The sequence below is a fragment of the Curcuma longa genome, chromosome 12, assembly GCF_044706935.1.
Source record: "Curcuma longa cultivar G26 ecotype Majalengka, Jawa Barat chromosome 12, ITB_CL_G26_1.1, whole genome shotgun sequence".
NCBI classification, from domain to species: Eukaryota; Viridiplantae; Streptophyta; class Magnoliopsida; order Zingiberales; family Zingiberaceae; genus Curcuma; species Curcuma longa.
The window spans coordinates 8,161,542-8,305,720 of NC_133872.1; the positions used below are offsets into that span (position 1 = coordinate 8,161,542).

A 144,179-nucleotide genomic window follows, 5' to 3' on the forward strand; every position below is an offset into this window, starting at 1 on the left:
AAGCCTCTCGTCTCTCACTTCTCAGTGTCTTCTCACAAAAAAAGGCAGTCGCAATTGATGTCATCCTCATGACTGTGCAACTCCACTCATGCTCCACGCTAGTGCCTCTTCTTCTCACAGAGCCACTAACGCTCTCTCTATGCAAGCAACAACCAGACAACTTCTTTCCTACTGCTCAGCTAGAATCCTCTCAGGTGAATCCTTGCTCTTCTGCAAGCAGCATGCCTGCAACTAGGTCCTTTCGTGTACTTCATACCAAATGCAGATCAGATTCAGTAGAGAGAGCTCAGATCCAAATTTGTAAGTCCCTTTTTTGTTCCAGTATCGAGCTCTTCCAGGCCGCATGATTAAGTTGTTAATTTCCCCATGGTTTGATTATTGTCTGTTGCTACTCGAGTGGGCTCTTAAGTTTTCAAGCAAAGATGGCAGGAAGATACTCCTCAAGGATGTTCATCTTCTCTGCTCAGCAAACTTATCCCCACAGCTGGAAAAATCTCCTAGTCTGTTATCGACTCTTCTTCCCAGTGAGAAACCTCTAACATTGAGGTCCATGCTATCGTTCCAGATTTCCTTCTGTGTTTCAGTGCCAGGTTAACAGATTCCTTTCAACATCCAAGCACCTTCTAACAGATCTGTTCCTAGGTTCCTTCTTCTCATCCTTAAACACTGTTCCAATGTTTTCTTGAGAACATGCATGCTTCCTTGCTTCATTATTCTCTTGTTGGGTCTGCTGCAACTGCTTTTAATCATCTAGAAAACATATTTCTGGATCCTGTTATAAATTATTCACAGATTTCTGGGCATTACACCTACTCTCCTGCCTGAAAACAAGACAGTCCAGATCACAATAGAGCTAGATTTATTCCTGAAATGTTATTTTATTGTTCAATTAGGATGGAATGACTTATTAGTTAACATGACAAGAAATATCAAGGTATATTGCAAGGTTCAAAATCTTGAACAGTGGCGAAGTTTTAGTCTTTGATTGGAATGATACTATTTCAGTATTGTGCCGCTATTTCGATGTATGGTGCTGGAAATGGATTAGAGTTAAAGAAGGAAGAAGGTGAAGCATAGGAAGAAGACATTGTATGTGCCGAGTATGATTTTAAAGCTTGTACCATGCCTGGCAAAACGGTTGAAATATATCATTCTAGTAAATTATCGGAACTCAATATTACTCAGCACAGACAATGTCTCCTTTCTTTGCTTCATCTCCTATCTCCTTCAACCTCCAATCTGTCACCGACGCCATGCATCGGAACGTCGACACGTTACTAGAACAATATCTTTCTGGTCAAAGATCAAAACTACAACACGATTAGAGATTTTAAACCTTGATACCAAGTGGTATCAAGTTTCGATGATTTACCGAAACGATGCGTTTCGACTATTTTGTTCGGCATGATATGAGATTTTAAACCATGGTATATTGTCTCTTACTCAAATTGATGATCGAAAGTCTAACTCTAGCCTTAACTTGAAGAAGAGAGATGAATCTAGAAGCAAATATAAAACATGTAGTTTCTTTGGCCCAATTACTGATTAAAAGATTTAGCTACTTGTTTGCAGAAGTTTTTTTATGTTCCTTTTCTCTATTCTGGAGTAGCCTCTTACTCTCAATCAAGGAAGAAATAGTGCAGACTCCTTTACTCTCAGCTTCTTCAAGTCGTGTCATTATGGGAGTCTATAGGCAATTTCAGTGAAGATATTGATGATCATATATGGCTGAAAATAAGGATGGGAACATGCCTCTAGTCAACCCTTGAATGATGAAACCACTGCGACATTAACAATGGAACCAACAGAGGGGAGAAATGTCTCTACTCAATACGACTGCTGAATCCAATGCAAGGACAGACGACCATGATTCAGCATAGGAGAACATAGACACAAGCATGACGACAACCCACTACCCACTTTTACTTGCAATCTCACCTCTTGCATACTCCAATGAGTACCTTCAGCCCTTTGTTGATCAATGTCAAAAGAATCACTGGCTGTGTGCTCTTTGACTACATAAATTTTGTTTTGGCTGTGTGAATAGACTGTTTTTCATTTCATTATTATCTAGTCTAATTTATAGGGGGAATTTTGGAGATATTACTGTTAATTGGGTAATTGGTGTAGCAGATTTACTTCGTACTAGTATTTTATATTTAAAGTTATGTCCAGAATCTTATATATTTTTATGTAATGGTTATTTCATGAAGAGATACAGTTGATCTACATTCTCTAATTTCCACAGTTATTTTTCATTTTCATGAATTGAGATTAATTTTGAGTTATTCCCTAGGCCCATCTAAAATTTACTGCAAAAAAGTGTGGATAAAATGAAGATAACTTAGTTATATGTTTACTCTAAGAAGTACTGATCAAAAAATAAATATGGAGAAAGCTGTTTCGTATAGTTACTCAAAAGGAAAAAAAAGAGGGGGAAATACCACTGCCAATGTCTACCAGTAAAGGTTTGGTAGGATCTGTAAATGTGGCATCCCAATTGATATTGTAGGGATACACCTGCATCCAAAAACTTGAGATAAAGAACAGATATAAATTAGAAAACCTTCAAAGATAATTTTTGTGAATAAGTGTTGTCCATCATCCATACAGCATATACAAATCTAACTGATGTTTACTATGCAAACAAATGAAATAGACAAATAGGTCATAAGCACAGAACTAAAAAAAATGAACGATTGTACATGGTTGTAACAAAGTGGCACTATCAAGTAGCATAAAGGCCTATCGCAGTTGAAAACAGTTAGAATTTTGTTTTTCTGCCTTGATTCTATTATCTGGTGGCAAAAGGGGAGGAAAGAAAAGGGATAGCTTATATATGCCACATTCAAGTTTCAAACACCAAATTGCAAATTAATTAACCAATATTGCCCCTACATATTAATCAAACAATCCAAACTGCCTATCTGCAGTATCTACCAACCCAAGGAAATGTCTACCGGTGAATATTGCCCATCAAAACAATTCAATGAAATTGCATGTTTTTCCTATGCTTTTGAGTTCATATTTCCTTCAAAAGTAACAAAGCACCTCAACCCTTCCAAAATATAGTATCCTAGCAGATTCATACATTCTTTGGGAAGAGTAGACCTTAACCAACCTATTGATGAGAATAGCAACCAACTTCACATCACCAATTTAGAAACTAACTTCGTGAAATGGATAAATGTTTATTATGTATTCAATTTTTTTTGTGCATAAATAAAAAGGAACAAATCAAGGTTCAAAACCTAGAGCCGTTGAGTCTGTCTGCAATTAAGTCTTTGATTGAAATGGTACTACTTCAATATTATGCCGATGTTCTAACATATAGTACCGGTGATAAACTGGAGGTGAAAGGACAAAGAAGACAAAGGAAAAATAATAAAATCATTAAATATTTAAGTTCGCATTTTGTGTTCCATTGGAATTGTATTGTTTTGACATCTGGAATGGACACAAGTTACAAAAAATGACAACATTATCTCAATTTATTTTGTGTTCCCTTTGTTGTAGCATGTCAAAGGGTGTTAAGTGTCGATATAATGCGATAATTAACACAGCAATACAAAAACACAAAAGACATTACCTATATCAAATAATATCGAGTTTTAATAATTTATTGGAACTATACATTTTGATTGTACAATTGACCCAACGTGGTCTGATCCTTCTCCGGGACTTTACATTGGCAGGAGCTTATGCACCAGATTATCCTTTTTTTATATATACATTTTGACTATGCTACCCAACACAATACAAGATTTCAAAGCATGGAACAATATCTAACATGGATTTTTTTAGTGCACAAGGCAAAATTAAATGCACAGAACAAATATGAATAGAAACCTCAAGGTTCTAGATAATTTGCTGTGAATAACTTCATAGTACTGGAAATAGACGTAAATATAAAAAGGAATAAATACTATAGTCTTACTTTATCTAATGCAGCAACACCTGGCAGCTTTGTTCCTCTCAGAAATTCCCAAACAACTGATGCATTTCTAATAATTGAATGTTGATTAGCGAAATTTGGTTTATCTACAAAAGCCTTGCAAGCTGCATTCCCGACAATGATCACATCATGATCATTTGTTCTTATTCTTTCAAGTAGCAAGGACAACTTAGCTGGAACTGTTCCAGCTGTATCTTCTTTTAGAAAACCAGAACTTATCGAACCAATCAAAAGGACTTTCTGTAAGACATGAGCATTATAGAATAAGATGACATGTATGAAGAGATAAATCATTGGTAGGCCAAATACAACAAAATTTAGTAAATTTGATTAACTGATAAAAATATATTAAAGCTACGAAGAGACAATGTCCACATCACATAATTAAGTAATTAACCATGCTGCAAAACCTAATCCTTACAACAATAAAGTGTTTTGAATACCAGTTCAAACAGTATAAACCAATGACAAGGAGCTAAACAGAAATGAGGTTTTCACCGTGGATTAAATATTATCAGAAGGTTATGAAACAAACGTTACTTATCAGATGCCAAATCTCTTGTCATTCAAACAGCTAGCTATAACTTTTTTTAATAATTTCCATTTTATAGTGGAAGATTATAAGATATGGTGCCACTTGATATCTCAAAGCTATTTGGTCTCAAAAATTTGCTAAAGTGGTGGTAAAATCCAATGTCAAAATTCTTGATTTGAAGCTAAAAGTATAAACTTCACAAATATCCACACAAATCTACATTTCTAAAACCACTTACCAAATGTTCTAAATTATTTCACTTCCACTAAGTTATGAAATCTAACCGATGCAACACATGCAGAAGAACTATGGAAGAACTGAGAAGAAAGACATGAACTGTGTGCCTTAATCATCAAATTGCATTATAAGGACAAAAGCTTCGAAACAACCAGATCTAGCTCTAGCATGATGGCAACACAAATAGAGAGGGAATCGATTTTTTTAAAAAAGGTCAAAATAGTGAACCTTGATAAAAAAAATTCCCACAATAAGGTCATGAGCGTTATGATGACTGAATCTATCTCTAGAAGGGCAATGCCTCTTGATCTTGATTGCAACTCTCTCATCATCATCTCAATTGATCAGGAGAGAGGGTGGATTGATTCCTCTATCACTCATGACCTCCACCTACTCAAGGCTTTCAAGCAGCAAGTTGACCTTACAATGCACATATGTGAGATCTTAATCAATAACATCATGCTCACAGAGTCCTAGAATGTAAAAAAAAAAAAAAAAGGAATTAGCACTACAAGTGTCTTCCTTCGCCTCCACTCCCGTGACATTAATTTTGTACTCTCACCCTAATTTGTACCGTTGAGCCCTTCCCTTCTTGGCTATAATGTCAACATCAATACCCATACCAATCTAACTAACACAGGTACAAGAGCAATATTTTAGACCTAGCTCACAGCTGTCAATTAGTCCAATGTGTTATAGGCTTACATGTTAATGTGTAAACTATTGAGGTTAATTTGTGATATTCTATATTTCTTAATAATATCTATATAGGTAATATAGATAGGAGCGGACTGCCTAGGGTTGTGTGTGGAATGCTTCCCTACTTCCACTACTTCCATATGTATCACAGCCACCTTTATTTTCTGCCAACATTGTTTCCTGCGATTTCTTCACCATGTGAGTCCTATTCCACATCTCTAGAGAAAATCGGACCAAAGCCCATTCCAACACAAGTTCAATGTGCGAGTATCTCTCCCCATAATGGCCATCTTCACTTGGTGTATGGGATTACACATGATGTCGCTCTGCTTGCTAATCGTTTTTTGCACGATATTGTCTAGACAACACGGCTCTCTCCATGATGAAGCCATCAATTGGTGATAGTTAACTCCATTAGAATAGTTCATACCTTACTGTGAGGAGCTCTCCATTACATCCCTCTCAATTTCGATCATTCAAGCAAGCTTTGTTGAGCTGAAGCTGCCTTTGCATCAATATTTGAGTCCACAATAGCTCCAGCCCAAATTCTTCTCGTCTTGTGCTCAACATTGTCACAACCTTCCTTCTTCATTCATGGTTTCCTGCCGCCAAGCACCAGCGACCACTGCTGCACAGAAGGTTCTCCATTGTACCCACGAGCATGGTTCTCCTCCATTAAAGGCTTGGATCCAGCCCACCTTTGTTGAAGGCCTATCTGGACTTCGACCTGCTTCTCTGCCCAAGACCTTGGATTTTAGCCTCCAGCAAAAGCCTGAATCAAACCCACCTCCTCCAAAGGCCTATATGGACTCCATTCTGCCTCTCCTCAACTGAAGCACTGCTCCAACTTTAGCCCATTCCAGCCGAAAGCCCTCAAGCTTATTCAGCCTAAGTAGGATTTTGTCCAACGTACGATACTAGCAACTTTCTTTAGATGTCAGATTCCTCCACTTTTTTTATGCCGCTCATTGTGAGCACTCGTATCATTTTTGGGCCATAGACCATTACCATGGAAAAGTTGAATAGGAAAAACTATGTCTCATGGATCATCATTTGAGTATGGTTCATGGGCCAAGAATAGCTAGAGCACCACATTATCCAAGCGGTCGAGATTCCTAACTCTGCTTGAGCGATATAAGAATATAATCACGCTCAACTACTTGCTCTCCTATTAAAGTCTATTTATCCGTGCCTCTTGAGTGTCTTCCTTTGCTACTTCTCCACTATGGACTTGGACACAAGGTAGGACTCTTTATATTGGTGATATCTCTTGAGGTTATGATGTAATTGGGAATCCATCCCAATTACGTCAATTAGACATCTAGATGGTCACTCACATCATCTCATTCTAGGTTGTCACTATTGATCTCAGAGACTTTCTGATCACCTTAGATGTTGGAAACATGGAAAACAGCTTCAATAAGCTTCTTGCCATCATATTTCTCCACATTGTTTGTCCTGATTTGTGGTCGATGAAATCTCAAATCCTTAGTGGCTCTTCTATTTCTCCTCTATTTGATGTGCACACAAATGTTACGTGTCTCGATCATGGTTTCACAATCTTCTAATTCTGTAATAGATTACTTTGGTGGTTGACTGAAGGACTACATGAGGATCAAGGAGGCCAACAACGAGGTAGATGTGCTTGTATAGGTGACCAAGGTAGACTGAAATGCTTACATGTGGCAAATTTGTCCTCTCTTCATGATCTTCCCCCTCCCTAGTTACCCATCTCACATTGCTCATGTAACTCAATCGGACACTCATTCTCAGTTAGCTCATCTTGGTTTCACAGTTCAAATTCTTGCCAAGGAGCACTCTCAATACTCCAATTTTAGGATATTGTCATGTATCATCTCAGAAAATTACCTCATTTTCACAAAAAGGTATTTCTACCGCCTATGTAACTCAGATCTCTGGATCCCCACTTAGACCCTAGATCGATGGGGGCCAATATTGGTACAGCATGGCTTCATAAGCCTTAGAAACTTGGTTTGAGAAGCTTAAGCTTAAATGTTAATACTTGAAAATATAAGGAATGTATAATAAAAAGTCTACACAATTAAATTTACATTGTGGCAATTCGATGATTTTTTTCAAGAACTAGATAGAGGTCAAAACATCATTTGAAAGACAAAATGATATAATAGTAGAAACAAAATACTCATCTACCTTACATGCTGAAAGAATGTCGGAAGTTTCCTTGAATGAGACTGGTCCTAGATCGATGGGGGCCCAACCTGAAACAAATCAAGCTAAAAAAATTAAAAATAAAATAAACACAGATGGCATATGCATGAAAATATGATTTTATAATGCTTATAATCATAATTTCATAGCAAAACACAAATGGAAAAAGAAAAGTGTTGCTTCAATTCATAAAGTGTGTGATCACATAGCAGTCAATCTTATTTTTACAGAAAGACGCCACCTATTAATAAAATCATCATAAAAAAGCATCCTTATTTACATCCATTATAACCTTGTTCATCCTGATTATGAAAAAGTAAATAGTTCCATTGAAATTGTTATTTTTTCAATTCGAGACAAAATCAACCTAATTTCGATGAAAGGGAGAAATTTAAATGAATTTTACTTCAAATTTGTAAAAGTGAACTTATAATGAACAAATGAAAGCTGATAGGCACCTACCTATTTGATAATAATTAAAATAGAGGCACCTATATGATGATTTTGAAAAATAACAAAAAAAAAAGGAGTGCCCTTGTTTTTTTCCCCCCCCCCCCCCCCCCCCCCCCCCCCCCCCCCCCCCCCCCCCCTTTAATTTGTCAAATATAGAATAAATCTCTCAGTTATCTTTAAACATGGTACCATCTTAACATATTTTGTATCGTCATATCATATGCTAAAGCTATACCTAATTGCTTAATTCTAAAATAATAATTTAAATAGTGGGAAAGAACATACACGATTCAAGTTATCTAACAAAACAGTTTATTTCTACACCATAATACAAAAAACGGAATTCTAGTACAATTAAGTGTTTACAACTTAAATCAACAAAACATAAAGTGATTGTTCAAAAAGATTAAAATATTGATGTGATTGTTAATCTCATGAATTATCTTTCTTTAGCAAGGAATTAGCTCAATGGCATCAACATTAATGGTGAATAATCATCAATTATTTGAACAGGTTAAGAAATGAGACCAAAGGTTAGTACATGGATACATATTAGTACTGTTTGCTACAAGAGGTGGGCATTAGCTTTTAGGCATGTGTTTGGTAGATATTAGTTGGCTTGAACAGGACAAGCCAATTGTATATTGGAAGTTAAAACAATATGGGATCCACGTGCACCAACTATGTAATGACAACACCTAAACCTATGCAATCCAAAGAACTACACCACAGACATATTTGTGTGTACATGTGACTATATAAATTGCATATGCATATTTTGTACGTAGGTGGCCACATTATCTGCTTTTTTGAAAACAGTGAGACCTTGAGTACGAACAAGAAAAAAGAACCAATAAAGTGTCATGGGACTTAAATGCAGATTTTCTGCAAGCAGTGGGAAAGAAATTGGACTATCCATTTCAGATCCATAATGGCACAACAATTTATGGAACTAGAAAGGTGTAAACTTCATTTGACCATGCATACCACTTAGGTTATCACTTGACAGCAGATGCCAATTCTAGGGCACAAGTATGTTCAGCACACCTAAAAGAAATAACTTCTGCATTTACGCGTAGTAATATAACATCTTATACTATACATTTTTAATAAATGCACCGCTAAAGTTTGAGATAGAAAAGGAAATCAGAACTAAAAAAAGATGACTCCTCAAAAGTATGAAGTACAATGAAGATGCAAAACAAGCCATCAAATTATGATTAATGATGTGCATATTATTACATTGTGTTAGCAGGAAAAATAATTCCACTTTGTACAATATTTAAGCTGACTCAACTAATTATGTGATAAATCATTGTGTGCATAAAAATGTTGAGATTCATGTTTCCAGGTAGTAATAGGCCAAAATGAAAGCATAAATCCATACAGTAAAAAAAAGAAAAGAAATGCGGAAGAGGACTTCAAGATATACAACAACTTTCATGCAAGTTTGTGATACTAACCAGCTGAGATTTCATCATAAGTAAATATCTCCTGCAGTTTGGGTTTGCCAACATTGACACACAGAAAATCTTTCTGAAAATATATAGGAATGTTTCGTACTTTTGTAAGCTTGATCAATTCTAGTGCCTCTTCGACAGCATCATATTCTACTAAGTGTGCTGGGATTTGAAGTCCAAAGCAATGCATCATTTGAAATGCTAGCTTTCCAATGAAAATAAGACCATCACAAATAGATGCTAAATGATGTATAGCTTTAGCTTTTCTTTGGAAATTACTTCCTCCAATCTGCAACAATTTTTTATCCACAAATCTTTGTTTAAGAAAAAAGTTAGAACTTTCTTTTTATTTTTTGCAAGAAATGCATAAATTACCAATTAAGATGCACGTTCATCTACAATGAAATGTGTCAAAAATAATTGGCCTGATCCCTTATCGAAAAGCTCAAGTTTTTAGGATAAGGATAGTATCTAGATGTGTGGGAGGGTGATCCATACTGAATTGGCCTAAATCCAATCAGTGAATGGTGGTTTCAAAATCAAATTTAAGAATAAAGATTGGAAGAATTAGATAGGAATATAGGTTTGGAAAAGACAAACCTGATTTTCCCACAAAATGGACATCTCATGGAGATTGAAGTTCAAAAAGATCGTCTAGAAGAAATTAGCTAGGCATTCAAACTATTTATCATATGTATTTTTGTGTATAAATTGTCTGTTCTTGTCAATTTGGCAACATATATATTATTGAATTGTGTGTTTAATGTAGAAATAGAAATTTTAGTGAATCTATGATGTGTTTGATACTTAGTGCCAAAAATTATAATTTTTAAAAATGCTACCATGTCAAATCTAATGTTTTTAGTTCATTATAAATTTTCAATCATGATAATATTTTAAACTGTGTACATGATTGAGTACACTAATCTTCCACATAATTGGTCATTAATTTTGGTCCAATTAAATGCATCATAATAAACATTATGAAACCAAAGTATCATCTTAGCACCTCACTTGTCATCTAATATGTCTCAATACATAATCAAGCTAATGCCTGAGATGACCAAGGTTTTATCTTAATCTTTTCTATGTGATCATGCCAATAAGAAGTATGAATGTGACACATCATACTTATGTCTAATCATATAGATTGTCATATTTACATGCATATAGGCATTTAAATCATACAAGCAAGTGTGGATGGCATACACACATGGATATAAATCATAGATCACCCAATTTATTATGAATAATATATAAATCCCTAATTGTTAGTTCCATACCATTACAATTTGATTGAAGGCATATCATTTAACTAGAGACTAATTGATGTGCCAACTAGCTAAGGGTTAATTACACATTATACCTTAATTGTTGGCATCCCCTAACCCAATCTTAGGCACTAACATAGGTTACGCCTAACGGAATTTACGAAGTACCTCTCAGAAATCCAGTCTTGGGAATATTTTTAGCCTTCCTAAGCTCATTCCAATAGGGTCCATTGTTATTTTTTTAGGTCTGGAATAAAGTTTTTTCATAGATTTTGAGTTGTATCTCAACCCAACTTTATTGCAGCTACCCTTTTAGCTTCTAATTATCATGTCTAAATTTCTTCAAGTGCACCAGTTGTGACAAAATATTCATTTTCAACCTCAAGTTCCTTAGCTCGAGTCTCGAGTTATGTTTATCATGTTCATGTGATTCATCACATGGTGGTCTGAGTGAGCTAATTGTATCCTTTAGTGTTTGAATTAGTTTCTTTAGTTTTTTTTTTTACCTTTAGCCTTTCATGAAGATTTAATTAAACTAACAATAGTATCAAGTAATTCATCTATAAGTGGAGAGTTGACCTCATCATCTGTAGTGTGATGCTCCCCTTGGCTTGAGCTAGAGTCTTACTCATCACTTGATAAGACACCATCATGTAGTGCAACGAGAGCTAGGTTGTATTTGTTTCTGTGATTTTTCCTCTTGTTTTTTCTTCCTTAGGTGTTTATGTATTATCCCACGTTGTCCTTAATGAATCATGTTTCTTTTTCTTTTCTTCCACTTTTTCTTTTCCTTTCCCTTTTTCCTTAACATTTTACTATTTGGGGCAATTGTCTCTTATGTGCCCTTCTTGGTCATAATTGAATCATCCAAGAAACCTCTTCTTCACCTTCTTCTTGCCCTTGAGTATCTCTCTAATCTAATTTTTCTTCAATGTTCTCTTCACCATGCGAGCTTTGAGATTCCTCAATACTCTCTAATGATGATAATGGTGATGATAATGGTGATGAATATGATGATGAAGAGGATGATGATGAGATTTTCTTCTTTTATTCCCATTGAGCTACAAATGAAACTCCTTTACTTTGCTTTACAACTATTGCTTCTCAGCATCTATATGTTCCGCTTCATGCAACTCCAAGTATTAAGAAGAGGTCTTCTAGAGTGCACACCTCAAGATTTGTTAACATCGAATGTGCATCCACAATTGAGAACCATTGTAGAGTTTTAGGAATCTATTGAGTGCATAACCCTATTTGTTATTTCTTCTCTAATATTCACTAAGTCATCAACTTATAGAATTTTGAGTGCATTTTTTGTGGCCAATTCTCCTTCCCTTATCTTGAATGTATTGAATTCTATTCTTGCAAAATCACTCTTTGCAAGCTTTGAATCAAAAGTGTCCTGATTCAATTCTATTAGCTTCTTCTATAATTCTTTAGTGTTGTTGAATTTTTTCCAATTTTATTCAACTCTTGGCAGAGTATTCATCAAGAAGCTTGAGTGTTTCCATCCATTATGTACTAATCCTTTTGTTTCTTTTGTCCATATTCTTATCTCTATCAAATCTTCATCTTGATCTCTTAAAGGTTCATCCCCTTCTTACATGACAAGAGCTACGTCAAAATCAATTCTAAAATAGGTCCCCATTCTTCTTCTCCATTCATTGAAATCTCCTTTAAATGTTGGTGGTGACAAGTATGCAAGCCATTGCTTAAAAATGCTAATCCTTCAGATAAGAGCCTTGTGTTTTGATATCAACTGTAGGGTTGAAGATCGATCCAGAAAAGGCTCAAGTAAAGTTCGATGTGGCAAAGAGGAGTTGAATAGCCAAATCCTAAAATCAAATTCTCTTATAAAACTCAATGACAATTAAAACGTTAGGTCTTGTGTGGGTGCTTTGCATGTGAGTCACTTAATCATGTAGAAAAATTGTAATAAAGACAATATAAACACTATTAACATATTTGTTTAATGTGGTTCAAAGACTCAACACTCCTATTCCAACACCTATAGCTTATTACCTCTATGATGATTACAATGTTATAGAGATGAAATGTGAGTCACTCTCAATTGGTGATAAATCTATTATAATTACCATAATTGACTCCTTCACAAAAGGTGATAGAGCAAGTCTTCTACAATATCAACCTTTATGATGATTACAATGTTATAGAAATGAAATGTAAAGCTCAAAAACCATGATTACCAAAGGAGTTGTAGCTCTATGACCATGCTGAGAACACGACTATGAAAGAAGTTACATGTTCACCAACATTCCTCTACGAGCATCCTTCAACAAGTAATGGTGCGATCCAAAAGCTGATCTTAACCAAAATATAAGCAATTGTTTAGTGATCGGAAAATTGTCATCAACATTTTCAATCTGTATGGGAAAAACTAAAAATCACTTTATATATATATACAAAAAATATTATTTCACATCCTCTATTCCAATATGGCATATATATAGACTAGAATTCTGAGGAATGTACATCTGCTACTAGAGCTCCATAAATACCACCATCTCACAAGCAGAATTAAGACAGACCCAGATGTTCAAATATCATCAAAAATATATTATCTTGTAAATAATTCTAAATTATCTAAGCACCAAAGTCATAATGCTCCTTTGTAGAAAAAGGATACATGCACTAATCTATAGATCCACAAGACTTTAGTGAAAATAGTGACAAATAGGAAGATGGAAGGGAATACTATTGCAATATATGGCCGTCTCTTGGTTTCACTGATCTTCATTAGTTGGACCAGTTCCCCCTTGAAGTAAAACCAGCAATTGATGCATAGCAAAAGCGGGTAACACCAACAGTCGATGCAAGAATCCTATGTGATAATGAGAAAGCATCATTGACAAAGAGAGAGATGTAAGATGATAAAGACTTAGCGAAGTTAACAGAATTTGCAACTTCTTCTTTGAAGTTAGTCAGATTATCAAGGAGAAGAATGTCTGATTTTCCTGATTCTTTCATCTTCAATTGAGTGATAGCTGAAGCACCAGCACCATTTGCTGGCACAACTTTAACTTTGAGAAGCGATGACAAGTGATCTGCTAATGATGCCAAGAAAAATTTCAAAAGTCAAAGATATAGCTTCGATTACTACTTAACGAGATAAAAAAAATTAGTATACAAGTTTCTATATTTTGACATGTCAACAACCTAAAACATGAAAAATTAAATGTTATCGCCAGGATACTGTAACTATTATGGTTAATTGAATGAAACCTTTTAGGAAACATAGTCAAGCCCAACACACAGAGACTCATGTAATTAATACTAACCTGCAAAGGCTTCTTCAGAAAGAAGCACTGAAGCGTTGGACTGAAACCAACTACTTAGTAAAACTACTTTGGCCCCAGCATTATGTAAATATTTAATGGTAGAAAGCGCTCTATTTAGTGGCACACAATCCAAATCCTTTGAATTCAGCAGAAGACCAGAATCAAATCGCACCAGAACAACTTCTCCATAAAGCTTTTTAATGGGAAATTCTCGAAGAGTTTGCACATGAAAAACTGAATCTGAACAATCTGTACAATCGTTATCCTGAATGTATGAAATCAAAGATGTAATTCTCAATATGAACATTTAATATAGAGAACCAACATAACAAACCGACATGGAAGTTTTAACAATGCCATCTCTTGTTTATTTACTAAAAGGTGCTTAAATATTAGTTCTTAGCTGAGAAAGATCAAATGTTGTATTATGAAATTGTTGTATGAAATAGAGTCACAATTCATGCGTTTATAGCCATTAAACATAATCTAATTCTATCTAAAATTTAGGCATAAGATTAGGCATGCCTTAGACTAGGTTCTAATAGTTTTATCTAATACTTCCCTCAAGTGGGAACATAGATACTATTTGTGGACTAAAAATTACAAAAAGAAAAAATGAAAAACTAAGACATTTAATGACAATGAAAACCAAGACATATTAGTAGCATGGCAAAGCGAGATTTTAGGCTAACCTTAAAGAGTTATTGATTGGATCGTAGCTATCAAGACATCTATTTGAAGGTGAAGTTTGTAATGGAAGTTAAGGCCAATGCTACTACTAGAGATGATAATGTCTAATGGATTTGACCAAGAATATAATATAACAACAATCAAGCTTTTATCCCATTAAATCATATCAGCTATATGGATCCTCCTATATCATTGGACTCAATCCCCTACTCTATCCATATCTATATTCAAATGAATTTTATTATCACTAACCAAATCTTCCTCGATCTTCCTGTTTCTCTATTAATGTGTGTATTTGTCATGGTCTTATATCACCTAACTAGAGCATTTATTGGATCTCTAAGTACATATTCATATCATCTTAAATGTGTCTTTTGAAGTTTGCCTTCTATAGGCTCAACCCTGACTTTCTCCATCCTTGTCATTTACCTTAATATCCTTATTTATGTAACTCTCTATCTTTTGCTAGTGTGCTCACTTCATAGTCCAACATTCAGTTTCATATATTGACTAAGAATATAATAAGAAAAAAAATAAGACATTACTATAAACACTGCAGGCTGTTGAAGCTTTTTCTGCAAAAGTTTTATAGAGCAAGCTACGATTCTAAAAGTTAATACAGAGAGGAATGTACATTAAACTCCGCGCCACTGGCGATGGTAGTGGGTTTCTCGGCAGCAGCGGTTATCCAGCACCGGCAGCCATGATGCCAAACCAACTTCGTCCCCATGGTTCGGCCTTCTCTGGACTTGGGCATCGGTATCCTTGACCAGCCCAAGTAGCGAGACGTAGCTTGCGACAGCATCGTGATTCTTCCCTCCGTGAAAGAAGAAGAAGAACGGGGAGTGGAAAGTGGAACGTACAAGAACAGCTCGCCGCAAGCCATCAGGGAAGAAGAAGGGGAGCACCAAAGTGGAAAACACAACGCCGATTGTCGGATATGGTTGTTGCTTCGGCTAGCTCCTCAATTTGATAATAGCTCCTCAATTTGAAAAAAAAAAAAATCAAAACAACGCTTTTTATTTTTTTTTTATTTTTGTTATAAAGAAAAATGATACAAATTAAGACGTTCTTTTTTCTTTTTTCTTTTTTTTATGAAATCGAATTTCCTTTTTAACGCTATGGGGCATAGTTGAGTTGGGTATAGAGTTGTAAAAGAATGTAAGGATTCAAATCTTGATGAAGCCTAAATAATACCCTTTCTCTTGATCAATTATAGCTTCTTGATTTACTTCCTCACAAATGGTCCATGCGGGACCGTTAAGATGGTGGATTCCACCTTTTGCAGAAAAAAATATTCTTTTTTAGTTTTTGTTATAATATTCATTTTTTTATTTCCATTCAAATTTTAATGATTGCCCCCTTCTTCTTCAGCAAAAGGTGAAATTTGTCATCTAACGGTTCCACACGATCGATTCCACGATCATATATGAGAAGGTAAATCGAGAAGCTGCAGTTGGCCACGACAGAATAATGATTGCCCCTTGCAATATACTAGAGTCGTCAATTTGAGATTAGACCTATTGAATTGGCTCATCCCATCCCACCAAATAATTTAAATGGATTGGATTGACATTTTATCAATTCATTTTAAGATGGATCAAAGTAATTGGCCCGCCTAAGCTTGCGACCCATATGAGTCAACCCACGGTGGACTTAGGTTGGCCCGTAGGTTGAAAACAAATCTTCAAAATTTTAAAATAAAGGTAGAAATTTTAATGGATTTGTGGGTTTAACCCACCTAATTTGCAATCAAACTTAAAATTTTTAATATTATATATATATGATAGATTCGTGGACTTAACCCATCTAATCCGCAATCTAAACGTAAAAATTTTAACCTTTTATATATTGTTTTAATTTTTTAGTAGGTCTTTGAGTTGGCTTGTCTATTCCGCAATCTGTCTTGAATTGGATTGGAGATTTCTTATTCTGTCAAGATGACGGGTCTGCACGCCCTACTCCGTCGTATAATAAATTTTTAATGAATTGGTCTGTCCTATTATAAGTTGATCCGTTTGACCGTACTAAATATACCGAGTGGAGTCATTGAATCCACATAGAATCCTTCTTAGGATGAGTAATATTTTCTCCTCACAGATGGTCGTGAGGCCGACTGTGTGGGGCCGTTAAGGTGATAGATTCCACCTTTTTGCAGAAGAGGATGAGTAATATTTCTATGGTTGTTTCAGTAGTAGCGCACAGTCCCAACGTTTTATTTCCCTTAAACCTAATTCACCTTCTTCCTTTTCCCTCCGAGTGGCTGACTGATAGTTTCTTGAAGCCCTAGAGGAACATTCGACACAGCCTAATAATCTTTTTTTATCATCATGGTTGGAATCGAAAAGATGATATAGTTAAAAACATTTTACTCCTTGTAATTAATACTGATATGAAGAATATTATTATATATATGAGGGATAAGTTTCATCATTAACTTGGATGATATTATTTTATAGAATAAAGGACAGTCCGATGTACGAAGATTCCATTAATATGAAATCCCGAGGAAGAATCTATTATACACAATCTTATTCTATTTTGTAATAGATTATTTTTGAGACTTGAACTCGTGACCTCTAAATCATATGACAATAATTTTACTGTTACATCAAAGCTTCTTTTTAGGGTGTTTTATGAAATCTTCTTTATAAATTTTTAATTTTTAACTTTTAGGGTTTTGAAGAAAGTGAATTGGAAAGGAGAAATGGAAAATAGAAAGGAGAGAGAGATTATGAGAAAATGAGGGAAAGAATTTATGGAAAAAAAGAAAATTAAGAAAAATAGTTAGCACCCCACGAAACAAAAAACTCATTCCCTTCACCCTCGATCCTCAGGACATGGTATAGTGGTAAGAGATAAGATATTTTTCTTAAGTAATCAAAATTCAAAATTCACATAGTGTATGCATGCAATATTTGAACAACTAATCACACCATTCGAATAGAGAAGGGCACACCTTATCCTATAATAATCTTCGACTTAAATTCAAATTCAGTTGGTGAATGTGACATGTCTTGACGACCTTTGTTTAGATTCACCAAGTTCATGAGCTTTTGGTACAAATCCTTAGGCTTTCATCTCGCTCACCCTAAAGTCGAACCCTTAAGCACATCTTGACTCTGCTTTTATTTGTCTTGACCGACTTATTTTAGTATCACTCATCCATGCGGCACTAAGACAGTTCCTTCTGTCCCCGAGGCAATGGTGTCGCGGTGAGACATCCATGTTATTTGCGTATTTATAGAAATTTTTCTTCAAATGGAGAGCGCAATCAAAGGATGTTGGGTGTCTGGGCTGGCCGCTGCGTGCACTTTCCTGGGAAACTTCCGTGAGACTAAACTGGTCACCCTCAGGGATAGTCAACAAGGCTAACTGAAATTTATCACTAAGACAGTTCCTTCCTATAATTAGTGTTTTAGTTTATAACATATTAACATGTGTATTTTTTAGTCATAATTGTAATAGGTGTCTTTATTTTGAAAAATAAAATCAATTTTATTTATTATAATAGATGAGTTCGCCCTCGGTTTCTATGCAACGGTAAAGTGTTTAATGGGTTACTCAAGTATCCACGATTCAAATTTCAATTACGACGCATTGCAGGGTGTTTTCCTTCTTGGGATGAAAATCTGAAACATTGATTGCTAAGTAAGGAGCCACATGCGCTTCTAGATTTACTCTGGTGACCAGAGAAAAATTTCTATATGAATCTAAAATCTTAAATCCGCCATATAAAATCATTGTAAAATTGTTACACAAATGATGCAAAGCAATTTTCACACTTCTTCAACAAAAGGTGAAATTTGCCACTCCAGCGATCCCACACGGTCGGCTCCACGACCATCCATGAGAAGGTAATCGAGAAGCTACAATTGACCACTACGGAGGAGGGTATTGCTTCAGCTTCGCTGAAATTCAACTCTTATCCACTTCAGCAAATCTATCTTGTAATAACCAACTCAACCATGCCCAGGAGACAAAACAATTTTCACACGATCCTATGCAAAGAGTGCCTTTGCTTATGTAAACTTGTTGCACAAATGACACTAAGTTTTTGTTGCTGAGCACAAGAGTTCACTGCCCACTAATATGGAAAGGAGTTAATAAAACCCCAAAAGATTTAGGCTGAGGAAGACAATGGCTGACGATGGTGATCTCGATAGAGATTTACTAGAGTTTTCTTTCATGTGCTTCAAGTGTGGGCAAACAGATACATTTTGAGTACAGTTCTTGAGTATTGTAGAATAAAATTGCATACAATAGACGAAAGCTTTGTGCATTCTACTTCAGTTACACGGAATGATCTTTCGTAAAAAAAAGAAAACAGACTGAACCATTTTAAGGTAGAAATAAAAGGTTAGACATGGTTTTACATATGACTCTTTCTATCTAGTAGACTTACAACAATGGGTAGAAGAGGCTTTCAAGAAATGAGAGAAGATAACAGAGACGAGTATAATGAAATGGTGGATAGAAGAATAATGGTACAATTAGTTCAATTGCCAGTGCAAAGAACATTGTGGAACAGCATCTCATACAACCAGGATCAGCCTGTACAGAGCTACAACAAAATTAAGTGAATTCCTAGAGTCTATGTAGAGAGTGTTTGTTTGATGAAATCAATGGCTATCCGGCAGATGGAGAAACATAATGCCCAGTTTTTCTTCGGTGGCGGCTGAAATCAGATACAAACCTGAATGTCTGTCCACAATCAGTGAACTTGCACTTGTAGGGGCGCTCTCCGGTATGGAGACGGATGTGTTCAGTCCTAGCCCATGCCCACTTGAAAGTCATGTTGCAGCCCTTCCCCTTCCAGGGGCACTCGAGTGGTCGATCATCCTTGTGAACACACTGATGATGATGTGCTGCATATCTATGAGAGCTAAATCTCTTCTTGCATCCCTCAATAGTACAACGGTTCCGTTTGTGAAGAGAAAGTTCTCGTCTCGTGCCAAAACTCATAGAACAGCCTTCGATATCACATTTCAAGGCCCTCCTCTCATCTTTTTTGACAAGAAAATTTCCAGGTCTTCTGCTTGGCTTGATTGTGGAACTCTTTTCCACCGTCAATGTGTCAGCCTTAGTTTCTACTTTAAGCTGAGTCCTTGGCCTTAGACCTTCACACGGGCCACGGATAAAGCAAGCGTGTCTATCTTCCTGTGTTGCCTGCGCATAATTTCTTTTCTTTCCACGCCTTACATACTGTATAAGATCAACTCTTGCTGGATATCTGTAGTCTAGTTGCTTATCTCTTTGTGGTAAAGAGATGCCTTCAGAAGTACAGCACTCTCTTGCATCTTCATTTCCTTCTTGTATCACAGAACTTTCAGCCACTGAGATGGGATCCATCTCTGCCTGTTTCGTTGACCCTTCATTCAGTATGTCAAAAGAACCAACCATATCGGTCAAAACAAACTGATCAGTGCAATTTGCGACATCTGAAACATCAACAACATGTTGAGTCATAGTCAAAGTCTCTTCCTGCAATTTATTACTATCAGTTTTGTTATTGTGAAGGAAGACATTTGAATTATCAGCACATTTAATTAGTTTGTTGTTTGAAGTTTCCTGAACACCTTTATTAAGCTGTATTTCAGGAAGAAGTAACTGATCTGACGATAAAGACCTACAGTTATCCTCTGAGTTCCCCAAATTTGTGCAACTACCAAGGCACCTTGCAGTAGTTTGTCCACTAGATGATTCCCTTTCAACAAATACTTCCTGATTGGCTTTGCCCGTGACACTGATTTCTATTAGAGCATAAGTTTCACCATCTGAATTAAGCACACAAGTTGGAGCTTTTGGTATAACAGAACTACCGAGCTTGTCTTTTGATTCTGCTTCTTTGACAGCTTGACCTGTTTCTAAACTCTCCGAATAATTATTGCAGGAACACACTATAGGGTCACAAAATGCTCCCTTACCATTAGAACTATTGGAGTGAATCTCTGGTGAGCCTTCACAACATTCAGCATTTCTATTATCAGCGCACAAGCGGCAGAAACTAGGAGCAACCTTACTATATTTCGTAACTTCCAGAATCACCTGATCAACTAGATGCCTTTGAGGATATTCAGCAATCAAGATAGGTATGTTATGCAAGTTTTCACCTGTACCACCTATCATTTGACCACTAACTTCGCTAGCAGCACCAGAATTTCTTCCATCATCACCACTAGAATCAGCCATGAGAGATTCACTAATAGTAGAATCTTTGGGTGTAGTATTGGAGGTAAACTTGTGTTTGGTAGTAATACCAATTGATCCAACTGTAGAGCCACGATGAACCGTAGTTATTTTCACAGAAGCATCTTTTGAGTTATTTCTATCCGATAGTTCATGCTTTAGAACATTTGCAGCATGTGATTTTGACTGGACAATACCAACTACCTTGTAGGGAGTGCGAGATTTTTTAGAAAGCCACTTGAGATTTGAAACTACTGACACAGGAGAAGGATCTGAGAAGATTCCACCCAAGGATAATGCAAGCTGGTCTTTATTTGAGGGCATCTGCTTTTTGAGCTTAACACAATATTTCAGATTTAGACCCAATTTCGATGTCCAATCGTTTCCGTCTTCATCATGCCCTTCCTCATCAATTGACATGTTGATTAAATCCAGATCAGATGGGGTCCCATTAACTAGTGGGACATCATCACAGTTCAACTGTATATTGATATCTTCGGCGATCGATAAAGCTAGAGCTTTCATTTTAAGGTAGTCTACAAAACCAAATTAATGAAATATCCATTTTTAAAGCATCATTGCAAGCTGTAACATTTGACAAAAGAAAAATAGACAGATGCGTTGGTTGATAATGAAATTATAAAATCAACAGGTATACCAATCACAACCAGTATGTCGTCAGCATAATCATTATCAAACTATGGTAGCCCCAATAATTTGGGGCAGGCTACGAAGGCTATATCACTAGTAGTACATATCAGTTAAAGGATCTTTTGTGACAGCTAATCATTAATTAAAGAGAAAATCTCCCTCGACCGCTTATCATTTATTAGAGCTACACCTAACTACTCTCAAATAGTATCATTTTTTATTTTATCTTTCTAATAACCCAAAACATTTATTTTAACATTTTGATCTCTTCAACATTAACTTATTATGTGTTATTTCCTAACTGTAAGGTTGGATTATATCAAAATCCTAAGAAAGTTCCCTTTATCCTAAGTGATCCTAACACACCATGGTCATACAGCACTTCGGAAGTTCCTCGACTTTATTAAACTGTTTATCTCTAATGATATTTCCTTCTTTTTGAATACCAAATTCAAGATGTTAATACTTGTAAGAATTTTACATCCATCTATCTTTGACTATTTCAATTCTTTTCTTAGTTTTCGAACTACTACAGTTCACATATTCAATTGTAATTATACTTAACTTTCAATTTCTAAAATTTTTCTTCAAATGTAATCTAATTGAATTTTCATTGATAATCCCAATGCCATCAACCATAACATAAACCAAAGGGGTTTATCTTGAATGTATTCGGTATGCCCATCCGGTACTAACAAAATAAGATAAAGACTTAATAGCTGATCCTCAATGTAAATTTACAGTTGTAGATGTAGGAAAATGATTTATCACACTCAGAACCATTACATCTTCCATGTAATCTATCATATCAAATTGTGTGCAAAGAACTTCTCCTAACTATCATTTTAAAACAGAAACACCTCCAACATATTAAGATCAGTCATACCAACATACATAGAAAATTTCTAACTGAATAAGTCGATGAAAATTTCCAAACAAATATATTAAAGGTTGTGTAATAGATAGCCATCCATTTAACAACTTTATCGCTAAGTCCATACATGTGTTCGCTTGCATGTCAACAGTTCAAGCTTATGAGAAAATAGCATGATAGGTAAAGCAGTATCCAATGAGAAAAGGTGAACAAAAAAATTAAAATCTAACAGTACTCTACTAGAAAAACTTCGAAATAGATGTACAAGGCAACATAAACAAATTCAAAGTGTATAGATGCACACCTGAATGGCATATAACAAGCAAATGAGCACCACCCTTGCATTGTAATAAGTTATCAGCCTCAAGAGCATGTTGTAAGCAGAAGATTCGTGGTCTTAGAAAACTACTGGACAAGTTCCATTTTGAAACCACACCTGAAGGACTCCTCATTGACATACCTAACTTGTCAGTCTTGTTGGATGAAATAGCAGCAAAACGGTCTGCCTCGTCGGTTTTGTGATCAACCTCTGCATTATTTTTCAGGAACATGTATAAGTGTTATGTGCTGCACAGGTTTCTACTCTACATCACAAAATTGTTGTCCATTCAGATTATCGAAGTTTGTTTTGTAAATACCTTGACTGTAAGTAGTCTGCTCTTGAACAGATGCATAACCTTTATCTTGCGGCCTCAATTCACATACTTGATTCTCCACTGCAAGAAGAAGCTGTTTATCTTCCTCATTGCCCAAATTACTAACGGACAGCAGAGACATGTCGAGTAGTTTTTCAATAGATGACTAGATCTACTCATCTCAACTTGATAACCAATCAAATCTAGCATGCAGTATGATGAAGCATCTCTGGCATCACTTAGGTTCTCAACGAGAGACACTTGCAGTGTTATCAGGATGTGAGTTGGCACTTGAATATAAATTACTTATTTTGTCAAGCCAGCATAGTTTTCTTCTTGAATTTTAAGTAACAAAACGAAAATTTAGCACCATTCTACATGAGAAATTGTATGTTATCTGCTAGCAACTTTATGAATCTACAGAAGTTGACTACACATAACAATACGACATGAATCTATAGTTGTTAATTGCACATGACAATTAACTCCAACATATTTGTACCGAACATCATTCTGCTTAATACAATGTATTCATCTCCACTGTAAATCCAATTTCAACTAGTATACAAATGCCGACAAAATATTCCATGCCATTCATTTCAAGATTTCAACATTGATGTATCACAGAGGTTGCAACAAGGCAATAAATTATGGCACATATTTTTGGCCTGAACATCATCCTATATCTTATAATGTTTTGTAACTTCTAAACCAATAAAAATTAAGTGAATGAGAAATTGACTGACAATAGAGCCTCCAGCTCATATCTGGCTGCTAAATGATCAGTCTAATATGTTGCAAATTAGATATTTTTCTAGCCAATGCTTAAATTTCTAAACAAGGATCCTGCAATGGAACACATACATGATACTACAAATTTTTAGCAACACAAAACTTTGTAAGTAGGCTGGGAAGATTCAGACTCATATGTAATAATATAAATAGTCTATAGAAAATGTAGATAAAGAAGATGGGAAAATATTTCACCTGAATCTAAATTCTGAACAGAGCAAGGCACAGAAGAATGGACATTCAGCTTCGGTGATTTGTCAAGCACTGTGTTGGATTCGTCAAAATTTGATGGAAAAAGCTTCATGCATGCCTTTTCAGAAGGCTGCAAAATTGCCATAAATGGGTAGCCAAGAATTCCGCAGGCAACACATGCCAATGATCCAGAGTCAACATTAAGACCATATGGTAGATCAACTTCATCAAAATCCTTGTTATCCATTGCTTTGACCTGAGAATTAATCCAATCAGCTTGGGAAGCATTCTCAGAAGCCTCAGCAGACATAACGCAAGGAGATGAAGTTCCGGCAAGATTAGAAGTTGATTCATGAGTATCCTGTGTACAGCAAGTGTCTCCTTCATGGTCAAATGAAAGTGTACCCCTTGATTCATAGTCTCTTTGAATTCCACAACCATCATCAGTTGGCTTACATTCTTTGGGCGGCAATGGAGAAGATTGTAGTGGGGCACTTGGGCAAGCAGAAGGCAGCGACTCTGGTTCCCACAAGATAACACTGGAGATTGCTGCTTTTGAGAGAAGTGCAAATAATAGATTACTTTCACTCATCATATCTTCTAAAAATGCCTTCTTTACCAGGACTTCTTTCTCTTCTCTCCTACGGTCTCTCAGACGTGAACTACGTCCTCCAGGTAATAGTTCTCTAGGGACACTGGCATTAAAACCACCAGATTCAAACTGGAGAAAAAACTAAAATTTGGTGCTCACTCATTCAAAAGTATGGACACCAATAATGGAGGAAATAAAGAAAGAAAATATCACAGCTTTAGTTTGCCTTATGTCACAAGTATACGAGCAGTGTAGTCATAGAAACTTAAAAACAGTGTCCTTTGTGTAAAATTTTTAGTCTAAATCACCAATTGAAAACTTTAAAGAAATTCAAAAGAAAAAATGATGAGAAACACAAAACACCTCTGGGAATCAACATATAAAACAATAATATAAGTTGCATCACCTTGAAATACTTCATATTTGTGTTCATTCACCATATAAGCTGACTCTTGCAAACCCATAGAATATTTTTTTATTAGGGAATAAGTTTAAAAATCTTTTTTTAAAAAAAACTTGAATAATATGTAACTATACATAATATGTTAGTAAAAACATTTGCCATGTTCAATGAAATCTTTCTCAAAATCATTCAAAACAGAATAAATAACTTAATCAATACCATGGACTCCGATACAGTGTTAACTTTATAAAAGAAAATCTGTAACTACAAATAATAAAAGTTTGAAGTATTAGATTACTGGTATTTTTTATGAAGCCTTAGGAATGAGTAACCTCGTTCTAAAAATATAAATAAAGTTTACACAATCCCAATTACATTCACTTATGTTTTCTAACAAATACTAGCTGAAAACTTGTAGAAATAAGTGGTTGGCCAGCAGCAAGTCTCCGACATCAGATAGTAACTATTTTGGTAATTAACATCATATATGGGAAAGGACAAAAGGTCCTGTTGATTCTACCAAAGAATACCAGAAATTAGGAGAAAAAGACGGCGGAAATATTATTAATCAGCAAAAACTGTCTCAAAACAACTAAACAGATGCTTAAATAAACCCTAAACCCTAATCAAAAGACAAAAATACTCTTAAACCTCAAAAATAAAAAATTATTATAAATAATAAAAAAATATTCGAAGCCTCCTAACAAGCACTAAATGATGTCTGATGGGCCCGAAAGTGGTCAATTACGAGTAAACCCTGATAAGTATATAGATCTTTGAAAGAGTTCCGTTTAGAAACTGACCATGCCTCGTTCTGATATCCGAGTCAAAAGTTATGACCGTTGAAAGTTTGCTCTGATGTTTCCGCATCATTCTCTCCAAGGTAGAGAAAATTCATCTTCGAATTATTGGCCACGTCATCATCAGAAGAATCACCATGGAAAGGAATCAAATGTTTCACATTAAAAACATCAACTGTGCAAATATGACTAGGCAGCTTCAAACGATACGCATTGAGGTTTATCTTTTCAACAATCTCAACCGGACCAATCTTCTTGACTGCTAATTTGTTTGTTATACAAAACTGCCCACACGAAGTCACCAACATCAAACTCCAAGTGTCGGCGCTTTTGGTCCACTTTGTGTTTGTACTTTGAATTAGAGAGTGGACAGATGTTCATGTATTGTTTTATGGACCTCCTGGAAAGGGTTGTGTGTAACTCAAAAGACTATGAAAAATCTGGAAGTACTAAGATTGGCGCTTTTGTAGTCATTCTTTAATCAATCGAAAGATGACTTTGCCTAATCAATCCATACAAACTTGCTGCCCTTCAAGCAATTTGTTATAGGAGCCATGATGTTGCTGAAGGAAGCAATGAAACACTTGTAAAATGAGGCCAGCCCATGAAAACTTCTTGCTTCTGTTAAGGTCGACGGTGTAGGCCAATCCTTTACTGCTTGAACCTTATTTGTCAACTTCCAAACCCACTCCCGAAACTATATATCCTAAAAACAACACTTTGGGGGCCATAAACACACACTTCTTCATAGCAATATAAAATTTTTTCCTGCGTAACACACCAAAAACTTCTCCACATGTTGTAGATGTTGTTCTAGAGTCGCACTATATATCAAAATATCATCAAAATAAATCACAACAAATTTACCAATGAACAACCGCAATAACTGATTCATCACACACATAAAAGTACTAGGGGCATTAGATAACCCAAAAGGCATCACGAGCCACTCATATAGCCCCTCCCTAGTTTTAAAAGTTGTCTTCCATTCATCCCCGGCCTAATATGAATTTGATAATACCCACTTTTCAAATCCAATTTGATGAACATAGTTGATCCACTAATCTGGTCGATTAAATCATCTAAACGAAAAATGGAAAAACAGTACCTAGCAATGATTTTATTGATGACTCTGCTATCCACGCACATATGCCAAGATTCATCCTTCTTTGATGTCAAAAGAGCAGGTACAACACAAGGACTCATGCTTTCCCTTATATGACCCTTAACCAGCAAATCTTCCACTTGTCGCCGCAATTCTTCATGCTCACGCAGACTCATCCTGTAATGCTATCTGTGAGGTAGATAAGCTCTCGGCTCCAAATCCATATGATACTGAATATCCTATGAAGGAGGCAGTTGACCGGGTAACTGTTTAAGAAAAATATCACTAAACTCTGTAATCAATGAAGTCACTAAGTCTAAAATAGTGCAAGGTTCAAACACCTTCTTGCCCATCAACATATGCCCCTTTTCTACCTTTTGCAACTCCTTGTCCAACGGAGCCATAGATGATAAAGTTGACACCTTACCTGTAGGTTTTAGTTGCTCCGCCGCTTGTCTACCAGTAGTAGCACAATTTTGGCTCCCTCGAACATAAAACTATAAGTATTAGCTCATTCATCATAATGCACGTCCCTATCATACTGCTAAGGTCTACCCAACAATAGGTGGCAAGCATCCATAGACACTACATCACACCAAACATCTTTATATTTCAGGCCAATAGAAAAACAAACAAAAGCCCTCCTAGACATCGATACCACTCCGCCTTTCTTAAGTCATGCCAATTTATAAGATTTAGGATGATGCTCCATTTGAATATTTAATTTCTGTATAGCTTCGGCCGACACAATATTTTCACAACTTCCAGCATCAATCACCAAACGACATACCCTGCCAAGGATGGTACATATCAACTGGAAAATATTACTTCGTAGCCAATCATCATCCACTACTGATTTTGGCGTTAAACAACAATGTCGAACCACTAATGCCGATTCGACATCTCCTTCCAAAAACACTTCATTAATAACCTCACAAATTATCATTCTCAACAAATAATGTCTTTTTCCTATAGCCTTCTTGCACTCCGATAGTCTGTGCCCGATCTCTCCACAACTGAAACACCGTATCCCGCCACCGCTACCACTTCCTTTATTAAATTGGCCAACACCTTCGTCGACACCTTTGTTACCAATCCCAGCAACAACACCACTAGGTCCTCCACCCGCCGTGTTCGTAGGAAAAAATCTGCTACTACATCGTATATGTTTTTCCACCAACACTAATCTCTGGTGTGCAACAGACACAGAAACGGGGTCAAACATATTCACTGTATCCTGAATCTAATATTTCAATTCCCCAATATATCGTGCCACCAACTGATCTTCCATTTCTTGTATTTCGTTCCTGGTGATTAATTAGAAAAATTAGGTGGTATATTCATCCACGGATCGAGTGCTTTGCTTTAAATTCTGTAACTTTTGATACATTAATTGTTGAAAATTGTACGACAAAAGGTTGCTCGCATATGCTTTATCTTCTCCCACGTGGACATTTTGGCCTTAGTCAGTTTTGGGTCAATTTCAGTTGATGCCACCATGTTGTTGCTCTTTCACACAATCTAGTCACAACCATGGGCACCCACCTACTTTCTGGCACCTCTTTAAAATCCAGAATTTCTTCTATAGAGGCTAGCTAGCCCAAAAACTCCTTAGATTGTAGGCTGTCATGAAACTCCAGAAATTCAATTCTCATACCCATCTCCCAACACCTGCGATCCTCCTCTACTACTGCTCTACGTCGCCTGCGGGGAGCCTCCTCTTCATAAGCATCCTCACCGTCACTCCCCTCCACATCTAAATTTGTCCGGTGATGTCGTTGGACCAGATTCCCTGTATTAGATTTCCCATCATAGCCGTCATCCTCTCAATAAGCTATTCCATGACCCCTTCCAACCGTTCATCAATCATCTCTCGAACCCGCTACTCCATATCACGTTCATAAACGTTGTCAACTGTCTCCTTGAGGGTATGATAACACAAGATCAGTTCAGCTCTGATACCAACTGACGTAGCAGAACTATTGAATCTGTAGATTCTCGCACGAATACCGGCACCACCCTTCTCAAACCTATTGATTCTATAGAAGAATACAAGGAATTAGGAAAAGCACTCGTCGCTTCTCGAAGAAGACGGAGGAAATATTATTAATCAGTAAAAACTAGCTCAAAACAACTAAACAGATGCTTAAATAGACCCTAACTCCTAATCAAAAGACAAAAATACCCTTAAACCCTAAAAATAAAAAATTATTATAAATAGTAAAAAAATATATGTTCAGAGCCTCCAAAAAGGCATTAAACGATATCTGATGGGTCCGAAAGTGACCGGTTATGAGTAAACCTTGAAATGAATATAAATCTTTAAAAGAGCTCCGTTTATTAACCAACCGTGCCTCGTTCTGATACCTGAGTCAGAAGCTATGATCTCCGGAAGTTTGCCCTACCATTTCCGCATCATGTCCGATATCTAATTTTCTAAAGACAATTACATGGTCAATGGGGAAGAGTATTAGATGTGTGACATGAGCATAGAGGGCTTAAAAATAGAAACAGATACCCACTTATTCAAAAACAATTGGCATCAATCTAAGATATTGCTAAAGACCTGGTCAAACAATACTTCCTTAACTATAGAACTAGCCAACATAAAGTAGTTCGTCAGAGTAAATTCACATTTCCCTCACATGCAAGGAAATGCAGATATGAAAGAAGAAAATTAGTCCAATTCAAACTCTCCAAATTGCACCTCGACAAACATAAAGAACTAACCTAGAGACAAAAGATATTGATAACAAATACAGCAATTGTTGATGGGAGAGCATGGGAAGAAAATTCATTGCTGCCCTTCGCACTGCAGCCTCTTTTGCCACTGTTAACCATTTTGGAGTTGCAAAATTGGCAGCCTCACCGCAATTGAATCCTGTTAGTGCAACAATGATAACAGAACTAAATGAGACAGTAAATATAGACGCAAGAAAAGATAAGCATAACCTCAAAAATGTAAAAGCTTTTTAATTAAACAATATATTGTCTCAATAATAGGATAAATGAACATAAAACTATATTTGATTTGCAAAATATCTAAGAAATAATACTATATAGCAGATAGTGTAAGACATCAGATGTACTAAAAACATCAAACCCAATGTAAGAAGAGCTGATGCAACTTTTATAAATTAAGGAAAATATTGACATCATGAGGCAATAAATGAGATTGAATTTGTTTTTAAATTTAAGTGCTAATCTATGTAATTCTATTCAGTTAGGAAAGCAAGTCAGCAAGAGGAACTTCAAGAAAATTTTGTTACCCTTCCTATAGGTGTAACATTCATTCCTCATGAGTGTGTAGGATTCCTAACAAGAAAATACCTATAGCATCAGATGCACTAAAACATCAAGCCCAATGTAAGAATAGCTGATGCAACTTTTCTAAATTACGGAAAACATTGGCATCATGAGGCGATAGATGAGATTGAATTTGTTTTTAAATTTGAGTGCTAATCTATGTAATCCTATTCAGTTAGGAAAGCAGGTCAGCAAGTGGAATTTAAGAAAAATTTGTTCTATATGGACTCTTTCTATAGGGTGTAACATTTGGGTGTGTAGGATTCCTAACAAGCAAATACCTATAGCATCAATGCACTAAAACATCAAGTCCAATGTAAGAAAAGCTGATGCAACTTCTCTAAATTATGCAAAACATTGACATCATGAGGCGAAAATGAGATTGAATTTGTTTTTAAATTTAAGTGCAATCTAGGTAATTCTATTCCATTAGGAGAGCAGGTCAGCTAGTGGAACTTATGAGAAAATTGTTATATATGGACTCTTTCTATAGGGTGTAACATTCACTCCTCATGGGTGTGTAGGATTCCTAACAAGCAAATACCTGTAGCATCAGATGCACTAAAAATGAGATTGAATTTTATTTTAAATTTGAGTGGAATCTATGCAATTCTATTCCGTTAGGAAAGCATGTCAGCGAGTGGAACTTTAGGTAAGAAAATGTTGTTCTATATGGTGTAACATTCATTCCTCATGGGTATGTATGATTCCTAACAAGTAAATACCTATAGCATATATCTTAAACATCTTATTTCCTGTATGAGGAAGAAGAAAATGCAAGAACTGGCATATTATTAATCATGGAAAAATTCCTGATATAGATGCAGCTACAGAGATCTTATACTGTTATTGAGCTATGCAAGGCCATACCAAGCAACACCAACAACAACAATAAAATCTTTATCCCATTAACTGGAGTCAGCTATATGGATTCTCCTATGCCATTGGATTTGATCCTCTACTATATCCTCATCTATATTTAAATTTATTTTATTGCTGCAAATTAAATTTTCTTTGGTTTCTTTTTCTCAATTAATGTGTATATTTGTCATGGTTTTACATCGCCTAACTAGGGTATTTATAATGGTCATCCATACCATCTTAATGCATTTCTTAGAGTTTTTATTCAATAGGTGTAACCTTGATTTTCTCTTTAATATTTTTATTTCTTATCTTGTCCATTCTCATATGTCCATATATCCACTTTAACATTCTCATCTCTACAATTCTCATCTTCTTCTCATGTGTTCGATTCATAGCCCATCATTCAACTCTATATAATAAAGCAGATCGTAAAACTTCCTATTAAACTTTAGAGAGACCTTACAATCATAAAGAACATCTGATGTCTTCTTCCATTTTAACTATCTTGTTTGTATCCTACATCCTTTTGCCAAAGCAATCCTAGATACTTAAAACTCCTATAACTCGTCATCTCCTACGTAAACAATTGTCTTATTACATCTACTACTATTAAACTTAAACTCTAGTTTTTACTCTACTGAGCCTAAAACCTTACAGTTTCCCTTCAAAATTCAAACTTAGCATTTACTCATTCACATGTCTTATCAATCAAAATAATACATATACAAACAATATGCATCATGATAACGTGTATTGGATGTTTCCGATGAGTTCATCCATAATTGATGTAAAAAGATATAGACATAGAGTTGATCCTTGATGTAACCCTATCTTTATAGAAAATATTTGATTAATCCACCTGCAGTCTTCACTATTATCATTACATCCTCATACATATCCTTAATTGTTTCAATATAGGTTACACTAACACCATTCATTTCTAGAATTTTCCACATAATTTCTCTTGGCGTTCTGTCATAATTTTTTTCTAGGCCAATAAATACCATGTGTGAGGTGTTCCCTTGAGACTTCTTGTTCTAATACTTTTTAATCAATTTCTTGAGAAAATATATAAGTTCTAACATCGATGTTTCATGCATGAATCCAAATTAATTTTCGATCAACTTGGTCTCCTTAATTTTTTTCTATCACTCTTTCCTAAAATTTTTAATCAGCCGTATCATTATATTCTCATACATATTCTTAATTGTTTCAATATAGGTTACACTAACATCATTCTTTTCTAGAATTCTCTACATAATTTCCTTTGACATTTTGTCATAAATTTTTTCTAGATCAATGAATAACGTGTAAGGTTTTCCCTCGAAACTTCTTTTTCTAATACTTTTTAATCAATTTTTTAAGAAGATATACAAGTTCTAACGTCAACGGTTCATGCATGAATTCAAATTAATTTTCGATCAACTTAGTCTCAATTTTTTTCTATCACAATTTCCTAAAATTTAATAGTATGACTCATTAGTTTAAAGCCCCTATAATTCACATAATTTTGTATCTCTTTTGTTTTTATACAAGGACTAGAATATTTACCAACCATTAATCATTTTCGATATTGTATTCGATACCCTACTTCTGCTTCCTTAGACACTTCTATACCTCTATTAAAATATCATCCGATCCATTCACTTTTCCATATCTCATTATTTTTATATAATTATGTGAAGTTTATTTATAACATTTGATTAAAACTTTAAACATTAAATATTATTTTTTATATTTGGTATGATAAAATCCTAAATAAAAAAATTATTGGATTAAGTGAAATAATTTAAAATTTTATCATTTAATTTTAATTTTAATTTTAATTTTTCTGTTCTACATAATTATAATTAGTAGAGTAGACAAAAAATTTTAAAAAATATATATTTTAAAGTTACAAAACTTATAACACGGAAAAATCTTACATGTTAAATACTAAACTAAATTTTTTTAAAAAAATTAAATATAAAATTAAGTAAAATGAATTAATATTTTTATAATTAAGGAAAAGATAATTTATGTTTGAATAAAGTTTATCAAGCAAATATGGTGATTATGATCATGTGGATTCAAACTGAACTCGATTTGGATTTAATTTGGTTTATTTAAAACTAAAATATATCTAGGATAAATTAGTAATTAGGTTAGTTGTATTTTTTATTAGAAATTATTTAGTTATTTAAATAATTAGGTGACATTTTCTTTTTCTTTCTCCCTTCCCCTTTCTCTTTTTGCTCATAGCCTGCGCGTCCCACCCACACTTGTGGTTGCTCGATGTTTGCGTTCGCCATCTGGCCACCCGCACGATCACCCGCTGCTCCCCTTCTCTTTCATTTCACTCCCTTAGCCTACATGCATCTCACCCACAATCACGTGTGACCTTAATGATCACCCACCACTTGCAATCGCTAGCCGGCCGCCCATAGTCGCCCATCGTCTACCGTCCACGACCACCTATTGCCTAAAGGCCCCACAACGCCCGCCTCCTATTGCAGCGACTACACTTGCTATGATCATGCCTCGCACCCTCTCTCTCCCTAGTAACTTCTTCCTCTCCTCTCTTTCGAATTTTCTTCCTTATTTTTTCCCTCTACTTTGGTCTCTCTTGCTTTGGTGAGTGTTTCACGTACCGGTTGGCAAGCGAAAATATAAATTTTGGCCATGACGACCGACATGACTCGACACTTCAAACACTAATTGGACCACTTTTAAACATTGGGCACGTGCAACAAGTGAAGGCTCAATAATGACCTTTCTTAAGGGCAATATGAATCGGCTATGGAAGAGTGGCATAACTTATAGATGCAGATACAATCATGAGGGCAAGGATGATGAGGCAAAGAAGAAATAGTAAAGGCAACCATAAGTAAAAGGATGAGGTGAAAAAAATGTGCAACTTAGGTTATAATTGAGGTAGTGAAATGAGTCCTGCTCTAAATAATATATATTAAGGAAAGAGGTATTAAGATAATGAGGTAAACCAGACATGGTTTTAAAAGGCACATAGAAACAATCTTCAGTTGAGCCAATGCATAATGTGTACATAGTACGGAGCCATATACCTAAGTAACAAAAATGTTTATGTATCATCTATAATATAATAAATAAAACTTATTAAACTATACAATTAATATAAATAAAAAACCTATATTTATTACTTGAAAATTAAATCAATCACCATAACCATTCCACACATTTCATAAAATATATTTTGTATACAAATATTTGGCATGTGAGTCTAAGCAAATCATATAAACACAAAGCACAGATACATTACATTGTCCACTAACCAACAACCAAGTCTCTATCCCACTAAGTGGGATCGACTATAAGGATCCTCCTACGTCATTAGGCTCGATTCCCTAATATATTCATATCTATATTTAACCAAGTCTTCTTTGATCTTCCTCTTCCTCTATTGATGTGCATATTTATATTTGTCATGGACTCATAACCTAACTAGGACATCTATTGGACACCAAAGTATATGCCTATATCATCATAATGTGTCTCCCAGAATTTTTCCTCAATAGGCACAACTTCAACTTTCTCTTTAATATTCATATTTTTTATTCTGTCCATCCTTCCTCACATGATTGCACATCCACCTTAATATCCTCATCTCTGTAACTCGTCTTTTGCTCGTATGCTCATTTCATAACCTAACATTCAGATTCATATAACATGCAAGTCTAACTATCATTTAACTTCCTTTTAAATTTTAGAACTACCTTACGATCACAAAGAATAACCCGACGTCCTCTTCTATTTTAATCATCTTACTTGTATCATATGTAAAGCATCTCTATCAACCCCTCCATCCCAAGTACTTGCTCTTAGTTACAAGTAATTTGTTGTCTCCTAACATAACAATTGTCTTTCTATGTCTAATACTATTAAACTTAAATTCTATAAATCGGTCTTTACTCTACCAAATCTAAAACATTTTACTTATAGTGTTTCCTATCAAAATTCAAACTTAATATTTACTCCTTTATGTATCTCATCGACTAAATAATATCATCTATAAACAACATGCACCATGGTCACCATGGCAAAGTGTCTTGATGTATACAATGAATTCATCCATGACTAGTGTAAAAAAGAACCTAAACGATACATAAAATATGCTTCTTATTTAGCTATTTAATAAGACTAGTTTAATAATTATTATTAACTTAGACTTACAAAGTAGGAATTGATTTTCATAATCATTATCCTATCATTAAGAAGACACAATATGAACCCTCAACGCGGCAAAAGCTTTTGCAAACAATGGAATTTTTATTTATCTAGTAATAAGAAAACAAATATTAACTAATTATACTAACATTTATTTTTGTAATATGAATATTACTTATGTGCACGTGATGGAGACAAGCGGTAGTCTCCTCTAAAAGCTTATAAACACATAAATAAAGATTCCAAAACTCAATTTTTAATTTGACATACTTTGAAAAATAATGAGCCTATTTGGGAAATGTTGTAACGCTCAATAGTTCCAAGTTTAAAAGTCGAAGTGTTTGGAAGTCGAAGAGTATGCGCTATAAAGTCCTACAATTCCTATCAATTTTAATGTTTTTTAATTTCCAATGTTTAGGAATTGGAAGGTCAACTAAGAGTGTCAATGAATTCATTATGTTTTCTATGTTAAAGAGTTCTAGCACTAGAAATATGTATTGTTGTATATTACAAAACTAGAATATAACATAGAATCTGAATTTTTTTAATAATTTTCCAAATTGCGTGATGCAATCCCCCTACAATGTGATGGCTAAGATTCAATCTCTCTTCTTATGTTGTATCATATTCTGTATTAAAGCCTAAGCTAATATGTCTATAAAATCCAAGAGAAGTTTTAGAGGAAAGTTGACTGATAGTCAACAAGATGAGATATTCACATGATAGAACAACTTAATGGCATGCAAATCATCTGAACAATGTTGAAGCCCTACTTTCTCAATCTAAAAGTGTTCGAGCCAAGGGAGTAAGGAGAAGCATCTCGAGCAAACAACCTAAATCAAGAGGCTTTCTAATACTTCAACAACAACAAAGTGGACTAGAGGATTCCTTGAGATAAAGAACAATTATCAAAATGCTATTGGAGCCAAATTTCGAAGGAAAAGTGGATCCCAATTTATTTGTTGATTGGCTTGCATCAATAGTTGAATATTTTAATTGGTAGGACATCATAGATGATCAAAAAGTAAGGTTTGCTCAAATAAAGCTCATGGGTTTAACAAAGATATGGTGGACATTAATTAAAGCAGACATAAGAAGTATAAGACAACCACCATGCAACTCATGGCAAGAGATGAAGGCTAAGCTACGAGAGAAGTATATTTGTAGTTGTAGCTGGATATATGGAGTAGTTCAATGAGTTAAAGATAAGGAGTTCAAGATTCGCAACAAACTCTTGAAAGGTATAAGGATAAAACCAGAAATAGAAGAGAATTATTAAAGCAGCCATTTCACAACCAAGAACAAACTTTTCAAGTGGTATTGGATATGGAGGAGTACTTGGGTATTCATTTGATAAGAAGCTTGGAGTTTCAACAATAGGTTCGATGAACAAAAGTATCCATGAAACCAACCGGCAAGCACCAGCAAGCAAGAGGAGGATTTGTAACCCATTTAATTAGCAAAGTGAATCTAAACCACCTTCAAAACCATTCAAGTTTAAAACAAGGGCAATACATGTTTCAAGAGTCAAGAGTGCTTACAATTGTCTACATTTAAGTGGCAGACGAAGATCATGTAGAAATCTAACCAGAATAATATAATATAGTTTTCGGATGCTTTTTCAACTATAGTATACTTTTTCAATTGTTTTTCCGATTTTGAGCCTACCTATTATATCAATCAAATATTGTCGACATTTAGGTTTTTGGCCAAATATTGATACCGATACCTATTCCACAAAATATGGTAAGATCTCACAATATGTAAATGCAGTTTGTATCTTCTTGATAAGTTAAATGAGGCATAATTTAAAAGTTAAAAGAAAATTTCTTAATTTAAGGGGAAAAAATCAGAAACATTACATCTTAGTCATTATTAGAGACAGTATGTAATAGTTTACAATATTTAACAAGAACTAATAGCTCTCAGAATTATATTAAAAAAAAAAACTTACCGTGGCTAAAGCCTATATGATAAGCCCTTGGAAATGTTACAACGAATTCACCAGGACGTTGCACTAACCTAAACAGTAACAATTGATACTTTTAGTTTATAATAGAATTTTAAACAGAAAGAAACTTTTACAAGATACCCAGTGAAACTATGATAAGACTAGAGTCATAAGCAGATGTTCAATTATCAAGGATCAGAGTTTTACCGGCAGCATGGTACTCCCGCTACCACCAGAATTTCTGGGGATAGCAATGTCGTTTTCTCACCCAACATAATTAGAGAAGCTGAAACAAAAGAAACAAGTAAACAATTGACCTTATCCACTTGTCAAAGTGCACAATCATGTGGAAAGTTAATGTGCAAGCCTACCAAGCCTATCCATGCTTCCTCCATAGCCCTGGATACGAACAATCTCCTCTAGCATGGCTGCATGATCCCCAGGAATCGCATACCAAGTTTTTGGGGAACCCATGTGGAGAAAGTTCAAGCTATGCAGCTCATGATCCTCAACATGCCATGCGAACCAACTGAACAACATCCCAATATACACCATAGGTGAGGTGACTCCTGGCACTTCGTCAGGCATAAACCTAGTGAGAGAGCCAGGTGACCGAGCAATAACTTGGAGATTCCATGGGCTATTGGTTAGCTTCCATCCAGAGTCATTCATGCCCTCTTGTTCCCCAGATGCTTGTGGGCACATGCGTTTTGGCTCCTGGATGCTCCTCTTATCGAACCCTTTTTTCTGCTTTCTTCGACAGTGGAGGTAGACCGGTTCCTCAGGCACACCAAACCCGGAACCTGGTACATCGTTGGCATACTCTACAGAGATGGGTTTTTCTGCAGCAGCTTTCCAAAAGAGGGTCTCAATCAACAGAGGGTCGACTTCCTTGAAACCAGCGAGCTGGGTGCGGGCAAATGCCTTGGACTTGGCCTCGAAATGGTCCAGAGTGTAGAATTCGCCGCTCTGCCAGACCTGCTTCTGCACTGGGAGCGGGCGGCCACGCTTCGCCCCGAGCTCCTGGCACCGGCTGGTGAAGACGGCGGACTGAGCAAGGGGGAGGGGGAGGGGGAGGGGGAGGGGGATGAGGAAGGCGGCCGCGGACGATGGGGATGGGTGGAGAGGGTGCGGTTGAGGTTGGCGAGAACGTACTTCTTGGAGGGCCGGGGCAGCGGCGGAATGACTTTGCAGATGCCGAAGGCGGAGGCCTCGCGCTCGATGCGGGAGATGAAGGCGATCGGGTCGGCGAACTCCGTCTCCGTGGGGCGGTACTCCGGCGCCAGGGGCAGGTTCTTCAGCCAGGCTGCGATCTCCGCCGGCTCCGCCATGGAAACCCTCCCTTCCAACCTCCTCCGCAAGAACCCTAGCGGCGACGAGATCAAGGGCGGAGAGGATCTACGAGGAAGGGAGATTGAGAGTGCGGCATCGAGCGAGGAGGAACGGGGTGGCGCTGCTGCTGGTGCTGCTGGTGCTGCTTCTGCCCTAGTTTTGTTGGAAGATTGGTGCCGACATGATCGCCAAGCGTGGTAACTATATCTATCTCCTCGTGTGTTGAACCGACTGCCAAGATCTACTGTTGTCGACCGATACACAGACTGCTACAGCCAAAGGGAAATTCACAGACTTTTTTTTTTAAGTTTGTAAAGCATTATTTATAATAAAAAAAATTTGCTTGTTAAGAGGATGGTGATCAATTTTAAAATTAAAATTAAATCCAGGACATATATTGAATTTTATCTTTAGGATTTAGGATTTTAGGGTTTAGGATTTAAGGTTTAGGATTTAAGATTTAGGATTTAGGGGTTTGATCGGCCATTGATTTTAAAATCGAACGACCTAGATTTTCGTCATAAAAAGTCTATTCCCAATTAAGAGGATTGACCAACCTTTTATCCTTGAAGATGTTTATTTTATTTTTAAAATTATTTTAATTCAAAATATTTATTTTATAGATGCTTCTAGAGCTGTCAAATGGGCTAACTCATTATGGAACGGATCAACCTATTAAAAATCCATCACATGACGGAGCGAGACGGGTTGACTTACCAACTTAAACAAATTAAGAAATCTTCTATTCAAGACGGATTGCAGGTTAGATGGGTCAACCCACGGACTTATCAAAAAAATAAAAAAATATTAAAAATTTTAAGTTTGGATTATAGTTTAAATTGATCAAGTTGAAATTTTTAAACTTGAATTATAATTTAGACGGATAAGCTCACTAATTCATTGAATTTTCTACTTCATTTTAAAATTTAAAATAAATAAATAAATTTTCTTAACCCGTGGACCAACTCACGGCAGGTCACGGGCCTAAGCGGGTCAATCCATTTGAACTCATTTTAAAATAATTGATAAAATTTCAACCAAATCTACCTAAATTGCTTGACGAGGTGGGTCAACTCAACGGACTCAACTCAAATTGACGACTATAGACGCTCCTTCAATAATTTTATTTTAAAAATACTCTTTAATTCAATATTATTATAGCAATCTAGAGAATTTCTCACTAAATGTTTTAGAAGCTCGAACGTTTAAGAAGATTTAGGATTTTTGAGTTACCCAAGTTAAATGTTGGATGATAGTGATCAACTCTAGAGAATTTCTCACTAAATGTTTCATAAGCTCGAACATTTAAGAAGATTTAGGTTTTAGAATTTCTCACTAAATGCTTCATTAGAGAATTTCTCACTACAAGTTAAAATGAAAAGGTTCAACATTATTAGAGTTGATGGAGGTCCTAGTAGTGGTGGTCGATTGGGTAGAAAGTTCGATATTAGGTGTTGGTGTCGATATGAGTTTTGGCCTTGAGGCTTTTAGAAATGAAGTTTGTTCTTGTTGAGATCGTCTTGTGGACCTATCACCAGCCATGCAACACCCATATAGACACCGTGAGGAGGAAGAAGAGGGTGAGCTCCGGGACCTGCAAGCACCAACACAGTAAAAAGGAAGGCTAGGGGTGTCTCTGGCTCGACCACTCCTACGCTCAAGTTAGTCACTGAGGAGGAAGAAGGAGAAACAACTTGCAAAAAGAAGCGGGTTTGAAGATTGTGTTATTGCGTACCTGTGCCTGTAATACCAGAAGGTTATATAGACAGAGAGGGGAAAGAATTATACCAACTTGTCTTATCGTTAATTAAGGTGAATCTTTGTGCAGTGAGATTTTGTCAGAGAAGACGTCTTTCGTTAATTAAGGGGAATATTGCGCAACAGATCTAATCAAAGGAGATATCCTGTCAGGATGGAAAACATCTTGTCGCGCATTGGAATGTCCCCTCATTATCATAGCTTGCATCATTGGAGTGTCATGTCTCATAACTTCTTGACGGTGGTGATGTGACTGTATGACAGATTTGATTGTGACTGACTGAGAGATTTGGCGGGCTAGGAGAGAAGGACTGAAATATGCACAACTTGAGTATAGGAGCAATGGGCTTGGTGAGGCTCGTAGAACTGGAGTTACTCTTGGCACATTTGCTTCAGACAGGATAAAGGTGAACTGGGAGTTAGGCAGCTAGCAAGCTATTTGAGTCCAAAATAAAAAAAATCGTTTGAGTTCGTTTGATTAAGTTAACGAGCCGAGCTAGGGATTCTAAGTCAGTTGACTCAGGTCCATTCAACCGTGTCTCGAGCTCCCTCCACTTGTATGTGTTCGTCACCCTTCGAATATGTCGTATCCTGATCTGAAACTGATCTTTGCGAGCCGGGTCATAACACCCATAACATGTGTGTGTTTATACATATTATATAGGCGTCACTATATGAGTACTTATAAATAATATATATTAACCTTCAAGTCCAACATATTGTAGAGTTTTTCTCATTCAATAACTTTTAAATGAAGTGCTAATGTTTTGAGGTTAACTCATGTCATCACCCTCGTTTCACTAGAAAAAGGAAGAATTTTTTAACCATCTAGTGGGGAGTGTACTACATGTCGCGAAAAACTATTTAATGTAGGGAGAGATTATGAGGTTTAAATATGATCTTGAGAGAAATTAAGAGTGACAATTTACCTATATCGATTGTTTTTTTTATAATTCAGATGTCTAATTCTTATGATCTGACTGATCTGACGGCACGAATGAATCTAGAAATTAATATTTGAGTGAACTTGAACTTAATATATAAATTATAAATTATTGTTAAATAATATATATATATATATATATATATATATATATATATATATATATATAATTTAAAAAATTATATTATTATATATTGTTCAATAAAACAATGATAAAGATAAAAAGAAAAGAGAACATAAATCTTACTTCTTTTTTAACAATCTCAATTAGCTTCGACAATAAAAAAAAAGGCAAACTAAGAGCAAGAGGAAGAAGGACTGAGTTGTTATTGGTCGGTTGAAAAATAATAAAAGCAAGGAAAGAAGGAGGATTGTTGCTTTTGAGAAGAAGAAGAAGAAACGAAAATTGTTGTTGAAGGAGAAGTAGAGAAAAATAATTAAGTTACGGTTGAGAAGAAAAAAAAATAAGGAGAGAAGAAGAAAATAAGAAGAAGTCGGCGTGTGGAAGCTTGAGCGTGAGATGGTGGAAGTGAAGTTGCATATATGGAAGAGAATAAAAAGAAAAGAGAGGAGAAAATAATTTTTTTAAAAAATTCCTTAACTCGTTAAAACTAATTTAATCTAATTAAATTTGGTTTGACCATAACTTGACTAAATCAATCACGATTTGGATCAACATACTCTTTATCTTCGCGCCTATCAAATAGATTTTATTCGACTCCAATCCAATTTTAAATCAATAAATTCACTTCGTGTTCAATGATTCGATTTATTTATTTTATTAACAAATTAATACTTAATAAAATTTATATAGATAATAAATGTATAGCGCAAGATTGTGTATGGATACACCTACAGTGAACAATTACACTAATCAATTTGATTTCATACAAACTATTGTTCTATACACAACGACCAAGGAAGATACTGATTTAAAATATTATAAGTAATGAACCACGTAAGGGTTAGGTTATAGCCTAGGACTGTTCTTACGTGGCTCTCCGTCTTTGCTTGGAGGTAATCAGTCTGATCCTACAGAAATTTTTTTATCGACTATTAGAAAAAATTAAAAAGCAGAGATGGATCTTGATGGATGGTCTAGGGTTTAGGGTGCAACAAACTGTTGAGTGTAAATTTACTCACTAATTTTAACAACTATTGAATGGGGACTGATCCGGGTGCTACAGGCTCACGCAACAGAAGATCGACACAAGTTGAATCGACCTGGTCAACACAAATCGACTGCTATACAGATAAGCTGGCACCACACACTTCCTTCAGCCATATGACAAATTAGTATTCACTTTGAGGTTCAGGTGTAGGAGGGAGCAAAGGACAATTGGAAGGGAGCTCTTTGGAAGAAACATTTCATCATTAAATTCTAAACTCTAAATCCTAAATCCACAAAACTCTACAAGATAGTTAGGACATAATTAGGCGACAAGAAGTCGCCACCTAAAAGTAGCCCTCTAGGTCCAAACTTGAAGTAACTCAAATTAGCTTGGCTCTACCTTAAGCTAATTCGACTAGTGATTCTTGTACATATACAGATGCGACTGGAGTTCAAACAAGTATAATTTGTGAGACACCCAACATGTATGCATCCACATAACTTATTAACTCAATCGTCGGTTTCGCTAAATGAAGCCAAAACAATACAGCCCGGACAGACTGGATGTGTAAGCAGACGATGTGGTCTAATCCGATACACTCAAATCGCAGATAAACTCGACAGTTTTCCAAGCTCATACGGATCCGCATAATAGTACAATTTAACCTTACTCGACAAAGACAATCCAGAAGCCAATGGTTGTGCTCGGAAGCTTGTGCTGTCTTGATCAGGAACGTCGTCGATGAAAGCGGTGATATCTCCGAGTAGTTTGAAAACAACAAGGTTTGCCTGAAACTGCTGCGGAAAGTCAAAGTAAAGGGGAGTACCAGCTTTAGCTTCTGGAAGGCGATATTGCCCAACCACAACGGGTTTCCTTGATTCCTGCATGAGTATCATGGTCAATGTTACGGAACCAAAATCAAAAAATTGTTGATGAACCAGAGTTGCCAGAGGCAATATTTGTCGAGAAACTAAAGATGAACACGGAGTGCTGGCTATTCGAAATAATTACCTGAACGACAGCCGCCTGGATATACAGAACTGCGGGCACTATGTACCTGTCCTCGATTAAAGTTGAATAACCATCAACTGTGTTCATAGGTGAGTGGGTGACTCGAGGTCTGATAATGTTAAAAGCATCGATCCTAAAACCAGCTATTGCAGGAGAAACAGGTGACAAAAACTGCTCAACGACGAGGTCATTATCTCTTAATCTTTCTCCTTCAATGGGAATCTGCAAACATTAAGAACTTCCAATTAACAGTGGAACTTAGATACAAAGTGATCAGGGGAAAAAGAAAACATACCCTGAACCGACTAAGTTGTGGGGATCTATCTAAGAAACTTCTCAGTTTCATCATCTCAGGGGACTGTATGGTTAAATCATGATCCTGATCCTGACCCTGATCCTTCACAGGCTTTCCAAACACTAAGAGTCTTTTTGCATGGATGCATCGCGTATTCTCAACATTACCAGCAAAAGAATCAGAGAGCTTAGGCTTCAAAGAGTAATTTTCATCAAATGAAAGGAGGTTGTACTCCTCACCAATGTTGGGTTGAAGGTGTGGGAGAGATAATTTTACCCACACAATACGGCACCTGACAGGATTGCGGAACTGAAATTTGACATGTCTAGGGATTTCTTTTACACTATTAACCTTCTCGGGGCCATAAAGTTGTGGAGACTCTGATATTAGTGATTTTAAATCCCATGTTCCAATAGACCGTTTATCTGTGTGTATTGTATTGCTAGCCCAAATCTGAACCTGTAGAAATATAAAAGTTAGCAAACAAGCATAGACAAGTTACCTGAAGGGTAAATGAACAAAGACAACTTTAAAAAAACACTTAAATAAAATCAATTGTTCAGGGTATACGTTTGAATTTATTTATTTTCACTTTGCAAAATCAATAATTTTAGTTTATTTTTTACTTAAAATATTCCCAGAAGATCTAGCCTATTTGCTGAGTGATAAAAGACCGAGTTATTATAAAACTTATAAAAAGTCTCATTCTTCCCATCTTATTGTTCCATTATATAATTAAAAAGAAAAAAGAAAAATTAACAACATACACAATATCAAAAACAGTACAAATGTAAGACATCTTTGATCGTGGCGGAGAGCATGCTTCAACAGGTTCAAAATCCGCTTTCATGATAAAAAAGTGGGAGCTTGTGAGCTTCCACTTATGCATTATAAAAAGAAACAAAAAAAGAAGCCAAAGGGGGTCGATACATTGGAGTGGAAGAAATAACAACTCAGTAACAATCCATTCATGTCACTTTTTGATTTGACCAAGAGAAAATTCATTAGGCAATTTTAAAGATGTTCTGTAACAATCACCTTCATGGGTCAAAATGAAAAAAAAGGAAGTACAATTGGATTCACCATGATCTCAGGAATCAATAGGTGGTTTTACTTGACCACTAGAAGGTTATCAAAAGAGTTTTGAAAGCTTGAGAAGAGTTTGGGCAAGTGTAATAGTATATTTGGAATGTCAACTGCAGAAAGTGTTAAATCTAAAACCACACTTTGGTAATTACCAAACTTCAACTGCATTCTTTGGTACAATGACGAATATATAATTATCTATTCATCTATATTTTATGTTAACCAACCTAGACTGATGTTAACTTCTTATCCTGTACTGTCACACCCATTAACCTCCCTAGTAGATGACATGGATAACTTATAATATAATCTTGGTATTAAGAGGCATGCACAAGACAACACATTAATCCGTCGTGAACCTATTGTCATCTTGGTCGAAGGACAAGGGTATGTTTCATTCATGCCAATCAAATTAACTAGTATTTCAGACCATGGACTGGGCACTAGCTTATCCTCTGAAAAGAAACTGATAGGATTTTAACACATGAACCTTAGCTGTGAACCTATGTTAAAGTTGACAAGTACGTCATTTATTACAAAACTACTCTCCTTAAAAAATGGATCAGCTTATAAGCATTATTGACACATATCATGAGCCATGTCTTCAAGAGGCTCAATCAATGTGACATGTAATCTCTGACAAAGTCCATAGATCTTTAATGCAGCTACAAGCACAACACTGATAATTGGCAATTGATTTTAGAAACAAGAACTAGAGATTATCCATTTAAAGAAGTTGCAAGGGTAAATATATCAATCAATGCCATGCTTTAATTAGATAATCAAAAGTAAAGGTTTAAAATATTGAACCGTGCCGAGGTTTCAGTCCTAGACTGGAACAATATAGTTTCGGTACCATATCGTGCCGTGTCGGTATAGTTTCAATATTTTTAAAATATAAAATATATTAACTAAAAATAAAATCCAAAATTCAGGCTAAATATTTTATCCTCAATATTTTATCCTCTCCTATTTAAACTTTTGTTAGGTCATATAAAATATTTTAAAAGCCTCAATATGACCTAACAAAAGCCTAAATATTTAAAAATAAAAAAATATATTTTTTAAAAAATAATAGGATAATTTAAGAGGCTTTAACTAAGTCTATTTAAATTATTACAACTATAGCTAGGAGTTAATGAGTAGATTAAAATTATTAACGTAAGTTATTATTAAAATTTAAGTTTAAAAAAATCCGACACCACTGTTTCTGCACGACCGGGGCACGCGCGGCTTGCGCGACGCCTCTGGAGGTGTCGCAGGACCTAGATGACACCTTTGATGGAGTCGTTAGGCCCGCGCGACGCCTCAGGAGGCTTCGTCGGACCCAGGCGACACCTCCAGAGGCTTCGCTGGACCCGGGTGATGCCTTCGGACAGCATTCCGACCGGAACTGCTGATGTCGATGCTGGTCCACTAGTGGAACGAGAAATTTCACTAGTATCAAGCGAAATGGCTCGAGATTTCAATCCTAGATCAAAATTAACATTTATGTTGAGCAATTGTAGATGGAAGGAATGGAGCAAGTCAGGAGACCAAATACCATATAATGAGTGTCATCAAGATATGAGTTCTTGCTAAAAAGTCTGGCATACAAAAGTAGAGCAGTCAAATTCTTACTATAGGGCAATCAAATGTTGAGTAACCGCATGAGCTAATCATCAATACAACCCCTGCAACATCAGATAGACTTCCAAGAACAATTGAAAATTCGACAGTGGACAAGCTAGCCGGAGCTTTCCAATAACTATGATGTTCCCCCATGCCAACTGGTGCAAGTAATGATAATAATGGTGCAGAGTCCTCATCAGTTTCCACCTGCCAAATTCATGCCATCAGTTATAATGAATAATAATACCAAAGGACAATTGAAAAGCAAGATGAGGGAAATATAGAATATAAACAGGAAGACTAAAGTCAAAAGTTGGACAAATCCCCGAACAAGGATAGGAAGTGTGATGTTGTAGAAATAAATTTTCTTCCTTATGGAAGATTCCCTTGAAGAGGCTAAAGCTAATATGTTTCTACTGTTTTCACCCAGCATAGTTGCTACCTTTTATTAAGAACTGTCAGGGGACAAAATAGTAATCATCCATCTGTTTTGTTAGAGAACAGTCTTCATGTCCACTATCCAATTGTATCCCAAATACTCCAAAAGAAAATGATATAGAAATACAAGAATTTTGTAACTTTCACCTAGAAAGAGTCAAAAGTGGGAACAAAATTGACCTCTTAACTTAATCAAATAAAATTAAATGTAATCCTAAACATGATAAACATTGCCGCATGGTGAAAATGATCAGGTATCTAATTTATTTAGAATAGTGCAGAAAGTGGTTGAACAAGATCACCTCTAGATTACATAAAAATTCATCATCGTGTTTGACCCAACCTTTTGGGGTCGACTATATGAAATCTTATTCCTTCAACTAGATCATAGTTAAATTATAATCACATATTTCCTAGCTATGTTAGTCTTGTGGAAAAACAATGCAGCAGACTGAAAAGACAAACAATAATGCTATTGAAATCTTACCACACATGATTTACTAATCGCACTCAGCAATTTATAAGTAGAGGTAAATACCACAGTGGACTACATGAAGAAGATGTATCTTTCCAAGGCAAAGACAGAGGGAGATATACATTATATCATTGTTATTGAGAGTCTCAGACAACTATTACATATTACTTTAACATTGACTATGTCAGTTTGCATCAGAAAAACAATGAAGAGGCACTAGCTTTAGACACACTAGCTTGAGCAAAGACTGATCAAGGAGTTGTGTTGTTACATACTATATTTTTTTATTCTACTTAAATTTTCATGTCTTAAATTTTTGACAACTAGTTGAGTTGACCCCAAATCGACAAATTAGATTTCGGGAATCAAGTTGAAGTCGAATTGGGTTTGAATGAAACTCATTAGGTAGGTTTGGGGAGCGATTTAAAGTTGTTTGGCCAATCTAGAGCCGAATCAAATTTTTATCTAGGGACAATCTGGTTTACTTGATTGAGGGGCACACAATAACACTCGAGACCATGAGATATCTTCCTTGGCATGATGGAAGTCCAAGTAGGTACTTGGCACGTAAAAGTCTAAGTGGACAACGCAAGCAAGTCCCAATAGATTGAGGTCAATCAGATGATAGGCAAGGCAATAAGCCCCAGCAGGTTGACGAGGATCACTAGGCAAGACGAGGAAACCTCAAAGGCGGGGAGATTCTTGGCACAAAGAAGTCCTCAAGGCTTGAAAGCCTCTTAGTACCAAGGTAAAATTATGCGAGGAGAGTTTGTGTAAACATATACCATGGGGAAGTAGTCTTGGGCATGAACTCAACCTTAGGACTGGCTCGAGTCTGGTTTAAAATTTGAAGTCGTGCCAGAGTTTTGGTTTATAGCCGAAACAATACAGTTTTAGCACCATATTGTATCATGCTAGCACTTTTTAAATATAAAATATATTAATTAATATTTGATTGTTATAGACGTTTACTCTTGAGTTATATTTGAGATGTTGAATGTTGAGTTCAAGTTTTGATATTATCTCATAAAATGTTTGTTGGGGAGTTCTACGTCGTCTTTTGGAACTTGACATGTTCAACCTTAAAGTGTTCTAGATTTATTTAGGAGTCTCAAAGATGTTCTTTTGGGAATTCCAAGTTGTTTGGGCAACCCATGACTTTTGGTTGGTCAACCAAAGTTAAAACAAACCTTGTCTTCTAGTGGTACCATGTTTGATCTACTAAAATCTATCATTGACCAAACTGAACACCGGAATAGGATCCTTAGTATTAAAGATTTGAGTGGCTCAGCTATTTTGTGTGACTAAAGTTTGAGGGGACCACAAACTGTTTGATTTTATTACACTTCCAACATTGAAGGTTGGTTGAAAAAGGTTTCTGATTCATTTTAATCCACAAAGTTCACATTTGGTAAATCTAGTCTCATTCCTATAATGATCCTTATTCTTTAGAGTGAAAGTTGACTGATTGTTGATTTTTCTATACTTATTTCTCAAACAACTTTGTGAGAGATATCGTGCTTGCTTGCGTTGAGTGAGATCGAGACATTGCTCTAGATCATTGACTTGAGGTCACATCCTTATGAGAACCTATAGAGGCTTGCTCTATTTTCCCATGTCAAGGAGTGTTATCGTGGTTTTTTCTTTGGGTTGTTGCATCAAAGCGACAGGGCCATGGATGTAGAAACTTTGTGTTTCAAACAACATTAACCTCATTACACCACATTAACGTCATTACATTAAATCCAGTTGTTTAGCATTGTGTTATTCTCTGTTATTTAAATCTACTACATAATATGATCATTTTATACTCAACATGTGGGCAAAAATTACAAATGTTTGAGTTTTGTATTTGTAATAAAAAAAGAAGATCATCATCTATTTCACCCTCTATAGTTGGTGTTATTCGTGTGATAATCACGGTGTTTCAATGTTTGATCAACACCTTTAAGTTAGAAAATGTGATTTAGCAAGTTAGATTTTTAAGTATGCAAGGAAGGTAATTTGCAGCTCTTATTGTGCAGGTGATAATATAACACAATTCAATTTAAACTTGGAGTAGAGCGAAATCGTGCGGAGCTGCCATTTAAGGTGTCAAGATGTCGAGCGTGAAGAATTGTCAAAGACTTGAACATATGAATCTTTAATTGTTTGTGCAATGTTGTAATGGGCAGAATATGTATGGAGAGAGCTATTTCATGTGCCTTTTATGCATAAACCTCGTAATCATTAATCAAGTTGTCACGTGGACTTATGTTTCTTAGTATCACCAATTACCTGTTGTTGCTGAGAGTCAGAAAATGACCATTGAAACTCAATCAATAGCATAATTAAGTATTATTTTGACTGACTGGGTGTTTCCAATCAGTTGGATTTCATGTAGTTGATTGACCGACAGAAATATTTGTTTCCTGAAATCCTGAAACCAGCTGAATAGAGTCAACTTCAAGTGGACTGGATAATCAAGAAAAACAGCCTAACCAACTAGTTTGCTGCATAGGTGAAGGCATCCCCTTAGTTTACAATCTCATAACTCATCGTAAGGTATGAAACCTGAGTCATTGACAAGGAATGTATACACGACTTGAGTCTCATCTAGGGATCTAGAGATCTTCCCATATGTTCTTTAGCAATTCTTAGTGTAGGCCTTACAAAATAAATTTGTATGTTTTCTCAAGTTTTACAACAGGGATGATTCTTTTGAAGGAGTCACCCTTGATTCCATGCATGCCACCGTCTTTCCTTCTGATCATCCTCCATTTGCCAGAACATTCTCTTCCAACGACCTCTTAGCCATAGAAAATTTCAGTTATAAGATTGTCGTAGATTGCATCCAATGACTAATAGGAGTAAGGCTAGAGTTAGATTACAACATCTGTTGATGTTTTATGCATTGCATCAAAAGCTAGATGTGAACAATGCATTAAATGTTTTTAGCTCTACCATTTACCACTGTAGCACCTTGTATGAGAAAATCCACATGCCCTACTACTACGTCATCATTGATTTCTTAAGGTTTAAGAGTAGACATCTCTACGGCACTTTTCATCCTCTCCGAAAATTTAGACATTTACTCAAGGCACTATCCATCCTCTCCAAAAATCCCGACCACATTGAAACTCACCATCTTATGCTCGTCTTAATGCCTACGACAATGTCATGCACTGTAGACCTGACATCAAGAAGGGAGATGAGGAGAGATTCAGACCACCAACACCATGAGCACCGCCTCAGGGATGTCAAGATCACCTTGCTTGCTTAGAAAGCCAATTTCATAGCACACTGTCACGACTTTGCTACCCATCTCCAAGAGTATGTTGAGCATTGACAAGGCTTCCTCACTTTTATCAGGATTTCAATGCCTAAACTCAGCAAATGAGTGTGAGCTTTGCAGCGATTTAACAGAAGATGTAGCAGCTATATGAGCATGACAAATACAAGGGATAGATGATGGATATGTTATATGGTTGGAATTTAGGCCGTGAATCCCAGAGCGAATGGTGCTTTTATTTTAGGATGTTCTTAGTCAACCAAGGTCCTCCATAGTGGTCTCTCTCATGACGAAGAAAAGTTTATTAAGTCAAAAAAGTTAACTTATAATCAGAGTTTAAAGGCCCATTTTATAAAGGATTGAAGGGTTTGGTTTTATAACTAATTTTCCTAAAAGCAAAGGTCTAAATTCCATTAACAATATACAAACTTTTTACAAAACTTGTATATTTTTAAACATTAAAACTCGGAAGTAAAACTAACCATAAAATTAAGTCCTAGACTAGCTTAGGGAGCAGGTCACAATTGGATGGAGTATTCAAGATAGGTTTGTTCACAAATAGCACAGGTTTGAAGACTAAAATTCTTTATAATTGCCAAGAGATACAGATATATCTAGTCATATAGCTGATCAAGTTTTCCTTACTGCTCTTTGTCAAATGAAAAAATTTGATTGTTGAAGTGAGAGATCTAGGATGTCTTTGGCTAAGACATTTGTCCCACAAAATACTGGAAAACAGAGAGATGCCAAATATGATTTTGATTGATAAAAATTCTTTCAGCAACAAGGACCACCTTTTCCTATTTTTAAATACTGTATTATAAAGTTATATTGCTTGTTTATAGATATAATAAACCTTTGAGCATCATGGGCAGTCATGAAACACCTCAGTGGAGAAAGAATCAGAAAGAACCAACTCATTTTCCTTTTAGTTTATTCGTAATGCTATAACTAAGGAAATGATACAATTGCAAGTTGCAAGGCTCATGAATGTCTTGCCTAAAAACTCATGGCCTTTCCATCTTAGGGCATGCAATCTTGTCGTCATGTTAGGAATTAGTTTACCTTGAATCCAACAAATATCTGTTTGACTTTTGCTTCGAACTGGATAAATCAAGCACTTGCTCTAGATATTAGACTTTCTTGAGCATGTGAAGGTTCTAACTTTTCTACAAGGCATTATTAATATGAGGCTAACAATGTAAGATGAAAGGTGGTGAAAAGTGAAAACAAGCTAAACACAAAATTTCAGGTGCAATTTACCTTTCTTTTATGGATTCATGAAAAGGAAAACAATATCACATTCAACATGAGTAGACACTAGATATTCAAATTTCTTACCTCAAGAAGAAAAACAAAATCATGGTTTGCAATAAACGAGCAGAAACAGAGAAGTTATGAACAAATATCTCAACCCATCGACCAAGTAACTATATAGGATTAATTTGAGATAAGAAAGACAATTTTACTTGCAGTTTCTTTCAAGACATTGATGGAGGATCAACGCTATTATTTTGGACATTATTTCCATCTCAACTCTAAAGATGAGGTGTAAAAGACAGAAAAGTTTATCCAAGATTATGTTTTCAAATGAAAATCTTAATTGATAAATATAGGAGAATCAGACCATCAAAGATTACCTGATACAGAAGGCTCGAGTAAGGGAATTCAGCAAGGGACTCTGCTCCATTCAACAATGCCTTTAACTGCCTCTTGCCAGTTTCTATGCTTTGACATGAATTAAATTGTCCATTAACTACTGGTCCAACAAATTGACCCAGGGCCCAACATGCAGCATCAAGAGTTCTAGTTTTTCTCCTCGAGGCATTCAAGACCCTGATATAGTCAACATATAGTGCTTCAAGAATATCTTCACCGCAGCATTCTCTACAGATAATTTTATCATCAAATGATGAATTGCTTTTGTAACTTTCACGGGTTTGTCCACCATGATTAGACCCACTACGACTAGATAAATCATTGTAGATTTTCAATTCTTTGAAATCTTTATCTAACAGCATATTTACTCCCTTCCCAGCACAACAAATCTTACAGCATTTCCTTTGACATATAGAGCACTGTAGAAGGAAAGATGCAGTTCTGCTAGAAGAAACACTGGTAAAAGATTCCGCTGTTGGCAGTTGAACACGTACCTCACAGGCAGCTCCATGACATGATTCTCCAATCTTACTAATATTCCAGAAATCTATAACATTGTCAGTTTTTTCAAGCCCAATGGAAGCAATAGTCTTATCCTCAAAAGCAGTTTGGCCCAGAAAAGCAATTTCATCGGCATAACTACATATTCTTAAAAGGTCATGATAATCAAGCAAGCGATTTGGATCTATTGCAGAAGGATCAATACTGACAGATAATAAAGCTCTGTCTCTCTCTGCAGCCGAAAGGTTCAAATGTAAACGTTCTATTTCAAGCTTCAATGATTGCATGAAGTCAAAATTTCTACCCTGCAAATAGTATATAATTTGGCATTAATCATAATTAGGAAAATTGGCCTCTGCCGATACCGATCACTGGATTTGGATCGATATTTCCAATCACCAATATTCTTCCAAGAAATTGACATTTGAGAAATTTAGAAAACAAAACTACGATTCAAAGAAATTAGCAAGAATTTAGATAGAATATAATTAGAAATTGATAGGACCCATTGAAATCTGTTCGAATTGAAAGTGATAATGGACAAAATCAAATTAGAGTTGGTAAAATTAAGATGACTTTGGCAAATATGACAGATCTTCCCTTTCCTTTAATCCGAGCATTATTCTCAAAGAACTCGGATAGAAAGGAGATAGTCTTCTAGAATTCTTTAGCCTTGTTACAACTCTAGTTTCACCACAATTTCACAGATCACTTGTTCAAACCTCACCATATTTGTTAGACTCTACATCTAATCTATCTTTCTCTCATTCACTATTAATTGTGCGAGGTTATTGTGTATTGAAAGGATTTATCATAGATCAATACAAAACAAAATATTCTCCCTAGATCAACAACTATTAAAAAATAATTACTCTTTTAACTATAAACCAATTTCAATGCAATTTGATACCCAACTAAACCTTATAAAATAATATTAAATAATAACACTTTTATTATATAATATATTAAAAAACCAGTGTTTGTTGAGTAACGTATACTAAAAATATGATTCTGATATTGGTTATAATTCATTGTTATTATTTATCAATTTCTATTAATAAATATGTCATTATTTTATTAATCTGTTTTTCGTTTTTATTTTTCCCACAGAAATTGATTTCACCAACTCTACTGCTCCAATGCAACCAGCATTTGAACTCTCGGACTATCTGATCCCAATCCCAATATTGGTTTTAACAACTACAGAATTAATAACATACATTTGGATTTTGGAATATGTAGCAATTATTCCAGAAACAAGACTAACAATATAATATGTAAAGAAGTCTTGCTTTATTAACTTTTAGAAAATCAAGAATGTAATTTCGATTCCATTTCTCCTAAACTTTTTTTCTGAACTAGAGAGTACTCTGAAGTAGAGAAGAATAAGCACACAAGTTATTTGAAAAAAGAAAAATATATTTCTTAATAAAATCAACATCTCCATGGTTATCACACAATTGAGTGGCAGAAATAGGAAAAAGAAAAATGATTTTAATCATGGTCTGAATACAAATATCAATACATACTTCAATAGGTGGTTTACCTTGCACCACGATCAGTAGGAAAGAACCTCGGCCTTTAGAAATCAGGTGTTCTGGTTAGTATGTTTTGAAAAAAATAATGAAATAACAGTTGTTAGTCTACAACACACTGTTCACTTATTTCCAATGTTTTGGAAATATGTGGTAGGGAACAATATCTCATATAACACATGCAGCCGCCAGTATGTGGTTGGCTTCGGTATGCCAACCAGATATGCAGTCTACATGTGCCATAGCACAGCCCACATACGCGAACACCAAAGTACTTTGAAACTGTGCTATTTGAACTAGTTTGAATTAAACTATATCAAATAAAAGCCTTATTATTGTCTATGGTCCCTTATCAAATAAAGAAGGCTTGAAATTCTATTTTATAAGCTAAGTTTCTGGAGTTGTGACTTATAAGTGTTCATTCTAACACTTATAAGTTGGCATTTTTTTATTAATAAAGACAGTCCTCTCTCTCTATATATATCTTAGTGTACAACTTTATCTTAAGAACTGCTATACCAGTTTTCCACAGATGTCACACTCCAAGTGAACCTCACCCCATGACTAGGAATTTTTGCTCTGACAGTGATAATTCCATCGATGTGTCCTCATGTTGGTCAAAGGATTGTACTACTACGATGCTTGAAAACGCTAGTAGCATGTTGGCATACCATCACACACAAAACAAGACAAGATTAATTTATTATGAAAAGAGATGACTAAAACACTACTTGACCATGTATAAAATCTGAAAGCAACAATAAAATACAGCAAGTCTCATAATCGTCAAAAGGAAAGTACAGAAAAAGAAATACTAATAAAATGACAAAAAAATCACAAATTGTGCAAAAAGTCAAAATTCCAGTGGCAGCAATGTATCAAAGAAGGCAAATAATATAGTTGTCAGCCTATCAACCTGACCCAACACCCTTACCACCCACCTCAGGTTGGTCTTGAGGCAAACATAAGTAGAAAATGTTAGCAAAACTTGTACGAAAACCTCACAAAAAAGAAATGAGTCAAAAGGAAAGAAAAAATTAAATGTAAAGCTAAATGCAAATGCATTATTTTTGAACAAGTTTATCTTTCACTTTAACCATGCAAGATCCCATTGATACATCAATCATGTCACCATAGTCAATGCATGTGATTCATCACTGAGAAAGAAGAAAGAAACACCCATGTCAACCCAAAAAGGGTTTCTCCAGTGTAAGGTTGCCACTAAGCTAATGTGATCCCCTAGCTTGGCATCAATGACACCAAGGGTGTGTTTCCTATGAAGGAAGGAAACACAGATGGAAATCAAATAAATGATAGCAAGATTTTCTAAGTGAACAACAGTCACAAGCCTTCTATAACCAAGAATTCACATGATACTATGATTAAGCATCAACAGCCCGAAGATTCACATGCCCCTTAATATCCTAAAGTCATATAAACCACAATTAGGCATTTTAGCTATCCTCATGCACTAAATATAAAAATGTACTACAGATTCTTCATGTTAGGGTAAATGTGCCACATAGGTCATGTTAGTTTTACACAAGTAATAATGGCAATCTCTATACATGCATCATCATCAAGATAAAATAATCAATGTTAAGCATGCATCATCAATATAAGAAATACAATTATGTAAATAAACAAAGTAAGTGTGCCATGAACATATAGAAAATCTATGATATAGATACAGGAAACAATGAAAGTAATAAACCAAAAAAGGATAAGGTTTCCCTAAAGTTATGATCAAACCAGAGCCTCTACGAGTCACTAATACCAAGGTAAAGTCTTCACACAAGGATTTAATCACAATGCTAATGGCATACCAACACTCTCTTTCTTTAGATTTTCTCTTCAAAACTCCCCTTTTTAGTTTGATCATCCCCATGGTAGGTACAATCACACAATGCTCTCATCACACCTCACATCAACACCATCACCCTCAGAAAACACATACATTCTCAAGGCAACATAGTCACATGACGATTTAAAATATGGGTTTCTCTAGGCAACACCTCTCACAACAACCCTTCTTTAGATTAGGCTCTTATCCTCAACTATCCTGGTCATTTGATTCTCTCCTACAGGTCTTTCCCTAACAAGGGGGTGAGGTTCCAACATCAAAGATAACAAACACTAAGTACAAAACCATCATCTCTCACCCTATAAGTTGTTCCCCTAAAAGAAAACATACCGGTTTTAAGAAAAAATCTAATGGAAGATGAGAGAAAATACTAACTTTCAAATTCTCAATCAACCTATGACGTTGCCACTAAGAATTCAATTCAAAATAGGTATCTCAAATTCAAATGCACAAAGCTGCAATAAGCTTTAGTGATGGCTGTCATGCATGAGCGAAGGGGCTAATTTAAGGAAGATAAAGAAAGTAGGGAGAAAGATATAGAGAAAGCGATTGATCAGCTTCCTTCTTCATTGGAAATCACCTTCCAAAACAATGCAGCGTTGATTAACATTTCCCAAAACTTGACTTGCCAAGTTGAGGAGAAAATTGATTGTCTTCCAGATTGGGAGAATGGATGGATAGAGATTTATAAATCAGATAAACTTCCAAATCTAAAAATGAAGTCTGCAAAATTTCTAAATAGAGAGAGGGAGAGGAAGCCAACCACCTTCCAAATCGAGGAGGATGAAGCCAAGATTAAAAAGTTGTTTTTTTTTCCAAACAGAGATTAATTTCTTTACAAGTAGAAAAGAATTAAAACTAGATCTAGTTTTACTTGATTAAGAATATGTGACAAACTGGAACCCAATATACCTTTCCACCCTTTAATAATACCATGGATGCCAAAAAAGTTACTGAGTTCTTCTCGAGAAGGATAGATTAGTAGACTTACCTTGCCAGATCTAAGAAGGGATATGGAAAGATCCTTGTAGTGTTGAACATGGTCCAACTCTTTAACAGCTTCATCTTTAAACCCACTAACAGAAGAAGTTCGATGAAGATTACCAGAATCATCGTTTCCAAAAAAGTGGAGATTGTCGACATTGTTGAACTTACTCTCAAGCACATTAGAATTCTCTGGCTCTGGACATAATATAAGCTCTCCTGTTAAAAGATCTATCAAATTGTCGGTTGTACTTTGTTGAGTTGGAATAATGTCTCCACTAGATGATACAGAATGATAGTTTGAGTTGTCCAAAAAGGGATTTGTTGATGCATTTAAGTCAAGGTCATTTTGGGAATGAAGACTATGCATGGAGTTTTGTTGGGAAAGTTTGATATATTGGTCACTGATGCCACAATCGGTAGACATTCTTGCCCATGGAAGAGAAACACCAAGCACTTCAATCTGTAACATGTTCAGGATCAGTTGCAAAATGTAGTTTAAATAAAATACCAATAATCATAGTATATCGGAGACAATGCAGAAGCTTAACAAGAAACTGGAACTTAAGAAACTGGAACTTTCAGACAGAAACCTAGCTTTTGTTTATTTTCAATCATGAACCTAATATGGACTTCCAATTTTGATGATAAGTTAATTTCAGAAATCATTTTACAAATAACTCATACATCACTTGAACCGAGGAGGACAAAAGAATTGGTTGGGGCAATCTTGAGCAGACTAAGTTCTTTTATCATATGAGAATTATAGCATTACACTTTGCATTAAAGCTGGAGTATGCATGTCAATTTCTATTCAGGTTAGAATGGGCAAGGCACCTAAGCATTTTTCTCCTACTCAACTAACTGAATATGATTAGTGGGTATACCAACTTTGCAGTATGTGAGCAGTTTTTGTTCCTGTTAGGAACCAAACAATTCAGTGTGTAAATTGTAAAGTTACAATAATGAATGATAAACATAGGCAGAGGGGACTAGCTATGTAACAAGAACACTAATTTTCATCAAGCGCCTGGAATACCTTGGCATTGCTCGATCACCATTCATGATTGTTTAATCTCTAGCGTTGAGTGTCCCCACCATGACAATCAAGCCCCATGCATCATTTTGAAACACATTATAATTTATAACACCAATAACAAGAGTTACAACAGCCCTATTCGGACTCTACCCACACGTGCGCATAAGACAATGAGCGCCTCTGCTTGCACAGAATGACCACCTCTACAAGCAAGAACCAATTGCCAGCAGTCTCTACAAGAAAAGTTCATTCTTGCCACTTTGCATTTGTTCCGAGCATCTGCATCCCCCTATGTGCAATCTAGAATCATGCGCCCACAGATGGTTGCTTGAACTATGTCAAATCTCAAGCTTCACCAGCATCCTCACTGTCTCAAAAGTAATGCTCTGCTAGTGTGATTTCATCTTTGGAAATTACTTTAGTTTTCTTCATTCATTTTCTTTTGTTACTCCTTACAAAAAAGGCTCAAGCTGCATCATCTTGATCTTGTCCCTCTTTATCTTTCTTGCAATGGGACTGCCTTCTGTTTCTTCTATCTCTACTTGTTGGGAGAAAAGAAAACATATAAAGTGGTTGTTTCTTTTTGCATTTTGGTTTATGGGCACCCTTTCTATTGCTGTTAAGTTTCCCAAGCATACCACTACACATTGTTGGTTCTATGACTATTACAATAGAGAAGCTTAATGGAAAGAGTTATGATTTGTGAGTTACAACAATTCAAGTTTGATTATAGGCAAGGTTTGAAATCTCATACCGTGTCGACCGAAACGGTCACCATGTATCATTCTGCTAAATTATTGAACATATCACCCGACACAGACAATGTCTCCTTATGTTCCATCTCCTTGCTCATTTAATCTCCAATCCATCATTGGTGCCGTATATCAGAATGTCGGCACAATATCAATAAATGGATGAAACTCCGACATAGCTCAAGATTTTCAACCTTTAGTTATCGGCCTACATTAGCAGAAACCAAGGATTGAAATCTCGAGTCGTTTCGCTCGATACCGGCGAAAATTTTCGTTTCATAGCAGACTTGCACCGGCATCAGCGTTCCGACCAGGATACCGTCCGGAGGTGTCGCACGGGCCACACGTGCCCCTGTCGCGCGTGTCCAGTCGCCGAATTGGTTTTTTTTTTAAACTTAGGTTTTAATAATCAACTCCTAGTTGTAATTAGAATAATTTAATAGGCTTAATTAAAGCCTCATAAAATTATCCTTTTATTTTTAAAATATTTTTTTAATTTTTTTTATTTTTAAATATTTAGATTAAATTTTTTATTTTTAATTAATATATTTTATATTTTAAAAATACCGAAACTATACCAGCACGGTACGATACAATACCGAAACTGTATTGTTCCAGTCCAAGATCGGAACCTCTGCACGGCTCGATATTTTAAACTTTGGTTGAAACACCTTACCACTTAGGTTGCATAATGAGTCCGCTAAAATTACATAGTAGTAGATTAATGCCTAATTACTCATATTCTTTTGTTAGGTCATTGATCCAACCCTTAAGAGCATCTTTGTTGTTTCTTCTTTAGCAATCTATTTCAATCACAACAACCAAACATTGAGAGATATTACTCATGTTGGTCAATTTCAAACTTTTGCAACTAATCATATGTACAAGAGGAATGAGTTTTGGTAATAAAATTTAAAAACATATATTGACAAGTTGGACAACATTTGCATGCTCTTATCTCATTCATATTTTATCCATTTTAGATTTATGAACTCAATAATTATTGTTAACAATAGTATTTTTGGATGGTCAGGGTGAGAAACACCTAACAACAAATTGATGGGTTCAATTTGTACGTGTACTATGTTTGAACAACAGATTAACCACCAGTAAATCAAGAACAATTTTCCTGATAACAAATTAGGCTTTAATTAAAAGAACTTCGAAATATACCATAGATATAATCTAATGATTTAAAAATTCTCTCTGATGCATGACCAAGTGAATAAAAATAGAAGTACAGCAAAAAAGATGAGCAAAAAACTTCTGTATCCTTACTGGTATATGTCATCTAATGTTGCTAAGCCTTTTGAAATCAATAAACATTTTCTATTTTCTCAAAAAAAAAATTGACTCTCCAAAGTTTGGTATTGTGTTAAACCAAACATTTTCTATTTTCTATTTTCTCAAAACAGGTGACTCTGTAAATTTTAGAATTGTACCTCACCAAGTGTAACAGGCTTTCCAGGAGTGGATGGATAGAAAGTAAGTGCAACAATGCGTGTTAGAAAGTTTAATTCCCCTTCCAATTCTTCAAAATCAAACAAAAAAGGAAGATAGGAACCTTCTTGGGAAGGTGAGTTCTTTCCAGTGACTGAAAAATCCTCCGAATTAACTTTTCCAGTTAATGGTATCAATAAGTTAGTCGCAACTGCACATTGGGGGATACATGCACCCTGCAGAATATAGCTAAAAGTAAACAGCTTTGAAAGTAAACCAAACTATTAAACTTGCCCAAGAGAATAAAAACGCATGAAATTAATTAGCAAAGAAAAAAATTCTGGAAAGAAACAAGCGATATCCTAAAGAAAAGCATAATTATGTCAATTATCTACATAATTCACAAATGTCAAGTGATAGTATAAATCTGGATTATGGAGTCATATTTCAAACGTTGAAAAAAGAATGGAATAAGATGAAAAATGAATCCAAAAATAAAACACAATAAAAGATAGAAAATCGAAAGCAATTTATGGTCAATTCCTTATACGAGCATCAAACCAGTGCTATCTATGATCTTACAAAATGAGAAAACTAAATAATATCAACCAAAACGTAAGTGAAATTCAGATTCCATGTGACATTCTGATGATTATTTAGAGGTTAATTTGGGTATAGAGGAGTTATATGAGGGTAGAGCGTAGTCATTTTGGGTTGCCGAACCAGGGTGTATATGTTGCTTTAGGGGTTTCTAGGTTCAGTTTTAGGATAATTTGAAGCGAGATAGGCTACTTCATGGTTACACAAGAGGAGAACAATTGATGCCTCAATAGAGAGAGAACCAAATTTTATTAACACAAAATCAATTATAACAAATATTAGGCCTTATAATAGAGGCACAAGTCCCTGTTTTGAATCTCAAGTTGTCTCAATTGACATGAGCAAAATTGTACATCCAGCCCACCAACCAGCAAGCAAGAAGCTCCCAAGACGGTACTTCGAGGCTTCACCTTTGTCATGATCTTTCCACCTTCATCCCAAGCTCTATTCGAGACTTCCACCTTCGTCGGCTCAGCTCAAGCTTTTGCCTTTTACGAGAGCTATAGTTACTAAAATGATACTCTAGTTACTCTTCATTTGATACATATCTTTAAATTTTTCACCTTCCAAATTACATGTTGAGTTGTATCTTTTAGTATATGGTTAAACTAGCACCATATCTATTAAAAAATGACTTGTGTTAATCCCTCAACCATACTAGTAGTTGAGAATGGTAGAGTTAAAAGTACAATGTAAACCCAAAGTGAAATAATTGTTGTGTAAAGACTTAAAATGAAATAATGACTATCATAATAGTGAAAATAAATACTAAAAAGTGAAAAGTATGAACTGACATTTTATAAGAGCATCTGACTACTCAAAGAGACTTGGTAGTGTGGTTTATCCGAACCAATATTTATTTGTAGTTGAGTGTGTGCAACAACTAAATCTCTATCTCACCAAGTAAAGTCGACTATATAGATCCTCTTACATCATTGGGTTTGATCCCTACTATAATATCATCTATATTAAACATCATATTTTATCGTTGTTAACCAAGTCTTCTTTGGTTTTACATCACAAAACTAGGGCATTTCTTGGTCGCTTAAATACAAGTTCATACCATCTTAAATGCATCTCAGAGTTTTCTTCACTAAGTGCAACTTCAACTTTCTCTTTAATATTCACATTCTTATCCTGTCCATTTTTGTATGTCCACACATTCACTATAATATCTTCATCTTTGCGACTCTCATCTTCTACTCTTGTGCTCAATTCATAGTCCAACATTCAACTTCACAGGTCTAACCATCATTTTAAAAACTTTTCTTTGAACTTTAGAAGTACCTTACGATCACAAAGAACACCTCTATACCAACCTCTCCATCCTTTTACAAAAACGATCATAGATACTTAAAACACGCCGTTAGAAGTAACTCATCAATCTCCTAATTTAACAATTGTCCTACTACGTCTAATACTACCAACTTAAATTTCATATATTATGTCTTTACTCTATTAACCCTAAAACCTTTTACTTCCATTGTTTCGCTCCACAATTCGAACTTAGAATTTACTCCTTCACGTATCCCATCGACAAAACAATATCATCTACAAACAACATACACTGTGTCCAAGAAGTTCATTCATGACTAGTATAAAAAATTAGGCTTAATGTTGATCTTTTATGTAATCCTATCTTTATAGGTAATACTTCAGTTAATCCACTACTTAGAGTCTTCACTATTATTATTACATCCTCATATATATCCTTAATTGTATTTATATACGCTACGTTAACATCTTTCTTTTTTACAATTCTTCATATAATTTCCCTCGAAACTCTTTCATAAGTTTTTTCTAGATTAATAAATATCATATATAAATCTTACTTTTTCTAATACTTTTTTATTAGTTATCTTAGAAGATGTATAGCTTCTATTGTCGACCTTCAAGTATGAATTCAAATTGATTTTAGATTACCTTGATCTCCTTCATTAATCTTTTTCTATCACTCTTTCCTAAAATTTTATATTATGAATCATTAGCTTAATGCCCCTATAATTCGGGCAATTTTGCATGTCTCTTTTGTTTTTATATAGGGGACTAGAGTACTTACCCTATACTGATCAGATATTTTTTTCATTTTCAGTATTAGATTCAATAACTTCGTAAGTCATTCAATACCCTACTTCCCCTAGGCACTCCCATATTTCTATTGGAATATAATCCTGTCTAACCGCTTTCCCATTTTACATTTCATTTAACGCTTATTTTACTTTTAAAGTTGAAATTCTCTAATAAAAATTTAAATTTCTATGACCTATTTAAGTTATCTAAATTAAGTTGGTACATAACCTTCATTAAAAAGTTGATGAAAATTCTTTTTTCATTGCTCTTTTATTTCTTCATCCTTCACTAATACCCTATTGAATTCATCTTCAATGCATCTTATTTGAATAAGATTTCTTATTTTCCTCTTTCTCACTTTAATTATTGTATAGATGTTCCTTTCCCCTTCTTTTGTACCAAGATATTGATACAAGTGTTTGGAAGTTTCATTCTTCGCTTTACTCACTACTTTCTTAGCCTTTAATATAGACTTCACTCACTGCTTTCTTAGCTTCTTTCGTGGCTACTATATACTTTTTAAATTTTCTTCATTCTTGCAAGTGCACTATCGGATCTTGCAATGCATTCTTTCCGAGGAACAATCTAGTATTAGCACAATAATTTGATGGATCTATACATAACATCTACCTTTATTTGACATTGGCTAGTAACCTAACACAACCCTTCTCTGTTATCCGGATTTGGGACAAGTCGTGGCAGAGTTTATTCACCATGGACGGAGTTTTCTAGAAGGGGGAATCCAAATTAGATAACCTGGAAATGTTTAAACATTGCTTATCATATTAACATTCACAGAGTTATTGCTGCTCTTCAAATGAAAGAAAGAAGAAAAGGAATTGAGGATAGAAATCAAGATAAAATGAATCAGAAGATTGCTTAGCTACTTAACCTGCACACTATTTTAATGATCAATCCCAATTATTGTATTTTAATATATATATATATATATATATATATATATATATATATAAAATAAAAAATCCTTTATGGGAACATGCACTCACCTGGAGTATACTGCCATCAATATTGGTCGATGTCTGTTGTCGGATACCATGCAATATTTATTGAGTGATGGAAAGAAGGATAAGGGGTGATAGCATAAGATAATTTAGTAAAATCAACTAGCCTCTCTCTCTCTGAGCCATACAAGCAGGTGTGTGCATGCGTCTGCTCTATATAAATAGACATAAAGGAGATAGTTTTACAGGTGGTTTACCAAAATCAATGACCAAGGGAAATGGCGGCTTTAAAATGTCACTCAGATTTAGGTAGTCTATGCATGTAAGACATTGGTGAATCTTTAATCTGTGGCCAAAGTAGGAATCAGTACTTATCATGCTAGCGGACAGCACAAAATACATTAACCATGGTTGAAAGCTAAAATATAATAGATTATTTAATAGTCGCACCCATTAAAGCATTTGATGGAAAAAAAAAATCAGACCAAAATACTAACATATTGATGAGAAAGCAAACCTCAAGAACAAGCTTTAGACTATCTATGCTACATCCGGTCCTAACATCTAGAGTGGCAGGGTAAGATGAATCATCTGCACCATGTGATATTGTTAGAAGAATCTCACAAATGTGGCCAGGTTCTGCGAGATAAATAAACAGTTCGACAACATCTGCAGCAGGTGGACACACCTGAAAAAACATAACAGTCATTTAGTGTTATTGAAACTTCAAGTTTACAAAGTAATAGTTGAATTGACATTTTATACAGAAAAAATACGTACCCAAACTTGATTTTTTTTCTTAAAATTGAGAAGATTTGAACCATTATCAGTCATTGGCACAATACTCGGAACGGGTTTCAAGAAACATCCAAAGGGCCGTGATAATACCTGAATGACACCATTAAAAAGAAGATTGTCATGCTCAGGAGAAAATTGTTAACAAATTACACAAATTCTAAGGCTTGTTTGATTGGCCTTTTATCACTCTGTTTCAACAACTGCATTTTATAGAAATATAAGTTATAGTCAAAATCAGGGACAGTCACATAGAGACAAGAAATAAAAGGATTTGGTAATACTACGTAGCAGAAGGGTAAGATTATTGGGTTTCCCCAACTCATTTAATTATGTCTTGACACTATAATATTCAACTCAAATATGTTTTAGCTGATGTACTTGACAATAGACCATCACTCCATCACAGCCTACATATCAAATCGTTCCTAATAAACAGGACATTTGTAGTGTTGTCTCCTCTCTCTCTCACTTCTCAGTTTCCACATTTTATCTCTTGTTAGTGTAGGTTGTCAAAATTCATGTCAGTATCGAACATCATAAAAATGATACTTGCAGTCTTGTCTCCTTTCTCTCTCACTTCTCAATTTCCACATTCATCGCCTCTTAGGTCACCTATGGTTGTCAAAACCAGCATCCATATCGAGATTTGGATGGTCAAAAAGTTAAAATACATTATATCAAATTGGTAGATCAGTAGAATTAATAAAATCGAATCATTATGAAAAAAAAATCAACAAATTGTATATAATCATAATGATAGGCATTATGCTTCATCAAATATCATATATTTAATAGTATGCATTATAAATAATATAGTGGAACCAAGGTTCAAAAATCTACTTTTGATTGAAAGTTCAGTACCATACAAGGTTTTAAATTTCACGACATGATAAGTTTTGGTCCTACATCAAAATGATACAGTTTCAATATGTATTATGTAGTGTCGATATGCTTTCAATACTTTTTTCTTTTGAAATATAGGTATATTAATTAAAAAATTATTTCTATTAATATTGAATTGATATAGTGAGTGATTTTGCATTTAGGCATTAACTGTTAAGTTCATATTTTGATATTTTCTCATGAGATATTTGATGTCTATTAAGTTATAGTAGGGTGTAAATCCAAAATTTAAGTTTTATTGTAGAAATATTGAATCTGAGAGCATTCACTCAAGGCTGGTTCTCTGCTTTAAATTGTCTCAAAATTGGAGCTTTAATGATTATGGATATGTACATTTATATTGTCACAATTTTAAATTATTCTTGTAATTTAATGAAAAATTTTTAATTTAAAAAATATTTTCAAATGGCAATCTAGTTTAAGAATGTAGACAACATTAAATTCCATATTGTATAGTAAAGAAACGATAGTAAAACAAAATGGTTTTGACTTATTGATATAATGTATACCTTACTATAGATATATAATAATTCTTAGATGAATGTGTGTTTACTCTATATGTTTTTTGTTTTAGGAAAATAATTTTTATGCTATATTTAATTTTTATATTGACTTTATATAAGTTTTCAATAAACAATTTAAGGTCATTAGATAAAAACAAATAAATATATTTTTTTCAAAAAAAATTGATAAATCATTAACTTGAATTAAAATTTATACAAATAATTGGAATAAATTTAGTAAGTACATAACATGTTATCTTGCTAATACCAAAACGAGTGTCATCAACACCTTTGTAAGGTCAACCCCATAGTTCTCCGACATTCAAATCAAATAATTATCCAAGACATGTGGTTTCAACTTCCAATTAGAATGGCATAATTTTCACAGCATGTTGTGCTGACACTCAACAAGGACTCAAGCTCAGATAAAGGTTGTCAGTCAACATCAAATAAAGGCAAATGTTATGTATGGATACGTCAAATTATTGTGCTAATGCATGGATACGTCAAATCAGTATCTGCCAATTTTGACAGCCATCACTCCAACATCCATAGTTGTATGCTATTAAGAAAATGTATATATATAAGAAAAATATTAATTTGAATAGATGTTAATTTCCCTCAGAATTTGGAAAGACCAACTTTTGTATTGTTTTATGAATCACACAGTTCGTATAACAAACAAATTATGTTGATGAAAAACACACAGAATACTTGAGATTTGTTTTAAAATTTTAAGAGTAACCCTGCTTGGATTTAAATCTACCATCAGGGGGAAATATTCATGAAATAGAGTCCGACCAAAATGACTGAATTTATAAAAAACACAAATTGTACGAATAAAATAAAGTACCAAAAGTAAATGTATGTTGAGCATAAAAAACAATAATTGTCATGGAGAACACTTGCTTACTTTCAGAGGAGGCATAGTTATTGAAGGAAGGTGTTTGAAGAGCCTCAGACCCAGAAACATCTCCAGCTGCTTTTGACGAGAACTGTCCACAATAACATTTTTGTATCGCCTCTGTAGAGAAATCTTAACATTCTGAGCTGCAGAAAATGAACTAAGCATTCCACCATCATCATTGAATATATTTAGAACGTGGCTATGCATTGCCTTTGAACCAGTATATAATGTGGCATGAATGTCACCAGCAAGTAGGAAAAGATCAGACAGTTGATTTATGGGAGCTAACATTGTTGAACTCTTGAATCTCTCAAATGACATGTCAAATCTCTTCCAGGATTTGCCCTTGCAAGGATGGTCCCAGGTAGTTGTCCTTGTGTTATGATTAATATAGAAATGTTTACCTGTGACAGAATCAAAACGTTCCTCCCAACCAGGTGGCAAAGGACTTCTCAATCCACTATATTCATATTTGTTTATTGAAGAATAAGCATAAATTCCATCTGAATCAAGATATATGCCTAAGCGTTCACATTGTTCCACAAAAATCTGCAGAGCTCCAAAGTAACTGGCAGCATTTGTTCTATCTAATGAATCTGCACAATTGAAACGTATCACCCCATTTTGTAGTGAAGTCAGGTTGAATCCACCATCAAAATCATCATTAGAGACAACTAGTCCTTTACACTCTTTGATCTGCTTCTTCGAAACAAAATAATTTCCTTCAGAAAAGTCAATACCCTTGGCATATCTCTTGAGGTGCTCCCATAGGCCCTCAATTGTCCTCTGTTCACCATTGGATTTTACATTTGTGTGCCAATCATAATTAATCAGCTCAATCCTAGTACAAGGAAGTTTTCCAGTGGATTTTACATATTCTACAGACTCTATGAAATGTTGAACTAAAATGTTTTCTGGCTTCCCAATTCCACATTTTAGTAAGTTAATACAAACAATAGGAACCTGAGTTTTCTTATGTCTAACAACATCTAATTCAGTATTTTGAAGACCATATCTTCTACTTAGTCTCTGATAATACTGTACGCTTCCTCTGTAAGGATCCTTAGCAGAAACATAAATTTCAGCTTCTGTAGCAATTTTTAGATCTGCACCCCACCAGATGGGTATGGTGCCTCGTCTCCATCGGTAGGAGCTAAATGGAACACTTTGCCCTGCCCGCTGAGGAACCCACACAAGCTGTTCACACTCAATTTCATTTCCTACAAGAATAATATTAGTTAAAGCCAGTATCCATGTATAATATAGAGTTCCAACTGAAGCACTCAACAGGAACATAAAACCAAAGTTTAAAATACCGAGCCATGCAGAGGTTTCGATCTCGGACCGGAATAATACAATTTTGGTACTTTATCGTACCATGCCAGTTTAAAATATAAAATATATTAACTAAAAATAAAAAATTTAATCTAAATATTTAAAAATAAAATATATATATATATAATAAAATATTTTTAAAAAAATAATAGGATAATTTTATGAGGCTTTAATTAAATCTATTTAAATTATCACAACTATAGTTAGGAGTTGATTAAAATTATTAACCTAAGTTATCATTAAAACCTAAGTTTAAAAATCCAATCCCACTATTCAGCACGACTGGGGCACACGTAGCCCACGCGACGCCTCCAGACAGCGTCCCAGTCCGAACCGCTGGTGCTGGTGCCAATGTCAGTCCGTTGGCAAAATAAGCAATTTCGCCGGTATCGAACAAAACGGCTCAAGATTTCAATCCTTGCATAAAACACAATAAACCACCAGGAATCTTGTAGAGATAAACAATGAAGTTGAAACAATTGTCTAAAACTTCAAAACAATACAGCCCATTATGGTAGAAGAGTTAGAAGGATGAAGCAGTAGGGAAAACTGTCAATGCTGGTTCAAAGACAAAATGAAAAAGGTTGGGTGTTAAGCATAGACAGTCAATGATAAAATTGTTTAGACCTTCGAACATGACTGCGAACCTTGTTTTATAAGATCACCATATATGATGCAAAGTGCCTTCACCGCCCAAAAAACTCATGCAAAGAATTACCTAGAATGGTCCCATCACATCAACAACAGGATGCAACATGAGCAAGGGATATTATATTTTTGTTAGATAATGTAGACAAAGGAGCTAGTCCATGATTATAAAACGATATAGCAACTTAGAATATAGAAGCACCTTCCCCTAGGAAAGGAAAATAATTAGTACATGTGATTAGGACAAAAACATAAGTGTAATATGCTTATGATAAACAAAATGGAATAAAGAAATCCTAATACTGACTCTAAATTTTGGTATACAAGAAAATTTTTTTTAAAAAGTATAACTTTATATCATGATTTAGATAAGGATAATGACGTGACCATCAAGTAATATAAAGATAATAATATAATATTATTGTGCTAAAGTTGATTTTAGAAATTGAAGTATACCAAATATCATGAGTGCTTTGAATGATCAAATGAAAAGGGAATTTACAAAAATTGAGATCATCTTATTCAAAGTATATTTTGTAGGATCAAAGGGCACTGCTAGCGGAGGTCAATAGTTAATAAGGGGGAAAAAATAGATTATCAAACTTCTCATGTTTGTTTGTTGGAATAGAAATATGAATGTGAACACAATAGAAACAAAAATTAAACACAACATAACAAAACAAACTAGTGGTTCCTGCTCCCCAATCTATTAGCTATTAATTCATTAGATGAATCCGCTCTTCAAAAAAATCACTATAAAAAATTTCTTTTGCGAGGCAAAGAAGGCCTTGTACATATACTTATATTTTGATATTAGATGAATAATGTAAGCATAAAAGAAATTAACACCACTTTCCTTTTCTATACTAATGATATGATAATTACAAGAGAAAAATAAAAATAAAGCAAAAAATTGAAAATCTTACAAGAGCTAAATTCTAGCTCATTTCAAGCTCACTTGAGGACAAAGAGAATTTTATAGTAATTGTTGTTAAGTTTCAAGATCGCTTTGTACCCCTATTTTATAGGCAATCCAACCTCAAATTTGAAGACAAGGCGGCTCAAACCATTATGTTTTACTCAACTTCAGTTGTCTTAAATTACCTTATCAGTTAATGACTAGATGTCATTTCACATAAACACTTATTCAGTTAAATGCTCTAATATTCAGTTGACTCAAAATGGCTAAGTCTGCATACTTATCCACCAACAACTAATTTGTCAATCGTCGCTTGCTCAATTTTCCAATTGGCTAAAACCATTTCCAGTCGACTCTAACGACTATGATAGTAAGATTATCCTTTAATGGATAGCTTTCTAGTAGATTAATCACCTTTCTAATCAACTCAAGCTCAACAAAAAACACTAACCTTTTGTTTCTAAGCAAAAGGTTTATAATCAACTCCTAAGTTGACCCAACACTTCAATTATCGAAGAATGAACTCAAGAAACCTGCTGGAAAATCCCAACTTAAGATCAAATTCAAATGTCAATTAGAACTCCGAACCCACTAGTCTTTAGTCATACAAACCACTAAGTAGGCTCTACCTGAAAATACAACCCAAAATCAACACATATTTAGTTTTTTTATTTTTCAAACTTTCTTGACAAAACAAAAAAATAAAGATAAAAAATGTTTATGAACTAAAGATATCTTATTTAGATTATACGGAAACCGATACATATTCACTTTAAACAATTTCTAGAGTTGCCCCTAGCTGCGTAAATTCTCAAGGTGCAAGATATCTTTAAAGAAGAAGATGCTAAGGAACCATATGATCTGTGATTTATGTCAACATCACTATTAAGATAACAAATGTATCTCACCTGTGCTACAACAAGCATTTAGTCCTCTAGCTAAATAACGTGTGCCAGGATGAAGTCTGCTACGACGTGCAATAAGGGCTACAATCCCCTTCTGTTGACCTGTACCACTAAAATTTCTGCACTCAGCAAATCCCTGAAAATAAAACATGAGTCATCATGTAGAAAGAACAATAGTATGCTTTCAAATAGGTATATTTAATGCATGTTAAATGGATGTCCAAATACATTTGACTAAGATTAGCTTTCTTTGAAAATCATAAAACTAATTTGATTATGAAATAGTTGATTAACATCAACAATAAGATTTGGGCAAAAATAAAAGGGTGCCCATTTTCGTTATTGTCAAAAGGGTGCCCCATGTTGGAAAAATATTAAAAAGGCACCCCATTCTATTTTTCATCTCAAAAATACCCATGTGCCAACACTGTCGTAGCAATTTTGGCCAAACTGCTACAACATGTAGCGGTTTTGATCAAAATTGCTATAATGCACCAAAAGTAGTATAACATATAACCATTTTAATCAAAATAGAGCTAAGTATAACAATTTTAGCCGAGACTGCTTACAGGAATTTTGGTCAAACTACTCTACATTGTAGCAATTAGATCAAAACTGCTACAATAGTGTTGGAGTAGTTTTGACCAAGTTGGAACTAGGGCATTTTGACCAAGTTAGAGTAATTTTACACCACGTTGTAGTAGTTTTTAGGCAAAACTGCTACAACAACAGTATTGAAACATGAGCTTTTTTTTATAAAAAATAGAACAGACATCCTTTTGATATTATTTAAAAAAGGAACACCCTTTTAATGAAAATGATAATAAGGAGGGCCCTTTTGATTTTTGTTCCCATAAAATTTTCATAGGCCATTGAATAGTTTACTAAGCATGGGTGAAAAACTTCCCAAGAAAATGGAGAAGTTAACAAAATATTAAATTTTCCTCGTGCATTTGATTTTTGTTTTAAATAAACATTGAGGAAATCTTTGGGGAATATTTCAATTAAATTTGTGCAAAGAAATTAAAGATTCATACATATAGAGCTATTTAGTTGTTTTAATTTTTAGCCTCCATCGATAATTGTTTAAATCTTTTAACCTATTACCACACCAATATATAGCCAACTTTCCACTACTCATAACTCTTAGATAGCCAATTTTTATGTGTTTTAGTAAGGACTTTATCATTGTCATAACTCCAATTACAAGTTATCTCAAGATAGGGAAATGATGCAGCACAACAGAAGAAATAAAGATATGATCCTCACCTAGAGGAAGATTGTCGATTCTCACCCAGAGAAAAGGAAATTAAAAATTGTATTAACTCAAAATTTAATCAATGCATGAGATTCTAACCACTTTCTAACAAAACTAAACAACTTTTTTTAAAAGTTCCAAGTAATTATAAAAATTAACAACTCAGATAATTTTTAATAAATTAAATTCTTGATTGCGTTATTCTCCTCAATCGAAAAGAACTTGACTTTGTCAAGTGGGAAGGTGCAGCAGTTATGAAGTGGAGGAGTCTTTTTAGTCGAATTAGATGATTGTTGGTTTATTTATTCAAACAATATCTTTTGATATCGACATGTTTTTTTATGTTGAGCGGGAAGGTAGAATAGTTGTGAAGCAGAGGTGTCTTTTTAGTCGAATCTAGCAGTTGTTGGTTTATTGCTTTAATCATTGTCTTTTTTATACCAATATGGTTCCTTGTTTGCATTATTCTCCACCATTGAAAAGAACTCGACTCCGGGTTGGTTGTTGACTTATCTTCTTGGATCATCATTTTCGAGTGCATAGAACAATTTCTTCAATAACTCCAGCTCATAGAATGAGAATGTTGTGTCACAATGGGAGTGTAGGAGTAACACCATCAATATCTAACTCAATTCAACGAAGAAAGGCTTGAATGTTCCCCGATATAGTAGTAAGTCCTCAACATTGAAAATTGAATTAATGTTTAAATTAGTAGGCAAATTAACAATATATGCATTAACACTAATTTTTATCATATTTTGAAAAAGACCAAACGAGAAGTTATGAAACTTTTTTGAGGAGTTTTTAAGAACGTACTTGGGGTGAATACGGACAAGCACATTATACCCTATATTATTAAGGCTTTAACACATTGCCCATATCATTTATGGCAACGAGTTTGTCTTGCATGCATTAAGTTTTATCCTATTGCAAAGTTGTGTCAAAAGGCTACATTGGCAAAGATCTTTCAAGAATATAATTTCTTTCTAAAGCATTGTCATGGACAAGAGAAAAAAAAATCCACTAACACACTTAGTATGGTGGTTATCACTCTACACAAGAAGAGTGGTAAAGTCATAAGATTTGAACAAGTAAATTATTTCTCTTAATTTTAGAATGATCTTCCAAGAAGCATGAGAAAGCGTGATATGGAAATTGACAAAGGTAGATACACTTCATGATTAGTGATTACTATTGATTTGTGCACAAAACTTTGTATTCTTTGAACGTCCCTTAATGTTTTAAGGTATAGGAACATGTAGGTGAGCTTGTAGGTTACATCGGTAAAGGTAAGACGATAGCCTTAATGGTAGTTTGATTCTTTTGGTCGTCCTTGTGGCAAATATTGAAAAGATAGTATGTTAATGTTGCACATGCTAAACAACCAAGGACACCAAGCAAAACTTTGATGTTTACATGCCACTACCTATTCTATGTTATATTATCTATAAGTAATTTGAAAAAATAATTCAAAAGGCAACAATAATGCACATCATGGTAATCGTAATGTCACCTTGTGAGCAAAACCTAACAAAGAGAAAAATCTTAAATATAGGATTGAAAATAGATTTTCTTTTATTAGTCATCATCATTATATTGAAATGACGCCACTTTTTATAGAACTGACCCTAACCAATTCAAAACAAATATCGCAAATTGGGAAATTCAACTAACCCCACTAAACTCCTATTAAATTAAAACATAATAAACTTTTTGACACCAAAAACAAAACAATTACCAATATCATATATTAGAAAATTCTTCTATTTATAAGATGTATTAGCCATCTTTGAAGGCGTACATACTATCTCAAGATTTTTTTCCCCATGTTAGCTTATATATTTGAACAGCACCAAATCAAGTTTTTTTCATTTATCTTAGATATTTTACCTATGCTACATTTATTTTTTATTCATACTCAATACTTCCTTAATAGGTAGGATGCAAATTTACACACCTGGAGAAGAATGATACAATGGTTTGGCAGCCCAATGTCTTTGAACGGCTTCGAGAACCAACCATTCCAAACAAATTCATCATCTGGTTCCTGATATCTCTTGCAGCTCGGAAAAGGCCGGGTGATATCCCTTGTTTCACAAAAGTAGTATTTACCATCAATGTCAAGTTCGGCTAAATCCTGAATGTTTTTGTATTCTCCTTTCCCTTGTGGTTGAGGATTTTGAAGCTGAACCTTGATCCACTGACTTTCAGTCACAGTGTATATGCACCCGCCACCAGGAAGATTTGGAATGGTAGCGGTAACCTTGGTTGCAACCAAAAGCAACCCAAAACTCCCAAGTGACGCATAACCGAGTATGGCTCTAGCATATGTAATATTCTTACATAGCAACCTTGATCCATCCGTGACATAGCTGATAGCTTGTTCCTCTGATCTAAAAACATCCTTCCCAACCTTCCCATCGTAACACAACGCGCCAGTAGTACGATCAACATATATTACCTGGGTATCTTCCCGTGATGATAAGCTAACAATAATAAACACGTCGCTATTTTCAAGCACAACAATTCGAACAGACGATTCTTTCGAATAACTACCTGTACAAGAAGCAGAAAAGAATTCCATATTTGAGAATAACCCAATGTTAAGCTCAGATCTAACTCGGAATGAACAATCAGATTAAAAAATCACTCACCGGTTCGGGAGATCTCGGCCCTGTTAACGGTCGAGGGCCGTGATATCGCCAGCGCAGAGACGCCAGACATGGCTCGGTTTTAATGCCTTTCCCGTAATTGCCTCGATCTGCGCCGAATGAACCAAATCATCAACAAACGGCGATTGGAGGAGAGTAGGAAGGAGCAAGATGGAGGAGGAGTCGCCAACTGCTGGAAGAAACTCAGAAGAAAATTGATGGATCGGGGAGACAGGATCTCACATCGAGGACCTCGCGGCGATGAACGCCTGAAGTTCGCCAAGGAAAAGCAGTTGCCGCTCGCCGCCGGCACTCGCAGGGAAGGTCTCTCGCGGTCGCGGGTGGGAAAGAGACGGAGGGGGGCGAGAAAAAGAGGGCGGTTCAACTGAACCAAAATTCTCAATGGCGAACCGGAATTACGCGGATAGACGCCCAATTGGAGTCTGAAGAAAATCTTGTTTAAAATTCAACGGCGGAAACCTTCTAGTATTTTCGTCAAAATGCTACTTTTTTTATAAAAAAAATTATCAAACTAATATTTTATTATATTTTTTTATTAAAAATACTAGATACGGAATAATTATTATAATAATTTAATTTAGGAAGTTATAATAATAATTTGAAAATGATTTTGATCCATTTAAATAATTTAATTAAATTAATAAATATTTTTTTATAAAATATTTATATATATAGTATTTTTACTAGGGTGTTAATCCGGGTGGATCGAATCGGATCGAAGTAAAAAAATTATAAAAAATTTTCAACTCGAACTTGAACTCAATACAAAAATCCTAAGCCCGAACTCGTATAACTCAACTAACCCGAATAACTTAATTTGGTTGATTGAACTCCGAAGTTTTGCGAGTCCCACGTCAATGAGTGTCGATGTGGTCAGCATGACTCATTCAATAGTCAAGTCAACACCGAGCTGAAGAGAAAGAGGTTTGTAGGTGCATGTGGTTGGGAAAAAGAGCAAACGATATAGAGAGAAGAGCCCTCTACACGAGAAAATAAAATCATTTCTTTAGTTACCATTGTCAAGTCTTATATAGCCAACGGAAAACAATATTCATGTGACCTAATGTGCTAACCACGCAAGTTGTTGTATGAGCCACATAACCCGTCGCATGAGTGATGATCCAGAGGTGAGTGATCAAGTAACTATAGGCGAGTGATCCATTGGGATCCGTCATAATAAGGGGTTCGTTAAGGGGTATTGTTGGAATATAATTAAAGTCGCACATTATATGTGGCCAAAAATAAAACCATGAGGGTATAGGTCTAAAGTGAACAATATTATACCGTTGTAGAGATATATATAGATTCCATCAAATCTAACAGTGGTATCAGAGCAGGTATATGATTGGGGGCTCCTAGTAAAGGGTCAATTGAGACCGTTAAGTGGGACAGACTCCATTAGGATCCGTACCAATAAGGGGTCTGTTAGGACCGCTAAGGAGGGGCTCCCAGTGATCCTTTGTGTGAGAGGTAGATTATTGAGATACAATCAAAGTCTCATATTGAAAATACATTAGAAAAAATCTTGGGATTATAAGATGGAGATATCTATATTGGTATGAGACATTTTGAGTATAAGCCTAAAAATAAAATCATAAAGGCTCAAGTCCAAAATAGACAATATTATATCATTGTAGAAATATATATAAATTTCATCGGACCTAATAGTGGTACCAAAGCATGTCTGTGGTGAGCTTCTAATAAAGGGTATGTTGGGACTGTTAAGAGAGTGCTGCCCGGTAAGACCTAGACTAATAAGAAATTCGTTGGGACTATTGAGGAGGGACTCTTTCACATATCTATATTAGTACGAGATATTTTGAGCTAAAATTTAAAAATAAAATTATGAGGATATGAGTCTAAAATAGATAGTATCATATTATTATAAAAATATATATGAATTTCATCATATATAACAATAATTAAATTATTGAATAGGCATAAAAATATATATGAATTTTATCGTATATAACAATAATTAAATTATTGAGTAGGCGTCATCTTTGACTTCGATTGGTGGATCCAGAGAGATTCTGGAAGTAGAGAACAATGGTTGCTGCTGCAAGGAATTGTTAAGTCGAAGAGAACCAACTAGGAGATTATTTTTTTTTTATTAAAATGAAAAAGAAAATTTCCCATTTATAATTTACGGAGCACTTGTCGTAGGGCAGAAAGTGAGGGTGTATGCGGCCGCCCCGGCGCAGGTAAACGTGCTGGTCTTGTCGTCGTACGCATAACTGTAAGCCTGCGGGCACGCCTTCTTGAAGACCATGGAGTAGTTGCTGGGCTTACACGTGTCCGGGCTTCCGAACGCCCCCCGGCAGCAGTACTCGTCCGTGTCGAACGCCTCGCACGCGCTCTTGCACCCCACCACGCTCCCGTCCGGCGCCGGCGCCGTCGCCTTCAGCTCCGACGGGCACACCGCGTTGACGTCGGCGGGGCACGCCGTCGAGTCGCACCCTCTCGTGCCGCCGCTCGCCGCCACCGACACCGGCACGTTGAACCCGTCCACGTTGCTCACGTCGTAGAAGTCGTTCCCGTCCGCGCCGTTCAGCGTGAACTCCATCAGCGTGGCCGGCGGCGCGCCGCCGGCGCCCAAGCAGGCCACCTGCCCGGTTCCGCAGTCCCCGGAGAGGCAGGAGAACTTCCCGGTGGCGGAGTCGTTGGAGCACCGGGTGCGCGCCCACATGCGGCCTCCCCAGCCGGCCGGCGCCTCCACCGATGCGCTGGCGCCGCTGGTGAGCTCGAACCCGGTCAGCGTAAGGGCGGCGATGCCGCCGTTGGGGAGTGTCGCCGGCCATACCGTGTACGAGCAATCGTTCACGAAGTTGAAGGTGGTAGAATCGGCTCCTAATTAACATAATTAATTAATCAACACAATTAGAATATAATTAACTATTATTAAATCATATATAAATATATAAATAAAGAGTTTTGCTATCCCGCGCGACACCCCATCCGCAACTCGTGCGCACCGCTCAGACCCACCGCCACTGCCGCCACCGTCACCGCGTCGTCCGGCCATCGCCGCCTGCCGGACTGGGCGCGATCGACGCGCCACTCGTTGGCGCACCATCCGGCGCCGGATTCCGACCGGATAGTGGTCGGAATCTGACGAATTCGGTCGGAAATCATCGAATCCGACGCGCAGCCACTGGCGGCCTAAATCGTGATCGGTTTCCAACCAAATTGTGACTGGAGACCGACCGAGGAAGGACCGCCATGCCAGCAGCCACTGCCCGTCGCGATTCCGGCCGAATTGCGCCGATTTCCGACCACAATCCGATTGAAATCCGACGCCGGACGATGCGCCGGCGAGCGGCGCGTCGATCGTGGCGGGCCGGCGGCTGACGGTGGCCGGACGGTGCGGCGAGGGCGGACGACAGCGGCGGGGGTCGGGGCGGAGGTACTGTGTATTCCCATATTTGGACGGTCAGATGGGCTCGCGATCGCGTGATGGACGGTGATCCCGCTGTCGCGCACGAGTGCGTAGGAAACAGACGCGCAACATAGCAAACGCGTATAAATAAATAAATATATATAACCTAAGACAAGGAGGAAGATGATGAAGAAGACGAGGGAGAGAAGGTGTAAGTTGGCCATGATATTTACGCTCTACAAGAAACTCTCTAGTATTAGACGACTAGAATAGTTAGGGTTAAGGTAATGCTTGCACTTATAGTGACCCTTTATTCAAACATTTAATCTACTATTAAATATATGCCATCCAAGCACAAGCCACCTATGGAAATATAACTATGATATATTATATATTATAAATTATAAATAAAGTAGGAATTTGATTTCTTTTATATTTCATAGTTTTATTATTAAGGAAAATCTTAATGTTTTCAATTTTATTTTAAATAAACTAAAGTTTGGCTTTTGGGATCAATATGTACATTGATTTATCTTACTCTAGAGGGATTTTTTCTTCAAACTTAATATAACTTTTTATTTTCATTTAGAATTGGCTCTGAATTAACATAATTAACCAACACAATTAGAATATATATAATTAACTATTATTATAATTATATATATATATATTATAAATTTATACAACCTAAGTGTAGGAGGAAGATGACGAAGAAGACGAGGGAAACAAGGTGTAAGTTCGCCATGATATTTACGCTCTACAAGAAACTCTCTAGTATTAGACGACTAGAATAGTTATGGGCACTTATAGCCCTCTATTCAAACATTTAATCTACTATTATATGCTTGCATTTAATTTACGCTGCCACTGCAGCCGACCCTGTTTCTGATCGGATTTTGTCAAATTCCGGCCACTATCCAGTCAGAATCTGACGTCGGACGGAGCGCCGACGAGCGGTGCGTCGATCGTGCCCAAGGCGGCGACCGGCGGTGGCCGGACGATGCGGCGAGGGCGGTGACAATATGGCAATGGCCCAGAGCTCGCCCCGGAGCGAGGCGTTCCAATACTGCCCTTGGGCGATAGAATAAGGCGTAAGTGCTATGAGGCGTACGCCCATAACTTCAAGACATTCGCTTGGGCATTAGGGGCTTACGCCCGACACCTCATGCGCCTCGCTGGGGTGTCCGTCGCCGGCCAAGCTCTCTCTGTTTCCGCGGTGTCGTACTCCGCCGCGCCAATGATCATCGACTCGGGGACGGTGATCACGCGGCTCCCGCGGGAGGTTTACGCCGCGCTGAGCGGCGCGGTGGCTGAGGCGATGAAGGGGCGAGGGGCGATGCCGGCGTTCTCGATCCTCGATACACGTGCTTCCGCGGGAGTCTCCGGCGGCTAGCTGTGCCTGCGGTGGAGATGGTGTTCCAGGACGGTGCCGCCCTGAGGCTCGCGGCGGCCAACGTGATGATCGACGTGGACGAGGAGACGACGTGCCTAGCCTTTGCGCCGGCGGGGAGGGTGGCCTGTGGCCATCATCGGCAACAAACAGCAAGAGACGTTCAATTTTAATTTTATCTAATTTTATTATATATATTTATATTTTTAAAGTATTTTTTATAATATATATCATATTTTTATATATTTAAAAATTAAAAATTTATGGGGCTTACGCCCGACGTCTCGGGGCTTTCGCCCGGCCCGTGTGGGCGGATGGTAAACGCCTCGCCCAACGCCTTTGCCTTTTAAAACACTGATCGCGAGTGTCATGCACGGGTCTCGGATTCAGCGTCGCGCAACGTAGCATTTCTCACACACTCTCTCTCTCTATATATATATAAAGTAGGAATATGATTATTATTAATTTATATTTTATCATTTTTGTTATTAAGGAAAATCTTAATTTTTTAATAAATCTTATCAATTATATTTTAAATAAACTAATAAACTAAAGTTTAGTAGCTTAAAATTTTTGTTTATTATGATTTAGAGTATAAAATATTGATCCATTTAGCTATAGCATAATATTATCATGTATCCTTTTGGGGTCAATACATTGATTTATCTTATTTTATAGGAATGTTTTCTTCCAAACATAATATATATATATATTTTATTTTCATTTAATGCAGTACAAAGAACATATGTTATGTTAAAATCTAGCATTTATCAATTGCTTACCTTGTCCCTATTAAAAATATCATATGTCATCTAAGCGAGATTATGACTATACATTCTAGCAAAAGGTGAAATCCGTCACCTCAGCAACCCCACACAATCGTGCCCAGGACCATTTGTGAGACAATAATTGAGAAACTACAGTTGACCACTACAGGGAAGAGCATTATTTCAGTTTCGCCAAGATTCGACCCTTACCTACTTCAGCAAATTTGTTTTACACTAACTAACTCAGCTATGCCCCCGGAGCGAGATTATGACTATACATATAAATTGTTCTTTTGGATGCCTATGTGAATAAATTGATTGCTCTATCTCTATTAGAAAGATGACATGACATCCCAGTGACATATGTTATGCCCTCTTTTTGTTCGTGTAATTGACCTTTGATCAAGGTATAAATTATATTTTAATGCCTATGAGTAATACATTTATTATGTTGGTGTAATCTTAAGTGGCTAAGTGGGATTATGAATTTTGATCTTTGAGTAAAGAGTTTAAATTAGACATTGCTCTATATATTTGAAATGCGTGTTGAGTATGTAGGGGCTTATAGAAACACACATGAAGTTTGTAACAAAAAATATTACAAGTTCAAATTCAAATCGAAAAAATATCAAATTTACAAATCAAATAATTTTGTAATATTACAAGTCTGCACCCCCAAGAGCAAAAAAATTTTATATGTCTCGAACAATAACGGAGATACAATTTTAAATATTATACATATATATATATATTTTATTTGTTTAATTTTTATTAAGGTTTTCTATTTTTGTTTCTTTTCTTTTTTTTCTCATCTAATTAATGCGTTAAAAAATAGAAAATAAAAATAATGATGCAGTTTTAACTTAAAGATAGAGGACCCTGAAATATTTAAAGTAAAATATTGTTTTACTAATTTTTAAAAGAGATCCTTTTTTACGATATAAATAATTAAACTTATTTTTCAAAATTATATATAATATAATATAACATAATATAATTTCGTATTAATATAAATTTATTAAATCCCCCGTTTTCTCCTCTCCACCTTCCTCTTCGTTCCCTTTGTTCTCCTTTTCTCCCACTTTCCCGCTCCAAAACAAGCAAGGAAAGGAAAGGAAAGGAAAGGAAAGGAAAGGGCGAGCCACTGCTATTCATTTATCGCCCTTCCTTCCTTCCTTCCATTTCCATTCCCTTTCCTTCTCAACCCTACCCTCCTCTCCCCGACGGCGATGTCGCTGCCCTGAGGAACATCAACCGGCTTTCTTCGTCCCTATAATCATACCGCGATGGTTCCCCGCAACTCTCCTTCTTCCTCTTCCTCGTCGCTTCTCGCTCTGCTTCTCGCGTTGCTGCTGGCGTTGGCTCCGTCAGTTGCTGCCTCCGGGCTGCTTAAGGTGCGCCACAAGTTTCTCGGCCGCAGGAATGCCATCGCCGAGCTCCGCGCTCACGACGTCCACCGCCACAGCAGGATCCTCGCCGCAGTCGATGTCCCTATCGGCGGCTCCGGCATCCCCACCGATGCTGGGTTCGGCCCCAAACGTTGTCTTATTTGATCGTTTTGCGAGTCTCAATTTTTTTTTATCTCGCTCCTTTGTGTTAAATTTTGTAGGTTATACTATGCGGAGATTAAGATTGGGACTCCGCCTACCAACTTCCACGTGCAAGTCGACACAGGGAGCGACCTTCTTTGGGTGAATTGTATCTCGTGCGTGGAGTGCCCTAAGAAGAGCGATCTTGGTGTATGATTCCTTTTTCGTCCTTTTGCTCCTGTTCAATTTTATATTTGTGGAAAATTTCCCAAACCATGCCCTAATGAGCACACTTAGTTTCACACCACAGTGAAAACCTAATGGACACATCAATTGAAGTAACTCACAAGTCTTAAAATACCACATGCCCAATACAATCCAATTCGACTGAATTAACCCATAATTGACTATCTGGTTGATTGAATTAGACCACCAGTTGACTAGGCCTATATATATAGTAAAATGATGGTTTCACCTTGATGAACCTACTCGAGTCAAAATGCATGAATAAGAGCATGGATGAGTTCTTGAGAGTTGTAGAACCAAAATGATTGTCTCAAATTATTTATTTTAACTTTGGACGTCCATTGAGGTGTAATTATTATTTTGCCTAGACGAACTTATAATGGCCTAAATACAAGCATGAGAGTATAAATGAGTTCCAGGGATCACCATGAGCACGCTAGTAGACTCACCTTAATAGGCATTCCTAGGTAACAATACAAGTTCAGACTACATGCACTCATGGTGCTCTTAGGAACTCATCAATATCCTCACACTTGTATTTAGACTGCTGTAGGTCTATCAAAGTGAAATTGTCATTTCACCTGAATGGATATCCACAGGTTAAAATGCAAATGTAAGACCGCCATTGTGCTTCCAGGAAATCATCCATGCATTCACACTAGCATTTAGATCATAGTAGGTTTATTAAGTTTCACCTTGATGGACATTTATAGGTCAAAATGTAAGTTTGAGATCATCGTTGTGATCTTGGAGCTCCCAGGCACCCATCTATGTCATTACACTTGATTTTGACTTGTATAAGTCTATCAAATGTGAAATCACCATTTCACCTTACAAGGGTCTATGTTAGCCAATTCGACTAGTGGGCTAATTCAATCAATTGGAGGGTCAATTCAATCAACTGGATGATGGTACCAAATGTATATTGAGATAACTAGCTGAGAAAGGTTTGTGCCTTGGGGTTTTTCATTTTAGGAAGGTGTGTTCGTTAGACATTTACGAAACTAAATGCACCCATTGGGCATTTCATAACTTTAAGTGTGTGGTTTGAAATTTTACGTATTTAATGCATGTTATGTTTGTTTGTCTCTATCTATGTTGCAGTTTGATTTGATGTTATATGATCCAAAGGCTTCTACAACTTCGAGCTTGGTTTCCTGTCAGGATAAATTTTGCATATCCACATACGGGGATATACCTGGCTGCTTTTCAAATTTTCCATGTGAGTATAAAGTGGTTTATGGTGATGGGAGCACAACTGCAGGTCTTTTTATCACAGATGCTATTGGGTATAATCAAGTATCAAGTGACCACCAAACTCAACTAGCTAATGCAAGTGTCACATTTGGGTTAGTGCATAATGTTAGCTTCTAATTTGATATTTGATGCTTCTAGAGTTAAAATAATGATTTTTTACATAATTAATAAATATTTGACTGATAAGAAATGACATGTTTCTTTATGACATATTGACCTAATGGTTACTATGCTACAAGTTAGTTTATTCTTGAGTATGAATAACCTAATGCCTTTGATTTTATATTTCGTCTACAAGGATTGACCACTCAATATGTAACTAAACTTCTTGTGAATGAAGCACTTAGTACTAGTTCCCTTACTTTCCAAGAAAGGAATAATAAACTTAAGTGAATGAGAGAACACTATTATCAACAATTTGTATCTCTTTTATTTAAAATTTACATGTATCTAAATTATTTTCAAAATAAAAAATTGTTTTCAAAACATGGAGAAGGAAAATAAGAAAGAGAGCTTTTAAAGCTTTTTGGAATTTTCATTGAGATTTTGTCTCACATCTAGAATGTGGAGGCAAATAGAGGCATTTAAATTATTTTTTTTATGTACAAGTATGTCTTGGTATAAACTTAGGCCACCATGTGCTTTGCACATGGTAGGTCTTTGTGTGATGCGCATAAAAACTCTAGCTCACATGCAACGCACATGGGCATACTATGCATTATTGCAAGTGCACAATTCATGCACTTTAGGTACAATGTAGGTTTATGTTTGAGACACATATTTGATTTATTGCTAAGTGGGAAGCCACCCTTTACCTAATTTTCCATGTGGAAAGGTTGGGCCACACGCTAATGGATTTGGCCCAAGTGGTACAACCAATTCACACAATGTGTCTAGATGAACTAGTGCTTTCAATCGATGCAATCTAGATTGCATTCTAGTGACCCATGATAAACCTAGAAGCGTGCAACTCAAGAGATACAACTCAACCAAACGATGTGGATTAGCCTAAATAAGACCTAGGAATGAGTTGGGTAGATTCACTTTAAATTTAATTTGTATTTACAAGCAACAAGTCTCCTCTCTTTCTCTGAGCAACACCCTTTTTCCGTCCTATAGATAAAGTTCTGGCTACTCAATTTATGCACTTCAATAGGGGAATTTCGGTGATCTTATCTTCGAGTCAGGTGGGCCCATGAACTTTCTCGATAGTGCAAGTTGTAGAAGGGTAGTAAAGAGGAGATTGAGATTAACAAGTCCAATCATTGTTGCTCTTCTATCTCTGTCATGCTCTCCTCTTCACAACGACTCAAGTCCTCTTCATTCCATCATAGTCCCATCTTGGCATAGATTCTCGACACTTCATATAATTTACAGAATCTTGATCCTGTGATTTTATGGAATATTTTTAGTCTAATTTTTAGGGATATAGATTTATTATATCATGTTTTCCCACACTATAATGCCTTTCTTTATGAAATCCACCATAGTAATTGTCTAGCAACTTAATTATAAGTTTTTCTAAGTCTATAAAAAGAATATGCTAATCCTTCTTCTTTTTCTCTATATACTTGTTCTCCTATATAAAAAATAAAGGAGACGAATAAATTTTTACAAATTATAGGGGTATTAAATTAATGTCATGTTATGAAACTTTGGAAAAGAGTCATAGAAAAAAGTTAAGGAAGGAGACTAAAAATTAATTTGGTTTCATGTCTGAAAGGTTGACCATATAAGCTATACATTTTTTCAGACAACAATTGATTGAAAAGTATTGGAAAAAGAAACGAGACTATACATCAACCTAGAAAAAGCTTATGGTAATTATGCATAGAATTCTGGAAAAGAAATGTATTAGCATAACGTATATTGAAATAACTAAGGATATGTACGAGAATGTAACGACAAAAGTGAGAATTCAAAATGCCTACACTTTTGAGATGTTGAGTTTAGCACACATCTACAGTTGATTTTCCTATTCCTCCTTAGGAAGGTCTCCAACTATACCATATAATAGTAAACTCCATGCTGATAAAAAGCCAAGATATACCATTGAAATTGTGCTCTACCTTCAAAGCAAAGCATCACAAAAGGCCCTTGATTTGATGCCATAACCATTGCTTGGAAATGGACATTATTGGTTGATACAATTCCGAAAAAAGGATTAATTATAATACTACCCGTCAATTGGAAATCTTTTTCCTTTATTTTCTAGCAAATAAGCTATTCCCTTTATTTTCTCTAGAATAAATTATTTCCATTTTCTTTCTAGAATTAATAATGTTATTGTTGACAAGAAATCCTCTTTCATCCTTAAAATAATTACCTTACGAGTCTGTTTTATATTAAGCAAATTAATAAAATAACATTGCCTTTGCATTTGGAGGCCAATCGCCTCATATGATCTTTCCTTTATCTCTCTCTTTTTCTCTAGCTTACCTTGCGATAAGATCTAGGTCTCTACTATCCAAGCCGCTGACCTCTCCACTGCTATCCTCTACTATACATCCCCTTCTATTGTCATTGTTCCCCTAACTTCTACCAATAACAAATCACATTCAAAGTGATCAATGCCTCATGCCACAATCTCTTCAATGAGTTCCATTTTATAAAGCTTAGTTTTTAGTTTTCTTTAGTTATTTTACTGTTATATAAAAAAAAAACATTAAAAGAAGAAATTCTATTCCAAGACAATGGCATAAGATTTCTAACTAGATGCAGATTGGATTGTATAATTTGAAGTTAAGTTTGAAAATAATTTTTTGGAACATTAAGAGTTCTCTAGTAATCATCTATATTACTTTGATTGGGTTTGAGTACCCATTATGAGTGTGGATCCACACGTTTGACATACTATTTCTAATTGTGCTATAATGTTTAGATTCTAATTGCCTTTTCATTGTTTTCTTGTGCATGACCATTTTGATGGTTTTTTAATATATTCTGATACTTCTCAATGGTACAGGTGTGGTGCTCATCAATCTGGGGATTTGGGTACAAGGGTATCACTTGATGGAATTATTGGTTTTGGCCAGTCAAATTCGTCCATGATCTCACAGCTTGCTGCTTCTGGTAAATCTAGCAGGATATTTGCTCACTGTTTAGATACGGTAAATGGAGGTGGAATTTTTGTCATAGGGCATGTAGTAGAGCCTAAAGTGAAGACAACACCTTTGGTACCTGCGCAGTATGTTATTCTAGACTTGGTTGAACTATTAGGTTTTCTTCTTCATTCTTATCTTAAGCTTTTACAGCTATTGTGACATTTCATTGGTGCTAATTCTTAGCATCATATAGATCAATAGGTGGACAAAGCAATGTGCTAAGTACGGAAAGGGATATATCTAATATTGACTTCCATGTTAAGATAAAATGTTGACTGACAAAAAGTAATGTCATGCATTCTAATTATGGTTTCTTGAATGTTTGTAGGCGTTATTAACATTTTCAATTTAAATGAACTATAGGCAAGCTTCAGTTCAAAGTTGAATAAATACAAAATTGTTTAGCTGACTTTTTGTACATTATGGATAGCAATCCCCAAGGCATCCTTTTTGGCTAAAATATGTGCGTGGATTTGCTATGGCTCTAATACAAGACGTGCTGACATCGTCATTCTCTAAAGGAGAAAACAAGTTGAAAATCCTCATACAAATAGATAAAACTGTTCATGCAATATTAAAAGGCATATAAATCTGGCTATTGTGTTAGAAGGTACAACTTTAGTGTGGTTTTTTCAGTCGCCCTTTTAATTTTTGACCAAATTCAACGCAGATTATAACAAAGCTATTTATCGATACAGGTCCATAGGTAAGTATGATCCTTGAATTATGGTAGGATTGAAGATTACATAGTAGCTTTACCTTTATAAGCTTAGTTGGTGATTGAATTCCAAATTTAGAAAATAATAAAATTTCAAAATTAGTTGATAGAGTCAATACATTATTTAATAGGAGATAATTTTCAATACATATATTTACTTAGACAATTGTTGTGGACATCTACGTAATTGAAATGATGGAAACTAGTGTAAATCTGATGAGGACACTTAGTCATGATTTTTTAAAAATGTTTAATTATTTTTCAAGTTCGTCACTCTCATCTCCTTTTTCTCTTTCTTCTATCCATCCCTACTCTTCCTTGCAATTACTGGTACTGTCCTACAGGGCATTGCCACCAGTGCTAGAAGGGTGAAAGAGGCGAGAGAAAAGATAGTGGAATTGAAAAAAAGAGGGAGAGTGAGGAAGAGAAATGAGGGAGACTGAGCAGAAAAAAAGTAATTTTGAACCAAAAAATCAATGAAAAATAGTTCCTTGATTAAATGATGTTGATTGGCTTCTTGGTTAGTTTTCTGTCAACCTCCGTTTAATTAATGTGATGGATTAATCTGATTATAACACCTATTTAAGTTCATATATGTGATTGAAGCAAGAAAATGTATGCCTGTCTGATCACATTGTAGGACAGCTCAAGTAAGAAATAATATATAAACTTAGTTTATTTGCGTGCATCTATTTGCTTATACCAAAGGCTGTCACTGTTGTTCGATATGCATGATTATAGGTCAAAACATAGTGGGCTCCAGTTTTAGTTACTGCAAAGGCCATTGATCCATACAATCACACTAAGAATACCATAAATCCCATGTGGAGAATGTTGAAGATTCAAACTCTATTCTTTAGTTTTTCTAACCAGTAGTTTTCAACCCACTTGGACTTATGCGCACCAACTGGTTTCTTCTTTTAGTTTGGTTCCAATTGGTATTAATTTAATATTGGCGTTTCAATTATAGTAGGGGTATTAGACAATATATTTCCCAATATATTATAGTTGTTTAGTTTGACCAGTTTCTGAAATATAATTAAAATCATTAAAGGAAATTGTCAGAACCTCCTACTTGGTTGTCATTCATCTTTCAGACATTATCAGTGTACCATGAACAACTCCTGAAAAATCTTGTGCATCATTGCTAGTTGGATTTTTTTTGTATATATTCATTATTATGATAAGTAATATCACTAAAGTATGCAGAATTTTCTCTTTATGCATTTATATCTACAAATTTCAATATACTGTTGTTAGATAGAGATAATGTGATATTGTAATTGGATTTACTTCACCAGCAGTGAATGACTTAGATAACTCAGAGATTTAGTATCATGGTTTAAAATTCTTGTGCCATGTTGGGCAATATGGTTGAAACATACCACTATTGTAAATTAACAAATAAATAATCGATGCTCACTTACCAGACTTATCTTGCATGTTGTTAATGCTACTCGTGTTGATGAGTATCATGCCATGCAAGCATTTGTCATGTATCTACAAACTTTATAGATTTGTTTTTAAATTTGGCAGACTTCTCTTCCATCTTACATTTGGCATGCAAACATGTCTACTCTCATAATCCTATTTTTAAAAGTAAATAAGTTAATATTGACATCATAGTGTCTTGACTTTGTTTGAACCATAGATTTGTTTCGTGGGTTGATGACGATTACTTGACTCCGAAATTTATTGGTAAAGTAATGCCTCTCAGATGGTTGATTGATCTAGAAGGATTGAGGAAAAACTCATCTAGAATGAGGGGATGATCTTGTAGAGATCTCCCAGGCATTGTGATATTGTGGATCTTACTCATCACTAAGACGAGGGAATGATCGCTAAGGATCTCTAAAACATTGTGATCTCAAAGATGTTACTCATCACTAAGAGGAATGGATGATCACTGTGGATCTTCTGGTTGTCATGATCCATAAAGGATTGAGTGGAATTCATCAGGTTAAGGCGATAGCTAGACACTCTCTCTTTAAGACAAGATTGCTCTGCTATGGTGCTCACAGTGGATTTACATTGTCTCTTAAGATGCAAGAAACTCCTATGCCGAATAGTGTTAATCTAAATTTTACATACCATCGAACCATTTGCACCTTAGAACTTGCCAAGGAGGAAAGAATGCTCAAGTAAGGATAAGAGAGGAGATGCTAGATTTCTTTAAATTTTGAGTGAAATGAAATGCAAGAGGTTTTATATGGGTGGTAAAGAGACACAATTAAATGGGTGAGTCTCTTACTAAGTTTAAATTGAATGGGATTAATTTGAATAGAAAGAGCAAAATTCAAGAGAAGAGGGTTGCTACTATTGCCACAGACATGCCCATTACATGTTGACTTTGATGTTTAGTCAAAGCCAACATAGAGGCCACATGGCTTATGCTTCAGTCAACTTACAGTAAAAGACCAAATGAGCAATGCTTCTTGTGCTCTTGTTCATGACCCCATGCAATATCCACAAAGCAATACCATTTGTCTGCTGTACATGTAGCAATGTGGCTTGCCATATGGGTAGTTGTGAATCCCTCCTCATACAGGGAATAGCTAGTCGTGCCACATGCGCATCCTGTCTCTCATATCAGAATTTGTTTTCATTCATTTTGTGTCCTACATGATGTTAGGCTCATGTGCACACTTGGGTTTTGTCCAAAGCTTACCCGCTGGTGGACTATGCTCGCATATGACCTTATGTTCTCGTTTGATTACAAAGTGATTCGGATTAAAACTGGAAACAAGCGCACCATTTTCACCATCACTCAAGTCACTTATTTTAGATATTATTTTTTATTCACTTAAGAAATGATTTTACGACAATCTACTAGTGAAATAGATCATCTATGTCCCATGACTTATTATTAAATAATGGATCATGCTTAATTGGTTACAAAAATCAATTCTCGATAGCTAAGAGAAATAAAATTAAAGGAGAATAAATAACTTAAATTCATCTCGAACAAACATTGAAGGAAAAAATGAACCAAAACTCAATTTTGATTAAAACTGGAAACAAGTGCACCATTTTCACCATCACTCAAGTCACTTATTTTAGATATTATTTATTATTCACTTAAGAAATGATTTTACGACAATCTACTAGTGAAATAGATCAACTATGTCTCATGACTTATTATTAAATAATGGATCCTGCTTAATTGGTTACGAAAATCAATTCTCAATAGCTAAGAGAAATAAAATTAAAGGAGAATAAATAACTTAAATTCATCTTGAACAAACATTGAAGGAAAAAATGAACCAAAACTCAATTTTCATCTTGAAAAGCATTCATACACTCTTATTTTAAAAAGTAAAAAAGTCTAAGAAAAAGGCAATTAAATGAGTTAAACCAATCTTAGTTCACCTCGACAAGCTTTATCACTTGTTGAGTATTGACATGGGATATTATTTGAAAAAAATTTAATTCAATTGACCATTTAAGCATCATAGTTTTATATTTTTGAAATAAATAAAGTAAGTGAAAGGAGATTTTAGGAGTAAAACTTCTTTGAATTCATTTTGGCATATGCTTAAATGCATGTCAAAGAGTGTCAGCATCATATAATTCTGAAACTGTACTGCTTCTGCTTGGAACTATAACTCTAGCATGGGATAATATTTGAAACCTTAGTATCCATTTTTTTTTGTTTTTATTTCTTATATATTTAACAAGTCTATCTCTTTGACACAGGCCACACTATAATGTTAATATGAAGGGAATTGAAGTTGGTGGAGCTTTCCTACAACTTCCTGCTTATTTATTTGACACTGGCGACAGGAAAGGGACCATAATTGATAGCGGAACAACAATGACTTATCTACCAGACGAAGCCTACCAGGCGGTGATGAAAGCAGTAAGATGCTTTCTCTGTGGTTAATTTCCACCATTATACATCTTCAATAGTCACTTTTTATTTCTCTGTAGATATTTTCCAATCATCCAAATTTGAGCTTCCACAACATTCAAGGCTTTCTGTGCTTCCTATATTCTGGAAGGTATGGTAGTTAATATGATGAGCCTACTTTATTGTGATTTAAATTGCACAAGTTAGGCAGTTGACTTTAACTGGTAATTTTTGTTTGAGACTTGTTGATCTAAACTTATCTACAGAATCACAAACCAAACTAGTACTTTTACTTGAATCTGAAATCTCAATAAGAAATTCTTCACCAAGACCATGATCCTAATTTTTTTTTAAAAATAGACAATTTCTAATGGTTCATAGTTGCAGTTCCTATTGTCCGTTCCTGGTCTCATATTGATAGAAACATATATGCAAACAATTGATGCAGGAAAGAAATTATACAAATTTATCGACCAAAATGACAAGTGGTCGAGTAAGTAACTAAGTATCAGCCATAACAGGAAGTAGAGGTCAGAAATATGAGATAATAACAGGTAATTAATCATGATATATTTTAAAAATATATTTTGAAGAATGACTAGATGTGATGAAATAAGCGCTGAATCAAAGTTGTTTATTTCTAGCATTGTGTCCCTCATCTAACTGGACATCTTTTTTTTTTGGTCAAAGGATTTGATGGACTATAGTAATTTTGAGTACCACATATCTTAGTACCCAAGATGCTTTTGATTGTGAGCTTTTAATATACAGAGATTAGCAAATGATACTAAACTATATCTGGTTACGTGTTTGACATAAGCCATTTTTATTCAGGTAAAGTAGTTTCCAGGTAAGAATTCTGGATCATTTATGTAACTAGCTATTTGTTTATCTTATTGCAGTGTTGATGATGAATTTCCAGAAGTTGTATTTCATTTTGAGAACTCACTTTTGCTGAATGTATATCCTCATGATTATCTTTTTCAAAACGGGGTAAGATTACCTATCTCTAGTTTGTGATGAATCTTGAATCTTTATTGTAATTGCAAAATCTATTGCTTGCTCAAGTTATATTGTACATAATATTCTTGTTTTTTCCCTTTCTTTTCTCAAATTTTCATTTTACTTTAATTCTTCTTAGATCATGGCACACGATATATGAAGTAAATGCTCCTAATCACATTGGACATATTAGATTTTCTTTTAAGATGCACTTCTTTTTTGTTTTGTTTGAAATATTATGAAAATATTTTGAAAGTTCATGCCTTGTTACTTCAGTCTTTTGTGCTCCTTTGTGATATTTAACTTGAGTCTCTTTTATAATGACTTGTGGAATCATGAGTGCTTATGTCAACTAGACAACCCTAATTTACAACCATCCCACTTAATAATCTTTTAAATTAACCCCAACTTATAAGGTCCAAGTTTAAATCCCCTAACATATATACCCAATGACCACTCTCAATTGATGTTGGTCGTGACACATCTTGTAGCCAAAGTCAGTTTCACAGTCAAAGCCAAAGTCAAAGTCGAAGCCTCCTCTTCATGTATTTTAAGTAAACGGTTTCTTATTCTGTAGTCAATTCCTCCTTCCCTACTTTCAAAGCCTCAACCCTCGTCTGAATCGTTGTTGAGCAAGAAGTCCATAACCACCTAGTATCATCATGATTTTGGTTGGTGCCAACCGATCTTGTTATGTCAGACCATGCTAATTTTTTTTCTATTGGTATATTGCAAGTTTCGCTCATGCCTATCGAAATAGTTTGAGACTTAAGTTTAACAACTTAACAATCAATTTGGCTAGGACAATCTTATGTGACTAAGAGATTCTACTGTAGTCTTTTACTGCATAAAATACACGACCTATAAACAATGGTTATAGTGCGACCTTGTTGCCCTACCTTTTTTGTTTCCTTTGATTCCCGTGTTGATCTCATCATGGTTCACCACTTTACAATTTACAAATTATTGTTTGCTTTGTTAAAACCTCCTCCATTGTCCTCCATCATGCAACCTACCTCACCTTTGCCCACTGGCTTCTTTGCCCACTAGCTTCCACGCTTTAGTAGCACTTGTTGTTGTTAGTGTAGCTTTTCTCCTTTGTGTGGTTTGGCATGATGGATTAACAGATTGACAATGTGGATCATGTCTCTTCAATATTTTGATGCACCTTTTTGGATAGTGAAAGCACCATTTTAGGTTGACATTCCCCTTCAGGTAGATGCACCCCCTTGAGTAGTCTAGGCACTCCTTCAGGTAGTCCACGACTCTCCAATTACTCAACCCACCCTTTGGGTAGTCAAAACACCCTTTCAAATTAGTCGTGGTTAGTCGTTTTTGATGCATAGATGCTGGGCTTCATCACACACTCCTTTAGGTAGTTGACACTGTAAGAACCTGCAAGGTGCGCTAGAGGGGGTGAATAGCGATTATAACTTACAAGTGTGATTCTATACTTTTCTTGCTATTTATAGCAACGTCACAAACATGATTAGCAACGGAAATAAAACATACATAAGGAAAGAACTTACAATTGCAAACAATAGTGTTTAATGTGGTTCGTCAGTCTCTTGCACTTCTACTCCACGACCAATGATCTGTTGGTAGATTACTCTCGAAAAGTCATTAATTTTCTCTTTCTTGGAACTCTTCCATAGGTGAAGAAACCTCTTACAAATCCAAGAGTCACAAGGATTATAATGAAAGCTTAAAACATAGGCGGAGAAGCTCTAATAAGATAACGAATCTTATTTTCACTAGCCTTGAAGCCCCCACCAAGCTCTCCTTTTATAGCCTTCAATCCTCCAACGTCTCTTGCTCCTGTCAATCGACTATTCTGCACAATAAGTGGACTGATCTTTGGGGATCGATTGTTGTAACGCAAAACGACTCTTGACTCCTTTCCACCTTAGCAATGAGTCAACTAGTAACTTACCATCACTTTATTGCTTGCTATCAATCGACTACCCAGTCAACTTAGCCACGAACAGAAACATTCTGTTTGCTAGCTCCTTGGTTCCAATTGATTGCCCTAGCTGAAAGCTACTGAAAACTATAACGTATTTTCAGTAAAATTAATATGTTATTATTAATAATTTGATTAAATAAGAATCAAAATTGCAGTGGCACAACATTATATGCTACTAAAATATTATTGTTGAAATATCAGCATGACTCCATATTTTAAACCTTGCTAAATCCATAAACTTTCAATGTCCTTTTGCAATGCAAATAGGTCCTCCTTGGTGTGAAATTTCTATCAAACTTTAGACACCGTTGGGATGGAAAAATGTAATCTGTCAGATCAAATGTAGGTTCAAGTCCTTGCAACCCTCTTTGCTCATTCCTAGGCTTCTCACCTAGGCAATACTTGATGGCTGATGTCAAGTCAAACAATATCTCAGGCCCAAAATTACTTCCTCTACACAACTAGAAGACATAACAATAAAATTTGCAAAAGCAGGCAATAACTTATAAAATAAGGAAAATGATGGTGCATAAACAGATTGCAGATTTTGAAGTTGAGATATCAGAACATCCCTGTTCTTTCTATTCCCTCCATATATCTCAAAGTTGAAGTACCATTTATATTTTTCTTACTAATTTCTTCATTTCATAATCCTTTGATCTTTTTCCTATAAGATTAAAATGAAACTGATTATTCTTTTTTCTCTCCAGTATATCTCGTTTGGAGGCAATACCACTGTTATTCTTTCTCTTGACATCTTTCTCTCTCCTAGTAGATATAAAAAAAGCTCTTAATTTCTTCTACTTTCTCAGAGCTTGGTGGAATGCTATTGTCACTTTTTTATCTGCACTGTTAGTGTTTTTGCTGGTTGCAATTTCAAGATAGATCAGTAATCCCTTCTCTTACAGTGCCTTCTCTCGTCTCTGTCTAGCAGAGTTTAGAGTTTTTTTTTTCATTTTATCTTTTGACTTTTTTGACAATTTTTTGTCTTTTCAATACAAATCAAGTTCCTACTTATTTGCACATCATATTCTCTCTTCTTTATCTCTTTCTCAAGTAGATAGAAACTGGAACCTTAGTCTATCTCCCATTTGTCCATCTATTCAAATTTTGGTTCTTGTTGCATCTTTAATTTGAAGAGTTGAAAAGATTGCATTTTGTTATACTTGCCCAACATGACAATATTTGCAGAGTTATTTTTTAAATTTATTTTGTCACTGTGTTATAATTTGAAAATAAGAATATTTGTATTCCAACTTGAGTGAAAAATACTAGAATGTATAGTTTACTGGTACTTGTCTTGTCATTAAGGTTTATGACTATGTTGGGGAGGCTGTCCTTCAATTTTCTATCAAATTGAATTGCTTGTTTACCTTTTTATATTTAACTTGTAAATATTCTTACCATGCTCTATCTAAGGACATTTGGAGGAAGTGAGTTGAAGCGTTAGAGAGGAAGTGGGTTGAAGCATTAGAAGTCAGATATTATGTGAGTCATCCTACTCAGCTGCTGCAGTTTGAGAAAGACTATATTTTTCTCCTCCTAGAATGGATTTAATTACAATATATCATTTCTTTGTTAATGTTTCCTCATTAAATTTTGAGAACCTAATCCCTGAATAATGCTCGTTATTTCCTTGATCAATCTCCACATCATCTGCTTATCATGATGATTAGCAACTATTTCCTCAGTGTAATTTAAAGATATTATAATTACATGGTCTTATCATTTTACTGGGATTGCTTCCAAATTCTAGCTTGTGATGATGCCTTCTTGCTGCAAGTGTTCTCAGATTTCAGTCTCTAAAGTATGACATATAGAAGCTGAAATTTTGTATTTTCATTCATGGTATTTGAATACACAGGACGATGATTATTGTGTTGGATGGCAAAGCGGAGGTACGATGTCTAGTGATGGGAAAGATATGTTCCTTCTTGGAGGTAAATATCTAATAACAACCATATTCTTTTTTATTCATTCTTTTACATTTTAGTTCAAAAGTACTTTTTTGCTTCTGAGAAAATTGTGGAACCAACAAAAGAAACATCATGATATTGCAATTTCAAATGTGATGGCAAGGTTGCATTGACAATATAACTAATAATTCTCATTATGGCTTGGTCAGTTTCCTAATAGATCAAGCTTTTGGGATAGTAGATTGCCATTCAAATTTAATATGCAACAGGTCAAGTCCTTCTTGTTTCAATAATATATATATCCAATTATTGAGTGCACTAATGTGTTGGATTTGGGACATCAAATCTTAGTGAGTCACCAACACTGAGGGAGTGTTAAGAATATAATATAGATTAGTTTCTTCCTAACAGTTTGGTATGGTGAGTCTTAGACAATCTTAACTTAGTAAGTTTAATTTTGGGGGGGGGGGGGGGGGGGGACCTTTATTCACCTGTCAGTAATGTAGCAATTCATATTAGCAATCGAGAACCTTCATTAACCCATGCTTGTCAAACTATTTTGGGGTTGGCTGCCTAGGCCTTATCCCTCCATTGAACATATGTAAGGGATATTATTAGTAATATTCAAATTAGTTAAATTATTTTTTATTATATTGACTAAAGTTTTCTTTGGTATCCCTCTACCTATTACACTTTCCATTCTAATCAATTTGATTTCTCACATGTAGCTATTTGAATTTCGGACAATATTCCACTTCAATTACTCCTTTTGTATACATACTGAGGTTAGATAAACATCTAAGGATTTGATTTTACAAATGAATTTAGTGGTGTTTTGAATACATACTGAGGTAGATAAACATCTAAGGATTTGAAGGGTTCTATTTCAACTACCTTGACCTCTTGTTGGGTTGAAATTAGATTCTTTTGCCCCCAGGGCATAGCTGAGTTGGTTACGATGGAGCAGACTTACAGAAGAGAGCAAGGGTTCAAATCTCGGCGAAGCCGAGCAATATCCTCCTCCGTCGTGACCAACTGCAGTTTCTCGATTTACCTCCTCATAGATGGTCATGGGGCCGACCATGTGGGGCCGCTGGGGTGGTGGATTCCACCTTTTTGCGAAGAAATTAGATTCTTGTTCTACTTGTTTAATTACCCTTATTGATGATGAGCATCTTTGTTTTCTCAACAAGAAAACTTTCTGACCTTGATTGAGATAACTGATGACTTCGTATTGCAATTAATCAAGATGGACTACACACTTCCAAAAATGTTGTCAGCTATTGTGAAGGAGGTTACTTAGCAAGTATTGTCATTGTAGAAATGCAAAAGGAAGGTCTGAATTAATCATTTCAGCATCAACTTCATTTTGGTCCTAAACAAAATTGTTTCAGAAGGTCAAGTTATCAGTTGTTCATCTCATTCAGGTTTGATGACTTGTGATAGAAACTTGCACAGTCCACTGAACCTGAATCCTGTCAACATTACTTCCAGCATTAGATATTCTGTTTTTGCCTATAGTAACACAACATGCTTAACCAAGACAGGATATTTACACATAAGCATGTTTCGTTCTGCAAAACTTAACATGCTTCAGTGTTAATATTTTGTCTTTCTATCTTTGTCAATGTATTATTTCACTAAATATCTATTTCATCCTTTGGAACATCATATTTAAGCTTTTCCTTGACTTTTTGAACTTTAATTTGCAGCATTTGTAGTTGTATTTCCATAGTGAATGTGTCCTATAGGAGTTACATAACAATTTGTACAGTAATCAAACTTGTCACTCTGCAGTAAATCTTTCCCAATCTTACACGACTTGGATTTACTGTGTATGCATCTGACTGAGTAGGTTAAGTTTTAAATATTGGAGTTCCATAAATTAGTTTGTATGTCGATCAGGCTTGGCACTCAAAAATATGTCTCAATATAGAGATTTGGGATAAAGAAATATGGATAAGGAAAGACGAAGAGAGAATAGGGAAATCAAAGAGAAACATAAGCCAAATGGATAGGGAATAATGAGAAAAAGCAAAAAACTTTACTGATTCGTCATGCTGGTTGCTAGCTGTACTGACTCAGTCTGTTTGTGGTTGATATTAACAAGATAGACTGAGAATGAGAATTGAAAATTAATATGTTAAAGAGTTATTAGAGTTATTTTTATACGAGTCTACTTGGTGATGTTAATATGTAATACCCAGTCATATCTTATGCAATGCAGTATAATATTTTCCCTCAACTTCATCGTTCAAAGCAGCGAAAAGTTCGCCTGTTACAATTTGATGTAGAGAAGACAAGTTTTTCAAGTATTGACATCACTAGTTCTTTAGGCGACTATGTTTGGTTTCACTGATAAGGAACTATATTTCTGCAGTATAGTTCACAGATAAGGAACCATACTGATATGAGCCTATATATGAGAAGTTTATTTGAAAGAATCATATGCGGTGTAAATTTCGTGCAAGTAGCTCTGGAAAAGTTGTTAGAACCTCATTTGTGATTCACCTCTGCCTCTCATGTGTGAGTAAAATTCGAGTTGTTTCAGTTTCTTGCTAATACTGGGATGTTAAGACATACAAATGCATCTGGAGTGTTCCCACTGGTTGAGGTTTCAATTCTCCATAGACTTCCCGTGCATAATGAAAATGGTTATTTACAATCTGCACACGTATAGTTTTTTTTTCAAAAGAAAATGATACTGAAACCCAATTTCCTTTTGCTAGTCTTAGTTTAGGTTTTTTTTTTCATTTTATTTCTTTTTACATCTCACTGCAACTGACTTTCATCTCACATCATGATATATTTGAAATTATTATTTTGCAGATTTAGTCCTATCAAATAAGTTAGTCGTCTACGATCTTGAGAACCAAGTCATTGGATGGACTGAATACAACTGTAAGTTGCACTCAATTTTTTTATTGAATTCTCTTGCTGAAACAAAAGTAAATAATAATAATATTCATAAGAGTTCATGGTTGATCTACCCTGATGTTTCAATCTATGTGTGGACTTCCTGTTTGCCAATTGAGTTTTGATGACATGTTCGAATGAAAATTAAGCACAGTAGACAGTAGTGTTTGTGCTAATGACTCTAATCAAAGCATTCCACTCTGCTGTTCAATCTACATATGGAATTCATGTATCTGAACTGAGCATTAATGGCATATTCAAAATGAAAATTGAGAACAGTAGACAATGATATTTGTGCTGATGACCATAATCAAAGCCTAACAGTAGATGCTTCTGACAATCATGATAATATTTTTTTCAAGGAAAGCAAGAAACCAATCTAAATCAATTAAATTAAAAATATTTACATGTAGATATGCTCAAGGTTCAAAATCTTGAGTCATGCTAGAATTTCAATCTTTAACTAGAAACAATACTATTTCAGTATTCTACTAATGTTCCGATGCATGATGTTAGTGACGGATTGAAGATTGAATGAGAAAGGAGCTGAAGTATAGAAAGGGCATGATACTCGTGATAGATTGAAAGTTGAATGAGGAAGGAGATGAAACATAGAAAGTAGATATTCTTTGTGCTGAGTGGTATCGTGTGCCGAGCGGTATTGAGTTTTGGTAATTTACTAGAACGATACATTTCGACCGTTTTACCTAGCACGGTACGAGATTTCAAACCATGGATATGCATATATTTAGAAATTAGAAATTCAAATAAAAAGCTAAATGAAAATCAGAGAGCATCTATAAAATGGTAATCTTTATCATCCAATTGAACACCCTTGAGGTCAATTTGGGGCTGCCCGAAAATGTGATTGTTTCACTCACACCAGATGACCAAATTCACCAAAATATGATCCCCGAAGGACTTTCTTCTCACGCTTTGAAGGTTTGAAACCAAACGAAGTGCAGTTAAGTTAGATGTCCTAGATAGGAGAGGGAGTGGAGAAAGTGGGAAAGTTGCTTCCAACCAGACAGCAACTCTCAATGTAAGATCAGACGTGTTAAGACTTGTAGCCTTGTAGGCATAACATGGATGGTGAATCAGGTAACTTTTGGCATGCATGTATCTTCAGCAACCACTGGAATTTATCTGCACCAAAAGCAGCCATGGAACTCATCTGCTCCAAAAAAACAACAGTAACAGCAGGATTAGACCTCTCATTTCTTTGCACTCCTGCTCTTTTCCACAAGAATATCTGCTTATATCATATCTCCATGTAACTTAGTGAACAGATGGAAATGCGTGCAGCCATATATGCAGATGGAAGAGGCCCATATTAGAAGTGAATATCCTATGTGCAAAGCCATTCAGGAAATTGTGAATGTTTGGGAACAACTAAAAATGTGCAGTTTTTGGCAAACACTTTAATCAAATTTAGCTTTTACTTGCATTGGTTAATTCACCAAGACTAATAATATCAGAGTTGCTTTCGTGAGGATGACGCTTCGTGCAAGTGTGAGATTACTCATTGCAACCCTGAGAACAACTAGTTCATATGCTAGAGTAAGGCTGAGCACATTGAACCTCCAGATATGACATTGGCTTTAGCCTTACCTACTTGGAGTACTGTTATCAACTTATACTATCTTGCTATGTTGTTGATGCGTTTGTCTTTTAGATTTCTGCTTATTTCACATCCTGTGATTATTCATACTGCAGTTCATACAGTTGGTCATTGAGCAAAAGTATCATTGCAATGAGTTAGTAATACCAAGCCACACTTAAAATTTTATTCTTGTTCTGAACAATCTTGCCTAAGGTTGAGGCCTGTTATCGGTTCTTAGCGGTCTCCTGTTGACAGTTTGAATTCTTTTTTGATCACCATATTGTACTGGTCACTGCCTGACTAAAAACATGAATCAGATACCAATTAATTTTAGTTAAATCATCTAAGTAGAACCTTTTGAAATGATCGAATTCTTTACCTAAATGCAACTTGTTATTTGGTTATGAATATGATCAGAGAAATAAAAATGAAACATAAATTTATACAGTCGGGTATATTAGAGTGAAGATTGATGTGCTACATAGTATAATTTGCCGATACATATGTGGCCTGGAGACGATTTTACCTGAGGTTCTCTCTGACCTGTTGGTTTTCCTACTTTTTCTTTTTATGTAACATATCCAGATTTCCAAAGAACTGCACATATCATTATTATCATGTAGCTTTAATTGAGACAACATTACATTTAGCAATGGTAAAAATTGACAAGAAGTGTAGAACCACAAGACCAAAGAACCAATAGACACAATAAGACGATGAGACTTGAAGCAGCTGGAATTGGCACTCAGTTAGGAGAAGCATGGTTTGAAATCTTATACCTGGTGAAATGGTTAAAATGCATCATTTTGATAAATTATTGAAATTTGATACTATTTGGCATTGAGGCAGTCTCCTGTGTCATTGTGTCAAATATGTCGATACATATCATTTCATGCTAACACTTGACACTCCTTGGCATGCTAAACTTACGATAATGGTATTTTTTTATAGTTTGTTTCGATACAATATAATGTCCAAATTGTAGCATTCTAGATGAAAAGCAAAATATTAAGTTTAACTGTATAGTTGTCTTATCTTTTTCTTCTTCACTGCTTTCCTCCCACCATACATTGAAACATTGACATGATACCAAAATAGTATCGTTCTAGGCAAAGATCAAAACACCATCATGGTTTGAGATTCCGAATCCAAGGAGAAATCCATGTAAACCCAAACAACAAACAGAGCCACTTTTTCATGTTGTTTCTTATTGGTATGATGGCATCATAATATCATGCCCATTTCTTCTTAAATCGAAATGTCACTATATGTTCAATTCCTCTGATTATCTATCAGTTCATTCCATTTCATCAAATTTAAGAAAGTTTTTTTTCCCCATAGCGCGGAATTGATAAGATCCCTAAACCTGATTCAATTTTGGAGTTATTCCACTTCATTCAGCTATAAACTCACTCATGAACTGCACTGATCTTAGGTTCCTCAAGCATCATGGTCCGGGAAGGCAAGACTGCAACAATTTATTCTGTGGATGCTCATAATATTTCTTCTGGCAGAAGATTGCAGCTGCAAAGTTCGACGGTATTCTTGCTCCTAACCATTCTTCTTCATTGGATTTATTGAATTTGACTAAGTTCACCTCATTCATATTCTTGGATCAAAAAACTGTCCCTTGGCTTGCTGGCTCCAACATGACTTTTTTTTCCTTTGAAGAAGAATTCATTCCTCATACCACAGGCAACTTCATTGTAAAAAGCTGATGATGCATGATTTATGTATATTAACAAATTTTGAAGGAAATAATCTTGATTTGTTTGATGTTTGATGAGTCGGATGTCATCAATTTATGTAAAGTGGGTTCTTCCATTCCAAGTTTATTTGTTAATATCGTCTTAAATGGATAAGAGAAACTAGGGCCTAGTTCCTTTGTGTTTTCTTCAGCCAACTTTGTTCTTAAATGTAGATGTAAATAGAGCTTTCAAATAGACAAACTTATGTCAATTGGGCTAACTCATGATGGGGCGGATTAATCCATTAAAAATTCATTATATGACAGAGCGAGACGGGGTGGGCCGATCCACCAACTTGGTGGATTGAAAAATCTTCAATCCAATTCAAGATGGATTGTGGGTTAGGCGGATCAACCCACGGGCCTGTTAAAAAAATAAAATAAAATAAAAATAATTAAAAATTTTAAAGTTAGATTATAGTTTAAATTGATCCGGTTGAAATTTTTAAGCTTATATTGTGATTTAGATGGATCAAGCCTACTGATCCATTGAGTTTTTTAATTTAATTTTAAAATTTAAAATAAATAAATAAGATTTCTTAATCTACGAGGCAACCCAAGCTTGTCATGGACCAACTCACGTGGATCGTGGGCCTAGATGAGCCAATCCATTTGAACCTATCTTAAAATAGGTTGATAAAATTTTAACTTATTAAGTTTAAATTATTTGATGGGGTCAGCTAATTCGATGGACTCAATTTAAATTGACAACTATAGATGTAAATCTCGCTCTATGCTCACTCTATGCTCATAGTTTATAGTAAAGTTAGAGCAAATAAATTGCATAGACTCAATTAAATGTATGTCTTTGATAAAATATCATTAGAGCACCATGCAATTATTCGGACGATTGATCTACATTAGAGGCCAAGGACTCCAGGATATGAGAATAAAGTGCGGAGCAGATTTATTGAAGTGGATAAGGGTTGAATCTCGATAAAATTGAGACAATGTTTTCCTCCGTAATGGCTAATTATAGTTTTCCGATTTACTTCTTTATAGATGATTGTGAGATCAATCGTGAGACCGTGTGGTGGACTGTTGAATTAAAGGTGAATTTCATTTTTTTTTTGAAGAGAATAAAGTAGAAAGTGGATAGATATAAGAAAGAAATACATGATTTTATATTTTAAAAAAATCAAATAAAAATAATATCATCTTTCAAATTCAAAAGTTGATGGCTCTTAAATTTATATTTATATTATAATTTATGACTTGTTGATGATTAATCTACCTTGAAGGGTAAACACTTAAGGATACGAGAATAAAGTGCAAAATAGATAATATGAAAATAAATGCATGATTTTATATTTTTTTAAAAGAATTCAAACAATAATTATATCATCTATCATATTTAAAACATTGATCGCCCATAAATTTACATTTTTAATATAATTTATCACTTGCCAATTAAACACTTAGTCCTATGCAATTTGATTACTTTTTTATCCTAATTATTAATATTCGCAAAGTTGTCTTTTTCACAAGTTAAGCATATTCTTTTTGTTTAATAAAAAATTTACATCTCAAATATTCCCTCTCTTATTTCATAATTAAAATTCATGATTACGGTGAAATGTAGTAGCCACCCCCACCAATCATATAACTAAATAGTCTATTTTTTTTTAGGTAACAAAAAAAATAATCTCATTTAAATGATCCACTATCACATTTGATGCAATAAAATAGCAAAGCTCTCGGGGCTATAGTGCAATGGTAAAATGTGTCTGTCATGGTCAACTATAACTTGTCGATTTATTTCTTTATAGATGATCGTGTGGTCAATCGTGTGGAGCCGTTGGGGTGACGGATTTCACCTTTACTGAAGATGGTAAAAAGTGATCTGTAGTTTTTCGATTTACCTCCTCACAGATGGTCGTGGGGCTGACCGTGTGAGACTGTTGGAGTGGCAAATTTCACCTTTTACTGAAGATAGTAAAAGGTAGGATGAGATCCTTAGGCAATAAAGGTTCAAATCTCACCTATGACACATTACACTTGAGAAGTTTGAAAACTTTATAATGTTAAAATGTTTGTCAGGATCCATCCGTACTTTTTGATTTAAATCTTGTTCTACTTCTGAAGTTTGAATTTTAGAATAAAAATCTAAATTTTTATACTCATTTGAGTTACTTAAATTACATAAGTTAAGCTGGCTACCTAAATATTCATTAAAAAGTTGACAAAAATACCTCTTCCATCGCTTTTTTATTTCTTCATCATTTACTAGTATTCTATTACATTCATCTTTAATATATCTTATTCTCGCTTTAGTGATTTTGTAAATGTATCTTTCCTCTTCTTTTGTATCTAATTTTTGATATAAACGTTCAAAAGTTCATTATTAGCTTTGTTCACTACTTTCTTGGCTACTGTATATTTTTTTAAAGTTTCTTCATTTTTACAAATATATAATACTTTGTAAACTATTCATTTTTTCCTCACTTTCTCTTTTACTTTTTTATTTCACCACCAATCTTTACTTGATGGTGCATATCTCTTTAACTCACCAAGTATACTTTTGACTACTATTTTCAATTTTGATATCATGTTATCCCATATCATATTCAAGTCATCGTATGTTTCTTCTAATACTTGGACTTCTACTTTTTCCTTAAATATATTTTGTTTCTCATTATTTAACTTCCACCACTTAATTTTAAGAGTCGTGTATATTTTTCTTCTATTGATACTATGTTTGATGCATATATCCAACACTACTAACCTATATTGAATAGTTAAGTTTTCTTCAAGGATGACCTTGTAATCTTTACATATCTTTCTATCATTTTTTCTAATTATAAGAAAGTGAATTTGTGATTTATTATTTCACTTTTGAACATGAGCAAATATTTTTTTTTTAAAAAATATTTGCTTAGTACAAGGTCACATGTTATCGCAAAATCTAATATAATTTTTCTTTCTTCATTTTTGTTCCAAACTTATAACTTTCATGCACCCTATTATATTCTTCATTTTTCACTTCAACTTGCCTATTTAGATTTTTTATTAAAATTATTTCATTTGATGAAATATTTTGTAATATCTCATCTAGGTTGTCCCAAAACTTAGACTTCATGGTTTTATCTAATCTTATTTAAAATGCATATATGCTAATTACATTAATAGTTTATTTCGTCATTACTATTAGAACTATCAAACGAATCAATTCATGGCGGAGCGGGTCAACCCGCTAGAAACTTGTCATATGCGGGGTGGGGTGGGCCGACCCACCAACTTGGCGGGTTGAAAAATTTTCAACCCAACCCAACTTAAGGCGGGTAGCAGGTTAGGCGGACCAACCCACAGACCTATCAAAAAAATAAAAAATATAGATAATATTAAAATTTTTAAGTTTGAATTGTAGTTTAAATGAGTCAAGTTGAAAATTTTAAGTTTGTATTGCAGTTTAAATGAGTCGGCCCACTAATTCATTGAATTTTCTCTTTTAATTTTAAATTTTGAAGAAAAAAATAAATTTTCTCAACCTGCGGGCCTAGGCGGGTCAACCTACCTGAATCTACCTTAAAATAGATTAATAAAATTTTAACCCAATCTGCTTAAATTGTTCGACAGGGCGGGCCAACCCGACAGACCTAACCCAAATTGACGGCTCTGATACTATCTAGAAAGCTATAATCTTATCCCCTTTTCTAACTTCTATTACTATTTCATCTTTTAATGAACTATTGACAATAATACTACTCATTCCTGTGTATCATAACTTAAAATCTGAATTTTTATCATCTTTGCATTCTCTCCTATCCATTTTCTCTCTTATATATATAAAATATTAAATTTTCTTTTAATCATCATATCTACTAACTCCATTATTTTACCAGTAAATATTTCTAGACTTTATGTTCTAAATCTTAGATAATTAATTTTTTTATAATATTTATTTTTATTCACTCTATAGTGTGAACTCTTATATATTTAATATTACACATAAGTTTTTATGAAGATGTAGCGATCATTATCGAAATGTTACAATATAATTGGACTCTGCAACGCGTTTCTTTCGAAGAACATCTTAGCATGAACACAATAATTTGATAAATCTATTTATTAAAATTTATCTAAAAGTTCATATTGATTAGTAATTTAACGCACAATTTTCATTTTTTTTTCAGAAAACACCCAAGTTCCAATTTCAATAGAGATAAATATTTTAAAGATAAATTTACATAAGTTGTATTCTAAATTTATTTGATAAATGAATCAGGTGGAGATTATCTCTTTAAGATTCGTCCGAAGAAATTTAGGTATTATAAAAAAAATTAATATCCATAAATATGATAAATTTAAATCATTTTACTTTTCATAAAATACTTTTTATGATTTATTTACCGGCACCATAACGTATCAAAGGAGTTAGTGGAAGCTCCCGGGACATAACTGAGTTGGTTACGACATATCAAATTTGTAGAAGAGGGACATAACTGAGTTGTGATCAACTGCAGTTTCTTGAATTACCTCCTTATATATGGTCGTGGGGCATCTGGATTGGCCTATCACAGTTTCTTGATTTACCTTCTTATATATGGTCGTGGGGCAATTTCTTGATTTATCTTCTTATATATGATCGTGGGACCGATTTATTTTATCATTTGTTAGAAGAAAAGTAGTTAGTGGAAAAAAAAAAAGCGAAAATCCTCACTTTTAAGTCAAACCGGTCCAATTTGAAATTCACCGAGCCTGATCCAAACAAAACCACGTCTGCCCCCTGCCAATAAAAGCCCCCGCTCCAAATCGACGCCTCGACGCCGCCCGATCCCTAAACCGCATTCCTGCCCTAACGCACGCGAAATCCACCGCCGCACCTCCACCTCGCCTCCGATTTCGCCCGCCTCGTCGTCTCCCAGATCGGAAATCGCTTCCGGCTGGTCCGATCATCGAATATGTCTTCCTCCTCGGGGCAGCCGCAGTTTCGCTACACGCAGACGCCATCGAAGGTGCTTCACCTGCGCAACCTGCCATGGGAGTGCGCGGAAGAGGAGCTCATCGAGCTATGCAAGCCTTTCGGCAAGATCGTAAACACCAAATGCAACGTCGGGGCGAATCGCAACCAGGCTTTTGTTGAGTTCGTAAGCACCTCGAGCTAATTTTGTCGATTTTATTTATTGTTCTGTCCGTAAGCTTTGTGAATATCATACATTAAAAATTGGTGCATGTGTTTCTCAAGAGAATGGACTTGGTGATTGTCTAATACAAGGTAATTAATGAGGTCCTAGGGCCAAGTGCATGCCACTTTGTCGGCTATGCTGAGCTTGACTGCGTCTTGTAAGTATAGATATTTTAGGAATCTAAAGGTACTGCTTGAAGCACAGGCCATGGGAATTGTCATTCTTCAGATTGCTTAGTGGCACTTAACTTGGCGGTTTAGTTTCTCTTTTACTCAATTTTGAACATGACTGCAAGCTATGCCACTCGTGTGATCCAAGTGTCTGACCTGTTTATTTCTAAAAAATTTAACACATGATTTGTAGGGGCGTTGAGTGCCAACTCAGAGTGTTAATGTTAGAGTTGGTAACTGACACATGGGTATGAAGGGGACAAATGAAGTGTTAATGTTTGAGGAAATGGGAGGATAACTTGCTGCCATCTCCATGACAATCCATTTTGGAATTGATAGGTTTTTATTTTTTCCAAGAGATATTCATGGGGACACATTTTATCCCTATTTATAAGCTTGCCAAGTCTTAGACATCAGGATTTACTTCATATAGTAATGCATCAATTTTACAACTTGTTCTAACATATGTAACTCACTTTCTAAAATGAAAAAGACTACTTTTATTATGTTTAGTTGCTCTCATATGCAAAGTTTTTTCATTATGAAAGTGCAAGCTAATTTTTTGTTTTCACTTTGCACCTTAATGGCGCATATGCACCCTATTTTCTTAGTTTTATTCGTAGACTATGGATAGTAGATGCTGAGAAAATTAATGATTAATTCTGGTACTAGTACTGGTTCGGCCTTTTGCTTGCATGATGGACCATATAGATCATGGATCATGAGTGACATAATCAATTACGCTGTTATTTCACAGAATCAACTTAAGAAATTATGAAGTTACATCCGGATGTTATATAGTAATACCTCCTTCAGTTCTGGAAAAATCCAGTAAATGAGAGAGAGCAATTACATGATGTCTAAAAAAGTGTATAGGGCATGCTGATCGGATCACATAGACAATGAGCATACATAGTTGAAATTCTGCAATGAGCATGAGAGTGAGATGTAACGAGTGACATTGAGTGATCAAGTAGAACAAGGTTGATTTGAAAAGAAGAGGAAAAAGAATAAAAGGAAGAGGAAAGATACTTAGACATTTGCCCTAGTCTCCTCCTCAATGCGATCCTAAATGAAGCGTTGTATTCACCTGATGCAATACAAAATGATATTTCAAACCATGACCCCAACACTAATGATGCAAACATTGGTTATTCATGAATAGTCATAAGAGTCTTGTGGTGACACTAATGGCCTACATGAGGCAAATACAATGCCTAGTTTGGGCATTGTTCTTTTGGTCATTATGCTTCTTTCCTTGAGTAGTTATGGCAATATGTGTATTAAGTTTTTCCTTGTTATTGTTTTCTTTTCTTTATTTAGTTTCTACACAAGTGCCTTTGATGTTAAATACATTCTAATTTCCTTCAAGTCATGCTTGTTATTTTTCAAATAGTTTTTGGAAGATTGCATATGTTTTAGAGACAATTGTCCGACCGTGTCACTTACCTTTCATTTCAGGTAGACCTTAATCAAGCAATCTCAATGATCTCATATTATGCCTCTTCCTCCGAACCTGCACAAGTTCGTGGCAAAACTGTTTATATCCAATATTCAAACAGGCAAGAGATTGTGAACAACAAGACTTCTGGAGAGGTTGCTGGAAACGTCTTACTTGTTACAATAGAGGGTGTGGAAGCTGGTGATGTCAGCATAGATGTTATTCATTTGGTGAGTTCTGTGAAAATATCACCATCTTATATATAATCTTTCAATTGCATTTCAGATGCAATACAATAATACGCTTTAAGCATTTTTATAAATCTGAATTGTGTTCAAGTCAAGAAATGAAATGCATTTCTTTAGCCTTTGTATATAAAATTACATAGGTTTTGCCCTTGATTGTCAGTGACAAACATTGAACATGTTAAGTTTATAACATATTATCAACATCTTTTGGAGACATACCAGGTTGCTTTTGCTTTCTTGTACTGCTGAATAAATGTGGATCACTATGTTTTTCTTTTCCTATCATCCTTAAGTTGCAAGTCATATTCAATTTGTGTGTGATGTTCTTGTGGACTTTAAATTTCCATGTCTATGATTTTAATTCATTAGGATTTTTTTTCCTGTTAGTTGAGATGCATGGTGCATCATGTTTTGACTGATATGTAAATCTTCTGCAAGTGCTGTATTTTGGTTAATTATTGTTTAAAAAGGTTAGTTGTACATGTGTCCTTGTTCTTTTCTTTTCATTGTCTTTTCACATTTGATTTTATTGTTGGAAGTAGTTGAGAATTGTGGCCTATGCATAATTTTCAACTTATTAAATAAAAAATATTGCTCGTATATTTTGCTACTGGAGTTGTGATGATTACCATGCTCTTCCAGGTGCCCTTCTGCACTTTTGCACTTTCAAATTAGACAGCTATATCATTCATCTAAATCATTAATAATTGATATTTTTCTCTCTCTTGGTTAGGTATTTTCTGCTTTTGGATTTGTCCACAAAATTGCTACTTTTGAAAAGACTGCTGGTTTCCAGGTTTGTTTATTTGTATTTGTAATCTTCTCAGTTTTAACTTTTGTACTTCTACTCTACTTGGTCTCATTTTCTGAATTTATAGGCATTGATTCAATACACTGATGCAGCAACTGCTGCAGAAGCTAGAAATGCCTTGGATGGAAGAAGTATCCCAAGGTCCAATAACTATTTCCCACTTGAACTATGTATTAATAACCTGTACTTGCTTTGTAGCTAAATAATTGTTTGTATGTGTTTTAGGTACTTGCTTCCGGAGCATGTTGAAACATGCCACTTGCGAATCACTTTTTCTGCTCATACAGATTTGAATATCAAATTCCAGTCCCATCGTAGCAGGTCTCTAAATCCATGGAACCTTTATAGAATTCACTATTAATTTCTATGTCTATTTATATTGTTTGTTTGACAATCATTTCTCCGACCTATTAAACCATTAGCAAATGCTGCAGTCTGTCTAAATTAGTGATGATAAAAGTCAATTTTCTAGATCCTTGACAACCGATATAAAACTGCAGGGATTTTAACCAATGAGTTTTTTTTGTATGCATTGGATGTATTTAAGAACAATGGAGCATCCTTTTGATCTTTATGCACATAGGGGTGTCAAAAATGAATCCGACCTGCCAACCCCGATCCAAGTCGACCCGAAAAATATCGGGTTAGGGTTAAGGGTTTTAGGGTTCAAATCAAATCGGGTTGGATTCGAAATTGACCCAGAAAATTTTTTCGGGTTGAGGTTGACTCGAATTAGGATTTTACAGTATAGTTTAGACAATTAAATTCTTAATTTAAATATGTAAACCCATGAAATATAATTATCATATAATTTAGACGAGGTTTGTTATTATGTGTTTAAATTAAAATATTATTATTATGTATTTTGAATTTTTATTTAATTATTTTGTTAAATCAAATTGGGTTATTCGGGTTGGTCAGGTTATCCGGGTTTGGGTTCAGGTTTATAGTGTTGATTTTGAGTTTGGGTTCGGGTTTATAGTTTTCAGATTGATTTTGAGTTTGGGTTCGGGTTGGGAATTTTTTATAATACCCTTGCTTCAATCTGATCCGAATCCACCCGACTTACCCGACCCACCCAAATTGACACCCCTATATGCACACTACGATTGATCATGTCAAGATATTCACAAAATAGGATGGTGGCTGCGCCATGTCTCTGATTGCTTTTAATGTATTCCTACTGGGTACAGTCATCTGCTCTCAGAAGGTTATACTACCTACTAGCATGCCAGTTTTGGATTTTTTTTTTTTACATTGTCTATGTAACATATTTCGCTTCTTGGTCTTCATCATGAAAACATGTGGTTTACAAAGAACATGTTCTCCAATTCGATTTAGTCTCAATAGATTGCGAGGTTTTTTCCTTGTTTTTTAAATGGAAGGAAATATTTATTCTATTCATCTAAAGAACCATAATCTACAAGGTTATTTATATTTAGTAGAACTATCAATGTCAACTGTGATAGTGGACTTAATTTTTTCTATATGAAATGTTTCTTAGATGACCATCGCTTCTATCTCTATTAGCATATATTCAATAGAAGTAACTCAAGTATATGCCTAATTAGATCAGAGAGTATATGAATTATGAAGCAACTAAAGTATGTGCCTACAGAAATTAGAGCAAGACTTTCTGACCTAAATTTATATATCTTAGTAGCTCACGTAAAGTTAACATTCTGGTTATTGTGTTATGTTGAACAAAATATGTGGAATCAATCTGAAATTTTTTGCAATTTACAAAAATGAAGTAGGCATCAATTTTGTAGAAGTCCAGATTCTGCTAAAGCATTAAAGGTCAATTTAGTTTTTCATTTAATTTGGTGTCTCCCTTCTCAGTTGTTAATGTTATGGGGCACTCATCATGCTTACACCTTTGAAGTATTACTACTGTTTTTTTAGCTGCTATGGTCGACTATGTTTGCTTTTTATGTTTCTTTGGTAGTGTTATCCAATTGAAGTTTATTGCCTGCTATAGATCACAACATTTGCAATTTTCTTACTTCTGTATAGTTGAGTTTTATGCTTTTTCTAGCTATTTCATAATTTTTCTTTAGATTGTGTCTTTGGATGGTACATGAACTAATATTGTGGCTTATAACTGAATAAGATTCTGCACCCTACCTCAAATAGTTGGAACCTATTGCTTGTGTGTGTGTTTATTCTGTGATCTTACATAGCTCTTACTGACGTCTATCTTGTTATATGGTTGATTTTAATACTTAGAGACCTTTATAGTCTTAATGTCAGATTTAATGGATTAGAAATGTAAAAATTTGATCTGATGCCAAACAATCTCCTGTAGGGATTACACTAATCCTTACCTTCCTGTAAATCCTTCGGCAATTGAGGGTACCATGCAGGTTAGTAGCCATATTGCAGAAGTGCTACTTTATTTTTCTGATCATTATAATGGCTACTGTTTATTTCTCTTCAGCCTGTCCTTGGACCTGATGGGAAAGTTAAGGAACCTGAGAGCAATGTGCTTCTTGCGTCCATTGAGAACATGCAATATGCTGTGACCGTTGATGTTCTTCACACAGTGAGATATTTCAACTCTCCCTCTGTCATGTGTGTAGTGAGAAGAGTTACATCTTTTTTCCTCAGGTGTTTGCAGCTTTTGGTACATTCCAGAAAATTGCAATATTTGAGAAGAACGGAGGAACTCAAGCTTTGATTCAGTATCCAGGTATGACTGTCCAGCTGAATTATATTATTTAATTAGAAAATCATTTTGTCATGTTTGCTTTCAATATTTCAAATCTTTGTGGCATATGCAACGGAATGCTCTTGTGATCTATGAATCTTGCTTGTAGAGCTTTCGACCTCCTCAATAGTGAACCTTGTTCATTGTTGGGTGGGAAAAAAAAAAATCAAATTTTGCTTTAGCTGCATCCAACATAGTCCATAGTCACACTCCAAGGTTGATTCCCTCATAAAGCGAGAATCTCCTTTGGCTATGTGACAAATTTTTATCTTTAAATAAAATATCCTCTAGGTTTTCAAAATAAAATTTGGCAAAACCACCCTTCTATTATGTACAAAACCTAGATACAACAATAGTACAAGGTTTGAAGTATCAAGCTATGTCGGTCTGTACATGTGGAATTTTTTGTTCCGCCTGTCAACTAAACGCTTAGCCGTTACATGACATAGAAGTTGAGATAGAGGAAGAGAAGTAAAGAAGAAAGATCAAGGTAGAGGAGGAAGAAATTACTAGAGAAAGGACACAATGTGCGATGGATGCTATGTGTGATAGGTGGATAGGCCTAACGAGTGTTGCATGCAGTCAGCAACGCGATGAGCGGTGAGCTAATGCAGGTGATGGTTGTGTGGGCCAAGGCGACTATGGGTAGGCAAGCAACGGGTCTAAGAACATAGCTAGAGAATAGTGAAATAACATTTTAATTAAATAACTAAATAGTTGCTAATCTTGTAAAAATACAATTTACTTCACTGGTTAGAATTTTATTTCGTCTCATGTCTCATAAGCCTTTCACTTTATTGGATTCAACCATAACAACAACAACCAAGCCTTATCTCACTAGGTGAGGCGATTATATGTATCATTCTACGTCAATGAGTTCTATCTCCTATTGTCATCATTTATAGGTGGGGTTGGCTATATGGATCCTTCTACGTCATTGAGTTCTATCCCCTATTGTTATCATTTATATTTAAACAAATTTCATCTTATTTTATTTTTGCTAATCAAATCTTCTTTGATCTTCTTTTCTAACAAAATATCTAAATCCATGTTTAAATAAAATAGGATAAGGATCCTAAATATTAGAATGGACTAATTCAAAAGGAATACTAACACGTTTATTTACTCTAGGGTTCGAACTAAGAAGGTAATGTTTTGCAAACTGACACGACTCACAATCTAATGAAGATACCTTACTATACTGTGGACAAAGCTTCTTGAGCAAACTCTTGGTTTTGTTGCTTAGGACGAGTTTGTCATCTTTGAAAGTCTTTGTATGAGTTGAAACAGAGTCCTCGTGAGCCTCTTCCTTTGTTTCCATTGTGACTAGTTGATCTTCCAAGCACATAATTAATATTGCAACTTACCAAAACAACACTAAGCAGAACAGTGTAGTATTTTCTGTACGGATAATGCAGCTAAATACATCTTATAAAGTGGAAATCTCAGGGTCAGAGAGAACTTGTGATTTAGCAGATTCAAAATCAAGAGATAGATCAGTCAAGAAGCTTATGATATCCATCTGCTCTCGTTGGCGTTGTTGAACTTTCATATCAAGGCTAAAGGGCAGCAGCATATTAAGCTTCTCATATGTCTTCTTGAACACCATAAAATAATTGATTAAAGGCTGATCTTGTTTTTCCACACGGTAAAAGACTTTGCAAACCTCATACATACGAGAGAGATTTCCTTTTCCAGAATATAAAAATTTCAAATAATCCATTAGTTCTTAAACAACTTCACAATGATTGATCAAACCAATTATCTCACTATCAATACAATTCGGAATCTAAAGAAATAAACGATCATCCTCTTTAAGCCATCTCTGCTTTGAATCATTTTTAGGAGGATCATTAGTCAAATGACCATCTTTATCAATACTTCCTCGATGAAGAAGAACATTCTTACTGCAATCCAAATTGTTCAAACTATTCAGCTTATGGTCTGTAATTTTAGACATCACAAGCACCACATCCATCATGATAAAAAACTTATTCTCAGTCATAAGATTTTATCCCAAAGGAAGTCAAATAAGAGAAAAATCCAAAGACAAGACGTAATGGCTGATGGGTGGCGAGATGAGCATAGGGCCGTAAGCTCGTTTTGGTGCATAAGCATCTGAGGCAAACGCGAAGGGGTTCGTAGGATATGTCTACGGACAAAGGAAGAAGAGGCGGCAGTGGTCGGCTTTGTTCTACGCTGACAGGTGGAAAACAAGAGGGTAGTAGCGGCGAGGATGGAATCCTAATTTTAAATCTCTAATGCTCTGATACCATATTACATGAGGTAGAATATATATATATATATATATATATATATATATATATATATAGTACTACATCAAATTATATCCTTAATGTGCATTCCAATCAACGCTTGTTTATATTATTTTTGTCTTGACACATTATCTAGGTTAACATTTCAATCAAAAATATTTTTAGCGTACAAGTTTTGCACTTCTATCATAATTCTCGACAAAAGGTTTATTAAACACATCATCCTCTTGGGTAACATCAACAACACTTCCAAAGCATAGATGGGCCAAGAGAATAATAGATTTGGTTGTGCTGTGGAGTTTCTGCACAATTATGTGTAAGGGGTAAAGAGTGATGTAATAGGATCGTTGATATGGGTTGGAATGCAAGAGGGGGGTATATGAGAAGATATACTAGCCGAGGGAGGCGAAGCTGCAAAGGAAGGTGAGTAGAGATGTGATAGTTGGGTAGAGGGCAGCAGTATAGAGTCATGGTCGCTATGCGTCATGTGATGAAGTCGTTGAGCCATGATTGCGACTTGTGTCACATGGTGGGTTGCATTCGACATCTCTAGCGTGGCAAATTCAACATTGCGACTTCTTCCCAATTAGGTATTCTGTGAATCAAATAAGTATATAACATCTATATATTAATTGATACATACTAACTATATATATTAACATATTATATATAGGTATTAAATAATATATATTTACATAATCTAACTTATATATATTAATTAAATAATATTTATGCCATATATTTACATTAATTAACAACATATGGTTATATTAATATATATATTAACATATAGTTATACTAATTAACACATGTATAGATACTTGATATTAATTTTTTGTATAAATTTATGTTTATAAGCAAATAAGTCTCAAAATTTTACTGGCATAGTGCTGCGATACGGTACTAAAATTGTATCGTTCCAATTAGAAATTGAAACTCTGATATGATGCTCAAGATTTTAAACCTTTGATAGAGTCATCAAGTATGTTTGCTTCAGTGTCAGCCAATCTGCTGAACTTAATCTAGTTGAAGGATTACTTTATTTTTATTTTTTTGAAAAAAAAAATGAAAGGAGGACTTAATTTTTTCTCGTAAAGGCTTTTATTTCTGTATAATCATAATTGAAGAGTAAAACACGTTGCTGCTTCTCTCTTCCAAGATTGAGCTTTTCTGTTGGCATGATTATTACCATTTCCTATTTTCCCACCAGACGTGACTACTGCAACAGTTGCCAAAGAGGCTCTGGAGGGACACTGCATATATGATGGTGGCTACTGTAAGCTTCATCTGTCATACTCTCGTCATACTGATCTCAATGTAAAGGTACAAATGTAATTTCTTTTGTTATGGAGGAGTAATGATTGCCGAGAAACAGTCGGTTCTCTCTTCATTCTTTTATAATAAGCAAGATGCAGAATTTTAGTTAAACACATATCTTTCATTTTAGAAAGTCTTGGAATAAAGCTAGAGGATGCATCTCTACCTTTATAAATTACATACACATTGACCTCTATGTCAGCCAACATTGTTTAATCACCATCTTTCTTCTCAGTTTCCTTTCTTATTTTCCGGTTTTAGTAAACTGTTTCTCTGTCCATGTGTGTACATTTCACCAGGCATACAGTGACAAGAGCAGGGATTACACCATTCCTGATGCAGGGTTACTCGCAACATCTCATGCTCCTAATGCTTCCAGTAGTTTGATGAGCAATCCACTCGCACCGGGTGTTGCCATGCAACCACCGATTCCTAATGGGCAAATGCCTACTTGGGATCCAAGCAAAGCCAACTATGCGTCGGCTTCAAGGACATTCCCCGGCCAATCATTTGCTCCGGCTGCTGGCGCTCCGTACCAAACGTCAGGTGCTCCCCCCGCTTCATCTGGTGGTTACCTTCAAGCTCCACAGCAGACGCCTCAGTACGGTATGCATCCGAGGCCTTCTGGTGGTGCACCATTCGCAGAGCAACCTCCTAGGTATTTCTAGCCCAATTACATCTTACCTAACGCTCTTTCTTCCTATGTTGTCGTTCGGTTTATTACTTTAAAAGTCTCAATGTCAGTCTACTGTTTGAATCTTGTGCAACTTCGTCATTCGATCGCACTTTTGGTTTCTTTTTCCTAGATTAAAGACTACATTTTCAAATGTAGTTGCTAGTTTGTCTATAATGCACAAATTATTGGGTTCTCAGTAGAAATGTGAAACTGGCATTTATTTTACTTCCTGTTTAAGGTCACACATGCTCGATAAACTGTTTGTATCTAAATTTTCAAGCTTAGTTCATTGTTCAGTTGCACTTTTTTACTTGTTCTGAGCTAAATGAATCTAAATTTCTTCTGAATGTAGTGTGTTACTCGATATTAAGGACGTCCAACTTGTAAATTTATGCAGGGTGGTCTGCAAAATTAAAATTTCTTTCAGTTTGCAAGATGATTCCTTGATCAGTGTTTGAAGCCCTGCACATCATCATTCTATGCCGCGAGGTTTACCGGTTCAGAGTTCGGCTCGACCGGTGTTTTGACCATCTGATGTAGTCTGAAGTTGAATTGGAGTATGGCCATCCGACTGGTGGGAGATTCAACAAAAAGAAGATTCGTCACTGGATGTTGAGAAAGATAAGCTGATCGATCTTAGCAATTCTATAAAAAATCATATTAATTGGTCAGATGAAAGGAATCGAATAAATTAATTTTTTTAATTAATCGAATTCATTGAAATTTTCAATTAAAATTGAATCTATAAAATATTAATTAATTTATAATTTTTTAATAATGTTATATTTTTATTTAATTTTAATGGGATCTAAAATAATGATTTTGATATTTTGATTGACTGTCTTGTGCGTGACTCGCGATCCATTGTCCATCACGCGATGGCGAGTCAGATTTGACCGTCTAAATGTGAGAATGCATAGTATTCTGTCTGTTCGACTCTCGTCGCTTTCGATCGCCCTTGCCTCGTTGTTTGGTCATTGTCGGCCGCCAGATCGGGCTTGATCGATGCGCCACTCGTCGACGTGTCGGTCGGCGTCGGATTCAGGTCGGATTGTGGTCAGAATCCGACGCAATGTGGTCAGAATCCGACACAATGTGGTTGGAACGCGGTTGGCAGTGGCACGTGGCGTTTTCGACCAAATTACGGTCGGATTTCGATCAAATCGCGGTCGGAGATCAGTCGGGGAAGGATCGTCGTCCCACATCGGTCCTTCCTCGGTCGGTCTCCGATCACGATTTGGTCGGAATTCGATCGCGATTTGGTCAGAAATACCGCATGCCACTACCGATCAAGTTCCGCCCAAATTGCGTCAGATTCCGACCACAATCCAGTCAAAATCTGACGTCGGCCGACGCGCCGCGAGTGGCGCGTCGATCGGGTCCGATCCGGCGGTGATCGGACGGCACGGCGAGGGCGGCTAGAAGCAGTGGGGGTCGGCTGTGTCGCGCACGGGGTCGCACAGTGAGTCGCGCAGAATATCAATTCTCTTAAAATAAATATTTAAACAATCTGAAGACAAACTGTTAGAGGATTTATTTATTATTTTATAATAAATAAACTTGAAAAGAGTAATTTAAAATAAACATTAGAAAATTTCTGTCACTGAGAACTTTTTTTAATTTTTATTTCAATCCTTCCACGTAAACAGGGTAAGAGAAACTAATTAGCGGATTTATTTAATTGCATGGCAACAACATTCCAGTCATCAAGTTAAGTACTTGTTCATGGCGATGCCGCCTGCTTCTCCGAAGGAAACGCCGGTGGAAGGCCGGGGAGCCTAGGAAAAGGCAGGACTAGCGGCGTCGCGGGAGGGAACAGCAGGCCCCATGCCGACCGGGGCGGTGCGATCGCCGTATCAGCTGGAGGAGGAATAATGTTAGCCGGCGTGGAAGGTAGTGGAAGCAGAGGAAATGGCGGAAGGACAGCAGAGGAGGCCGGCGGTGAGCTCGGCAGCAGCGGCGGCAGTAAGTTGAAGGGCGGAAGCGGAAGGAAGAAATTACCGCCGGTGCCGGTCTGCTGATCCGCCGGCGCCTTCCGGTCTCCGAACGGTACCGGCTTCTGGGAGCACATCTCCGGCTGGTCCAGCGGCTTGAAGCTGAAGAATCCGGCGGAGTAGACGTGGACGCCGTGCCGCCTGGACTTCAGTCGGAGCCGGCGGGGGACGGTGGCGGAGGACGCCACCGCGCAGAAGGGCTGGTTGGCTTTGATGAGCTCCACCGCGCATGACTCCAGCGAGTGGAGGCGCTCGCCGATGTTGGTCGGCAGCTGCGCTCGAAACACTCCTCGCCGGTTGGTCCTGACCACCGTCCGGTAGCTCGGCCTATTTGAGCCTGAACTTCCACATTCCACCGCCACCAATCCATCTGCAGCAAAAGATGAAATTCATCTCATATGTTAAAATAATAATATTTAAATCAAAAATCGACTTTAGTGATTATCAGTAAAGAGGTAAATCAGGAAGTTATAGTTGATTACTACCTCAATGATCAGGGAGGGCATCAATCAAGAAATAAATTGAAAAATTACAGTTGAGATTCGACCTTTGTCTATTGCAGCAAGTTTGTCACACAGTAACCAACTTAATCATAGGTGGTCACTTTTTACCATTTCAACAAAAGTGGAATCCGCCATCCAGCAGCTCCATACAATTGATTCTACGACTATATGTGAGGAGGTAAATCGAGAAGCTGTAGTTAGCCACGACAAGGAAGGACATTGTCTCGGCTTCGTCGAGATTCGATCCTTGTCTACTTCAGTAAATCTATCCCATCGCAACAATTATGTCCCAAGGTAATTTTTTTTTACCATTATATCGTAGCTCCGTAGGTACTTCAAAGTTAAAGAATCATCGATACCATGATCACTTTCGAAATTATTCTCAATTGATATTATAACTAAAGATCACTTAGAGCAGCTTTGATCAATCAATTCAAAGTCAAGCTGTTCTAGTTAAAGCAGCTCTGACAAATTAAGCAACTCTAATAATGGAGTTATTTTGATCAAAGTAAAGTAGTTTTAAATTGAAACATATTTGACTAAATTAATTTTAAAGTAGTACAATTTTGATCAAAATTATTCTACAACTTCAAATGTAGAACAATTTTGATCAAAACAACTCCAAGATAAAATACACAAAGGTATTTTAGATAGAAAATTATGAATAATTATTTTTTTTAAAAAAAGGGTAAAGCAAGTTGGAGTGGTAGTTTTAATCAAAGTAATTTTATATAGTGAGATAAGATTTGATTGTTTTTATATAAAAAACTATTTAGAGTCGTAGAGAAAGAAGAGAAGGATGAAGATTGCATATATAACCTGAGATGAAATGAGAGGACTTGGAGAGGGTTGGCCGAAAGCAAGTATCACAATAGACAGTGCCAGTCACCAGCACCGTGTCAACCCTCGCTTCATGGCGAGCCCCGGAGGGGCACAGGAAGATGCAGAAGAAGAAGAAGGAGATTAGAAGAAGGAGTGAGGAGTAATGAGCTCCAAATTCCATGGCCGGGCCCTGCTTGGATTTGAAGCTGTCGTTGGTGACCATATGGAGATCGATCGAGCTAGTTTATATTGAGAACAAAAAGAAGAAGAAGGATGAGGAGAATGGTGTGAGCTCTGGTGCTTTAGAGCTAGCTAGCTCTCTTTTTCATAGTTGAGGAGATGATGTGAGAGTTATGTTCTTCATTAAATGGTTCAGATAGTAGTTGGGTGCATGCTAGATATATGTATCTTTAATTATATAAAGTTGATTAAAATAATTAATATTTAAAACATACTTTAAACCCCTTTAATAATAAATCTCTTTGGGGAAAAAAGAATTGATATCATTTCAGAATTGTTTGATAATTATATGATTTTAAATATAAGAAGTTGAATTCCTATCAATCTAAACTGGAACTTTATTATAATTGGAATTTTTAATTCAAAACTAATCTAATAATAAAAATTTCTTCCCATCAGGAATTGATGCCGAACTAGTTGTACTAGGTAGGTTGTTGAAATGAAGATTGAAGGCTAAAAGAGATTAAGAGGGAATCACTCAATCACTTAGAAACTAGAGGCTTGAGTTCGAACCCTCTTTTTATTTTTACAGAATAGGAAAAATTGATTAGTGGGTTACCTACATATAGCCATGAATTTTCAGATTATGTTCAGTCAGAAGTCAATAGGACAATGTCAGATAATTGCCACTTTCAAGATGTGTTTCAGCTGGAAGATTTGATGGGCATCCAGGTAGTCCTCCTTTGACACTGTTATTTATCTACTTTCTCGAACCAGAGCCATTCAACTTATATTAATTGGGTAGGAAATCAGATGACGGACATATGTTTCTTTTCTTTATTTTTTTTGTTCAAAAATTGAGGACAATGAGAACTTGGTAGAAAAGGATCCAAATTTGGGACACAAGTATTTGGATCTACTTCTGCCTTTCACCTAAGACTCTTACTCAGACCCAATAACCCCTTTGCTTGAATCCAGTGCTACGATTAATTTTCCTAAGCAACTAAGGGTTTGGTTTGGGACTCTGTAATGCTCTAGTGTCGCAAACCCCCAACAATAAGATGTTAAAATTAGGGCCTCAACGTGCCACAGGGATATAGCTAGACTATACAACAAATTTTTTCCATCAATTTTCGATTCTCCGGATAGGAAAATGCTGACGGAACAGAACAAACTAAGCTGGAAGCGAATCGTAGACCGAGCAAAACCCACAACTCTGGGATCTAACCATGTACAAGGTAGAGTAAATAGAGCAAGCAAAAAAATATCCATGAACATCCATAAAAAAAAGGAAGAGAACACCCGATCGGGGCAGAAAAGGAAGAAACAGAACAGATCATTGGTGAACTCACCGGAAGCTCCTTCTCGGAATGACAACCGAGGAGGCCTCACAATACCTTGGCTTGTTGAGTTTTGTGGTCTTGTGGAGTGTGGCGGCACGCAGTCGGGATAGCCCACAGGCGGCAACAGTGGAGGAAGAAGAAGTCGAAGAGGAGGCGACGTCGACACGCCACGACGGGGGATGAGGCGTCGAGGCCACGGGGGTTCCTCACTTCCTCTGCGATTTTGGCGTCACAGCGACGGGTTGGGTTGTCGTTCGATGAGAAGGGGCGAAAAAGAAGAAAAGGAATGAAGCAATTAAGAAAAAAAATATAATATTAATATTAATATTTTTTGGTTCGGACCCAGTGTGGGCAGTTGCCCACATTGGACCCATGTAAGCTCCGCCCATGGAGATGAAGCAAGACATGTAGACCGGGGTGGCCTTGGGGGATTCAAGCTGAGCCCAAAACTGAACCCCGGTTGTATCTAGAGAGTGATCTAAATTTGAGATGAGGGGCAATCACTTTTGGTGGGATGGTGTTCGTGTTGACTTGTCCTGCCACATTGGTCAGGATCTTGACCTCCCTGCGACTTCTGATGCCTGCCACATCAGCCCAAACATTGACCTTCGTATGACTTCCAACACATCATGGCACCCACATCATTATTCAAAGATAAGATTCTATGTCAATAGATTAATGGACTAAACATTATCTTTTCTATTACCTAGTAACATGATAGCTAGTATTTTAGTGGATTTTACCAAACACAAGTAGAATTGTACCTTGTACCTAGTATACTAATACTCAATAAGTTAAATTTAAATGTTTAGGTAACAAAACTTTCTTAATAGTAAAGTTTGAGTTAGGTTCAATACTGCCTAAATTTATTACCTTAAGCTCATTGTTGTTGCTAAACAACACTATGCACATATCTTTGCACTTGAGGTTGGAGATTTTTTATTGGTTGCTGGTAGGGTAGGACTGTAAACAAGTTAAGTCGAGCCAAACTTTATAGTGTTCAAGTTTATTTGATAAGGTAACCAAATCAAGCAAATCGAGCCTAAAATGAACCAAGTTGTTTAAATGATTGTTCATGCTTGACTTGGTTTCTTTTTTATGAACTTGAGCTTGGTTCAAGCTTGGCTTGAGCTTGACTCGTTTAGATGTTATCGAGTTCTTAATTCAAGCTTGTTTGATTGTTTGAAACTTTTACAATCTAAACTTGTTTGGTTGGTTATTGAACTTGATGATACAAATTTATTTGTTCATTTTGATTTTTTTTTAATTTAGCATGTTGATAAGAGTTTTATTAATAAATATGGTTCAAAATATTTTTTACGAATATTATTCACAAATGTTATTCACGAACATTAACGAGCTGAACACATATGTGTTCAAGCTTGTTTGTTTAGTTTAATGAGTTGTTCAAGCTTGTTTATTTTAATTGATTTTGTATGTATTGAACGAACATAAACAAACTCTTATCAAGCCGAACATCAAACTTATTCATGAACGTTCAATTGATTTATAACCCTAATTGTTGACCAGTGTCGAAAACATCCACTATCCCACATTCATTTGCCCATTGGTTGATGTCTTGTACTAGCATTTAAACAATGGACTAGGTGCATTGGTCCCAATAATTGTTGGGTCTTACCTTGTTAATCAAGAATTTCTTGGGGAACCAAGCTTTAATAGTTCTAGTGGAAGAACGACATGCATTTCTACTAATTAATCGAACTTATGAAAGTTCTATTGCACTTGACTTTTTATCCAAGGTTGGTCGTATAGACAACTTGTTGAGACTCAAGTATCATGTCAAGATACTTAGAACTCAATATGAATCATTTTACTAATCTACCATCTGTGAGGAGGTAAATCGGGAAGTTGTATCGTGGCCAACTGTAATTTTTTGATTTACCTCATCACAGATGATTATAGGATCGACTGTGTAGAACTGCTGGATTGACATATTTCATTTTTAAAGTGACCTAACAAATTCCTTGGACCTATCAGTGTATTACTTAAACATGCAATGGTTTTAAATAACCTATCTAATTTTGGATCACTTAAATCATCATTTAACTCTTCTGAGTCATTGAGTAAATCCTCTTCCTCGAGTTGAATAAAAGTGAAAGAGAGTTTAAATGGTTTCTATTGTGGTATTCAAAGCCTTCGCAATAGGATAAAAGTGAAAGAGAGTTTAAATGGAACTTAGGTCATTTAGATAATTGAATTTTTTTTCTTATTTACTTAAGGGTGGAACCAAATAGGGGTACAAATTAATAGGACACTCTTATTTTTAGAATGGTCAAATGGACAACTTTTTTATTTTAAAAATATTCTTATTCTATTTCAGTAAAGGTGGAATCTGCCATCTTAACGGTCCCATACGGTCGGCTCTACGATCATCTGTGAAGAGATAAATCGAGAAGCTGCAGTTGACTACGACAGAGGAGGGCATTATTGAGATTCGACTCTTACTTACTTTAATAACTCTGCTCCATCGTAACCAACTGAACTATGTCCCGGAAGAAAAAAATCTTATTCTATGATGTTATAATAAGTATGATCATACCTAGTTATTATAATATGTCAAAATAAATAGGCTCAATATTTTTTAATACTACTAGAGCCGTCAATTTAAATTGGGTTTGTTAGATTGGTCCGTCCTGTCAAACAATTTAGGTAGTTTGGATTAAAATTTTATCAATCTATTTTAGGTGGATTAAGGTGGATCGACCCACCTAGGCCTGTGGCCCGTGTGGGTTGGCTTGTGGCAGACTTGGATTGGCTTGCAGGTTGACAAAATTTATTTTTTTAATTTAAAATTAAAATTAAACTTGATGAAAAAAATCTGTCTAAATTATAATTCAAACTTAAAATTTTTAACTTGACCTGTTTATAAACAGTAATTCAAACTTAAAAAATTTTAATATTTTTTTAAATTTTTTTTTTTGAGAGGTCTCGTAGGTTATCCCTCCTAATCCGCAATCCACCTTGGATTGGATTGAATATTTTCTAATCTGGCAAGTTAGTGGATTGGTCCATTCTGCCTTGTCATATGACGAGTTTCTAATGGGTTAACTCACCCTATCATAGATTGACCCATTAGACAACTCTAAACACTACACATAAAATACTTTTATATCAAAATGTTATTTATTATTTTTATCAATATTACTTAAACTTGACTATATTATCTTAACATAATCAAAATCAATTCAAAACTATTATAACAACTTATTACATAACTACTATAATATTTTAACAGCTAAATAATAACTAGTACAATAGTACAGTGACTTTTATAATATAATTGGTGCAAAATATAGTGATTTTAATTAAATTTAAATAATCATTTAAGTAAAAAATATTAAATTCATCAATAAAAATATTTTAATATAATAATTTGATTAATTTAAATTAGTTTATTTTCAGCTATTATAACAGTTATTATTTAAGTCGAAGTGATATATTTTAACAAATTATAGTTATTATAATAATATTAAAATAATTTTTTAATAAATAAAAATATAATAAAATAGTGTTTTTAAAATTTATTTAAAAAAAAAAAAGAGCAGGAGGGGCGCTTATCAGAGTCACACAAAAGAAGGGTTCTTTATACTTTCAGATTCGACTTGACTCCCCTCGCCGACGCCGTCGCCGTCGCCATCGCCGTCGCCGACGCCGTCTCCGGTCGCCGTCGCCGACGCCGTCTCCGGTCGCCACGCCGTCGCCGTCTCCGACGCCATCGCCATCGCCGTCGCCGTCGTCTTCCATTGGTAGTCGTCTTCATCCCTTGTCAAAATGTCTACCTCTGCCTCAAATCGATCCCTCGCTCAAGTGTTTTGTTTTTGATTTGTGTTTTTTTTGCTTGCGCTTCCTCCTCTCTATGGTAAATAGATTTGTCAAACGTTGTCTTCTGATAATTTCTCCTGCCATACCTGAAGATTGGGTCACAAAACTGTTACTTTCTTTGTTTCTTTTATAGACGGATCTTGATTCTTTTGTTGTCAGTTAAAATAGGCTTATCTGCTCCTCCTCGTCTATCAATTTCCCTTGGGACACATGCGGCCTCTACACTTCTCCGATGCTATTTTCATTTCTTTCAAAGTTGCAGCTTTCTAGCCTTGTCTCGTGAAGTTTTTGGCTAGGAAGTTGAAAGATCAAAGCCATCAAACCTCGACAACTTAGTATTGCTCATGTTTTGTTCCATTGGAGTCCGGACACAGTTTTTTCTTTCTCTCTTCTTTATATTTTTTTTCTTTGAAATTGCTACTGCAATTTTCATTTATTTGACATTACTTAACTAAATTTCCTATTCCTTTAGGAAATAAATCTTGTTTACGCTAAATCATTGCCCAGAATCTCAGTATAGACTATGCTCCGAATGTTTTTGTTGCACACTGAACTGTATTGTTCTTTTCCATATTGGTGAATTTGTTGATTTTTGGTTCATCCAGAGCATTCTTTTTATTTCTTTCTTCATGAAAAATGTTCTTTTTTTTTGTTCATTTTTTGAATAGTCAGGCACTTGTATCACACTTGGTAATTCCTTGACATTCAATAGTCCATCTATGAGAAACCAAAACTAGGGGCAAAGAGAAGGCTTTTTTTTTTTTTTTTTATCTAGTTGACTTCTTCATGGCAAAATTGATTGTTGAACAACTGGTTTGAACATGTAGCAAATAGTGCCTTTGTTCTTATATTATCTGTTCCTCAATGTGAAGCTTCCTCTTGACTGGAAACTTTTAGACAAATCCCAAAGATCTATAATCAACATAAGTAAAAAAATTAGCATTAATGTGCTTACAATTATATATAATGAACTGCCTTTAATTGCTAGTGGTCATAATTGTATCATGATAGGTTAAAGAGTATTTTCAAATAATTTATTTTTGACACAATTAAGTTGTTGAGGATTACATCATGTATATGACTAATCTCTTTTATTTCAGGTGAATGAAGCATATTCTAACACCTCATATCAGAGCAGGTTGCAACCAAGAGCAACATTAGGCAAAATAGAAGAGAATGATTGCTTCCTCATATGGTTTCAATTTGATTCTTTCCAGCACATTGATCTCATCTATATGGAGGTCAAGTCGTTGTTGCAGAGCTCTACGTTCTCAAATAACTCTTGCTAGCTCACTCAATGCTGACTCTAATCACAAGTGCCATCACAGTCCTAGGGAGCAACGACGTTGGGTTTTGCAAAAGAAAACCTACATTACACAGTCCACATTAGTGAAGGCATCTACCACTGAAAGCGTCTGTTTAGCTGATGGGTAATGCTTTTCTCCCTATTTGGTAGCAAGTGGTTTTTAATTTTTTTTTGGTTAGCCGTCAGAGGATAATAAATGTGGTTGAACTCATCCATGATGATCTAGAACCTTCACCTTAAGAAGAGAAGAACCATAGAAATAGATCTAGGGTGGCAAATAATAAATGTAACCTTAGCCAGTTCAAATCATAGTAAGGTGTCATGATTATTTTGACTTTCAAGTATTATGAGCACCTGCTTTGAATATGTGATGCCAAAAGAGATGTTTGATGGCTCCTTTTGGGATCTGATATCAATATGGAATCAACAATGGTTAGAAATACATGAAGATTAGTAAGTTTAAAAAAACCTTAGAGAATTAAAAATTAATTATAAATGTGTTAGATCTCACTAGAAAATGAATGACATTAGTTGAATTTCAAGTTAAGAATGCAAATGGATGATATTATTTGAAATTTGGTAAACCCAATTAATATAACTTCTCACTAATTTCAACTTGAATCCTAGAAAACTCAGATGGTAGAAAGAAAGAGAAACTTAGTATCTCACTTGAATCTCTTATGTGATCAAAGCTTGACATAAATTGCTCACTTGAACCTCTCATATAACCAAAGTTTGAGACTTATCGCAAATTCAAGCATCACTTGTCAATCTTATGGCAACTTGCCAAACATGTGTTCTCCATCTCTCTCAATCACTGTGGATTTGGTAGGGTAAGATTATTGTCGACTAAAGTGAATACATTAATCTCTCTTGATTGTAGTAGCCTACAATTCTTCACTAAATAAAACTTGCTTCAAATGTAACTATCAAGTAATAATAAGATTTTATCAAAATAATTTAATAATGTAGTGCAATTTGGTTCTTCTATATTAATAAATATGATATTAGATTCATTATGTTATTATTTTTATTATTTATAGATATATAATTAATGAATCTGATCTATTATTTATTTATATCTAATAGATATATGATGGTTCGTGATATCGAGTGCAGAATTTACTATTTCGCATGTTGACCAGCACTAGATGGCACTGTGATGCAGTAGTGGTTTCACGACAGCCACGTTGAGGCCTCTGTGAGATTGAGGCTACTGTGACCCTGTGTCGACCGCATGGAAGCCTCTGTGAGGTCATGAGGCTGCTGTGATCTTGCAGCAGCCACACAAAGGTCTCCGCGTGGTCACAAGGCAACCTATTATTTTGCTTAGTTGATTTTTTCCTTTTTTCCTCTTTCATTTTTTAATTTTTTACAATTAATTCCTTTCTTTTCAGTAATTTCTTTCCCTTTCATCCATTTCTTTTTTTTTGGCTTCCTTTTAAGGATGAAGATGGAGACAAATTATTAAGAAAAGTATCTATGACAATCAAATATTAATAAAAGTATTTTTTAATTAATATAATTTTATATTTAAAAAGTACTGAAACAATATCGATATGACACGATATAGTACTAAAATTGTATCATTCTGTTCATAAACAGAAACTTCGACATAGCTTGAAATTTTAAACCTTGAGATATATCATGTAAAGTGTAATATGATTCTATTAAATAATGATATGATATTATTGATGTTAGCATAAATATCTTGTGCAATGATATGATACTATTAATATGATATTACTGATATTAGCATAAATATATTGTGCAATTAATCTATTTTATTATTAAGATTATGTATTATTAATAAATAATGATACATGCATCCTTAAAATATTAGAACATCTTTTGTAATACCATATATACAATAATTAAATTTTATCTCTTTTTGTCTTTTTGTTGCTGTTTTTTATTTCAACAATTCTACTGAACTTATGCAACCATTGCTTGGATTTGTTTGATCTGACATCAATACTAATATTGATTTTGACAAGTCCTTAGTCTTTAGTCGAAGTTGGAATGTCTCAACTACTAATGCTCATACCATATTTGTTCTCCATAAGAAAAGAAATTGTATTGACCATCATAAAATCCCCATTTGTCATGATCCAAATGCCTTCCAATCCTTATGAGTGAGGTGGAATTCGCTTGCCATCAAGACTATTCCGTTAACATCCTATGTGTCGGATATCAATCCATGTGACAAGACATCATAAGGTGCATTCATATGATATAACCCAAAGTTAAGTATTAATTATTAAACATGTGTAAGCAAGTAAAATATGCATGATTTCACAAGTGAAAGTGTCTAAAAATACTAAAAAAGGGTACATAAAAGAACTCGTAAAAAGTAAGTGACAAACCCTCACTGTGCAACAGATAATTTCTGAAAAGTCTAAGAATAGATTGTGCCCTAGAGCAACCTAAGGTCTTAGTTTGACACTTTGACACTTGCCTTAGCATATGCTGAGGAAAGACAAGAAAGGATGTTAGCTAGGGAAATAGCTAGTAGGAATGCGACATATGTCACGCATAATAGCAGGAAGATAAAAAAAATTGTAGAATATGTATGAAAGCTAGCAAGGTAAAGTGTCTGGTATTGTCTTTTTAAGCTAAAAACATTATTTAATAGTTGTAGAACATATTTTAATATTTTTTATAGCAATCTCGAGTGGCTTTTTGAGTTTCCCTTTGCTCTCTAAAGACAAGCTACTTTGTGTATATGCTCATCATGAGTGCAACTACTCCATCCAAAGAAGCTACACACAGATGATTAGTTGAGTGCCATATACAGATAAAATCAAGTACATTGACTAAGTGGGCTGGGGAGGGGTTGATAAGCAGATAGCATTTAATATTTTTATTTTCAGTTAGAATGTAAGATGTGTGTATGAAATAATAGCACTAGTATCAAAATTGATATTGTATCATAAGCACGATAATGAATCTAAGATAGCTAGGTATATAGCATGAATTATAGAGTTATAATAAGTGATTTAAGCAAACAATATGCAAAAAATTGAACTTATATCTAGCATGATGCATATGATTAAGGGAAAATAATATGGAATACAAAGGTTGATGAAGCAACTCCAAGTAGATAAGTTAGAAAATGGTACATTCTCCATCAATTAGGGTTTCTAATTGAGGTTCACTATCATCTCCAAATCCACCTTACACTCTACTCATTAACAAGAGGTTGATCTACCCTTCAAACATTTTCAATGACAATGTCAAAAATCTAAGTCAAGAAGTTTGATGTTGCTTTAGTGATGAATCACAATGCTTAAATAGGTACCATAATAATTACAAATAGCAAGATAGACTCCCAAACTTTGTTGTGTATTTCTAGATAGTACGAAACATAACAAGATAGTATTTGACGATGAAGGGGAAGGCAAATCAAGGTGAGATCAATGCTGGTGGAAGAAGAAGCACAATAAACATAACTAAGAGGAGATAGATCAAAGGTTAATGAAGCAACATCAAGTAGATAAGAGTAAATAAGTTCAAAACTGGTACATTTTCCATCAATTAGGATTCCTAATGGAGGTTCACTATCATCTCCAAATCGACCTTCAAACCATTTCAAAGACAATATCCAAAAGCTAAGTCAAGAAGTTTATTGTTGCTTTAGTGATAAGTCACAATGATTAAATAGGTATCATAATAATTACAAATAGCAAGTATAGACTTCCAAACTTTGTCGTGTATTTCTAGATAGGATAAAACATTGCTCGGACCATTGGTGCTGATGCCGGGATGCTGTTCGGAGGCATCGTCCAGGTCCGGTGACCCCTCCGGAGGCATCGCGCGGGTCCGATGCCACCTGTGGAGGTGTCGTGTGGCCATGTGTGCCCTGGTTGGTCACGCGTAATAGTGGATTGATTTTTTTTTTAAACTTAGGTTTAATAATAACATAGGTTAATAATTTTAATCAACTCTTAGTTATAGTTGGGATAATTTAAATAGACTTAATTAAAGTCTCATAAAATTATCTTATTATTTTTTTAAAAAATATTTTATATTTTATTTTTAAATATTTAGATTAAATTTTTTATTTTTAGTTAACATACTTTATATTTAAAAATGCCGAAATTATACCAACATGGCACGATACGGTATTGAAATTGTATCGTTCTAGTCAGAGATCGAAACCTCAGCATGACTCGATATTTTAAATCTTGGTTGGTTTAACTTGGGTTCAACCGCAACTTGAACAATTAGACTTCAAATCAAGTTAAATTGGAATTATATGAAAGATGGCTCAAAATTCTAATTTCACAAGGTCTGAAATTTCACAAGATCTTAAATTCCACTGCCAGATCCTCCTTTAATTATTGTAATGTTTAAGACAACAATAAAAAGTTATAATAAATACAAATAAGTATCCATAAAATATTTAAACAAATATTAATTATTAATTATTAAATGTACAAAGATTGGGAAAATACAATCATAGTACTAAATTAATAATATTAAGCATGCAATATATTAAACAAGGATAGAGAACTTATTTCTAACATGTGACAATTAATTTAAACAACTAATAAAGCATGATGTACATGTACAAAGGAAGTATTATAAGAGCCACTATAATTAGGAATTACATAGAGCATAATTCCATAAATCAATCTACTCTTAGGTCACCATGACAACACCTTACAGATCCATAAGTAGAGATAAAAATCCTACATCTTTTTGTTTTTGATTTGCTGTCAAAACCCAATTATTTCTCAAATAATATGCACTACTGCTGCTGTAAAACTAAAAAGAAATAGGACAATTTCATGGTAAAAAAAGGGGGGGGGGGGGGGGGGTGCAGGGAGGGATAAGTCTGGGGGCTCATGGATTCTATGATATGCAGCTTGCTCTAACTTCAATACACACATGGATACAATTGCTTGCAATTTCTGCACTTTTCTAGTGCGGGGAAAGGGTGCTGACTCCTACTCCTAATAGAGGTCAAGCAAATTAGCTCCACTAGTTGTTGCAAATTAAGAAAGGCTCAGTAAAGGTCACGGGTTTTGTTTTTGTTGATTTGCATCACAAGAGGAAAGCTTGATTTGCATCACAAGAGGAAAGCTTGTGTAACATGGAGATAAGGCTCAAGATTAGGAAACGAAATAATAAAAAATTTCTAGCATTGTGGAGTTGGATGCGAGTGAGAAGTTTGCAAACTAGGTGAAGTCTTGATTTGTATTAGGCAATTTTGGATTGTGATCTTTGTAGAGGGAGGACATTGTTGATCAAATCCTTTCTATTATGAAGGCATGGACGTTGTGACTAGGTCTCCCTCTCTCTTACAGGACAAAATCTAGGGTAGGGTGAGGAGTGCAATCTTGTGGGAGGGAAAGGGGAGGTAGTAGGTAAGTGAGTTAAGGGAAATGAGTTAATGGGTTTGGGTTCAGATCAGGGATAACTCAAATGACAAAATCCCATCAACATGTACCATATCTATCAACATAGTGCTCGAGGTCACTATACATATTGGGGCTCATGTTACTCTAGTTTCTTTTCAAGCGGACAAGTATGGCATGCACCAGGTGACTTCTCCAACAAAGAAGATTTGGATCAAAGTCTTGCATCGTAGATGACATCCACTTTGGGGAATGGCATGGTGTTGGGTGGATAGGGTTAGGGCTGAAATGAATTGGCTGAGATTAATGATTAAGCTTATTTGTTTAGCAACAATTTTATTAAAGCTTGGTTATTAATAAAGTTGTTTAGCTCAGGTCGTGGTTGAGCTTTCAATGAGCTCAATTGGCAAAATAGTCGTCCTTATAATTTAGTTAAACATCTAATATGTAAAAAATATTATTACTCAGATTTTTTGAAATTCCAAACCAATAAACAAATAATATTATAAACACACTCTAATATTATATTCTTTAGGTAAAACTAAATGAACAAAATCATAATAAAACCTTAGACAAATTTGTAAATTTTATTCAAAAACTGTTTATAAGTTTTTTGGATGAGTTAAGCTCACCAATGTTCAAGTTTCTTTTTGTTTTATATACTGCTTTATATCGAACCTCTTATAGAGTCAAATATTGATCATATTCATGAACATTATATCCATTTACAACGCTATTGGTGAGCTAGCAATTTGCTGAAATTCCAACTCTGCACAACTAATTTGTGTAAGAGAAGGATCAGAATACGAGGAAGTGGTGTAGGAAGGAGATTTTAGTCCATGACAGTTTTGTCTAGTGTTGGTTTCAATTTTGGTCACAGGCTAAAATATTTAATCCTTTGTTACTGTTATATGTTGCAATGAAAATCTATATTCTATATATGCTGCTTTAGAAAATCTAATTTGTTCTAATACTTTCAAGATTTAGTTTACACTTTGTAGTCCAATGTTATGAGTCATTTTTATGTTTGTATAAACAAACTTGAATCTACTAATGATATCTATCTACTTACAATACACTGTTTTGGTTCAGGTATCCAGAGTATAGTCGATTGCTTCCATGCCCATCACGCAATCAGTTTCCAAGAATTGAGCACCTTGTGGTTTTAGAAGGAGGATTTATTCTTGATTATATATCTAAAGCATTGAATCTTCCTCCTCTGTAAGTATATTTTTTTATCTTGTTAACAGTGAGTCTATATATATAATTTTTATGTCCATATATATTTATTATATCATATAATTGACAGCTAATTGTCCTTGCTCTTGATATGTTGCAAAAAAGGCTTCTCAAGCAATCAAAATGAGGAACAAAGTCAACATGTCCATTATTCCCTGCTGGCTATGATATCATTGCTATATAAATTTGGTCCACTTTCGGTAGCTCAACTTTTCAGGATATGAAACTCTGGTCTGATTTAATATGATACCATAGCTAGGTTATGATTCTAAAATCCTTCATTTGCTCTTTCTTGGGCATTTCTTTGGGTTTTCTCCTGATTCTTGTTCTTGGATTTTGTCCAAGTTTAATCCATCTTGATTTGATGTGAAATAATAACTGTGAGATACACAATTAAATTAACTTCTAATGAGTGATTTTTGAAACATATTTTGGTTCACGAGATAGATAAGTATCATTCACCTAGATTAAATAATGGAGAAACTTGTTGAAACATAACATGCCTAAAAATAAATTAGAAGGATTTGCACTTGAAGTCATTTGCGTTTGCCCTAATTTATTAAGGGCCTTTAATATTATTATGTCATTGATAAACTCTAATAGATCAATTAGATTGTTTTTTATTACAATAAATCTTTTCTTTGTTATCCCTTAATTTTTCACTTTGATGGATTCAACTCTTCAACTATAGTATCTATTGGTCACCTTTGAATATGTTCATATCATCACAAATTTTTCTATCATTTTATCATCTATTGGAGATACATTGAACTTGAATATTAGTACTTGCCAGACATGATTTGAAGTGGCAATCAATATCTATTGGCACAATTTAGCTGGATTATTCTAACTGTAAACTGATACTATTCCGAAACAGACTTATATCACTTGTCATCCTTGTCAACATGATTTCAGTCATAATCATAAGACATAGTCTATATCATTTGGTATTCTGGAATTAGCCAAGAAATAAAGATTCTCGTTCAATGACTCATCTTATCTTTTGATTGTGCTTGACAAAAACGAGAGGAGTTGAAATACTATAAAGAGAGGTGAGTGGAAGCACCAATTTCAACATCAACAACAACAAAAACAACAAAGAGGAGTGTCAAATTAAAAAAAAATCAATTTGTATCCATATCCTATATCTAGGCCATTCCTATTAGAGTTCTAATGTGTCACTCCAACTCTCACTGAGATATTTAAGGACTTACGAAGAAATTAATTCTAATACTAGATATCATGGGGAATTATTTAGTTTAGATCTTGGAAAATTATGAGGTTGATCTCGTTAAAATTCTACAAAAATCTTTGCTCCCATCTTGTTAGGTATGAGGATTCTAATACCTAAACCACCCCTTATTTTGGTATCCCTAATATATAATTATTATCTATTATTTGTTATATTTTCTTTAACTTGTTATTCAAATTTTGTAAATTGATTTAAAAAGCTTCTGTATGCTCAAATTTGAAAATAAATAATCTACATGAAATAAGATTCTAGAATTAAAACTCTTGACACAAATGTGCTTTGAAGTATGTCGATGTGTGCCAAATATTGGCATGAGATGGTATTGAAATCATATCACTCTCATGAAATATGGAAATGGTATCTAACGATATTTTAAATCTTGGCAGATTCTACATAATCTACTTAGATATTTTAGATAAATCCCATTACTCAATTTCATGATATTGCTACGATGTTTTCACAGCAATTATAGAAGAATTTGGGTGTCAGATTTTCTTCTGTCTTCTAGATGATGATAAACTATACAATTTCATGTATGAAGGTTCGTTGCAGATCTTGTCCATTTTGGAGCTGTGCATTATGCATTGGTGTGCCCAAAGCCACCTCCAACCGCCACTCCCGAGCAATTTCAAATCTACAAAGAAGTAACAAACCCTTCAGTATTGAAGAAGAGATCATCAATCAAAGGGAAAACTGTGAGAGAAGCACAAAAAACATTTAGAGTTACTGATGCAAATCAGTTTGTTGAAGCAGGAACCTACTTGCGTGTGCATGTACACCCAAAACGCTTCCCTAGGTGACTCTTTAAGTATACCTTTCACTGTACTGATATCCAGTTTTGTAGGATATAGTGTTTTTGCCAATAATATCATACACCAAATGATGATGTATATTCCAATTTTTCTTTGTAATTGTTGATCTGCATTTTTGAATCACATTGAAATGCAATCAGGTGCTATGAAATTGATTGGAATTCGAGAATAATCGCAGTTACTGATACATATGTCATCCTTGACAAACCTGCTGCAACTTCAGTATGTAATCTCTTTTCTTTCAGCACCCTATTGATATTTAATGATCCATCTAGAATACATGTATAGCAGCTTCCTTACTGTTAGCTCCTTATTTCGATGTAAGCTGGTCATATATAAAAATATAGATCTAGAATATAACACCAAATGTACAATTCTTACTAACACCTCCCTTGTTTTTGATGAATGGGCGGGTTTAATACTTGAGCTCTTCCTTTACCATATTTATTAAAGTAAATGATATTCCATTAAGTTTTGGGACAGCCAATATTGGAAAATATTAGTCGTCTAAGAAATGGAAGTTTATCTTTATGATAATAGCTAGCATTGTTAATTAGACACAAACAAGAATGTTAGTGCGAATTTTGACACTTGTGGCTAAGGGAATTGAAATTTATTGATTGACCTAAAAACCTATGGTTGTGCTCAAGCCATCCATAGAAAGGCAAGATTATTCCCACTACAAATGACTGACACCTTTTTGCTGAGTTTCCATGAGATTTCACAAGAAAGTAGAAAGTAGAATGCTCTTAACCAAGCAGATACATGATGCTATTGAATTTGATGGAAGTATTAATGATCCGTGGGACTTAGAAGCATTGGAGGAAGCCAATTAGATGTTGCACAATGAAGAGGGAAGAATGACATGATAAAAAGGATTAGGGCCCAGACATTTGCTTTGAAAGTGAAAATGAATTCATTAAGGAATGAAAAATTTGAAAATGTCTGAAAGAGAGAGGAGGCATGTTGTGGAGTACAAACGTATGAAGAGAAAAAATTGGGGTGGGGCTAGGGTGGAGTTAGATTATAAAGGAGTAAGGAGATTACGGAGGAGGCAATTGATTGTAGGCTCAGTGCGCAATTGGCATCAACACAAGCAATTACTGATGAGGCACAATTGCAAGTAGAGAAGCTCGGTGGTGCATGAGCAGGTGGCATTGGTGAGGGGTGTCATGGTCTCTCAACTCAAACAAATGGTAGCGCTAGTAAGATTTGTCGCTACTAGCATGCGACAAGAAGTCATCAAACATGTTGATTGTGCATGGCAGGAAGTTCACTATTTACTATGGTGCAGAGTGTTACGGATGAGCTGTGGCTCAATAAAAAAGGGACAATAAAAGTAGGACAAAGTAGTTTTACATTTAATATCAAGTGAGACAGAATAATGAATTAGTTTTATGATAGAATATCTCTACACATGTATATAGAGAGATACAATAAAGTATGCTATGTCACAATAATTAATAAAGTAAACTAGTGGAGAAACTTGTAAGTTCGTCTTGCATAGAGCATAGCATAGGGCGAGCCAGTCTAGGATAGTTGGACAAATACACCTATGATGATTATGACTCTATAAACTACTAAATGTACAAAAATAGTGTTGTCTAACAGGTAAGGTCCCATTAATTCCTCTCTTTTCTTTCTTACTGATTTCCTCAATTTACTATATGAAATAAAGGAGCGATCTAAGTGGGGCAAGTCACATCCATGTTGAGTTTAAACATTAACGCTAATGTATTTCATTGTGATTGAAATAAAAAAAATGCACATTGTCACTTTGTGACATGTACCATCGGCCATCAATTTATGTTTGCATGCTTTATATTTTTGACATAGCAGTTCATTTTGAATTTTGGTATAGATTTTATGATTTCCAAGTTTCTAGTTAGTTGAGTTTATTAGTAATGGGCTTATTGGTTTTGATAAATGAATAGATATGTTTTGTTGCAATAATTATATAAATCATGCAAAATTATGTTTTTACTTTCAGATGCATGATCTAGATAAGTTTTTGTTGTGAAAATTATGTTAGTCTAACAAAATTTTGTTTTTCTCATTTTGATACATGATATTTCATTTGTTTTCATTGGGTATATTGTGATACAACTTTTCTTTCTTTTTATGGATGATCTTTCCTAGGGCATGGCCTATTTATGGTTTATGTAATTATGTTTTAAAAAAGTTTAATGACAATAGAATGTGAACTATATTACAATTTATGTTATTTGAGTCCATACTTTTAATAATAAAAATGGAAAATTTAAAAGGTTGCTATGGAATTAATTGTAAATATCATTTATAACAAGGTTTTAGCCTTGCTTTGATAAATAATGAGCATAGTTTGATGGGACTACCATAGAGAAGAAACATAATAATTTTCTTATTAACTTTAAGATATGAGAGCTATTGTGATACTTGTGTGTATCTCACCTATTTCTACACGAGCAAACTTCTCTTCTAGCTCTCTTGTATGACCCCCCTTGCAACCAACCCTATGTGGTGCACACTCATGATCTGTTGCCAAACTTGACTTGTTCATGTGCAACCTCCACAGGTGTGATTGTTTGCTTGTAAGCTCCATGTGTAATTTCCATTTGTGCATTTAGCAATTACTTCTTGCTTTGTGCAGACTTTTTCCGAGCAACCTTTATATGATTTTGAGAGCCCCATTAGCACAAGCATGAACAACAATTTGACGAGGCAGTGAGCAACAAGCTCCAATTTAACTCGCCTCTTCTTTGGATAGTCATCAATATCTGGATTTATTTTGGCAGTGAACTACCAACTACCTATCTCTCTTATACCGTCAAACAATAATTTTGTTGTTGATTGGTGAATTTTTGATAGGCCTTCTCAATTTAAAATGTTGGACCTCTCAGCTACCTCCACTAGCCCTCTTAGCCATTTTTTTTCCTCTATCAATTATCGCCAAGAAATTGATGGGCTAAGGCTCATTGGAATCTTATCACCTAGATCTGAGCTAGAGGTTCAATTTTTTTGAGTGGACCTATTGCTCTAGTTAAGGGTTAATAACTATGCTTGAAATCCACTCTGTTCACAGCTTATGCCTCCCACCTCTTATAAGTCCTCTTGATGTTGTCCCTACACCTTTAGATTTCAATCAGAAAAATTTAAAAATTAAAACTTTTGATCTACTAATTTTTATGTTTTCAATTATAAAATTTAGTTTAACTGAGCCATATCAAATTAGATAAGTTTTTAATTATTATTCTAGAGAATATTTAAAGAATAGGTCTAACTATGACTTAATCATGGAAATAAATATATCCCTACAATCTATTAGGGAAACAATGGTTCTAAGTGGTCAGGTTCGACCATCTTGTTTTGTTATGTTTGCCAAAGAGATTAAGTTAGATTTGATCTATGCTGCTTATATGTGCATTAAATGTGTAGGGACTTGAAGTAGATCATATGGACCTCACAAAGCTTAGTGACTGAAAGTGGTCGAGTTGTTTTGCACTTAATGACTTGGAGGCTTACAACAAGTTTTGGGGCTCGAGGAGCTTGTATGGCACTCTAGGGCAAAGAACATTGAGTAGTTGTTGTAGATGTTATTGTTTATTGTGCTCAATACGAGGTGGACTCGATAGGCGAGCGAAGAAGGATAACACGTAGACCAAGCTTAGGAAGCTTGGTGCATGTAACGACCGCCCTTCTTAACATCAAGGCGATCCGTTACTTATTTGCTAAAATCTACTATAAATTTAAAATTTCTTTCTATGTAATAATTGAGTAAACACATGCTCCCAAATGGGTAATATAATGCATAGAACTACCATAGTTGTTAACATTCGAACGTGCGGAAAATAAACAATTTATAAAAACTAGTCTTTAACATTCTTAATGATGCAAGTTCCCGAGGCTCTTTATTCTAAGTTCCACCACAGCACACACTTCACATCGTCCCTGCCGCCTCCGCTACTCTTGTTTTCCTTTGCCCTTATCTGCAGTATAAGGAAAATAAAACTATAAGCATAAAGCTTAGTAAGTACCATCCTACTCACAAAACGATGCATAATTTAAAATCATGGTTTTGAAAAATATGAAAGGAATTATCTTCATGCATGCTTATCATTTATTGCTACTGAAACATATAAGCTAGATAAATATCATGGCATACGCATCATAACAAGCATATGAACTAAAATCATAACTGAACTAAACATGATCTTAAAACTACTTTCACTTCAAGTTAGTAATGCCCTTTTGAAAACTTATACATATAGTAAGTGAAAATAGTAATCATCCTTCTGTGGGCCCGGCATTGTGCTACTTATGCGCGCATCCCTAAATAGATCCGAGGTAGCAAATCCCGAACCCATTAGGGTACTACTAGGCGATCTCGGGCCTAGGGGCGATCTCGGAGCCCACCCATGGACGAACTCGGGTCCAAGCACATGCCATAAACAAAAGTAAAATACTTTCTTACTAGTTCTTTTTCTTTAACCTTGCCGATACTAGGCGATCTCGGGCCTAGGGGCGATCTCGGAGCCCACCCATGGACGAACTCGAGTCCATAATTACTGAGGCAAGGTAAATTATTTTCAACAACATTCTGTAAGAGAAACTAATCTCCGCATACATACACAAACGGAACTACTTATACTGCAGGTGAGAGGTACTTACCTTTTGTGCTAATTTCCTTACAATTCTTCCGTTAGAGAAGAAGATCTTCTCGGCGATCTTCCTATATCTACGCGTTCTTATCGCGGAGAGGAGCGTCGTTGTAGAAGAAGTTCTCCGGAAACCTTCCTTGTGATCCTAGGGGACGGACTCCTCGTTCTTCGAGTTTGAGGCACCGAGAGGGAGGAGAAAAGAGGGTGACGGCGTTCTGGACGAGAGGTGAGGGAAGGGTTTTCGAAGATAATCAAAACCCTCTCCTAAGCCTCCTATTTATATTAAGTGATTCCTAGACCTAACTCGCCGATAAATAAAATTCGGTTCCTTCTTTTTCGGAACAGATCTGTTGGCCTTTTGGTTATTGGAGATATTTTAAGAGTTGTAGATTCCTTTAGGTTGCGGGTTCAAATCTCGCCTTGGACACTTTCTTCCTATTTATTTTTTTTTCCGCTAATCCAAAAATTCCAGAAAAATAGTCTAAAATTCTAGAAAAATCATAGAATATTTCTAAACTAATTTTCGAGAATTTTTGGGAAATCCCACCTCGAACTTAAGTAATTCCAAGACCTAATCTCGCCTGTAAATAAAATTCAGTTCCTTTTTATTTGGAACAAACTTGTTGGGCTCCATTGGTTATTGGAGATATTTTAGGAGCTATAACTTCCTATAGGTTACGGGTTCAAATCCCTTCTTGGACATTTTCTTCCTATTTATTTTTGCTATTTTCGCTAATCCAAAAATTCTAGAAAAATATTCTAAAATTCTAGAAAAATCATAGAATATTTCTAAAATTATTTTTAAGAATTTTCGGACGTTACAATGTGTTAACATTGTATTGTTTTACTCTTAGGTTTCTGCTTCATACAATACTTGACATGATCGACTAGACTCACACATGAGCACTCACGAACATCTAACACTTGAATTGTAGGGTTTCAACTATTCATCTATCCATCTCTAGCCAGGCTCGAGTCTTATTCGGATTGGCGCGTGCCGCTATTACATTGATTCTAATACAAACTTGGTAAACAAATAGTTAGCTCCTCTAATGTAATCTAACTTGGTCGTATTCTCTAAAATTATTTATTCCCTTTTAAATAATAATTAAAGTTAATTTCCTGTAGCTCAATGAAAGCAAGTTTTACAACATATTAAACATAAAATCACCTAAATTGAAGAGCAATGATGGATTTAGCGAACTATAAGATGATGAGAAGAGGAAGAGAAAGACGAAGAAAAAAGGAAGGAAAATACCTAATTGCTCAGTCATCCTTTTTAGACATCATCAGAGTTGATACCCTTCCAAGTGCTGAAACAAATACATGCATGATTTGTATTGCGTGACTAATTGAAATACGTAATTTTTCCTCATGACAACATGGTTTCGGTTTCTATATAAGTGGAATGGCACATTTTGTCCGCATCAACCAATGCAAAATGAGGTTTAAATCATGAATTTTTCTGTCAGCACAATAAGGTAACATAATTGGATATGTGCAGTATCTCTTCCATGTAACTCATCCATTTGAAATTCGTATCCAAATTTATTGTTTGTTATTGTTGCTTATATACTTGGTTGAGCTATTAAACTAAGGTCAATTCTGTTATAGGTAGGAGGGACAGCAGATAACATTGAAGAATGCTGTGCAACTTTTGCTTCTCGTGCCTTAGGCTTTGATGCTCCACTGAGGACCACCCATCAAATAGACAATTGTACCGAAGGCTGGTTAGCTTTTTCTTAAACTCAAAATATGTTCTTTCATATAAGTGCATTAATGTTTAATCAAATGAAATTGCTGTTTTTGCAGTGTTGTATTGGCTAGAACAAAAGATTTCTGCTCAGAATTTCACAGCTTGATTAGGGTTTGTCTTTAAACACATCACCTTCTATCTGTCTATGGATATACTCTTACCTTATGCTATTCAACAACACATCTATATTGCTAATGCATTGGAGATTATAAAGTTATTTAATTTAAATTAGGAATTAATTTTTAAAATTTTATATTTTATAAAAATTTTTTTTGGTACATCCTTTAACTTGGGGGAATAAATTAATTCAAACAATTTTTGATTTGGTAATTATCTTATAGTATATTTTTTCCAAGTTTGATCATGTGAACTTAGCTATAACATTATTCTTTTCATAGAATATTTTAGTTTTTAATTTTTGGAGTTAGAACATTTAAAAGGGATCCAATTTCCGATGTTAATTGAGCTTTATAATTATTATTAGCCCCAAGACGATCTTCACGGTCTGGACATGGTTTAAAACTCATAACAACCTCATGACAAATTCTTTGATATTTGCAAAACAAGTTCAATCAAATGCACAAAACACAATTCACAAAATTACATTAATAGTGTAGTGGCAAGGTGCTCAATGGGTTACTCAAGCACCCACAGTTCGAATCCCAACTATGACGCACTGCGGGACATTTTCCTCTAGTGGGATGAAAGATTTGGGATGTTGGCTGTTGGGTGAGAAGCCACGTGCGCTTTTAGATTTGCTTGGTGGGTGGTCTGTGGGGTAGGATTGTCCACCTCCAAGATTAATCGGATCGCAAGAGCTGGACACCTGGATTATAAAAAAAATACATTAATAAACACCACCATAATGATAAAACTAACATTTACTGTAAAAGACCAACATAAAAGTGTTCATATACTGTGGAACATAAGTAAAACATAACATCAAGTCCAACAAGATGACTTAGAGTTCCACTACAAAAGCACGATAAAGCAAAAAGAATCCACGAGTTAAATCCTAAAAATGCACGAAGTGTGCTCGGAATGAGCCCTAGTAAATTTGAAACTCCCATCAAATGATACTCTCATCAAGGATTTAAATACCCTCTTCTTGAAATGCTGAAGTGGCAAGATAAGGAGGTCAACAGGGAACACTGAGTAGAGCAAGTAAAAATGCTGAAATGTACAGACTAATGTAATAAACAATATAATAAATTCCAAAATTGTGCTCTAATGTAATAGTGTATCTGCATTAAATGTAATAATATTATGCAAGGATATAAACCTCTACTAAGGTACTAAAATCAACTTAGTTTTGACCCATTCATTAGTGTTACTCCTGCACTCTCCTAACAAAGAGTGGGACCTCATGCTTGTGCCATACAAAAATGTAACTTCCGGGGTAGTTTGAGCTCATCCTTGCTACCATAGCCAACGAATGGACAAGAAGAGAAATTGGTATATATATATTTGCTAATGCTTCACATCATCTATGTGTTTGGATAGGTGTGATGGATAACCAGACAGCTAAAGGGGGTGAATAGAGGTTGTATTTGCAATTAAGAATTAATACTACTCTTGCTATAGGCTTAACAAGGTCATACAAATATCATTAGTGGCGGAAATAAGAAACATAAAGAATTGCATACATAAATGCTAACACGACATAAGCACTTCGGAACCTTCTTCCTCCACAACCTATAACTCGTTGATGAGTCACTCCTAAAAATCTCTCCTTTGGAGATAGAGAAACCTTTTATGACAAAAACATAGTATGAAGATTAAGAGGAAGGCTAAAGGGTACATGGAAATGCTCTCTATTTTGCTTATCTTCAAACATCCACCTTACTCCTCTTTATATAGCCTTCAAACTCTTCTGCAACTCTACTCCAAAGGTGGAATCCCCCACCCCAGCGGCCCCACAAGCCTTCAAACTCTTGATGCTTCACTTGTTGGTTTGCTGGCTGATTAGCCTAAGATGACTCCTTAGTCGACTTAGCTAACTGTTGGACTGGAAGTCTGACTACAATCATTATAATGATAAGTCTCGCATAAC

At 35.3% G+C, this 144,179-nt stretch overlaps 8 protein-coding genes across 9 annotated transcripts in view; 3 read left to right on the forward strand and 5 right to left on the reverse strand.

The window, feature by feature from the left end:
- LOC141843327 (uncharacterized) overlaps positions 1-15,717 on the reverse strand; it is a 26,140-nt gene extending 10,423 nt beyond the window's left edge. The window contains 8 exon segments of the mRNA XM_074731399.1: positions 2,445-2,520; positions 3,938-4,195; positions 7,599-7,666; positions 9,533-9,818; positions 13,517-13,584; positions 13,587-13,865; positions 14,100-14,364; positions 15,424-15,717. Coding sequence (XP_074587500.1) covers positions 2,445-2,520; positions 3,938-4,195; positions 7,599-7,666; positions 9,533-9,818; positions 13,517-13,584; positions 13,587-13,865; positions 14,100-14,364; positions 15,424-15,675 — 1,552 coding nt within the window. The 5' untranslated portion in view covers positions 15,676-15,717.
- A 3,457-nt stretch (positions 15,718-19,174) lies between these two features.
- Positions 19,175-38,813, reverse strand: LOC141843101 (putative lysine-specific demethylase SE14). The gene is given in 9 exon segments (XM_074731131.1): positions 19,175-21,514; positions 22,808-23,032; positions 23,142-23,219; positions 24,126-24,817; positions 29,753-29,903; positions 37,329-37,396; positions 37,533-37,611; positions 37,697-38,384; positions 38,387-38,813. Coding segments are annotated over 9 exon segments (4,347 nt in total). The 5' UTR covers positions 38,657-38,813; the 3' UTR covers positions 19,175-19,418.
- Positions 38,814-42,955: 4,142 nt separating this feature from the next.
- LOC141842915 (putative phosphoinositide phosphatase SAC9) lies at positions 42,956-75,219 on the reverse strand. Its single transcript, XM_074730902.1, has 14 exons — positions 75,134-75,219; positions 74,894-75,000; positions 74,197-74,795; positions 70,985-71,117; positions 67,181-68,394; positions 64,844-64,951; positions 64,581-64,751; positions 60,434-60,667; positions 57,208-57,663; positions 52,298-53,122; positions 46,483-46,680; positions 43,777-44,235; positions 43,482-43,703; positions 42,956-43,351 (listed from the first exon to the last, which is right to left on the reverse strand). The coding sequence occupies exons 2-14, from the start codon at positions 74,961-74,963 to the stop codon at positions 43,070-43,072; spliced, it is 4,971 nt and encodes a 1,656-aa protein (XP_074587003.1). The 5' UTR covers positions 74,964-75,000; positions 75,134-75,219; the 3' UTR covers positions 42,956-43,069.
- A 1,838-nt stretch (positions 75,220-77,057) lies between these two features.
- LOC141842839 (thaumatin-like protein 1b) lies at positions 77,058-79,035 on the reverse strand. The gene is made up of 2 exons (XM_074730831.1): positions 78,978-79,035; positions 77,058-77,758 (listed from the first exon to the last, which is right to left on the reverse strand). Exons 1-2 carry the CDS (start codon positions 79,033-79,035, stop codon positions 77,058-77,060), a joined length of 759 nt encoding a protein of 252 aa, XP_074586932.1.
- Positions 79,036-81,615: 2,580 nt separating this feature from the next.
- LOC141843304 (aspartic proteinase 36-like) lies at positions 81,616-102,272 on the forward strand. The gene is made up of 10 exons (XM_074731370.1): positions 81,616-81,972; positions 82,057-82,186; positions 83,327-83,571; positions 86,445-86,666; positions 90,998-91,160; positions 91,232-91,302; positions 92,054-92,144; positions 95,984-96,059; positions 98,865-98,936; positions 101,990-102,272. The coding sequence occupies exons 1-10, from the start codon at positions 81,734-81,736 to the stop codon at positions 102,133-102,135; spliced, it is 1,455 nt and encodes a 484-aa protein (XP_074587471.1). The 5' UTR covers positions 81,616-81,733; the 3' UTR covers positions 102,136-102,272.
- A 4,783-nt stretch (positions 102,273-107,055) lies between these two features.
- Positions 107,056-117,301, forward strand: LOC141843054 (polypyrimidine tract-binding protein homolog 1-like). Of its 2 annotated transcripts, none has more exons than XM_074731072.1 (10): positions 107,056-107,388; positions 109,059-109,268; positions 110,020-110,082; positions 110,165-110,238; positions 110,323-110,418; positions 112,406-112,463; positions 112,538-112,642; positions 112,708-112,789; positions 116,294-116,406; positions 116,700-117,301. In XM_074731072.1, the coding sequence occupies exons 1-10, from the start codon at positions 107,203-107,205 to the stop codon at positions 117,066-117,068; spliced, it is 1,356 nt and encodes a 451-aa protein (XP_074587173.1). In that variant the 5' UTR covers positions 107,056-107,202; the 3' UTR covers positions 117,069-117,301. The 2 variants fall into 2 exon arrangements, with proteins under 2 accessions (XP_074587173.1, XP_074587174.1); XM_074731073.1 differs by having other exon boundaries at positions 116,294-116,359; positions 116,700-116,850.
- Positions 117,302-118,799: 1,498 nt separating this feature from the next.
- Positions 118,800-120,576, reverse strand: LOC141842654 (uncharacterized). Its single transcript, XM_074730697.1, has 2 exons — positions 120,393-120,576; positions 118,800-119,440 (listed from the first exon to the last, which is right to left on the reverse strand). Exons 1-2 carry the CDS (start codon positions 120,574-120,576, stop codon positions 118,800-118,802), a joined length of 825 nt encoding a protein of 274 aa, XP_074586798.1.
- A 5,180-nt stretch (positions 120,577-125,756) lies between these two features.
- Positions 125,757-144,179, forward strand: part of LOC141843636 (RNA pseudouridine synthase 6, chloroplastic-like) — a 24,920-nt gene continuing 6,497 nt past the window's right edge. The window contains 7 exon segments of the mRNA XM_074731688.1: positions 125,757-127,002; positions 127,090-127,191; positions 133,523-133,651; positions 135,463-135,717; positions 135,874-135,955; positions 141,985-142,100; positions 142,183-142,237. Of these exon segments, the coding sequence (XP_074587789.1) occupies positions 126,938-127,002; positions 127,090-127,191; positions 133,523-133,651; positions 135,463-135,717; positions 135,874-135,955; positions 141,985-142,100; positions 142,183-142,237 (804 nt within the window). The 5' untranslated portion in view covers positions 125,757-126,937.

Bases quoted from the DNA above. Each gene is read 5' to 3' on its own strand.
- LOC141842915 (XM_074730902.1), bottom strand. From the start codon at position 74,963: ATGTCTGGCGTCTCTGCGCTGGCGATATCACGGCCCTCGACCGTTAAC. The intron at 46,681-52,297 runs GTAATCTTTGAT...TGAATTTGGCAG, and splicing joins ACTCGAGCCTTCTGTATCAG to GTGGAAACTGATGAGGACTC. The intron at 43,704-43,776 runs GTATGTTTTCTT...TAATGTTTGCAG, and splicing joins CACAACTTAGTCGGTTCAGG to ATTCCCATTGAAGGAGAAAG.
- LOC141842839 (XM_074730831.1), bottom strand. From the start codon at position 79,035: ATGGCGAACTTACACCTTGTTTCCCTCGTCTTCTTCGTCATCTTCCTC. The intron at 77,759-78,977 runs GTTGTATAAATT...GTTAATTAGGAG, and splicing joins CATCTTCCTCCTACACTTAG to CCGATTCTACCACCTTCAAC.
- LOC141843304 (XM_074731370.1), top strand. From the start codon at position 81,734: ATGGTTCCCCGCAACTCTCCTTCTTCCTCTTCCTCGTCGCTTCTCGCT. The intron at 83,572-86,444 runs GTTAGTGCATAA...TCAATGGTACAG, and splicing joins AATGCAAGTGTCACATTTGG to GTGTGGTGCTCATCAATCTG. The intron at 91,303-92,053 runs GTATGGTAGTTA...ATCTTATTGCAG, and splicing joins TGCTTCCTATATTCTGGAAG to TGTTGATGATGAATTTCCAG.
- LOC141843054 (XM_074731072.1), top strand. From the start codon at position 107,203: ATGTCTTCCTCCTCGGGGCAGCCGCAGTTTCGCTACACGCAGACGCCA. The intron at 107,389-109,058 runs GTAAGCACCTCG...CTTTCATTTCAG, and splicing joins ACCAGGCTTTTGTTGAGTTC to GTAGACCTTAATCAAGCAAT. The intron at 112,643-112,707 runs GTGAGATATTTC...TTTTTTCCTCAG, and splicing joins CCGTTGATGTTCTTCACACA to GTGTTTGCAGCTTTTGGTAC.
- LOC141842654 (XM_074730697.1), bottom strand. From the start codon at position 120,576: ATGGAATTTGGAGCTCATTACTCCTCACTCCTTCTTCTAATCTCCTTC. The intron at 119,441-120,392 runs GTTATATATGCA...CTTTTGCTGCAG, and splicing joins GTCCTCTCATTTCATCTCAG to ATGGATTGGTGGCGGTGGAA.